General features: G+C 35.1%; 1 protein-coding gene across 1 annotated transcript; it reads left to right on the top strand.

Annotated features, from left to right (window-relative positions):
* Nucleotides 1-11,117: 11,117 nt before the first annotated feature.
* LNPEP (leucyl and cystinyl aminopeptidase) lies at nt 11,118-99,206 on the top strand. Its single transcript, XM_081288726.1, has 18 exons — nt 11,118-11,252; nt 48,880-49,720; nt 54,213-54,351; nt 55,490-55,621; nt 62,124-62,244; nt 63,129-63,283; nt 65,040-65,153; nt 66,582-66,713; nt 72,672-72,803; nt 74,912-75,072; nt 75,287-75,375; nt 82,308-82,491; nt 83,736-83,892; nt 89,164-89,348; nt 90,869-91,030; nt 93,584-93,724; nt 94,452-94,533; nt 95,098-99,206. Exons 1-18 carry the CDS (start codon nt 11,234-11,236, stop codon nt 95,227-95,229), a joined length of 3,078 nt encoding a protein of 1,025 aa, XP_081144852.1. The 5' UTR covers nt 11,118-11,233; the 3' UTR covers nt 95,230-99,206.
* The last annotated feature ends 9,417 nt before the right edge of the window (nt 99,207-108,623 follow it).

The following is a 108,623-nucleotide window of genomic DNA, read 5'->3' as shown; positions in this document are numbered from 1 at the left end:
TGATCCTTGGCATTGCATATAAATAAATAAATAAAATAAAATATCCATTGACAACTAAAAAATACTTTTAACAAAGGCAAAAAATACCAATCATTTGTGCGGGATATAAATCAGGAAGTTTTCTAATATTCATAGGGAGAAATGGCTAGAATGCCTAAGAAATGCAGAGTTAGCTAAAAATATAGAAAAATATTTTTATTTCTCATTCACTTCTGCAAACTTTACTTCCTAATCATAAGTTCAAGATCTTTTGCTAATTTATTCTCCTATCCTCAAAAGTCCTAATCTTCTACCATGCTCCCAGATTGGAAAACTGGTTTTCTATTCTCAGTGCATGACTCAATAATTCCCATCTTTAGGTATTTACTATCATGATTTTATACCACTGTGAGGAATTTCCATATTAATACTACCTGGAATATCATCCCTTCAGTCATCCAAGCACCATCTCTGCTAAAATTATAAACCTCATTTTTAAGTAGGCAAAAAAGACTTAAATAAAGGACATTATTTCTTAGTTTTAAAACTGTACCCATTTTTAAACACTGTTGTCTAATAACACGGAATCTGGAAATTCGAACTCATTTCTAATACTTTGAGTTGGAGCTGGGATGAAGATAGATAGGACATTTTTTAAAACTGAAAATGCACAGAGGCTAGGATGGGTTGTGGGAACTTTTTCTAAAAGGGAAATAATTTTTTCATGGCATAAGGTTGCTGGCATATAACTTTATCTTCTTTTTATTTGCACCTCCACAAGCAAAAACTAGGAATCTTTGAAAAAAAAAGGGGCTTTTATTTAACTGGATAGGTGTAAACAAAGAGACCAAAGATGTAGGAAAAGATCTGATATGAAATAATCATGCACAATCTGTATGAACCAGACAGAGTCCACAGTGGTGAGACTGTGGTTCTGGGCAATTTAACTCATATTCAGGAATGGAGTTAGGGATTACTTAGACAATGATGCATAAGCTGTTGTTAATAAAAAGAGGTTTGATAACATTTAAAGATTTGTGTCTGTATACTCTTTTTCGAAGTGGTGCCTTGTCTATGGACACTAGTATCAAACCATAGTTTTTAAAAATAAGTCTATCGTATTGAATAGTCATTACCAAGTAGGGAAAGTACATTATTCTTCTAGTGTCAGATAACGATGCCTCTAGAAAGCCCAATTATTTGTATTTGAAGACTAAGGATAACATACCAACTATTGGCTTCTTTCACTGAGGATCTAGAAAGAAAGAGCACCAACAGCATTGGCCTTGTAAATCTTTTCCTAAAAAGGGCAGTCCACCAAAGGAAAACTCATGGATTTTCATTAAAATATATTTCCCCTTAACCAGTCACCTTCCTTTTACAATTTCACCACTACGGATTTCTTCCTTTGGGCGACTAAAAAGGTAAAATACTGAATTGTATCTCATTAGTCAAATTTTAATTGTGGCTTTAAAAAATATTTATACTTAATTATTTACAACTGCTTAGAAAAGGACACTGAACATGAGAAAAGGAATTGAAGAATGGATTCTGTAATGAAGAAAATAGCCTGAGAAGCACTGGATGATAGGAGGGTTTGGAGGGCAGTATCTGTCACTTACTCAAGTGTATTTATATGTATAGATACCAAGTTGATAAGTATTCGTTGACTATAAAGAAGTGTCTGGCAGTAAGGAAGAAAATTAGCAAATGAAACCTAGAACTCAGAGACAAGCCTACTCAGCAATTTTTCTTAGCTCATCCTTCTAGTACATGATTGTACACATCTGTGTCGGTATCATGCATTATGTATGAATCCTCTATGCTTGTCCTGCTTAGCCCAATGGTGTGTAAGTGCTTTAAAAGCAGAGCTTTAGCTCCTCTTTCGTTTTTAGTTCTTTTTGGTGCTCTGCACACCACAGGCCCTCCATAAATATTGCTGAGTGACTGACAGCCTGTGTTGGCAGCCTTCAGAAAAACACCTGAGTCAGCTGAGAGTTGGCCAAGAATCATAGTGAAGAGTTATTTTCTGTATAAATATTACAGGACTTTCTCATGCTAAAAACAAACAAAAATTTGAAGAAAGCATATTACAGGAAGAAACTTTAGGTGCCATTTCAGCATACCATAAAGGAAAAGGAAAACTAAATCAGAATCTCCAGGACTAAAAACAAGTCTCTAGAAAGAAAAAGTCATTCAAGATTTCCAGTTAGAAACAATTTCCAAAAATATCTTTTATATCTCCTGACTTTTACAGAAGGGGGCCAATCATTCATTTTCATGACTGTAGCAGGTCCCATCATCCCTGTCACTCTTCAGCCTAGCTAGGCCCCTTCTGTTGTACGGCTTAGATGCCAACCCAGCGCTGAAAACTTTGATTTCTCAGGACATCACTATTTTCAATTATTTCTTTAAAATATATTAGCATTATAGACTGTTTGCTATCACACTATATGTTGTATACTTTACTATATTTTATGAATCTAAACCTTTTTCATGTAATCTACACAGTATTAAAATCTCATAATTCACTTAATAATAATAGCAATCACATCTTTAGAGCTGACTTTGTGCCAGTCTCTGTTCTAAGCATACTTAGGTAGTTAATTCATCTGATCCTAACATTTGCCCTATAAATTGGGTTTGCTCTCAGTTTACAAAGGAGAAAATGAAGTTCAGAGAGGTTAAAAAATTTGCCTCAATCATGGAGGTAGGAAGCAGCAGAGGCAGATTTTGACCCTTATGAGTCCACCTCCAGAGGCTAGCTATCTACTTTAGTCCTGGACTCCACCCCTTGTACCATAGGCCTCCTACAGTATAGGGTTAATTGTTACCTATGCTACAGTACCCAGCAGTACTAGGTAAAAATGTCTTAGGCCATATGTTAGATCTATTGAATCAGAATTCAGTACAACAAAGACTAGGAATCTGCTTTGTTAACAAGGTTCCTGAGAGATTCTAATGGTCACGAAAGTTTGACTATAACTTTCAGAGTGAAGACTTCATTTTAAGCATTTCTAATAGGCTTATATATGTATTAGAAAAAGATGGAGATGATATATTTGTGCATGCAGGACTTTCTACAATTCTCTATTTGTAAAAAGGCCAATGTTGAATTGAACAAAGCTGTACTTTTAAAAATGGTAGCAGCTAGCTGCAAAGCAAGCAAATTTGCTTGTACAATGCTGAAAGAGCATGCAATTTACATTACCATTTCATTTAAATCAAGAATGGTTATTGGTTGTTTTAAAATCATAATCTCAAGTCTTTTATTGAGATATAATTTACTTGTCATATAAATAACACATTTAAGGTTTACAAATCAGTGTTTCTTAGGATAGTCACAGTTGAGTGTGACTATCAGAACATTTTTTATCATCCCAATAAGAAAATCTGTACCTATTAGCAGACTGAAGAGGGAACCACTAATTTACTTTTTATCTCTGTAGATTTACCTATTACCTACTATAGACATTTCATATAAATGGAATAATATAATATACAGTCTTCTGTAACTGGCTTCTTTCACGGAACATAATGTGGCATGTTTGAGAACTTTGTTACAGTTCTTTGCTAAATAATATTTCCTTATATAGATATTCTACATTTTATTTTCCCGTTATTTTATTCACCGATTGATTAATATTTGTGTTGTTTATACTTTTTGGCTATTATGACTAGTGCTGCTATGAACTTTCCAGTACAAGTTTTGAGTACACATGTGTTTTCAATTATGTCAATTATGTAGGGTATATACTTAGGAATGGAATTGCTGGATCATATGGTAACTCTAACTTTTTGAGGAACTGCCAGACTGTTTTCCAAAAAAAATGGCACCATTTTACATTCTAGCTAGCTGTGTTGGATGCTTCCAATTTCTCTGCATTTTTATCAACATTTACTATTCTCAGGCTCTCTGATTCTAGCTCAAGTGGAGGTAAACATTAGGTCAGGGAAGTTTTTATTTGCATTTCTTTGATGGTGAATAATAGAATTTTAGTCTGTTTTGTGTTGCAAATACCAGAGGGTGAGTAACTTAAAAGAGATTTACTTAGCTCATGATTCTGGTGGCTAAAGAATTCAAAGAGCATGGTGCTGGCATCTGGCTGTGTCACAACATAGCAGAGAAGTGGAAAGGGAATTCAGCTGCATGCAGAAGGAAGAAAGAGGTAATATGGCAAGACAGGAAGCCAGACTGGGAAGGGGCTAGTCTCACTCATATGGGAACTAATCCAGTCACAAGAGACTAGACCCACTCTAGTGAGACTGCATTCATTCATTCATGAGGCTTGATCCACCAGGACCTTATTACCATCCACTAGGCTTAAAGATTCCACCACTTCAATACCACCATATGGGGCGGGCAAGCTTTTATTATTTTTTTATTTTTTATTTTTCCTTTTTTTTCCAGCCTTTTTTATTTTATTTTTTTAATTGGTTGTTCAAAATATTACAAAGCTCTTGACATATCATATTTCATACATTAGATTCAAGTGGGTTATGAACTCCCATTTTTACCCCAAGCACGTGAAGCCTTGGTGGACATACTCAAACTTACCAGATACTGCACATCCTTTCATGCACTTATTGGTCATTTGTATATCTTCTTTGAATAAATTATATTTAGATCTTTGCCTCCTTTTAATTGGATTACTTTTATTATGGAGCTATAAACGTTTTTAAATATATTTTAAAAACAAGTATTTTGTGTAGTATATAATTTCAAAATATCTTCTCCCATTCCATGGGCTGTCTCTTCCTTTTTTTTTTTTTTTTTTTTTTTTGTTGGGCTCTCTCTATGTTGTCCAGGGTGGCCCTGGCCTGGATTTCACATCTTCCCACCTCCAACTCCCTGGTGACTGGGCTTCATTGCCCCCAGCTTCTTCTCATTTCTTCATGTTATTCTATTTTTTCCATATTTTTTTTAATTGGTTGATGCTATTCTTTAAAGTCAATTCTATGTTGGTACTTATTCTCAATCTTATTTCTGTTACAAGGATATTGTTGTGAGTTGAGTAGTGTCCTCCTACAATTTGTAAATTAAATTCATAATTCTCAGTATCTCAAAATGTGACCTTATTTGGTAACAGGGTTGTTTCAGATTAATTATTTAAGGTAGTGTTGGATCCAAAGCATGGGCCTCTAATCTGACTTGTGTCTTTATGAGGAGAAATTTGTACATAGATATGAACACAAGGAGAATGCCAAGAAGCTACCAGAACCTGGGAGAGAGAGAGCCTGGAACAGATCTTTCTTTAATGCCTTCAGAGGGAGCCTGGACCTGCTAACACCTTCATCTTGGATTTCTATCCTCCAGAATTATGAGACCATAAATTTCCATTGTTACTCAAATTGCAGTAGGTTTTATGGTAGTCATAGAAAACTAACAGAGATGTCTAATGCAAAAGTTAGATTTATTTTTCAATTTTAGCAGCTATATCAGATCAAAATTCATGGTTTAATAATTTACCATTTCTTGGTTTTTAATCTTAGTTGCCCAATTACATGAAATATACATTGGATTTAATGGGCTCTTTATTTTCCGCTATATAAGTATCATAGGATTTTTAAAAATTATCAAAATAGTATTAAAATATGTCAGTGTCCACAAACCCTAGTGAACATTTCTTTTCCCTTTTGAACTTCCCTTTTCCCTTTTGAGTAAGAAAAGCAATCTTATTCAAATTCTTCCTTCTTCTCCTATGAGACAAGGGAGATGACTAAAGTCAGCATTTCACAAGAACTTTGTCTAAGAAACTAGTCATGGTAACCTTTTCATTCCCAGTATTTGGTTTCGATATGTACAAAACACAGTTTTAGCATATGAGACCTAAGGAGAATTCTAATGGGTGATATTTGAGAAAAGTTTTTTTGTTCTTAAGAAAGAAACACAAAAGAGAAAAATTCCTTCCCCACTGCAGTCACCTTTTGAGCTATATGGTAGTTAGTCTTTTGGAAAATTACTTATACAAAGGATTGCTGGCTGGAGTGAGAAGTTGATTTCTTCATGAGGTTGGGAGGTTACAACTGAAGTTTGTCTTGTATCTGGGATTTTAAAATTTTAATTTAATTTAATTTTTTAGTTGTAGATGGACACAATACTTTATTTTATTTATTTTTTTATGTGGTGCTGAGGATTTAACCCAGTGCCTCACACATGCTAGGCAAGTGCTCCACTACTGAGCCACAACCCCAGCCCCTCTGGACTTTTTATGTGAAATGATAAATGTCCTTGTTGTTTAAACTAGTTTGGTTCAGAGCTTTGGTTTTTCTAGTACAAAGCATCTAAGCTAGTATATAACTATTCCTTTCTAACAAAAACCTTTTCCTTTACTTAGCTGCATTGCTTTGCTAATGTTAGAACTCCACAAGAACATTGTTGGATAATTATTTTTTTTTTGTGCTCTCAACATTTCTTAGTTTGACATAACTTCAAATATCTCTAATGCAGTGTGTGTGTGCTGCAAATGGGTTACAGGAGTAATGAGATATTGACTCCTTCATTTGTTAGAGTGACTGGAAACATTGTGGTGGTCATTCTTGTTTTGACATCACGTAGTGTCCTCCATTTACTGAAAAGTGCTGAATGAATAACATTTTCAAATGTGTGTACTGAATTAATGTATTGTTAATTGGCTTATTTCAAAACAATTAAACTACTTAATAGTACAAATCCAGATGAGATATGGACTATCAATATAATAATGGAATAGCCTTCTTGTAGTCTTAAGTTTGCTCCATTTTTAAAAATTCATATCTGTTTTACATTGCCATTGATCCCAAATTCCTTCTAGATATAAGGAGGCAACAGCAAACTTCATAGCAATATTTTTAGAGCGCATGTGGCCTGAGTTCCAGCTTATGTCTTCCCCTGGGCTGCGAGTAAGTCCTCTACCCTTTCTAGACTGTGGTTCCATCATCTGTAAAATATGAGGCTGATATAAGCCTCACGTTTTATGGATCTATGTAAACACATCTATGCAGGTACAGATCTTAGAACTATGGCAGACAAAATGCTTTTATTTTGATTTTAAAAATCCTATATTCATCCGTTGTTAAGCTTAATAATTTTAAAATTAAGTTTTTACTAATTTAAATAGAATATAAATATTTTAATTTCAGCTGAAAAATTTAAATGTCAGGGTATTTAAAAATTATTATTTTAAATGTACATATTTATGGGGTACAGTGTGATGATTTGATACATGTATATAATATTCAATGATCAAATCAGGGTAGTTAGCATTTCTGTCTCTGTAAATTTTTTTAAAAAATTTTGATTACCACATAATAATTATGCATATTTATAAGGTACAGCAGGAGATTTCAATATACATTTACAAGTGTTCTGATCAAGTCAGGGTAATTAATGTTTCCATCTTATTATTATTATTTTGTTTGAAAACTTTGACTCCTCTCTCCAAGTTATTCATAAAATATATGTTTTTGAACTACAGTAACCCCACTGTGCTGTAGAACACTAGAACTTACTTCTACCTAATATGTCTTGGTTTCCATTATTCCACTTCCCCCTCACCCTGTCCCTATCCAGCCTCTAGGAATCACTATTATATATTCAGATTGACTTTTTAAAGCACTGACATATGACAGAAAGCGTACAGTAATTGTCCTTCTATGTCTGACTTATTCCATTTAATATATTGTGCTCTATTTCTACCCGTTTTGCTGCAAATGATAGGAGAGTGTTCTTTTTAGTGGCTAAATAATTGTGTGTACATACCACATTTTCTTTATTTGTTCATCTATTAATGGGCATCTAGGTTGACTTTATACCTTAGGTATTGCGAATAATGCAGCAATAAAAATGGTCATGGAAGTCTCTTTTTATATGCTGTTTCCTTTGTATATATAATCCAAAATGAGATAGCCAGATCATAAGGTAGATATATATTAATGTTTTGAGGAGGCTCTATATTGTTTTTCCATATGGCTATATTAATTTATATTCTTTTTTTAAATAAACAAATGTTGTTTATTATTCAGGAGAACCCATGTTTTTTTCATGTTATTTTTTTATATTTTATAATTCAAACATTAAATGGCACACAGGAATAATTCTTAAAATGGTAAATGTATATAGTAGATAATGTCACACTAGCTTCTTTGATAAAGAGTAGTAACTTCATAATATTTTGAAGTGTTAAGAATTCTTAAACTAAAGAGTAAGTGCTGTCAGGGAGGATGGGAGGGGTTAAAGATAGAAAGTAAAATGGGGGGCTGGGGTAGCGCGCTCGCCTGGCAAGCTTGCGGCCAGGGTTCGATCCTCAGCAACACATACCAACAAAGATGTTGTGTCCGCCGAGAACTAAAAAATAAATATTAAAAATTCTCTCTCTCTCCTCTCTCACTCTCTCTTTAAAAAAAAGAAAGTAAAATGGGTTTCAGTAGTAAAATTGTAATACTTTTCCTCAGAAAGATTTTATGAAATTAAATATAAAACAGCACACAACATGACAAAATTCATTATTATTCTTTTGAGGGTGGCTAGGATGCTGAAGCATATTGTTTTGTTTACTTTTTGCCCACTAGATCTTAAGTCTTTTAAAGAGTCCTCAATGTCTTTTTATGTATGTAAGAACAGGGAGTGTGAGGGGCAAAGAAATTGTTTGCTTCTGTCAAATCTCACTAAGATATCTTGATCCACCTATATTTGCTAGTGCAGTGGGGAAACATTTTTGCCACAAGTCTGCAGAGTTGAAGTATTTAAAACAAAACACAAGACCACATGTTTCACACTTAAAAGCATAATAGACTGTAGCTGAAGGGTGAGGTGGAGTGGGGTGAGGTGAGATGAGGTGAGGTGGTTTAACAAGCTATGGAGTTTTAAATATCTCTGATACTAAGTGCAATGGCTGCAAAAATAACTCCAGAGAAACATGACATGACCTAAAATAAAAAGAGTCTCTTAACTAAGCAATGCAAAGAATCATTTTAACAAAATCCAACTTTGCTTATACTGTGTAATATCTGAACATTGACACACTAACCCTTGTGGTTCACTTTTTATTTTTGGTTGTGAAGTGCCCTTACAGGGTCCACCCTAAGGGCTATTATCTTTCACACAGTGGGAAGAGAGCAGCTCTGAAAAGTCATGTAATGGAAGCATTTTCTCTATATTGAACACAAACACATTAATTAGAAATATTCAATATAGATACACTTTTTTTAACATTGGCTGTGAATTATAGCTCTAAGTATCACTGTTTCCATTCACTCATTCATTCAATAATTATTCATCTCATACTTATCTAGGCAACCTTAAAAAGGGCAATCACTCTGTCCTCAAAATTTTTGCATTCTCAAGAGGAAGATTGATAATAATTAAACGAAGAACCAAAACCATTGTTTTGACAGAGTTGAATGCTGTAAAGAAGTAAGGCCAAATCTTTATAGAGCAGACAGTGGCTGTTTTAGATGTGTGGTCAGAACAGCGTTCTTTGCAGAAGTGATATCTGAGCTGAGACTTAACGGACAAGAAGAAATCAGCAGACAAAATACCAAGAAGGAACAACTAGTTCTTTTTGCAACGGATATGCAAATGAATGGTTAACAATGCCGTTTGGAATTTGGCACTTTCAGGAACAGCTAGGAGGCCTCTGTAGCCAAAGCATGGTGAGCATGTATTGATAAGGTCCTAGAGTTAGGTAAGGAGTTTCACTTTTATTCTAATTAAAATTGGTATTCATTTGAAGTTTTAAAGCGGGGTGGGAAGTAAAAGGTGTAAGACAATTGAGATTTTAAAATACGATATTGCACTTCGATTTCATTTCTCTGAACCCAATTTCTAATTCTGGTGTTGGTCGAAAAACATCCTGGCCCTCCGTCCCTGTTTGCCCTCGCCTAGGCTTGTTTGCACCCGACGCCCTGCTGTTGACAGCCTCAGAGGACTGTGTGACAGTTGGCAGGCGCAGTGAGGTGCCTCCGGAGCCAAGTCGCTGCAGGGGCCAGAGCTGCGGGAGGGGAGGAGGGAAAGGAGCGGTGGCTGCGCCTTGGGAGGGGGGAGGCCTTTGCCGCGAGGGTGGAGGCGATGCGCACTCGGAGAGAGGGATGAGGAAGAGGGCGGAGAAGTGTTTCCCCGGGGTTCACGGGTCCACCGACGATTCTGTCTCGAAGGCTCACCAGAGCTGCCGGGATTTGGCATTGGAAACAATGGAGACTCGGGGCTGGAGACAATGGCGCGAGTGTTGGGGGACTGGAGAGACTAGGAGAGCGTCTTTGGCCTAGCGCCGCAGGGCCAGGCCCAAGGCCCCAGAGACAGCGCCCCAGGGAACCGCAGGTGTTGATTTAGAACTGAGATCAGGCGAGCCTCTGCCCACAACCTGCGGCGCCTGGGGCCCGGCCGGGAGATCCGGCGCCGGGTTTTTTGATCCGCCCGCATCTTGAGGCCGCGCCTAGAGCCGCCAGCTCGTGGACGCGACCCCGAGCGCTGTGGGGTCCGTGGGCGTCCCCGCCCTCACTTCGGTCTCCTAGCCAGCGAGAGACAACTCTGGGACAACTCTGCAATCGGCGGGCAGCCCTGCGGAAAAGACCCACATCACTCGCTCCTTTGGCCTTTAAGCGATTTGCCTGGGGCCAGTCTCCCTGGAAACCGACGTTCCGCGGTCCGAAGAGTGACTTTTCCTCCTCAGGATCCTGCTCAGCCTTCAGATCTCGACTTCAGTGGCACGTCCTCAGCGAGGCCTCACATCACCAAGCCAACTGAATGAACGACCCACTCCCTCTCCATCACTTCATCCTGACTGAATGCGCAGTGGGGCACTGATTTTACTCTCGCGTGTCTTCTGCGTTTGTTTATTGTCTGTCTTTGGAATGTCCGCTCCACAAGGGCGGGGCGGTGCTTTTCTGGCGCAGAGCCGGCCTAGCGGCGCCCAGGAACTGAAGGGCCTCCACGTTGGCTGAAGAAGTGAGCTAGCTTCGCGGTTAGGGAACGCGGCGGCCGCTGGCACTTCTGGAAGGGGCGGGGCGGGGCTCGCGCTGGCCCCGCCCCTGCCGCTCTTTCCCCGCCTCTCCCTGAAGTCCACCGAGGGTTGAGCTGAAGCTTGGGGCTCCGGCCTCCCTGGCTCTTTCTGCAGCCGAAGCGAAAACCCGGAACGGCGGAGCGGCGCCGCCCCACGCGGCACCTCCCCGGCAACCCTCAAGGCCCCGCTGGGCATGCTCAGTCAACAGGGCCGCTTCAGCTCTCGGAGTAGGAAGCTCGGGCGCTCCGGCTATAAGGAGCCGCAGCGGGGGGAAAATGGAGCCCTTCACCAATGGTGAGTGGACCTCGAAACCCGGTCTCTCGGGGCCTCGGTGGGTCGTAGACTGTGGTGACACGCGGGGCCGGGCTACCGTCGTCCGGGTTTCCCACGAGGGCTGGGGGGCGGTGGAAGGGGGTCCGGAGGCAGCCTGCTGGAGGCTCGGGCGGCGGGTTTGGCCACTGGGGGCTGGCGTGAAGGTCAGCACCAATGCCTGCTCGAGGTGCGGCCACGACCCAGCGCTACTTTACACCGCCGAACCACAAAGTTTGGGCTAGTGCGCAGAGGAGGGGGCCGCGGGAAAGTTGGCATCCTGGCTTTGCCCTCGTAGAAGGCGGTGTCAGCCTCGACTCTCCAGCAGGAAGGATTAAACTGTGGCTGCCGCCAAACCCAACTTCTGCCCCGGTGGGTGAGGAGCTGTCCCCCTGTCCTTCAGCGAGTTGCGGGACTGACTTCTTTTAGTAGGGCGCGGTGGGGATGCGGGGCATGGCAGGGTAATTTCGTGGAAGGAAGGGAAACTTACGGGAAGATTTCCTCGCCCCTGCCGTGAGCCTCCGAAGTGCTGCCAGCATTGCCACTGTTTATTTCTGGTGCACTCTGCAGGGCGATCACGCTTCCTTTCACTGACTCCTGATATTATCAGTTTTTCAATCAAGAACTCTTTGAATATGAAGGATCTTTCAAGGTAATATCACAATTTATGGCAGGTGTTAAAGCGGGAGCCTGTATCCTGAAAACAGCCACAGCCTTTTACCGAATGGAGTGAATAAATCCCACCCTACTTAATAGCTTTTGTTTGGACCAGAAGGGCTGGAGTCAAAATACAGGAGTGAGATACCTGAACCATTTTGCAGCATTTGAGCTTATGGATTCCCCTTTAGGATAGAAAGTAGGAAAACTGCTAATAAGGGAGCCTACATACTAAAATTAGGGGATTCACTCCAGGTGACACGTGTTTTCCTGCGGGATGATTGGTTACTTCAGGTAGAGTATCGCATTAATAGGATACAAAAGTCTATACCTTGTTGAGTTAGTTCACCCAAAAGACAGATATTGTCCACTATATCCCAAACTCCAGCCAGACTTGTATACTTTGCTTCATTCATGGGATGAAGAACTATTAATTATATTCTCCTTATCCCTAATTCAGACAGCTTTATTCTACTGCCATCTTTCTGTCTGTACTGTTTAATTAGGCTTAATGATGATAACTTTAATTGTGAATTTTCTTTCATATTCAGGTTCTACCTGTAAGTGCTAAGGTTCTAAGAATAGTCTAGTAAAGAGTTAAAGAAGATATGAGCTGAAAGGAACCAGAGACCATCTAGTATTTGAGTGTAAAATATGTATTAATACAGGTCATTAAGTCATTGTAAGTGAGTATTTCAAAGGCCTATTTTTTATCCTAGGAATAATTGTATCTTCCATGTTTGTAGGATTTTAAATGTGACATTTCATCTAATTAAAAAAATCACAAGACTAAATCACTTATTTGATCAAGACTAATGCGAATTGTTTTACTGAACATTTACCTACAGGATTAAAATACATTTCCAAGTCTTAAAATTAATCTTCTCCCCTCAGAATATCTTACTCTAGATGTGACTAAATACAAATTGTCACAATTGGAAGGACAGTGGCAAAATCCCAGAGAACAACAACAACAACAAAAAAGCAATACTTAAATTTTCATGTAGAAAATTGGATTTCTAATCCTTTCGTGTCTATTATCCATATTTTCAGAGTTGATGCTAGAGACAGATTGACAATGTATCATTTTGGTTACTGTAGTTTCACTACTTGGAACTTGAATGAGCATCCTTTAGCAAGTAATATAGAAAGTACAGCAAGAAATTATATGCTGGCAGTTTGAGGTACTTTTCAGGTTTTAGGTAGGTTTAATTCAAAACTTTGGAAGATTTGCTGTAGAATTTTCTAATATCTTCTAACATGACATGACATAATGGTAAATATGCTTATCTTTGCACTTAATTCTTTTGAATGCAGAAAATATGCACATATAATTTTGTCATCTGTCTGGGTGTTTTGTTGCAGAATAACTATTAGAATTTATTATTGAAGGATTTATCAAGCTTGGTATTGGCTTTTGTTACATGTTCATCCTCATTTAATAAAATCTTTACCACTTATGTTTTCTCATATGTCCATATTTAGACAAAGAGGTGGGGAAACTTTAGAACAGCTTCAGTGGTTCAGGACCACATATCTTTCAGTTAAAATCTTGTCAGTGGTTCCACCTCCTGACCTATATATTTGTAAAGGAAGTGAATTTAAACATTCTGGCCTTTAAGATTTGTCTATCCAGTAGGGATTTCTGTCATTCCTCCATTTCCTGTCAAAAGTTGCTGCTCTCCCCAGCACCACACACACACAGACAAAAGTTGCTGCTGATGTGGCTCATTTTCTTGGGTTCTGCTCTCTACCTGTTGATGATGAGTTCATTTGATGAATATCCTATGTTGTTAACATGTCCGGGTAACATGCTGCTACAACCCATATAACATGCATGTTTCCAGAAAGAACTTATAAGGATGGACCTTAGGGTCGGGAATTCCCATTTGGTCCAGAAGATATTTTTGGCTTTGCCCTTGGAGAGGGACTGCTGACTATTAAGCTGAAGACTGGATATCTAATTTGCCTTTGGATCTCTGGTGATTGTTTTATGGGGAGAGAGATTTAAGATTGGTTTCACAATAACTCTTGTGTCTATTAGGCAGGTAGAGGTGAAACTTTTAGGAAGTAGTGATTTGTTCACTACAACCAAAAATTCTATGGCAATTATGTAGTTTTTTTTTTTCCTTCCCTTTTTGGACAGGAAAATTATACTACTAAATGAAGAGAAATAATTATTTGGTGTCTATCTTTGTCCTCATTTGCATGCAGGGTTGGCATATTTCAGACTAACTTAAATTCATATTAAGAAATGCTAAAGCCAAGGTTTACCTTCTGAATCTGATTGACAAGTTCAGAGGTTGGGCGTAGATATCAGCAACTTCATTTTTAGGATACTAGAAGTGTTCACAAGATTTGGAAACATGTTGATGAATAAATTTCCTGCTCTTATATAGGAGATATTTTGTCACTACTTCGTAGTTTGTAGTGTGATCTGAAGTAAATTTAGAGGTTGGAAAAGCATTGGTATTTGAAGAACCAGAATTGAAAAAATAATTTAAACAGCTTTATTTTTTTCATAGGAAAATAACTGCCATAATGACCATATTGCTATAGCTTGGTATACAATTATATATTTTTTTTATTTAAAAAAAGTTATTTTTGTTTACATTTTCAGATTGGTGTCTAGTTGAAAGTATTTTTCATTTCTAAAATGGAAAGTCTTGGCAATAAATTAGGTTTTTGTGGGTTATAAAGCAATATAAAATTGTAGCTTCATATGTACACATATATGTATGTGTGAGTATATATATATGTGTGTGTGTGTATAGATATATAACATTCTACTACAAATTATTGAATTGAAAGAAAACCTAATGAAATAAAAGCTCATAGTTTCTCTGTATGATAGAATATAGGTTAAACTGTTTTATCTTTCTAAGTTTTTTATTTCATTTGTGGAAAATCAGACTACAGTAATTGAGGATTAGCATCATTAACAGTTTAAGGCTGAGTTAGAAATCAGTGCAACTTTTAATTAGAAAGTAGTGGTAGAAACGGTCTTTGTTATTACTTAATACATTTCCAAGAGTGTCTTGAGACAAGATAAAAAACAGCATATTTTAGAAATGGTTGTAACCAGTGATTCTTATTTTTCTATAGGTGGTCTTTGAGAACTCACTCTGAAAGATACAGAACTAGAAAGAATAGTATAAAGAAATTATCATATGGAAAATAAGCAGAGGTGATTTCCTGGTTAGTCAGACAGACACCATCTTTGAATGCTCACTTATAAGTACATTTTCTGCTAGGCAGCAAAACCCAAAAAATGATGACAACAATAAAAAGCCCCAAACTAAAATGCAAATCTGTCATCAGACAGTGCTACCTAAGAGAAATGAACTGAGAGAATCTAGTTTTATTTTTCATGCTATAATAAAAATATGGAAATGTAGAAGAAGTTAAAAAAAAATGAGGCTTTGTCCAAGATAGTGTTCTAGTGATGGAAGAGATGTAGAATTGTCTTTTTATAACCTGTTTATATAATATTTGTTATCAATAAGTTTCTCTTTCTACTGACTTAGTGTAATATTCTTATTAGGGAACTAATATTCTTTTTTAAAAAATAACTTCATTTTGTTTATTTAATTTGGTGCCGAGGAATCCAGTGCCTCACACATGCTAGGCAAGGGCTCTACCACTGAGCCACAACCCCAGACCATGGAAATTAATATTCTTATTAGCAGTGTTGTGACCCTTTCTGTGAAAACATTAGTAATTGAAATATGGAAGAATTTAACCAACATCACCTCAGAATTCCGGATAGAGCTAGATTAGGTCTGTGGTTCTTGGCAATTGAGGTGACAGTGCAGCCGTGTTCTGTCAGTTATCTCATGTCTTGAAAGCTAGGAGTTGAGCTCATGCTACTTGGCTATAATACCGTGGGAGCAGCCAGAAAAAGTATTTTTTTTTCTTTTTAAAAAATCCCTAAATATGTACCTTTTCTGAATGTTCACAGGAAACCCAGATTGGAAGTGGTGAAGTTTTTGGAACCCCTTTTCATGATATAGCTGCTTTTATATCTAGTAGCTTTTGTAGAGAAGGCTGCTTATTGTCCTAGTGTTTCTGAACAGAAATGTAACATTAAGATTCCTGAGATGGTATCTTAGGGTGGTTTTGATTTGCATTTCTCTGACGGCTAGAGATGGTGAGCATTTTTTCATGTACTTGTTGATTGATTGTATGTCCTCCTCTGAGAAGTATCTGTTCAGGTCCTTGGCCCATTTGTTGATAGGGTTGTTTGTTATCTTATTGTTTAATTTTTTGAGTTCTTTGTATATTCTGGATATTAGGGCTCTATCTGAAGTGTGAGGAGTAAAAATTTGTTCCCAGGATGTAGGTTCCCTATTTACCTCTCTTATTGTTTCTCTTGCTGAGAAAAAACTTTTTAGTTTAAGTAAGTCCCATTTGTTGATTCTTGTATTTAACTCTTGGGCTATGGGCGTCCTATTAAGGAATTTGGAGCCCGACCCCACAATATGTAGATCGGAGCCAACTTTTTCTTCTATCAGGTGCAGAGTTTCTGATTTGATATCTAGCTCCTTGATCCATTTTGAATTAATTTTTGTGCATGGCGAGAGAAAGGGGTTCAGCTTCATTTTGTTGCATATGGATTTCCAGTTTTCCCAGCACCATTTGTTGAAAATGCTATCCTTTCTCCATTGCATGCTTTTAGCGCCTTTATCAAATATAATAAAGTGGTAATTTTGTGGATTGGTCTCTGTGTCCTCTATTCTGTACCATTGGTCCACCTGCCTGTTTTGGTACCAGTACCATGCTGTTTTTGTTACTATTGCTCTGTAGTACAGTTTGAAATCTGGTATCGCTATACCTCCCGATTCACACTTCCTGCTTAGAATTGCTTTTGCTATTCTGAGTCTTTTGTTTTTCCATATGAATTTCATGATAGCTTTATCTATTTCTACAAAACCACCCTAAGATACCATCTCACTCCAGTAAGATTGGCAGCCATTATGAAGTCAAGCAACAATAAGTGCTGGCGAGGATGTGGGGAAAAGGGTCCACTTGTACATTGCTGGTGGGACTGCAAATTGGTGCCGCCAATATGGAAAGCAGTATGGAGATTCCTAGGAAAGCTGGGAATGGAACCACCATTTGACCCAGCTATCGCCCTTCTCGGTCTATTCCCTGAGAACCTTAAAAGAGCATACTATAGGGATACTGCCACATCAATGATCATAGCAGCACAATTCACAATAGCTATACTTTGGAATCAACCTAGATGTCCTTCAATAGATGAATGGATTAAAAAACTGTGGCATTTATACACAATGGAGTATTACGCAGCACTAAAAAACGACAAAATCATGGATTTTGCAGGGAAATGGATGGCATTAGAGCAGATTATGCTAAGTGAAGCTAGCCAATCCTTAAAAAACAAATGCCAAATGTCTTCTTTGATATAAAGAGAACAACTAAGATCAGAACAGGGAAGAAGAGCATGAGGAAAAGATTAACATTAAACAGAGACGAGTGGGGGGAGAGAAGGGAAACTGTATGGAAATGGAAGGGGACCCTCATTGTTACACAAAATTACATATAAGAGTTTGTGAGGGGAAAGGTGAAAAAAAAACAAGGGAGAGAATTAAACAACAGCAGATGGGGTAGAGAGGGAAGATGAGAGGGAAGGGGAGGGGGGATAGTAGGGGATAGGAAAGGTAGCAGAATACAACAGTCATTAATATGGTATTATGTAAAAATGTGGATGTGTAACTGATGTGATTCTGCAACTTGTATTTGGGGTAAAAATGGGAGTTCATAACCCACTTGAGTCAAATGTATGGAAGATGATATGTCATGAGCTTTGTAATGTTTTGAACAACCAATAAAAAAAAAAAGATTCCTGAGCCCACAGAATGGTGTTAAGGAGTCCATTAAAACCTAATCTGTTGTTGTAATCCATTTGTAGTTGTCCTAGAAGCACCTTTAAGAGTTCAAATCCTTCAGATATCTTTGGGAAAAATTGGTATTTGAGAGCAGAAGCTGTGATAAAGATGAAAAGAATGTAGAGATTTGGGAGTAAAGGAGGAAGCTGCTGGTCAAAGAGTTTTAAAATGGTCATGCCTTAAGCCTTGCAAAGTCTTTGGTTTAAAAATGATCCTGCAATGGAGAGCAAAGACACTGTTGTATAGGGTTGAAAGATAGTCAGGGATAAAAGAGGAGAGGTAGGTGGGTCTGGTTGGATAAAACAAAATTGAGGAGTATGGGGATGAATAAGTTAAGACTGGCATTTGGATGCCCTGGCAGAAGAGAAAACATTTGCCAGGGATTTAATTATACTGCTTTCTTGCTATCCTAATCAGAAAAATAATAAGTTACTTATAAGTTACTTTCCTGAATATTTTATATTTGATTTCAAAGGAGAAAAAGTACAAAGAGGACTGTAGACCCATCCACATTTTCCCACCCTGGTGGTAGTTGCTCACTGTTTTTATTGCCTGGTTTTGCTGTCTTTTTCACTGGTGTTTATGGTTGAACAATGAACCAGGTTTTTTTTTTTTTCGTTTGTTTTTTGTTTATTCCCACCTTAGCATCTAAACTAGGAGGAAACCCAGTCATTTGCTAAATAAAATTCAGGTTTCTAAGAGAGTTTCAAAAAACAATGGAAAATGAAGTTTAATTGTAGGGAGACCCTTTGAAGTTCTTTTCCTTCTTGTGTGTATTGCTTAGTGAAGGTCCTCCTGGACATTCCATTTATTTCAAGAATGTTGTCACAGAAACAAAACTTGAGTCTGCTGTCTGGACTTCTCTAAATTGGGGGAACCCTTTTTCAGCTCCACAGTGCTACAGGGGGAGGCTAAGCAATGATATGGGATGAAGAAAGTAACAAAAGTCTTCCTGGTGTTTCTGTGTGGAAAGCTTCTTTAGTGGAAGGGAACAGAAGAATGGGGAGTACAATGAGAAAAGGATTCCTCTGTGTGTTGAGTTTCTTCCTTCATTTTGCAGCAAATGATGGCCAGGGCTTTGCAGTGCTGTTTCCCAGACAACTGCCTCAGGTATCATTTAGTGTCATAGAGGAGATTTCTGGTGGAGGAGGAGGCTTTGAGCTATGGTGTTTCTTACATCTGAAACTCTTACTTTGTAAGATTTAAAACAGCTGTCAGAATATTCATCACTAGAACAGCATTATATTATTCTAAAATTGTTCTTTAGAGGAAAAATGCATAAAGATTAATGGGAGTGGTTGGGGAGAGCTAAGGATAGAAAAGGTCTTTTTAAAGTTGATATTGGTGGTATGACTTGAAGAGAGAAATAGTGTACTACTTGTCCACTTTTAGTTGTCAAAAGGGCTTCCAACCATGGATAAGTAAAAAAGGCTGTTACAGTCTGGAGTCTCAGTGAGAGCAACTGGTATACCCAAACTTACAGAGATCCCGAGTTTGGGTTTACATGCCCTTATATTTATCTAATCTTTGATGCTAAGCGCATCTGTCCTTGGGGCTATTGATATTGTCCTTTCAGTGTTTAGATTAGGTTACTAGATTAAAAACACAACTCAAGCTGAGCATAAAATATTGGGTGCTAGTCAGTGGGAATAAGAAATATATTGCTTTCTTTTTGTGTATGGTACTGGTAGGGAATTGAACCCAGAGGCTCTCTACCACTGAGTCATATCCCTATTCCTCACTACATCTGCTGTGTGTATGTGCGTGTGTGTGTGTGTGTGTGTGTGTGTGTGTGTATGTGTGTGTATGTATATGTGTGTATATATATATATGTGTATATATATATATATGTAATTCTCCTGTCTCAGCCTCCTGAGTAGCTGGGATTTCAAGCATGTGCCTGCATGCCTGGATAGAAAGCAACAACTTCTCTTCTATGTCAGTACTGGCTTGAGAGACTTGGTAATTTCTGGTTGAAGGAAGGTCACAGGAAAAAAAATTGAATGTGAAGAGGAGGGACTAGTTTGACTCAGTTTGATATACTTTGACTATACTTTGATAATATCGTATAATATGTTGAGTTAAATATAAGTAAGCACACTTTAAAGCATGATTTAGCTTTGTTCAAGTTCAGGTGTTCATTGTAGTGGAGCACAGTTACGGTTTAATTAATTTGGGAAATAGTATTGATATGAAGAATTGACGAATGCATGCATAAAAGCTTTTTCTTGGGCACAGAATTAAATGAAGATGATTCTTGGTATAAAAAGATAGGATGGGGTTGTGACTCAGTGGTACAGTGCTTGTCTGGCCCTGGATTCGATCCTCAGCACCACATAAAAATAAAATAAAGGAATTGTGTCCAACTATAACTAAAAAAAAAAGAAAGAAAAAGAAAAAATATATAAATGTGGTCACAATCCAAGCCTTTTGAGTAGTCATCATTAGTTTTTTAAAAATGGGTTAACAATTAGAAAACTGATCCTCAGTTGCAAATCGATGGGAAAGTTATTGCTATAGAGGTTTAAGTATCTCACACACATACACACACACACACACACACACACACACACACACCTTGGCTTATTGGTTTGATGAGTCAGATTAAAAAGTTTTTCAGAGAATTATCAGTAAAATAATTCTTTGTTCAAATCCATCTGAGATCAGGTTTGGAAAATGTACTCAACAACTGAGATATTTTCTAACAGATCAGCTTTCTGTATATACATTAAAGAGTTCTTATAGATTTCCTTTGCAGTGATCCTATTCAGTGATCCTTATTTTCTGCTAAAGAATTCACAGATATTCATTATGCCTAATGCCATATTTTCATTTTAAATAATGAATTATGATAGGTTCAGATGTTCTTTGAAACTATATCCAGTTGATGGAATTAGAAATAAGCTTTTTACCTTTAGATTTTTACAAAGGTATTTTCAGGTATACAGATTCACCTGTGAGATTAATGGGCATATTTATGTCATCACTGACAGTTCAGTTGCTTGTTAGGAAGTGCCCTGAGTATTATTAAGGACTGTTATACCTATATTAAGAGGAAGGATTTAAAATTATTTTACAAGATTAAGATTGTTAATTTGTTTGGGGCACAGGTTTGATATAAAAAACATAAATAATTTAGCCTAGAAAAAGAAAATTAAAACTAATTTGATATTTCTTAGCAAGAATATTGGCTGTCTCTTAAGTTAATTAAGTGGCATATCTTTACATGGATTTTTATCATTATCATAATGATAATGATAAATAAAACAAACTGGGCATGGTGGCTTACGCCTGTAATCCCAGTGATTCAGGAGGCTGAGGAAGGGGGACACAAGTTCCAAGCCTCAGCAATTTAGCGAGGCCCTGAGCAAATTAATCAGATGCTAACTCAAAATACGGAATTAATAGGGCTGGGGATGTAGCTCAATGATAAAGTTCCCCTGGGTTCAATCCCCAATGCTCCCCCCCCCCCAAAAAAAAGGGATGTGATACTTTCAAAAGTATTCACTGCGGTACACATTGCTGTGTTTTTTTAGTCTATGGGATACCATGTTGTACTTGGTAACTTAATGGTTGTTGGAGATGTCCTAGCCATAATTTTAAGTAGAAGTCCTTCCTCTGTGGCATTGTCAATAATTTTGTCCTTTTGTGGCATTGACGATGTTTTTGAATGTCTATTCAGCAATAATTCAATGATGTAGTATAGCAAATTTTAAAATTTTCTCTTAATTCCATATTAATCCCATTATAGATTATGCATATATATGTAGACTTTTTTCTAAAAGTCATTTGTAATGTAATATATATATATACATATATATATATATATATATATATGTATATATATATATATATATATATATAAATAAATATAACAATTTTTAGAAGATGTATGCTTGGGCTTAATTCTACTTTAATGAAACCAAAGAATAATAGAGTTCAAATTTAATTAATTTTTTTTATTTTTAAAACTTTCCATTTTTTTCTTATTAGATTTCTTCCATTTTGCATCATGTTAATTGTTTGTTCTTCATTGCTTATTTTTGTCTTGTAGAATAATAGTTTGTTCTTGTTGCTTATTTTGTCTTGTCTTGGAAAACAGACCTTAATTAACTTTTCTTGCTTTGGAGGCAGTGTTGGGAACTGGGATCAGGGAAGAAGCATAGTGTGGAAATTTTAGTACAGATTTTCTTTAATTTTTTTTTTGTACTGGAGATTAAACCCAGGGGTGCTCAACCAGTGAGCCACATCTCCAGCTCCTTTGCGCCCCTTCTTCTTTAATTTTAAGACAGGGTCCCACAAAGTTGCTTAGGGCCTCACTAAATTGCCGAGGCTGGCTTTGAACATGGGATCCTCCCAAACTGCTGGGATCATGGGAGTGTACCACCCATGGCACCCAGTTTCAATACTGTTTTCAACTGCCTCCTTTTACAAACATTTAATTTTTTTTCACTTGTGCCCATTTTTCTTTTTAGAAATATGGTAGTATTTAAATTATGCCCTTCCAAATAGAATATGTTAAAATGTACCTTTATTGTATACTAAATTGTTTCAAACTCTGTTCTTAAATATGGAGTAAAAATATGAGTGCAACAGGACCCCTGCCCTTGAGAAGCTTACATTCTGGCAGAGCTATTTTTTTTTTAAATGAACTCACAAGTTAGTATACTCTTTTTGAAACCTGTCAAGCTAAGAATTACATGTCCCATCCCACAGTTCTTCCCTCAGATATATTTGATTTTGTACTTTTCTTTTTTCATCTTGGACATCTATCCATGAATCTACCTATTTCACCAGACTATTGCATGGTATATAGCATAATGACAAAGAACAATTCAGACTGCTGCATTTAAATCATGGCTCTTCACTCACTAACTCTATGATTTTTACTAAAGGATATCATAGGATGTTTTCATATCTTTAGTTAAAAAACTAAAATACACACAGCAGCTCAATTTTTTTTTTTTCTGATATTAGTAGTGGTTAAGGTACATGGTAGTGTAAGCATGTTCCAGCCACACATGGTGAGATTTTTGAACATTTGGGAACAAATGGTATTTATTGTATCCTAATTTTAAAAAAAATTGTTCCTTTCAGTTATACATGACAGTAGAATGTATTATATGTTATATACATGGAGTATAACTTTCCATTCTTGTGGTTGTACATGCTTGTATCCTAATTCTTGACTAAAGGTTTGAGGACAACATAGGAGGACTCTTTCCATTTTGTATTTACTAACAAATCATAAATGTGGGACACTTTCAAGAAAGTGTTGCCTGAGGATAGAAGAATCCTTCATTTCCACATCCAGTTTAATTTTGGCCTAGGTAAGTTTTTCTGGCCTTTTCAAGCAAATGTAATATATAACATCTTATTATTCACAAAAGTAGAACTTGTTTTAATCTTAGATCTGGTATTAAATGTAATTTATCTGTTAGGAGGAGTTGAAATAGACCCAAAGGGTTAGTGTTCACATGAAGGTATAAAAATAAACGCATTTCTTTAACTGGTAACAAGGCTGTTTTCACAGTCATCAGGAATGCAAATAAAAGTACCCAAAACACAGTGTGTGCTGAAGTTCAAATCTGTGTTGTTACATTTCTTCACAGGAACTGGTTTTACTAATGAATTTGTATTTTTGCTGGTTACTGTGATGCCCTCTTTATTGTTTTTTCTTAATGATTGTAACTTGGCTGTAGTTTTTGGCTCTGAGAATCTATTATGAATTGTGACAACTTACCTCCCTACCTCCACCCTTCCATGAATCTCTCAATCATTTCTCCCCAGCCCCCCCAAAATGATAATATTTTAACATATGAAACACAAAATCTAGTATTTTGACCAAAAGCAAAGTGAAGGATGTAAAAAACAATTGTTTAGTAACTATATGGGTGGATTTTATGAGAACAGAATACAAGTATTCCTTACCTTGGACCACAGTTGATCCTGGGAAATCTAAGGATAGCGATTATATTTTCCCACAGGAATAAGCTGGAATCTACATTTCTGCCCAGGGATGTTCAAAGAAGGATAAATGTATGTTACTAAAGCAGAGGTACCACTTATTAGGACTCCATATATTTTTTGGGCTCCATATAAAGAACGTTTGTTCTTGTTCTCCCAGGAGCCATTAATTAATTATAGCAGATAAAAACACAATTCTGTTTTCTATGTAGGTAGCATCTAACATAATGTTTAATAGTATTAAATACTCAATGAATGTCATTCAAGATTAATAATACTTCAAACAACTCAAAAATAATGGTTCTTTTTTGGTTGTACTCCTAATTTGGAGGGTTTTCTTTCATTCCCTTTTCCAAGAACGATCAAATTCAATGCCTTTTTCCTTTTTCTATGAACTTTTGTATAGCAAATATAGTAATTCCAAATCATGTTTTTGGAACACTGCTATTCAGTGTTTATTCAACTTCCTTCATGCATTTATTGAGTACTTTATTTCAAAGCCTATGCTTTGTATAGAGAAGACAGTGCTAAATAAGTCAATGTTTCTGTTTGAGAAAAAAGATGATGATGTAGTTGGAGAGAAGCTCTTATTCTGAAGAATTTTGAAAATTAAAATTGAAGAGTGACCCAACATTTTCCTTTTTCTATCTTTCTTATTTGATGCTTACTTTATACCTGGAGAGCTTTATGAATCTGAGACTTATGTTAAATCAGTTTCTCCTCTTATCGTACTTTTCCCTATATTGGAAAACCACAAAAGCAGTTCCAAACCAATTGGACTTAGCTTTTCAAAAGGAATTTTCTCATATTCTACAGAGTTCACAAGCAGACATGAATTGGTCACGCACATCCTTTCATGTGGCCTTATGAAAAGAGAAAAGGAGGTGAAGATATGATTTGTCTGTCCATTGGGCAAGGCCAGGGAAAGGCAGGGCTCTCTATTAGTGACATAGAAGAATAATTAGTGTGACTGGTTAAATGCATAAGAACTAAAATATGAAAACATGAATTTTAGCCTGACCATAACGAGGAGGGGGGGAAAAAGAATGTCTTGATGTTGGAGGATACAAATATAAAAATAAAATGATGTTTCAAGAAGAACAAAGCTTAAACATTTCCTTAGTGGCTCCATGACACAAATTATGCTATATGGTACTGGGAAGATATTGATTCACTATTCCCTTCTCCCTTAAAAATTTTTGCATACCTTCCGTCCCTCCTTACTCATCCTATTTATGAGGTGATTATATAGAATAGTACAGAGAGTATTGTATTAGTCTACTTTGGCTGCTGTAATGAACAAGGTGCCAGCATGGTAAGTTTCTGATGAGGGCTCTTCTCTTGCTAAAGATGCCTTCTTGCTGTGTCCTCACATGGCCCTTTCTCTGCATGTGTGGAAACAGTAAGCTTTGGTATTCCTTCCACTTCTTATGAGATTACAAGTCCTATGGCTTTGGGGACTCCTCTTATGATCTCATTTACCCTTAAAGGGTTCTCTCTCCAAATAAGAGTCACATTCAGAGTTGACTTTGGGGGGCTTCAAAAAATGAATTGGAAGAGGGGACACAATTCAGTCTATAACAAGTCCCTTCATTTTTGGACAATTTGTTTCTGGAAATTTGAGGATAAAGGTGACTGTATTTCTCTATAGGAACCTGTTATTGGTATTTGTGCTGGGAGATGCTTGAAGAATATGGTCATTTTTTTTTTTTCTGGACCCAGGTTTTCAGGATTACACCAAACCTCTTGTTTCATTTAAGTACTGTTAGGGAGTGATCCAGACCTTCTATATTTATTTTCTTTACTTTGTGTATTTGCTCTATATGCTTTTTCAAGCAGTACAATGAGACTGGCATGCTCAAATAAAGATGTCTGAGGTGTTTAGGAGTTTTTCTTTACCTTTGAAGGTAGAGTTGTACTTCTCAATCCCTTTTATATTCTTAATTATTGTGAACCCCTAAGAGATTTTATTTATATGTTACAGCTTTAGATTATTATTGTTAGAAACCAACACTTGAGAAAAAAATTTAATTTATGTAAAAACAATAAAAAACCTTTTATATGTTTACATAAATAACATTTTTATGAAAAATTGTGCTCTATGTAATAAGAATTATAATGCATTCTGTTGTCATATAGAAATTAAAAAAATTACATTAAAAAAGTTTTCCAAAACAAAAAGACAAGTGGGAAGTATTATTTTATGTTGTTGCAGATGTTTGGCTTATTAGAAGACAATTGCATTTTCAGATTTTCTTCTGCATTCAGTGTATATATATCGCCTTATCATGTAGCTGGGGAAATGCTGCCATATGCTCATAAAATAAAGGAATGAAAATTTAAAATAAGATGTTATTATTCTGAAAATATTTTTAACTTTAAGACTCCCTAAGAGGGCATCAGGACTTCTAAGGGTACCCATACCACATCTTGGGAACTGCTTCTCTAAGTATTGAATCTACTGGGGAAGAAAAACTAGAAGTGCATAACAGGTAGGAAGTGGGGCTGTTGGAATGGGTAACAAGTTTCTCAGGATAGATGTACATCCTGAGGCAGAAATGCTCTGGCCAGGCATATCTGACAAGCCATGTTATCAGATGTCTTGCTTATTCAAGGATTTCAAAATCATTTATTTTAAACTTGGGTGTTCTAAAGTGGGAAGGACATATGTTTCTTTTAGTTAATTGTCTTTTTTAAAAGGATTTTTATCCCTATTTCTGTTTATCCAAAAGATTTTCAACAAGCTGCTCCTTTTCAAACCACATGACCAGACCTCTAACTCGCACATCCTAGAGATATATCATTTAGCTTCTTAGTTGTTTAGTGATTTCTGGACTTGTCTTAATTTTAATGAAATAAAAACTTATATAGCTAAGTTCAATTTTTTTTTTTCCCGTACTTGTTCTTAACTAAGGATACAGGATGGTACAGAGTTCTTTGTCCCATTCCTGCTCTACCATAGAATGATCTAGGCTTTTTTTTTTTTTTTTAAGAGAGAGAGAGAGATAGAGGAGAGAGAGAGAGAGAGAAATTTTAATATTTATTTTTTAGTTTTTCGGCGGACACAACAACTTTGTTTGTATGCGGTGTTGAGGATCGAACCCAGGCCGCAAGCATGCCAGGCGAGCGCGCTACTGCTTGAGCCACATCCCCAGCCCATGATCTAGGCTTTTAAGAGAACTAGAATTAACCCTCTTTTTTTTTTTTTCTGGGCTCTTTGGGACCATAAATTACTAAGCTTGAGGCATGTTCCCAAGCTTTGACCCTGGGCCTAAGCAGGTCATGTGGGACCAGCCTGTGGAGTTTAATTATATATGGAATAGTTCATCTGTAATTAGCTTGCTATAATATGATTTCCATTTGGCTGGCAGTGAGGAAAGGAGGGTACTACACTGAGCCACACACTGATTTTCATCTAGGTGTTCTCCTGGAGGGCTAAATTCTCACATTCCTGATTGGCATTTTGTCACAGTGAAATGCTGATAAGGTATACATACAGACAGGGCTCCTCACAAAATTGTTAGAGGTGATTTTATTCTACGCTTTTTCTGGAGTTTAAACTCCTGATAATTAAACTCCAGAAAAAGCGTAGAATACATACATAATAATCTATACAGGAGTTTAATTATCACCTATGACTTCCTTAAATCCAAACTACTAATTAGTAGTTTCCAGCAACTACTGCCACCCACCATGTCTCTCTCTCACACCACACACATAAGGCCATTTCAGATCCAGTTTATCCCATAGAATAAAATGAGATGGAGAGGAACATTCACTCACTTCATTGGCTTCCCTTTTATGGGGCATAATATGTGGTTAAATAATATGTCTCCATATATAGAAATGTGTGGTTCTTTCATTTCCAGGACTTTCATGTGTCTTGGCTGTTGGTCTGAAAGTGTTCTCTTGCCCGATTGTGTTTTGGTATTTTCCTTTTTAACTACAATAAAAACTTTAAGAAGCAAACTAGAACTATGTCTTAGTTTGTATAAACTATTCATGTTTTATTTTATAATCCAGATGTGTTATCAGAAATTAATATAAAAATACTTGCATGGCATAATACAAAAAATATTTGATTCTGAACCTGCAGCAGTTTCTAACTGGTATTTATGACTTTATGTTTACTTTATCCTTGAGGTTGAGGAATGAACACCAAATAAGTTAAAGAAATCTGTCAAGCCTTTGACTACTAGACACATTGCAGAATAAATAAAATTGTTGCTAGAGCATATCTTAGGTTAACTTGAACATAGCAGGGTTGTCAGTGGTCGTAAGTTCGCTGTAGAATTTAGTATTGTGTTATGATATGGTACAAGAAAGATCACTGAAGCTGTGAAGTTCAAAGTTTAAGTTATCATTAATAATCCTAAAATTGTCTTTCTTCCCCTGTTCCCCCAAATAAGACATAGGGCAAAATTATCACATGTAAATGTGTATGTTCCAGCAAATGCACATAGGTTTCCCTGACTGCACTAGAGCTCTAGAAAAGGCGGTTCAGTACTTCCATATTCCTTGAAAATATCTTGAAATACCTATTAACATGATAGGATATTAGTCCTTCACTCTGCTAGTTTTTTAATGTAAGTGTCATTAATACTTTTAATCATAAGAACTTGTACAGTTCCTTTGTGTGAGGAGATTGAAATAATTGTGGAATGAAAGCTTGAAATCTGACATGTGAAAGTGTGATATTTGTTCAAATGAATAAGCCTCTCAGGTTTATTTGTATAATTAAAATCACAGTACTGCAATGTTGTATATTCCTGAATCTTGGGGTGGTGTATTTTCTAAACTTAGAGTTAAGGCAAAACAAAAAGGAAGACTTTACAATCCCAGCTTTTCCTTTATCACCCATTCTTTCATAATCACTGGTCTGCTTTCTGTGAATATAGATGATTTTTGTACTTTCTTGAGTTGTATATAAATGAAATTATGTGAATTTTATGTAAATTAAATAATTTTGTCCTTTTTTTCTTACTCAGCAAATAGTTGTTTTTTTTTTTTAAGCACTGAATAGTATTCTACTCTAAAAACATATAGTAGTTTATTTGTTTACCTCTTGATGGACATTTGTTTTGCTTAGGGCTATTATAAATAAAGCTGCTGTGAACACTCTAGTCAAGTCCTTGTGTGGACATTTGTTTTGTTTCTCTTGGGAAATACCTGGGAATTGTTTGGTTGGGTCATCTGGTGGCTGTATGTTTTAACTTTTTAAGAAACTGTCAAACTTTCAAACCATTTCATATTTTTACTAGCAGTATATGCATGTAATTTGATATGGTTAATCTTTTAATTTTAGGTAATCTAATGGTTGTGTAGTAGTATTTCAGTGTGGTTTTAATATGCATTTTCCTTACCACTATTGCTGTTATCTTTTCGTGATTTTTTTTTTTTTTTTGGCATTAGGGTTTGAACCCAGGACTACTCAACCACTGACCCACATCCCCAGCCCTTTTTTGTATTTTACTTAGAGACAAGATCTCACTGAGTTGCTTAGGGCCTTGCTAAGTTGCTGAGGCTGGCTTTGAACTTTCCATCCTCATGCCTCAGCACCCTCTCCCCGCCCAGCTGCTGGGATTACGGTTGGAATGTGCTATTGTGCTTGGCCATTAGTTCGTCTTTTATGAAATGGCTATTCAAATCTTTTGTTCATTACTTTAATTGAATTATTTGTTGTCTTATTGAGTGGTAAGAATTCTTCATATTCCAGATCCATATTTATACAGAGACAGTAAAAAATATATAATAGTTCTTTTTTATATAAAAACACTGAAGATATTGCTCCGTTATTTCCAAGTCGTCATAGTTTTCTATTAAGAAATCCATAGTAATTTGAATTTGTTATACTGTTTGAATTTTTCAGGGTTTTTTTGTTCTTTTTAAATTATACATGACAATAGAATGTATTTTGACATGTCATATATACATCAAGTATAACTTCCCATTCTTGTGGTTGTACATGATGTGGGATTACACTGGTCATGTATTCATATATGAACATAGGAAAGTGAGGCCCAATTTATTCTGCTGTCTTTCCTATTCCCATCCCTCTTTCCTTCCCCCTGTGCAATCCAATGTGTTATTGTTTTTGTTTTGTTTTGTTTTGTTTTTCCCATCTAGCTTATGTTTTAGGTTTACTTTTGGCTTGGTTTGATTATTTATGTCTTGGTTTGGTTTTCTTTTTTTAGTTTCATTGTGTTTCTTGAATATCTAAATTTATATGTCTTTCACCATTTTTTTTTAAAGTTGGGTTCATTGTTTCTTCATATAATAATTTTTCCTTTGTCACTGTGAAACTCCAGCTACATAAATATTAGTCGTTTTGATATTATCCTACACATCCCTGACATTCAGTTTTTCCTCAATCTTTCTTTTCTAGATGATCTTCAAATTAAATAATGTCTGTTAATCTTTACATTTATTGACTTTTTTTTGCCATCACCATTATTTTGAAGCTGTTCAATAATTCTTTTTTATATTTTTCAGTTTAAAAATTTCCATTTTTTTTGCTGAGAATTTTAGTCTAATTTATTTTACTGTTATTCTTTATCTCAATGTATTATTATAATACATCTTTAAACTATTTGAAAGTTCCTTTATCTGTTGTTTGTCTAATCAAAATAGTAGTGAAATAGTTTGTATGTGAAGTAATTTTGGATTGTATTCTAGACATTGTGTATGTCATATTTATAGTTTCTGTTTTAATCCTCTGAAGAATGTTGTTTTAGCAGGCAGTCAACCTGGTTGAGTTCGGAACTTGAGTTCTGTTTTGCCCTCTGTGGACACGTCTTTTAGCCTTTATGTGATAGGCAGAACAATGACCCCCAAAGATGTTCTCATCCTAATTCCTGGAGCCTGGAAATATTTTAGGTTATTTTGTATAGGGGAGTTAAGGTTGTGATTAAGATATAGTTACTAATCAGCTAACATTAAAATAGAGATTTTCAGGATATCCACATGGGTCCAATGTAGTTATACAGGTTTTTAAAAGTGGTGGAGAGATACCAAATAGTGTCACTGTTAAGAAAGACTCAACAGGCCATAGCTGATTTTGAAGATGGAAGAGGGACACAAGCCAAGGAATGCAGTTTCTAGAAGCTGAAAAAGACAAGGAAAAGGATTCTGCCCTAGAGCTTCTAAAGAATCTTAGAACCATTGACATATTGATTTTGGCCTAGTGAGACTCATTTTGGACTTTTGATCTCCAGAACTGTATATTAAATAAATGTATGTTGTTTTAAGCCCCCAAGTTTGTGGTAGTTTGTTCCACCAGCAATAGAAACTAATATACTTTCCTATATTGGTGTTGATCACTCATGTACATGTGTATCTCAGTGGCTTTTCTGTAATTTTTTGTAGATTTGTAAACAGATTTAGGAGATCCTCTTTCCCATTCTTTCCCCTCTGGCATTCCCTCCAAAGTCTACAGTCTGAAAGGACTATTTTTTTTTCTTCCTTTATGGAAGGCAGAAAATTTGGAACTCCCAGTTTTACCTGACTGTGTTATACAACTGATTCTTACTGTAGCTTGTCTTCAAGGCAAAACAAAGAAAGGAAAGAGAACAAAATTAAAGCAGACAGTCATCCCCAAATTTGTCTCTACAGTCCATCATAAGGTGAAGTGAAAATCTAGACACCTGCAAAGTAAACTGAGTGCAAAACTTCTCTACACATTCAGTTTTTTCCCTAGTCTCACACCCAATTCAACAAATTTTAGTTAGTTTGGTTTTATTCAGTTTTTCCAAAGATTTCAGCTGATCATCTCAGAAAGGCTTTCTTCCTCTGTTTTATAAATTAGTTGAATTACCTAATAGCTATACCATGCATAACTGGAAATGTCACAGCTTGGTCTGGGCAAACTTCTAACTAACCTGCAGTGCTGGAGGGGAGCTGGCTAGTCATGAATGATGGGTATGCTGTGAGTACTCGTTTATTAGACTTCCATTGTCACAGTAACAAATTATCACAAATTTAAACAACATAACCCAAATTTATTATCTTACAGTTTTGTAGGTCATATACCTGACAGGAATCTTACTAGTCTAAAATCAAGGGATTTTTAGGATTGTTTTCTCTTCTGAAGACTTTGGGTAGCATCCATTTCCTTCACCCACATTCCTTGGCTCCTTGCCCCTTTCTCATCTTTGAAGCTGGTAAAGGCAAGTCAAGTCCTTTTGACGTTACTTCACTCTATTTTGCTTCCTTCTTCCTTCCACTTTCAAGGACCTTTGTGATTTCATTGGACCCAGAAAGTTTCTATAAGATCAATTTTGTTTTTCTCTATAATTAACTTTCAGCTACTGTAATGATCTCTGTGTTTGTTGAGGTATTCTGTGGGTAGAATTCAGAAAGAGATGGGAGTGGGATTATTTGGGTGTGGTTCATAATACTGCAAAAATATCCTTGGTCAGTTAACCAAAATAGCCATGTAAATCACATTTACCTAATTTAATCTTCTGCTAGTATTTTTTAACTTCTGCTAAAGTTTCGTAGCCATTTGTTTATATTATTAGACAAGATGATTTTGTGTGTGAGAGATTGAACCCAGAAATCTGCATACTAGACCAGTACTCTACCACCGGACCCAACAAAATGATTTTAAAACAACATTTGAAGATTCAAATAATAGATATAATAGTTTTAATATGGTTTTAGCTTTAGATTTTTAAAATCTGGTTTAGTTAAATTGTAACTCTTTTTAGCTAACTCTCCACATTTACCAAAGTTGAGTTTTGGGGGTTTCTGAACCTGAGAAAATAAAAGAATTTTTGAGAATTTATTGTCTATTTAAAATTATAAGTATGGTTCTAGTATCAAGGATGATAACTCAAGTGTATTTAAACACATTTTAATCCATCCTACTCCTTTTTAAATTTATCTTTTAATTCCCAGATTATAAAATTGGCTATATCAAATAAATATTTGTAAGTAGAAGAAATTGTTTACTATTTGATACTGTGAATCATAATCAGAACTGGCTTTCACTTGAACTTACAAATCCCCTGAAAAGTAAACAGCTGCAGTGAAATTCCATCCAATGAATAAATCTAAACTAAAACTTAAAAAGCAAAATAAAATGCATGCAATATTATTTACTCTCAAATTTAAGTTGTTAATTAAAATACATTTTTGGCAAATTGGTCAAGTTATAGGGTTGGGGTTAGGAAGTGTCATTACCTACCCTTTCAGCCAGGACACTAAACTAAATCCCAATAAGTGACAGTATAGTCATTGATTTTTCCTCAGTGATGACCATATGTTCAGACTGTTGTTTGTCAGAGACAGAAAAATAGTAAAATGTGTCAGAAATATCTGTAATAAAAAACAAATTAAAAAAGTTAGAAAGTAGAATTTTATCACTGAGGCAGAAAACTTTATATTAAAAATTATAGTCTCTTAAGTCTTTTATCCTATCTCATTTTAGTGTACCAGGAATCAGCTAGTGCTAAAGGGGAAATACAAAACAACAACAACAAAAAAAACCAGCAAATAGATTTTTGTCAAAAAAAAAATCAACTACAGTACATGAGAAGTTTCTCTAAAAATCCTTTCCCTATGATTTTCTGTGTGATTTTCTAAGCTCTGTTTTGTCTGAGATCACTATGGAACTTTGTTGTTTAGAACTTTATTGCTCAGTTTGTTTGTTCTCTGTGGTGATTTTTATACTTCTGATTTGTCTTAAAGTCTTGAAAATTTATTTTCTTATAAAATGTTAAAATTTATTTAAAAAATGAGTCCCATTTCTCTTTTTATAGAAATAAAAAAATCCAGAATAGAGCAATAACTTGTAGCGCCACATAGACGTCCTTCAGTTCATGAATGCTTGGGCGATTTTGAGATATATTATTATTTGAAAATAACTCACTTAAAAAAATTGTCTGTGGTACAAAAACAAATGATTTCTCAGAGGTTGCTTAACCATTTCCTGTGAGTCTGGGAAAGTGGTTGTTTTCAAAATCACCAAGCAGTATTTAGGTAGAAGTAAACTTAGCTGAGCAGTTCTATGGGTTGAACTTACTGTTTCACTTCTATCTTCCTGTAGAGACGTTAAAATTTTTTAAATGCAAAAAGGAAATCTAACAAATGGTAATTGTTTTATCTGTAAAATATAATAGAATTAGAAGTTCCAGTAATGTTCTTAAAGACTTCTCTGTGCTACCTCTCTGTTGTTTAGCCCAGTGTTAGTATGTGCTAAAGCCCTTAGTGAATATTGCTGTTTATCTTCATCATTGTTAGTGGTGATAGTGATGATGATGTTGGATTTACTTTTTTCAGTGTCAAGACTGCTCCTGTGCAAGGGTTCAGGCAACACTTTTTCACATCCGTTGACAAGGGAGTAACAAATTGTTAAATCATGTGTATCAAAGCCCTTGTGCTTAGGAGAAAAAGCTCACAGATGCACACGGGGGTTTGTATAAAGAATGAAAAGTGTCCTTATACCAAGTGTTTCATTCTCTCCTTATCTTTCTGAATTGAAGTCCGAAGTCCCTGCATGTGTTCCCATTTTAAAGATACCACAGAATTGTAGAACTAGTTATTATACCCAGTGTAATTTCACTTTTGTCTTAGGGGACAAATAGTGTATAAGAATAGTTCAGGGGCTGAAGGAGTAGTAGTAGTTCAGTGGTAGAGCATATGAGGCCCCAAGTTCAGTCCCCAGCACATCTAAATAAATAACTCACCAAAACATTAAGAGTGATATTGTGTGAAAAAGGAATAAAGAGATCATTTATTGCTGCATGGCACATATACAACAAGATATAGCTGAAATCAACGGCCCTTTTATTTGCTTGTGATTCCTAGATCAACAATTTGGATTGGGTTTAGCTGAGTGTTTCTTTGACTGATTTTGCCTGAGGTCATTTTTATGGCAGCCATCTCCTGACAGCTGGACTTGAGACTGGATGGTCTAAGATAGCTTCACTCATATATCTGGTAGTTGGTGCTGGCTGTTTGACAGGATGGCTTTCCATATGGTTCCTCATTTATAAGGAGGCCAGCTTAGATTTCTTCTCATAGGGCTGTCAAGGAAGTAAAAGAAGTATTGAAAGCTCTAAGGTCTCTTAAAACCTAGGATTGGAAATTCTACAATGTCCTTTTCTACTTTATTTTGTTTATTAAAGCAAAGCCAAGAAAGACTAAGCAGTTGAAGATATAGTCTTCTTATCTTAATAGGAGGTCTGTCCCATGGGAGAATAATAGCGGATTTTGTCCTGGTATCCAGGTTTCCTCATTTTACTGTCCAAGTCCAACAGTATTGGTAGTTTTTTCATTAATTTATTAGCTTTAGATTTTAGCAGATTAAAACATGATCCGTTCCAATTTTTACATATCAAAAGGATATATAGATAATAAAACACCCAACATATACAACTCTACCTATCAGAAATAACCACTGTTAAAAATTTTTATTTACATTGTATTCAAGTGGGTATTTATTTAAAATTCTAAAATCTGTTATTCTCTATATTTTTAATATCTTTCTGTGTTTAAGATAGAAGTAAATTTTGTCTACTTAGTATTGTATTAGATATGAGCTTACCCATCTCTATTATTAAAAAAATTAAGTTGTGCTATGATTTGGATATGGTTTGTATCCCAAAAGTTAATGTGTTGGAAGCTTAGCACCCCGTGTAGTATTGTGGGAGGTGACAGACTGTTAAGAAGTGGGGCCTGGTGGGAGGGAGGTCCTTAGGTTGTTCAAGGATGCCCATGGAGTGGGGTTAACGTAGTTCTTGTGGGACTCTGAGTTAGTTCTCAAAAGAGTGTTTAAAAAAAAAAAAAAGCCTGATCTGCATTTCTGGCTTCCTGTCTGACAATGTGATCTGTTCTTCCTGTATATGCTTCTGCTATTGTGATGCCATCTGCCATGAGGAGTCCCTCACCAGAGCTGGTGCTATGTTATTTAGACTTTCAGAAAGCTCCCAAACTGTGAACTAAATAATTCTCTTTTCTATATAGTACCTAGCCTCAGGTGTTCATAGTAACAAACAAACAAAAAGGACTAACAGATTATTTCCCATTTTTTCCTATATAAAAATACTTCTGTAAGCATTCTTATTTAGCTCTGTGTAGTTACTCTTGGATTGAATTATTCTTGTACACCTCCTTAGTTGAGGAATGTATTTTAAACATTGATATGTATTCATGAGGCATGATTTTAAGAATTCTTGGTTTAAAATAATCAGTGAGTGCAACTTTTAAGGGCTAGGTTCATTATATTCAAGATCATGTTAAAAAATTTCTAAAAACTAGTTAAAAATGGAAAACATAAAGAAAATACAATCCTTTAGAATTTCACTTATAATTTAAAATGTGCAAACTTAGTTGCTAATATTATCCGACTGACTAGGGCTTTTATTTTACATATGGGTTCACTGCTTAAAGTTCATCTTTCATCTTGTATATGATATGTTCTAATGATGATGCACCTGTAGTTTCTAGGTTTTTGTTTTTGTTTTGTTGTGGATTGAAAACTTCAAAGAATGAGTGCAAAAATCCTAGAATTCCACCTTTTCCCCACTTCCTTTCTCATCTCTTAAGTTTCTCTTGTCTAATTTGCTAACAGTGTTATTTTGGGATCTCAGCTTTGTAGGGTCTTTCTGAGGTATAATTCAGTTTTCTTAGAAAAAATTTTCACTTAATACAGTATTTACTATATAAGTACCATTATAATTTTTACTACCATAAACTTGTTTGAGAACAACTAAATCTTGGTGATTCTTGATAGGAATATAACTACTTTTGTGGGACCAAAGGTGCTTGGATTCTAGACAGTAGCCCTGTAATTATAGGCATTCAATGGCTACTTGTTACCACATGTCTTACAGAGAGAGTAAAAATGTTGGTTAATTTGGAGTTTGGCTTAGTGGTCATAGGTTAGAAGAACTTCTGCCTTGTTTGTTGCAATAGACAATTTCCTTTCTTTTCTGACAGAAATGACTTCTTCATTTTTTTTTCACTCCTGTTTTCTAGTTAAAATTTGTAGTACACTACAGGCATTTATTTGTTCCTTTCCTTTTATATTAAATTCTATATCTTTGAAGCATTTCACAACAGATTCTTCATGTACCTATAGTTCTTATTTTTGATATGCTCTGCAGTAATTGTCATTCTTTAGTATAATTTCTCCTTTTTATCTTAAGTAATCTTCTTCATAGATGATTAAAGCAATGTGCTTCTAAGCTACAAAACTAAACAAGAAAGTAGTTCAGCTTCTTTGCTTCCCTTGAGCACTGAAATGTTGATTTTTACTCATAGAACTATGAAACTGCACAGATAATAGCAGCTGTGATTAGACTCCGGAAACAAAATATGGTGGAAAGTTTACTACACAGTGTTTTAGTTTGGTAAAGTACATTTGATATCTATGTAATGTTACCTTTTAGATTATTTCAACCAGAAAAGTTGAACATTTTGTAAATTTTAATTGCCTCCTTAAAAATTACAGCTGTTCTTAGATATCTGAGTTTTATTGTATACATGTAGTTGAGGCAAATGAGCATGACTTCAGATAACCAATCCCTAGGAATGTCTTTGGAGTGATTCTAGCATCTTTATATCAAAGCAGCCATTTGAGAAATGTCTTTGAAGTCAGACAACTTAAAGTATAAAAATATGCATTAAACTCTAAAACAGATAATATCTAAAGTTGCACAGTGGCCGAGATCCTGCCACACTCTCTGTGGCAGACTTTAAAAAAGCATCAAGAGGACAGAATTGATTCTTTGATTTTTATGTGGCCTGAGACAAAAATGAAGTTTCTGGATCCTTCATTTTTTATGAAATTACCTATTAATATGTGCTGCAATGACAGTTAAACATCATCTTTTATAGTAAAGGTATGAAGGGGGAAAATTATGCTACTGGATCCTGAAAAGAAATATGAATATGCTTGGCTGAAAAGTAAATGATGTGTTAATTATGAATTTGAGGCTTCTACATTTATTTAGTATAATAGCTATAAACTCTGTTAATGTGGTACTTCATAGTTTGAAAAGTGTTGTGACTCATCTTGTTTGATCTGTATGGTCAACTCTGGGTGCAGTGGCTAGCAAAAAGCAAGAGGGCAGTTATCCGCATTTTATCATGGAAAACTGAGGTTCCAAAATACACAAGGCAGTGGAGCCACAACTAAAACCCCTAGGTTTTTCTCTATTATTGTTAATGTTTTATGAGCCATAATTGATTTAAATTAGATGCCAAGTTTGAACAAAGAAGAGCAAATGTAATGAGTGGTCTCAAGAATCAGTATCCAGTAAAATGCAGTGACTCTGTGCCCATAATCACTGAAGTAAACCTGGGCCCTACAGATTTAAGACCCAGCCCCACAGCAGGTATTAGAAGGACCTTGTTAAAACCTCATAGCTTACCTATGAATTCTGTCTTACTTCAAGCTTCAGTAAACTTGGGTTCAGCCTTTGCAGGGACATAGTAATTTTCATTAATTAATACTTCATTTTGTTGTGCTTATTACTGCTATTTTTATTTCAATATTTATTTTAGGCTTCTTCCCTGCTAGGCCCAGGAATAAGTAAGAGAAAAGCCTTTCCCTGGAGGAAGTAACCATGAATGAAGAAAAATTTGTAATTGCAGTTTACTTTTGCAAAAATCCCCTTCTCTACAGAGTAAGCCAGGCCTGGAGATTTTTCTAAACTTCTTTCCTCTAATTATAATTCTTTAATAGACAAAAAGTTACCAGGGTTTAAGGAACTGATTATTTTAGAAAAGTAAATATAGTGCAAGTTTTGAACTCAATTTTTCATCCTAACTCTTGAAGGTCAGGTTTGAGAGGCTGCTTGTGGTATGTAGTGTAGAGAGGTTGAAGTGACTCATAATACTGGAATGACTGTTTTGATCTCTCCCTGTAACCTCTGTGGAACATTGGCAGGGTGACCAGCATAATTAACACTACACAGTCCAATTATAAATAAAACTCTGAGTGCAGTGGCTAGCAAAAAGCAAGCTTGTATTTGATAATCTTCCAAGTTGGCAGGATTACTTTAGAATAATGACTAGATAATGTGAAATTTAGTATAAATCAAGTGACTTTTCCTCGATTGTCCAAGGAGTTAGTTACCATGAGGGGAAAAGTAGATTATAGTAATACCTGTGGAAGTCACTGTTATTTTTTAAATTTTTTTTTTGGTGGTTGGGGGGAGCACATGTTTAAGCATTTCTTTATTGCAGTCCTTCTAACCTTTTTTTTTTTAAAGAGAAGAGTTATACATCTTATTTTTATGGTGTACTATTTTAGGGACTGGAGGAGAATTGGTTAGAGTAAGACATTTGTTCCAATAATAGTTGAAGTGATTTTTAAAAGATGAAAGAAACTTGTGATTTTTAAAAAAATTACACTGGACTAGTACAGTCAATAAAAAGGGGGGAAAGGTGGCCTAAGGGATGAGGCAGTAAAAAGGATAGAAAAAGGGTACAAAAATAAAGTGACAACAGGAACTATTCATGCTTAGGAGAAACCAAGATGATGGTCTTACTTGTGGGTCAGAAGCAGGACAGGCACTGTACATGGTTGTATGTACTTTATAGGTCTGTGGAAGAGTGGCTGAAAGCCAAGGACTGATTTAGTTTACATATAGGATTGACCATTGGGTCTCTGAGATTCAGATCAAAGGTGCCAGCTGTGAAGATTTCATTTTGCATAACTCTAACCTAGTTAAACTACTCTAGGATGGTTGTATTTCTGCAAAATGAGTCTCAGAGTTGTGGTTACATAAGTGAAGTAAGAATTTAAAATAAGATGCTTAAAAATTGCCCTCCCCTTTCCTTTTCACAAACTCACAAGTCAGAATGTGTATATTTTCTTAACTGGAATATAACTAGTATTATCACTAGCTAATTTTTTCCTGAGATATTCTTGAGAGAAGGAAAGATTTAAGATGGGCCTGTTAAAGTAGATCTCTGTCTCTATCTCATGACCCAGTTCTGATTGGTCCTTTCAATTAACCTAACTACCCTTTTGGGAAGAAATGAAAAATTGGTCTTTGAGATCCACCAGGACTGGATGATATATGTGGATTTTAGAGCAGTTTCTAAGACTATATGATTTAAATGCAATTTGGGCATGGTGGTGCATGCCTATAATCCCAGGATCACAGGAGGGTGAGGAAAGAGGATTCCAAGTTTAAGGTCAGCCTCAGTCAGTGATTTAGTAAGGCCCTAAACAACTTAGTGAGATCCTGTCTCAAAATAAAAAAATAAAAAAGATTTAGAGGTAAAATCCCTGCCTTCCTGCCCTCAAGCAGCATTTTTTTTAGCTTTTCTTATTTTTATTTTTTTAACATAGCTAACTTTTGTGTGCATCCTTTTATTCGTATTTTTATTGGTACATTTCAATTATACTTCCTTGTTACATAGGCCCTCATGCGCACAACATAACTATAAAATTTGGCCAATATCATTCCTCAGTGTTTTCCCCTTCCCTTCCCTCCTCCCTCCCTGACATCCCTTTGTTCTACTGATCTCTGTTTAAGTTTTATGAGATTCCCATCCACCTTTTTTTTTTCTTTTTCTTCTCTAGCTTTCACAAATGAGAAAATGTGCGACCAATTCAACTTTGTGAATTTGGCTTAATTTCACTTAACATAATGTTCTCGAGTTCCATCTATTTCCTGCAAATGACATAATTTCACTTTTCTTGATGGCTGAATAAAACTCCATTGTGTGTGTGTGTGTGTGTGTGTGTGTGTGTGTGTGTGTACATTTTCTTTATCCATTAATCCATCAATGGACACCTAGACTGGTTTTGGCTATTGTGACTTGTGCTGCTATTAACATGAGTATGCATGTATCACTGTAGTAGGATGACTTTAAATCTTTAGGATAAATACTGAGGAGTGGTATACCTGAGTCATATAGTGGTTCCCTTCCTAGTTTTTTGAGGAACCTCCATACTGATTTCCATAGTAATTGTAGTAATTACAGTCCCACCAACTGTGTAAGTGTTCTTTTTTTCCACATCCTTTTCAGCACTTATCATTTGTACTCTTGATAATTCAAGCAGCATTTTGTTTTTGCTTTAATTTATTGTTGTCTCTTTTCTATTTCATTGGTTTTTGCTCTGTTCTTTATAACCTCTCTTTATTTGGGTTTTATTTGCTATTTTGTAACTTCTTAGGGTGGAAACTAATATAATTGATTTTAAAGCTATTAATAATATAAACATTTTAAGCAATGTTTATCTCAAAATATGTTTTTTTAATTATTCATTTCAAATATTTTCTAAATTTCTTGTGGTTTTTCTTGGCTCATGGATTATTTAGAAGTTTTTAAAATAATTTTCCAGATATAGAGATTATTTGCCTAATTTGCTAATTGATTTTTTAAATAATTTCTCATGTAATTGGAGAACAAATTCTCCAAAAGACCATTTTAGAGGCCAGGGATGTAGCTCGTATAGAGTAGAGCACGTGCTTACCATGCATGAGGCTGTGTTTTATCCCTTCATTGCCACTAATAAAAACAACAATAGCAACATCATCATCATCATAATGTAGTGTTTTGAAGTTTATTGAGATCTTGTTTTATTCCTTGATGGTGAATGTTCCATATATACATTTTACAATTGTTTGCTTTAAGTTTCTATAGATATCAATAAAAGTTGATATCTATAAGTTTCTATAGATATCAATTAAAGACATCCTACTACAGTGATACATGCATACTCATGTTAATAGCAGCAGAAGTCACAATAGCCAAAACCAGTCTAGGTGTCCATTTAAGTTTCTATAGATCAGATTGGTTAATAGTATGGTCCAATCTTCCATGACTTATGTATTTGTTGTGTACTTGTCCTATTAGTTACGAAGAGAAGGCTATAAATTCTCCAACTGTGGTTTTTCTCTTGAATTTCATTTCCCCTTTTTACAAATTTTGAAATTGGTATCAGGTATGTACATATTTAATATTTGTATCTTGTTGGATTTCTCCTTTTATCATTATAAACTTCCTTCTACTTTTTAAAAGACACTGTGTCTTCAAACTTAAAATGCATCTCTTGGACTGGGAATGTAGCTTCTTCCTAGCATGAGTTAAAGCCCTGGGTTCAATTCCCAATACTTCAACAACAAAAAAACCAAAATTGTGTCTCTTCCAGATAGTATACAGTGGTTCTTGCTTTTTATCCCAGTATGGCAATGTCTGCCATTTAGTTGGAATGTTTAATCTATTTTTAATTAATGAAATTATTTATATGATTGTATGTAAGTCTATCATTTTGTCACTATTTTCATTTGCTCCTTTTGTTTTTGTTTGTTTCTCCTATCCTGCTTCCTTGGTATTTTTAGTGTTCATTTTATTTTCTCAATTGGAATCTTAACTATACATTTTTTTTAAATTGCTTTCTCAGTGTTTGCTCCAGTGCTAGTACTACACATCCTTAACTTACTGAAGTCTATGTGTAGTCTGTTGTACCACTTCACTTTTTATGTGTGACCCTTCTTACTTCCTGCTCTGTACCTCCTACTTTTTACTTAATATGTGTCTTTTCCCTTTTTCAATTGATAAATATGATTTAATATAATTTCTCTTATTCAGTTTCTCCCTTCTTTGTGTTCCTGTTTTCGTCTCTTTTATTTCCAAATTTTATCAACTATTTACAATGTTATTTTTTGTTTTATGCATATAGTTTTAAAAAATAGTCTATTAAGATGAATACAAAACATGCACTTACTTTTAATACTTATATATCATTTCTGGTATTCTTCTTTCCTTCATGAAATCTGTGTTCCTGTCTGGTATCGTCTGTGTTCATTCTGAGGAGCCTTCTTTATAATTCCTTGTAGTGTATGATGACGTCAAATGAATCTGTCAGCTCTAATTAATCTGAAAATACCTTTATTCTAGGGCTGGGGATGTGGCTCAAGCGGTAGCATGCTTGTCTGGCATGTGTGCGGCCCGGGTTCGATCCTCAGCACCACATACAAATAAAGATGTTGTGTCCGCCGAAAACTAAAAAATAAATATTAAAAAACTCTCTCTCTCTTTTTTAAAAAAAAATCCTGGTATGATAACTTCAAATGAATCTGTCAGCTCTAATTAATCTGAAAATACCTTTATTCTATTCTGTTTCACTGATTTGAAAGGCTCAGTTGACGGTATTTTTCTTCCAGCCCCTTAAAAATGTCATTCTGTATCTTTTGGCTCCCATTATGGTGAGGAGAAGTTAACGTTCTTTATATGTTTTACTCTTTTATGTATGCATTGTTTTCAGCCTTCTTTAAAGATATTCTCTTTATCTTTGATCTTAAGCGGTTTGACCATGATATGCCTAGATATGAATTTGTTTGTATTTATTCTCTTTGGAGTTTTTGAACGTTTTGGATCTGGTAAATGGTGTTCTTTGTTAACCCTTGAATCCCAAGTTTACAATTCCAAGACTATAATAAATATTCAGATATGATTTCAGAGTTACCAGAATTGTTTTATTTGTTGCTCAATTTAAGTTTTTATAGATGTTCTACATCTGGGATGATGAGACAAAATGAGTTCAACTTAGAAATTTTAGCTATTTTTTAGAGATTTTTTTTTCAACATCAAACTATTTATGGGGCTCCCAGTATATATATGCTAGATTATCTGATATTGTTTCACAACTATGTAATGCCATATTTTTCTTTCTTTAACCATTTGTTTGTCAAATTGGTAATTTCTAAGGCTCTGTCAAATGCGTGAAGTACTTTTTTTTCCTTCTATCTCTAGTCTGCAGTGATACTTCCAACCTGCAGTTAGGTTCATTCAGTGTGTGTGTGTGTTTGTTTTCATTTGAGTTATTCAACTATTCATTCCTACAATTTTCATCCCCCACCTTTTTTTTTTTTTAATTACTGGGGATTGAACCTCAGGTTTCATGCATGCTTGGCAAGTGTTCTATCACTGAGCTACATCCCTAGTCCCCTCTTGTTATTTTTTTTTGGGGGGGGCGGCGTGGATACCAGGATTGAACTCAGGGACACTCAACTACTGAACCATATCCCCAGCCCTATTTTTTTGGATTTTATTTAGAGACAGCATCTCACAAAGTTGCTTAGAGCCTTGCTTTTTCTGAGGCTGGCTTTGAACTCGTGATCCTCCTGCCTCAGCCTCCCAAGCCACTGGAGTAGCATGTGCTACCAGACCCAGCCCTCTTTTTTTTTTTTTTTTTTTAATAGTCTCAATTCTTCTCCTGAGAATTCCTATCTAGTTACATATTCTCCTTTAAAAATGTTCCCCCCACCCCAGGCCATATTTATAATTTAGATATGCATATATTATATTATATCATATATAATATATAATATTCTTTGGGCCATATTTATAATAGTTGTGCTAATGATTTTGCTAAATGCAGTATTTGGGCCATCTTAATTTCTAATGAGATCTTTTTGCTTACAAGCCACATTTTCTTATTTCTCTGAATGTCTAGTAATTTTTAAATTACTTATTGGACTGTACTGATGATATATTGTAGAGATGCTATGTTAAACACACACACACATATTTATATATATGTATATATACATATATGTTTTTATTTTAGTCAGCAACTTTGTTACTGTCTGATCACCTTCTATAGGTTTAGTTTTAAATTTTGTTAGGACAGATCTGTGGAAAGCCCAAGGTAATTCTCAGGCCCCTTTCACTTAACAAGAGTCATCCTCAGATTCTTCTTTCAATGTGGATATCATTAGAGCTTGGTTTTTAGGCTTTGATAATATTGGTGTACAGTAGGCTTTATGTGAGGGTGTGACTTTTGCTCCTAAATTGAGGGCCATTTCAAGGTGAAACCCAAGGTGTTAATGAGTTCTTTTCCCTCTGGCTAGGTTGGACTGCCAACGTTTCCTTATACTGCTTTGACCTCTAGTATTTCTTTTTCATTTTAACTTTATTGGAGCCACTTACTTGTATTCCTCCTACATTTGGCTGAGGACTCTCAGGAAATCTTGTAAACCTCTCTGGCCTCTCTGCACAGCTACTTCTCCCCAGTGCCCTTGTCTGTGCTGTACTTGAACTTCAGCTTGTCATGCTACATAGTGACTGAAGGCAGAGAATCAGAGTGATTGTGGGCTCACCTTTTCCTTCTCTCTGAAGTCACATTTTGTTTTGCCTTTTACAGTATGTGAAACAGTTGCATCATTTTGTCTAGTTTAATAGTTTATGAAAGAAAAAAATAATCTGGAATAAATTACTCTGTCATATTGGAAGTAGAAGTCTCCCACAGAAATTTTAAGGGGTTGAAGTAAACTTTAGTGGTAATTTAAAAGGGAAAAGTAAACTTTTTCTTTCTCTTTTCTTTTTTTTTTTTTTTAAAGGAGTCTCACTATGTTGCCCAAGCTGGTGTTGAACTCCTAGTCTCAAGTGATCCTTCCACCTCAGCTTCTGAGTATCTAGGACTATAGATGTGTACTCACACCCAACTGGTAAAAGTGAATCTTGGTCTCTTATGATTAGAGTGAAAAAAAAGTAAAATGAACTTATGGTGCTCATGGAATGAATCATTTCTCTGTAATCTTTCTGCCTCCCACCACTAGTCACCTGTTTACTTCTCTCTTCACAAAGGAGACAATAATTGAGTTGTAAGTATGGTAGCCAGAAGTAGGACTTTAGTTGGATGATGCATCCAGCCTTACGATCTTGTGGTTTGTAACAAAGTACTATCTGCTACAGGTAAAGTAGTAATGCATGCAGGAGTTTCTGTTTGTGTTTTATAGTAATACTTAATACATTGAAATGTAAGGAAATGGTGTGTTAGAGAAAAGGACTGTTTATATACACTTGTTCTCTGTTTGGGATTGCCCATTTGATTCTGGTGATATAATGATATATCTAAACTTAGAACTTAATATGAGTACAGTGACCAATGGGAAGAGGTTTTCTTTGAGTGCAGGTTAGGGTGACTGGATAATGTTCTGTCTGATTAGATCTTTGCATGAAAAAATCACTTGTTCTAGTTTTTTTCTTTTTCTATTAAGCCTAAACTTCTTCAACATAAAATCCCTTTTTGAGAAATTCTCACTAGAGAAATAGTTAATTTTTTTTGATAATTAGTCATCTCTTTGGAAATTTAATGAAGTTTGCATTTGGAAGATGTCAATGCTATCTCACCCTTGAAGCTTTTAGTTTTCTATAAATATGTCATAAAGACCTCAGAAAAAAAGTAATGCTTTATTGTTAGGGCCACATTTGAATATAGCAAGCCTTGTGTCTGCCCAAAAAGACTTATTTAGATCAGGCCTATTCTCTTTTGGCTTGTTTTGGCTTGTTATTTTGAAAACACATTTCATTTCCCTGGCAGTTTAGAAGGATTACAGCCTGTGGGAAGTTTGTTCCTTTTCAATTTGCTTCAGTTTGCTCTCTGTGTTATGTGCCATGGCGTCATTTTTTTGTCCTATACACATGCCCTTGTCTTTTCACTCATATGTAACCCTGGAGTAACAATTTGATTCTTCTAGGTTTTAAATATCTTTTATTTATTTTTATGTGATCTATATATCACATTCTTTCTCTTTTTTTGGACCTGGGCTGGTAAGCATTACTAAAGATGTTTAAAAAGACTGGTGGTCAAATTCCACCTGCTTTTTTAATAGAATATCTCAGGCATATTTTGACCCGGATTCACACTCCCTGATCCTCTTCCATGGTACCTGTGATTTCTTATTCTCCTCAATCACCTTTGCCTTCTTCATAGTTGCCAGAAGCTCAGGGCACAAGACCTTGTTTCTGCTGTCCCAGAGAACAGAAAGGCTCTCTGCTGACCCACACCTGGACATACCTCTTCTCAGCCTTCACCTCCTGTCCCCCAGGCTCAGAGGGAGTGTGTCTGGCTGCAGTTAAGGTTAATCTCTCTGTTGGAGTTCTTGTGACCTCTCTTCCCCTCTGGATATTACTCCAGTATTTTCCCTTTTGCCCTTCCACTTCCACTTTTTATCTTTCTTTTCTTTTCTCACAGAAATATGTGTCTTGAAAGAACTCTATGTTCTCACTATGTGTCTTGAAATAATCGTCACACATTAGGCAAAAAGTTAAAGGGCTTCTAGACCTTTTTTTAAATAACAAAATAAGCAGCTAAATTATAGCACTGTGCCAAGTACTAAAAAACTACCATAGAACATTTCTAAACAGTAAGAGTTCATTAAAAAACTTTTAATAAAGGATTTAAGTATAACAGTTATTTGCTCTATTAATTAAGTAAATGACCCCAAATCAACTAAATTATCAAACAAAATAAACTTTGTCATAAGAAGCTGAAAATTGTTGGAAGCTTAGAAGATTATTCTCAGAAGCGGGGTGTTGTAACCCCTTCCATTTTTAGATCACTCACAGGATATGGCACAAATCCACAGCTAGAAAATGATTAAATTTTTTTCAAAGAAAACTTTAAAATAGTATTTCCTTTACAAAGTTCATGATGGAGAATAGATAAGAAAAGGCACTCTCACTGATACTCCCCAAAGCAGAAATGGATAAGGTAAAAAGGAAAAGAAAATTTGTTTTTGAAAGGTAATAAAGAAAAAGGGGAAATAAACAATAACTTCATTTATATTCTAGCATGTTAAGCTGAGTTACGCAATAACAGGTGTTCACTAGGTGAACTGGGGTAGCAAGGAGAAATGATATCTAGGCAGAAGGAGCAGAGGAAAAAAGATGCATGAAGGATAGCATGCACTGGCAACATCCAGGGAGGGGATGTGAGAATGTGCTTTTCTTAACAAGGTAAAATATGATGTGGCTGCTGCTGGTCTGTATATCATGCTCTGAGTAGCAAAATTTTACCCTGATATTTATCAGTACTTCATTTCATTAAATACGAGTTGACCTTGTTTAGTTACTAAGTTGTCACCTTTTATTGAATTGAGTAGCAGGATGCATTATAATAAAATTTGAAATCATAATTTTTAAACTTGGGCTCAAATAATAGTATTATGACTAAATCACTATATATCTATGAAAATAAATCAACCCATTTCTGTTCTCTGTTTTCTCATGTCTGAAATAAAATGCTTGCCACTTCATATAATTGTTGTTAGTCCTAGAAATGATATGTATAAGTGCCTTGTAGGGAAAGGATGATTCAATTTGATAACTTCTTAAAAGCTGAAATTTTATGATTTTAAAATAAGTACAGTGAATGGTCTAATCCTAAAAAGTATTGATATATGATGGTTATTTACTCTTCTTCTTTTTGAAGGGTATCACTTTTCTCAGTGATTCTTGGCAAATTGGAGAGATGGTTCTTTGTAGTTTTTGAAAGCTTCCACTACTTTCCTACCCCAAGACTCACTAATACTCATGGTGTAGTGTGGCTATTGCAGATGGGAGTATTTTGTACTTTTGAATGTTTATACAAGTATGGAAAACAGGTTGAATTGTAGTTTTATCTGATATTTAGAGATTTTTGTCATATAATTTGTATTACTTCTTGCTTATGGAAATTTTCCATATAACTTGCTATTTTCAGTTTGGTATGGGACAAGAATAGCCCTCTTCTGGGGGGCAGAGGACAATAGTCCATCCTGTTCACCACTGGAGTCTAGAAATAGGGTGACCAGTTTGTGTTACTCCCCAGGAGGAATGAAACTCAGGGAGGGAAGAGAGAAACAAAGACCCTGAAAAGGAGACTCAAGGTTTTGGGGGCAGGAATTCTGGGGTCCAGGTGTTCAAACCCCAGAAGAAGGGCATGGACTGTAGGGGTGGGTACATCCCTTTGATCCTGTTGACTCCTGGCCCTGTGGGGATAGACACAACCAGGCAGGCCAGAGCAGCCACTCTAAAGCCTGGAGCAGGGGCCCAGGTTGTTGGGTAGGAATATATGAAGAAAATTAATCTGTAATCTCAGCTGTATTTTTTTATTTTAGCCTATTTATTTATTTTCTTTATACTGTGGAATGTTTTATTTATGTGTGGGTTTTTAATTAATGACTCAAGGAGGTCACAAGCATCTTATTTAATTCAGTAGCTCTGAGATAGAAATAAGTCTTAGTAAGGTAAAAATATCTTACATTAAGTGTTTTTGCTAGAAAACATCATACTATAAACTTTGTTCCTTAACTCTATGCCTGTCCTTATGTTTGGATTTTTAGATCGACTTCAGCTCCCCAGGAATATGATTGAAAATAGCATGTTTGAGGAAGAGCCAGATGTGGTGGACTTAGCCAAAGAACCTTGTTTACATCCTCTAGAGCCTGATGAGGTGGAATATGAGCCCCGGGGTTCCCGACTGCTGGTGCGAGGTCTTGGTGAACATGAGATGGACGAGGATGAAGAGGATTATGAGTCATCTGCAAAACTACTGGGCATGTCCTTCATGAACAGAAGCTCAGGCCTTCGGAACAGTGCAGCTGGCTATAGGCAGAGTCCAGATGGGGCCTGTTCAGTACCCTCTGCAAGGACCTTGGTGGTCTTTGTTTTTGTCATTGTGGTTGCTGTCTCTGTAATCATGGTGATTTACCTACTGCCTAGATGTACCTTTACCAAAGAAGGCTGCCATAAAAAAAATCAGTCAATGGAACTAATTCAGCCAATTGCAACAAATGGGAAGTTATTTCCATGGGCACAAATTAGGCTTCCCACTGCCATTATGCCACAGCGCTATGAACTTCACCTACACCCAAACCTAACCTCAATGACTTTCAGGGGTTCTGTGACAATTTCAGTTCTGGCTCTTCAGACCACATGGAATATCATTCTTCATAGCACAGGTCATAATATTTCAAGAGTGACTTTTATGTCAGCACTTTCAAGTCAAGAAAAAGAAGTTGAAATCCTGGAATATCCATATCATGAGCAAATTGCCATTGTTGCCCCTGAAGCCCTTCTAGCAGGACACAATTATACCATGAAGATAGAATATTCGGCGAATATCTCTAGTTCTTATTATGGGTTTTATGGTATCAACTATACAGATGAAAGCAATGAGAAAAAGTATGTAGCCTTTTCTATGCTGTATGATGACTTCAACAATATGGATCCCTTTTCCACAACAGACCTATTAACTGAATTTTTTTTTTTTTAATTTAAGAAGTTAGGTGCCCAATAGAGTGGTGGTTTGGGAAAATATACCATTACTCTTCGTCAAAGCTTTGAGTATATATCATCGTGGGGTGCAGGGTAGGAGTTTGCTGATGGAAGGGGCTGGATAAAGTTTTTCTCAGTTATATTCTGCATCATAAACCTTAAGTTATCTTCAGCTTTTACTGGTTTACTTATTCTATGATTCTAATTTTCTATCACCCTATGAAGTCTCTATAGGAAGCAGAATAAAGAGGAAAATGGATTATTCTTTAAGACCTATGTGCAGAATTTTTAGGACATGCTTAGTCAGATGGAGAAAGAGGACACAAAGCATGGTATGCTTATATATGCAATTTTTAGTACCCTTATCTTTACTGGTTTACTTTTTAAAGAAAATTCTAGTTTGACTATTGGATTCTGATGGAAATTTTTAAAAAGTCTAGGAGAAACTCTGTTTCAATTTATACAAAAAAAAAGTGAGACAAAGCACAAAAGTATTCAGCTACTTATTTGGATGATATATTTCTCCCTTTAATTCATAGCATATAGCTGGAATTTCCAAAAAGATAGATTTCACACTGTATATAGGTTATTCATAAATGGTTATGTCAGTTCTCTTATGTGCACAAAGTCTTTGTCATATCTGCTGAATGCAATTGGAGCATTCACTCTATTACTTTGTGTACCAGTATATGAATTACTGATGCAGGCAATTTGGCTAATGTTTCTTGATGTATTATGAGAAATAGTTAGAAATGAATATTTTAAACCTATCTTAAGAAAACCTTTTGATCCTTCTTAAATGAGGAAACAGGAAAAGCAGTATCTGTACTTCTCTTCAGTAAGTAATTTTAGTTTTTCTTTCTATATAATACTTTTTTGGGAGAGGAGGGTACCAGGGATTGAACTCAGGGGCATTTGACCACTGAGCTACATCCCCAGCCATATTTTGTATTTTATTTAGGGAAAGGGTCTCACTGAGTTGTTTAGCACCTTGTTTTTGCTGAGGATGGCTTTGAACTTGCAATCCTCCTGTCCCAGACTCCCAAGCCATTGGGACTATAGGCGTGCCTACTTTCACAGCTTTATATATAATACTTTTAAAATAAATGACAATTCTGTTGTTACATTTCAATTCATATATTTGACATTGAACAAAAATTTATAATTGAAGTGGCAGTTTGGAGTTCTTGATTTTAGTCCCCTTTTTATAGTCATCATCATCCCTAAGAAATATAGGATGTACATAAAAAGAATGACTTAATGTGCAAGCCCCTAACCATCTCATCTGATTAGATCATTGCCTCAGAGTCCTTGGGCCTATTACTATATGATGGGAAGTATGAATGTTGTGTAGCAGAGTAAGGTGATTTTGGGTATGACTATTGACTCTTACCATGGACTAGTTGTATTGAACTTCAAGTGCACTTTCCTGAAAATCCAATGATAAACAAATCCATGTAGAACATGCTAGAAAAATGGAACATGGTTTCTCAAAATTAAAAAATACAGTATTAAAACAGTATTTTAAAGTCTTAAAATAAATTAGCCACTGTGATACATTGCTTCCCTAGTTTACACCTCCTTTGTACATTGTTATCCCTAGCGCTTAGAATTCTCTTACCTGAGCACCACCTAATTTGTTAATTGTTTTGAGCATTACTTGAAGAAGCTCTGAAACCACTATTATAAAAATGTAGGTTCATTAACATACCTGTTAGAGTAATGAAGGCCCTACATGATATCTTGGTAAAGGTACAAGTTTAGAAGATTATTTATACCTTTTATTATTTTATTATTTATACATTTTACTTATAATTTTGAGCAGTTTTTCTTTTTCTTTCACTTTTGATTATGCTTAGTTCTACTGGAAAAGTTTTTATACTTTCTTCTCTTTAATATATAATTAGAAAAAAATATTTAAACTAGTAGATAAAGTAATTAAGAAATATATTCCTTGATTAGAAAATCAGCACGTATGTAACACCATATATGGCCACTATGTGTGGTAAGGAAACTACCTGTGTGCTCTAAGTAGGGGACAGTGAGTAGTAACCTTGCAGTTAAACAGAAATTGTTGATGACAGACTTAAGATTCTAGGTGACAAAATGATACTAGAAGAACTAGCAGACAAATTTAAGATGGAAGTTATTTTGTTTGTTTCTTCATCCTTCAGTCTTTTTCTTGAATTCTTGAAGCATCCTCTTAACAGATCTCCTGATCTGTAATATTACTACAATCTTCCCCACAGCCCCCATTTTTTCATACTGATATTGATTTGTTCCTATGCTTACTCATATTTCTGTGTTTGTTTCTATAAGTTTAGATGACCATCCTGATCTTTGGCTTATAATCCTTCAGCAGTTCCTCATTTCTAAAGTGGTTTAGTTCAAGGCCTTTCATTTCTGGCCCTTGTTTTCCTCACAGCTCTTACCTGCTATATTAAACTTCGTGTGTACTTTCCTGAAAATCCAATGAAATAAAAGCCAATATTTACTGGGAGCTGAAGTGCAGAAACTGTTGCATTATCCCCTTATCCTCTTATCCTTTCAACCCCACTAAGAAGTAGATATTAACATATTCATTGTATAACTGAAGAAAATGAGGCACATAAAGCAACTCATTTGACATCTATGGCTAGCAGATGGCAGAGTGGGAACTAAAAACCAATGTCATTTGAATGACAGAGGGACATTCTTAGCCACTGTGATATATTGCCTCCCTAGTGTACACCTCCTTTGCACATTGTTATCCCTAGTACTTAGAATTCTCTTACCTGACCACCACCTAATTTGTTAATTGAGCATTACTTGAGGAAGCTCTGAAACTAACTTTCTGAAAGCAAACATAGTCACCAATAAAAGAATGTGCTTCAAAGTATTCAGCCTATATAGAACAGATTATAATATCATTAAGAAGCAGCTTTCCCAAAGAGACTTTTGTATGAGATAGTTATAATTCCATCTCTTTTAATAGTAATCTAAGGTTTTATTTGTCTTAGAGTGTTATGATTTAATTTTAATCCATAAGTAGGCTCCTGTCTAAATAGTAGTAGAGATAACATAAAACTTTATTCCCTGGTCCCTTGTGGTCCTTCTGTTAACTACGTAAGAACATTGGGGGCAGGGTAAAGAAATAGAATGTTAGAACACTGATATGTTTATATTGTTTCACATATGCTGATTGCTATCTTTTTTGCAGCTTCCCAATTAGAAACAGTCATTTGGGCACACACTTACCAAGAAAAAAATACAGTAATTTTAAGTGTGGAAGAAGAATTGTGGTGATCTAGTATTTTAAATAAATATTAATATAGGACTTTGTGGCAGATAAATAGTTTTTATTATGATTAGTCTTATGTAATTCTCTCAAATACCATGGGTGTTTGGAAGGGAATCCTGTCACTGATTTGCCCAAAGTTACATAGCTGGGAAATTGTAGAGTTTGGGTCTTCAGACTCCACTTTCCACACTGTTCCTTTTTTACTTATCATCTGACAGTGAAAACTAAACCCCAAACAAGAAAGGTTGCTACACAGTGGCTGTAAATATGCCTTATGGCCTGGGAATGCACCACAGGGGCATACTTGCCCTGATTGTTTTATGGCCATTTGGATAATCTCCCAAATGGAGATTTGCTTTATTTCTCTAACTAATTGGAAATCTGCATTTTTCCCCCCTGTGTCTTTTTATACTTTCCTCCCAGCCTATAATTGAGGACTTTATATGTGTCATAGTCTTAATAGTTGCTACTGTGTGGGAGGGAGGAAATTTTTGATTCATCTCTGAGAGTAAAGGAAACCATAATACTACAGGACAGCTAGATTTTTCAGTCTTGATCAGGATGTAATCTGTGAACTTGAAGTTTAGTTCAGTGAAGCCAAAGTCTGTACAAAAGATTAGTGGCAATTAATGACAACCCTTCATATTGATCTTCCATCAGACACCTGTCCAAGACCTCCATGGCCAGCTGCAGCCTACCTTCCTGGCTTCATTTCTAACTACACTCAGCAGCTTCCCTAGTCCATGGACATACCTTATTCTCTTTCCTTGTGCTGCCCACTCTTCCTTGAGTCTACTCTCTTCCATTTTCTGCCTGCTCAAATATCCATGTTTTAAGGCCCTCTTCAGACTTTGTACCAGTTTCCTTAGAGTGTCTTTAGCTACTAGTCAGAATTTGTTTCCTACCCCTTGTCCCACTGCTTTTTTTTTACTGCCAGGACATGATTTACAACTTGATATACCTCTGTGTATTGTATAAACCTCTACCTCTCCTAGTTGATTGTGGGTCCTTTAGGGACTGGATTGTACCATATTTATCTTAACACCCCTAGTACTTGGCAGGATGCCTTTGTATAGTAGGTGGTCAATAACTTTTGGATTGAATTTGCATTTGTTTTAGGTACTTTGCAGCAACTCAGTTTGAACCCCTGGCAGCAAGATCTGCTTTTCCTTGCTTCGATGAACCAGCATTTAAGGCCACATTTATCATCAGGATCATAAGGGATGAGCAATACACTGCTTTATCAAATATGCCTAAGGTACTGTGTGTTCCTTGAATGAAAGATTTTTGCTCTCTTTCTCTAAACACACTTGAATTACTTAAAATACTTAAATAAGTTTGAATATAGATATTAGTTGGAATCAGTTGGGAAGTCAGCCTGTGGAGCACTTGAAAGAGAAAGATCTGCTGGACCTAGAAAGTAGGTGTAGGAAATGCAAAGTGTACTGAAGTTGTGCTGGTATTAATAGTGTGAAGTAGTACAAGATCAGAGACAGTGAATTTGCTATTCAAAACAGTGTTGTTTGATTTTATTTAATCAAAATTGTTCTTATAATTTTACTAGTAAAGAAAAAATTGACATCCTTGTAATTTGGAGGTCAACAACAAGAATAGGAGCCTCTTTCTTGAAGCAGTGGGGTGAAATCAGAGTAGTTCTAAATAGAATCATGAGGTCATTGGTTGTCTCAGACACCTGAGGGACTGTGTGCGGCCTGATAGAAGCCTCCTGGAACCCATGTGGCTAGTGGGGAGGAGCAGCCATACCCAGCAAGTCATGGAGCCCACCCCTCTAGGCAGCAGCCAACATGGTCTGTCCTTAACTAAGACTGTACTCCAACAGCTCCACTTCGAGCCATACTCCTCACCTTAGTCTTTTTCTGTAAGAGGTGGATGCCAACTTGCTTAGTATCATGGTTGGGAAATCCTGCAGTTGCAGGATTTGTGACTTACCATCTTCCAGCCCACTAAGTCTTCATAGGAGTCTTCAACATGGCACTCTACAAAGCCTTTTACATCATTCAAGGGATATCCCAGATGTAGTTTCTGCTTCTATGGATGTATTTATAGCAGTAAAGTGGAACCCTCCTAGGTTGTATAGAAAGATTTGTGTTTTAATGAAGTTTTAAAGATGAAAAACAACTACTTATATTTATTTAAAGCCATCTTGGAGCTAAAAATTCATGGATTTTGCTGTACTTAGTATGTCCTCACTACGAAGGATGGTAGAACAAACTGAGACTAAGGGCGATGCTCTGTCTGGAAACTCATGCTTAGATTAAAATATGCTAGTATCTTCACTTCTTATTTCCTATATGAATGTTCAGTTTCTCAGTGCCTTTGTCATTGTAATTCATTCCTGCAGTTACAGAACTGTCATTTTTTCTCTTTGCCTGTAGAAGTCATCAGTCCTTATGGAAGATGGACTTGTTCAGGATGAGTTTTGTGAGAGTGTGAAGATGAGTACTTACCTGGTTGCTTTCATTGTGGGAGAGATGAAGAACCTGAGTCAGGATGTAAATGGAACCCTGGTATGTTGATGTGGTAATTGTCCGAAAGCCTGTTTCAGAGTGGGTTAAGAGGAATTCTGGCTTTATTGATTCCTTGTGGTGGTCTTATGAAGAGAAGCAAGCTTTTAGATCATGCTCAGACATTTTATACCACAAATATTGTTTTACTTATTATTAATTCTACTATTGGTTTAATAACTGAAAGTAAATAATTTTCAAGTTTCTTCATTTATAAGAGAAATCTAGTAAAACATCATTACTAAAGTTTCTAGAACTGTACAATATAGTGGTCACTAGGCTTATATAATTATTTAGATGTAAATTAAAGTTAAATAAATTTAAAATCCATTTTCTCAGTTTTATTTGCCACATTTCAAGTATTATAGTAGTGTTCCTGTGGCTACCATATTGCGTAGATTGAAATGATTAGACAGATGCTGTTTTTTTAAAAAAACAAACCCTGGGATCCAGGTATTTATTGGTCATTGGGGCTCAGCCCCAACATAAAAACAAAAAACAAAACAAACACCTCCCACTCGTTATAATAGCAATCATTAAGAATACAAAAAATAATAAATGCTGGCAAGGGATGTGGGGAGGGAAAGATACACTCATACATTGTTGGTGGAACTGCAAATTAGTACAACCACTCTGGAAAGCAATATGGAGAGTCCCCGAAAAACTAGGAATGGATATGGCCCAGCTATCCCACTCCTTGGTATTTCTCCATAAGGTCTAAAATCAGCATATTATAGTGATACAGGCACATCAGTGTTTATAACAGTGCAATTCACAGTAACCAAGTTATGGAACCAGCCCAGGTACCATCAACAGCCATAAATGAGATTACGGCATTTGCTGGTAAATGGATGGAACTGGAGAACATTATTCTGAGTGAAATAAGCCAGACCCCAAAAGTCAAGGGTTGAATGTTTTCTCTCACATGTGGAAGTTAAACCAAAATAAGGGGGGAAAGGCAAGGGTAGAAAATCTCATGAAAATAGAAGGGAGATCAGTGGAGCACAGGAAAGGGACTAAGGGAGAAGGATAGGTGGGAAAAGGGAGGAACTGCAGAATGAAATTGACCAAACTATGCTATGTACATCTATGAAAATACCACAGTGAATTTCACCTTTATGTATATCTATAAAGCTCTAATTTAAAAAGAACTATAAATAAATAGTTAAGGAGGAGAGGGAAAGAGGAAGTACTGGGGTCTGAAGTGAAACAAGTTATATTCCATATTCAATTTTTTCAAAATGAACTGTGTTATTATGTGTAACTATAATGCACTAATAAAAACATTTAAAAAAGAAAGAATGAAAGAAGAAAAGCAAATCCTTATTGAGTTTATTCATAGAAAATGAGTAAGATTTTTAAGGGTCTGATTTATCTACATTTTGCCAAAATTCATTCTAGTAAAGTAATTCTGTTTTTCTTTGTCATTAATATGCATTTTAAATGATTATTTGATTATATTTTCATACACTAATTTTATAGCAGAGACCTAATAAAGTGAATATTTTCACATAAAATAAATAAAGAATAAAAAGCTCTTTTAAAGTCCCCCATTTCCCTCCCTCCTTCCCTACTTCCATTCTTGCCTCACCTTTCATCTTCTATGTTGGCTTCTTACTACCTGTAGGATGACATTCAAATTCATCATTCTGATATTCTGATATTCAAGGATGCCCTTACAAAGCTCAACTATCTTTCCAGTTGCTCCAATGTTAATTCTCCCATACAGCCAAGATAAATTATTCATAACACATATATATGCCTCATTTGTGTGTGTGTGTGTGTGTGTGTGTGTGTGTGTGTGTGTGTGTGTAGAAAGAAAGAGATTGAGAGAGAAGACTATAAGGTATAAATTGGATTTTGTTTTCCTTTTGCTTGGAATAGGAAGAAACATGGTGGTTAAATATGAACCCTGGAGTCTTCCTGGATTAAAATCCTTCTTATGCACTTTAATAACTTTTAACCCTTAAGAAGACTACATTCTAATCCTCTGAACATCACCTTTTACAATTCTAATATTACACACACACACAGACACACAACCATTTATTATAATATATATAAATAGTGTACATTTTATTTTTATCATATGTAAAATCTTTTGCATGAGATATAAATATTCTCATTTTTAGTGCTACCCAGTAGTAAATGTGTTTTTTAAGAATTAACATTAACAAATAAACAATAATTTTATTAATTTATTCTGTTTTTTAGGAAATATGGAAGAATGTAACATGTGGAATAATTCTGTATGTTAATTGTGGGTACTTGTTTATAAACATTTTTTTTAATTTTATATGTTGACTGAGGATGAAGCATTAGATCCATGTGACTGATGAGGAAATCATAGAGGTTAGATTGACCTGAGATGGCATATCAAGTTATAGTCAAAATTTTACTATCCAATAGCTATGTTGTGTCTTATACCAAATTACATGAATAACAAATGTAGACATAGTGACCAGAACTATTCAAAACTTGGAGTGTAGCAAAGGATTTTTGTTATGCTAAAATGTTGTAATCTTTAGACTGCCTTCTATTTTATAATATTTGACACAAGTTCAATTTAACAAGGTCAAGGATTAAGGCCATAGGGATTTTCTTATTAATGTGAATCTTACCAAGCAACTAAAAAGTCACGGTTGACTGTAGATTATTACATGTGACCTGTAATAATAAAGACTGTGTCAGAAGCTTGAAAAAGAATATTTGTTATTTCTGTTCACTCTTCATTCCTTAAATCTCTCCCTGCCTTTAGGAATGCCAGAATTACCTGTAAAATTCTAGGCCAGTTGTAAATGTACTGTTTTATTTGTTTGTTTTGAGGTTTTTGTTTTGTTTTGTTTTTTGCCACTGCACTGCCTGCCTTCATTTTTATTGTATACAGAACTAATTGCTAGAAGCAAAATTTAATCATGATTAGTCCCATGTGGTGTCTCTCCACATTTAAAAGAATCTTCAACTGTTTTATCCATGTGGTTAGAATTTTAATATTCATAGAAACATGACTGTTCAAAATTTCCTCAAAAAACTTTTCTACCTCAAGTGTCTTTCCACCAGCCTGGGACATTATGCACAATTCATATTATTCTTTCCCATCTAATCAATCATTTTGAATGGACTTATTTCTGTTTGTTTATTTTAGGAATGTATGCTTTTTTGTTGTTCAGTTATTTGGGAAAGTCAGCATTTTTCAGAAAATTTAGTATGAAACCTCTAATATTTTCTGTCCCTATACAACTTGCAGTCCATAGTATTGTTTTGGTGGAGGGTGGGGCTGAAACTTGATTCTGCTTTTGCTTTTGTTAACTAATGTTCATTTTTAATAATTTAAAAAACTGATAAATTGAACCTAACAAATCTTTTATTCCTCAATCTTTTTTTTTTAATTTTATTGTTGGTTGTTCAAAACATTACATAGTTCTTAATATACCATATTTCACAGATTGATTCAAGTGGGTTATGAACTCCCATTTTTACCCCGTATACAGATTGCTGTGTCACATCAGTTATATTTCCATTGATTTACAAATTGCCTTTCTAGTGACTGATGTATTCTGCTGTCTATCCCATTCTCCACTATCCCCCCTCCCCTCCCCTCCCCTCCCCTCCCCTCCTCTCTCTCCACCCCTTCTACTATAAATCGTTTCTTCCACTTATATAATTTTTCTCCTACCCCTCCTTTCCTCTTATATGTAATTGTGTATAACCCTGAGGCTCACCTTCCAATTCCATGCGGTTTCCCTTCTCTCTCCCTTTCCCTCCCGCCTATCATCTCTGTTTAATGTTAATCTTCTTCTCAAGCTCTTCGTCTTTACCCTGTCCTTGGTTACTCCCCTTATATCAAAGAAGACATTTGGCATTTGTTTTTTAAGGCTTGGCTAGCTTCACTTAGCATAATCTGCTCTAATGCCATCCATTTCCCTCCAAATTCTATGATTTTGTCATTTCTTATTGCAGAGTAATACTCCATTGTGTATAAATGCCACATTTTTTTAATCCATTCATCTATTGAAGGGCTTCTAGGTTGGTTCCACAATCTTGCTATTGTGAATTGTGCTGCTATGAACATCGATGTAGCAGTGTCCCTGTAGCATGCTCTTGTTAGGTCTTTAGGGAATAGACCAAGAAGGGGAATAGCTGGGTCAAATGGTGGTTCCATTCCCAACTTTCCAAGAAATCTCCATACTGCTTTCCAAATTGGCTGCACCATTTTGCAGTCCCACCAACAATGAACAAGTGTACCCATTTCCCCACATCCTCGCCAGCACTTGTTGTCGTTGGACTTCTTAATGGCTGCCAATCTTACTGGAGTGAGATGAAGTGTGCAATGGAGGAAGGATAGCATCTTCAACAAATGGTGCTGGGAGAACTGGAAATCCATTTGCATCAAAATGAAGCTGAATCCCTTTCTCTCGCCATGCACAAAAGTTAACTCAAAATGGATCAAGGAGCTCAATATTAAATCAGAGACACGGCGTCTGATAGAAGAAAAAGTTGGCTATGATCTACATATTGTGGGGTCGGGCTCCAAATTCCTCAATAGGACACTCATAGCGCAAGAGTTAACAACTAGAATCAACAAATGGGACTTACTCAAACTAAAAAGTTTTCTCTCAACAAAAGAAACAATAAGAGAGATAAACAGGGAGCCTACATCCTGGGAACAAATCTTTACTCCACACACTTCAGATAGAGCCCTAATATCCAGAGTATACAAAGAACTCAAAAAATTAGATAATAAGATAACAAATAACCCAATCAACAAATGGGCCAAGGACCTGAACAGACACTTCTCAGAGGAGGACATACAATCAATTAACAAGTACATGAAAAAATGCTCAACATTGCTAGCAGTCAGAGAAATGCAAATCAAAACCACCCTAAGATACCATCTCACTCCAGTAAGATTGGCAGCCATTATTCCTCAATCTTAAAGAATCCTTTTCTTTGGGAGCTGATCAAGGATATTTATAGTTGTGTTTTCAGAAATCTCCCATAAGGTCCTTGTAAGATGTTGGGCAAGAAGTTTTAAGTTGTAAGTCTTGAGACCTGAGTCTCAGTTGATTTCCATTTAACAATGTTTTTTTTGGGGGGGTTGTTTTATGTGTTGGGGAGCAACACTAAATCTCAGGCATGCTAAATCTCTCTCTGCCACAGAGCCACACCCTCAGCCCCCATTCAACAATGTTTAGAATTCTCTTACAAAGGCAAGAATGCTATTCAAGTCTTTCTTTGCTTAGATTGATTGCTCTGTTTATTTTTTATTTTATTTTTTAAATTTTGTTTTTAGTTATAGGTGGGCACAATATCTTTATTTTATTTATTTATATGTAGTGCTGAGTATCGAACCCAGAACATCACACATTCTAGGTGAGCACTCTACTGCTGAGCCACAACCCTGGCCCCTTTGTTTATTTTTTACTACTTCTGTTGTTCTTAGATTAAGCTTGATAATAATTATAATGATGAGATGATTTATTTCTAGTAAGAACTCTTAGCTATGTTCTTTTAAGGAAAAGAAAAAGAAGTAGAAAGGAAGAGAAAATACCGAAGTACCTTCTTTTTATGATCATTTTATTCCGGAAATGGGAATAAATGAACCCTTTCATCAGATTTCAGTTTCATTGACAGTCACATCGTGTGTATTTAACTTAGTATTTAACCCATAAAAGAGAAAATACCCATTTAAATAATACAGGTGATTCTGTCTTCTTTCCCACTTAGCACATGTCCTGCAGTGAATGGGCAATGAGACACATGAACTGTTATTCTCTTAGTTGTTTTCACTTACTGTGTGCCATCAAAATGTGTTTTACATGATTTATATATAAATATAAAAAATGGGACATAAAAACAAGCCCTGAATGAAAAAAAGCAAAGAATAAGTTGTCCCAGACTGAAAGAAAAATTGTGGCCATACTTTTGAAAGAGAATATTTTGATTTATAATCAGTTTTCTACAATATAATTTCAATAAATCTGCCATTTCTATTTTGTATGTAAACTTGAGAGTTAACTCTACTAGTAATATGTGACTCCTCTGTATTTAGTGCTTGCTAGATGTCAGTCTCTATGATAGGCGCTGAAAAGATAAAAGTTAAATACATATGATGTGAATGTAAATGAAACTGAAATCTAAGGCTCTTCATAGTTCGTAAGTAAAGAAAGAACTGCAAGTAATGGGAGAAGACAAATATCAAAAAATTTAATGGGCAAGTGCTTATAAACTACTATAAAATGACCAAACCTAACTTACTTGGGATGTTATGAGAGTTTCAAAAAGAAAAGGAATTAGTAAGGTATTTTTTGAACATTGTTGTATATATGGAAGGGACTTACTAAACTCTATGGGGACTAAAAGAATTGTAAGCAAAAGTTTCTGTCCTAAAATATCTCATACAACTGTGTATTTCTTAGGTATGCCAGTCCTGACAGTGCTCACCTGAATATTGTGGCATTTTAATTGTATCTCTCCTTATATCACATATAATGTTTCCCTTTAGGTTTCGATATACACTGTGCCAGAAAAGATTGGTCAAGTTCACCATGCCTTGGAAACAACTGTGAAGCTTCTTGAGTTTTATCAAAACTATTTTGAAATTCAATATCCACTTAAAAAATTGGGTAAGAATCACCACACTTCTGATTTTTACTGCAATTGTAATAAAGATTTGTATTGCAAATGTTTTTTAGAGATAGTTTTTACTAAAGTTACTTTTAAAAGCCCAGAAACATTGTTAATGCTTTAAAAATTATAATTATTAAATTATTTACATTCTATGAATATAAATAACTTGGAGCTTAAAACACTTATAAGTTATGGGGCTGTCGGAAAGGTACTATGTAAGTGTGATTAGCTTAAGGCCCTTAGTCTGAAATTTGACTGACTTTCAAGAAATTTTGTAATTCAAATAACAAAAACTGCATAATGGGAAATCAGGAGAGCAAGAGGATTTTAGTACTTTTCGATGTAGAGCTGTTCCTAGAGAGCTCAATATGGATGGGCCCTGAATTTTGTTCCTCTTGCTCTAGAAAGCTGATTGGTTGTGGAGGCATTTTTTTTCCTTTGGTAAGGGACAGTGAGTCACCTGAGAGGAGGTCAAATCTTTCTCAGCTGACAACTAGTTAAGGAGTATGGAGAGCAAGAATAAGGATGGTGCATGCCTGTAATCCTAGTGGCTTAGGAGTCTGAAGCAGGAGAATCAGGAGTTCAGAGTCAGCCTCACCAAGGGTAAGACACTGAGCCAACTCAGTGAGACCCTGTCTCTAAATAAAATACAAAATAGGGCTGGGGATGTGGCTCAATAGTTGAGTATCCCTGAATTCAATCCCTGTACCAAAAAAAAAATAAATAAATAAAAGGAATAAGGATGGTTCCACTTTCTAAGGAGTATAAAAATAACTCACTGTCTTCACCATGATAAGCCAATGAATAACATATTTTTTTTAATTAGGGGGTGTGCCTTATATGAGGAAAAGTTGATAACATTTTTCCCTGTTATCTCTAGATTTGGTGGCCATTCCTGATTTTGAAGCAGGAGCAATGGAAAATTGGGGTTTGATAACCTTCCGAGAAGAGACTCTTCTGTATGACAATAATACTTCTTCGGTGACAGATAGAAAACTGGTCACTAAAATCATTGCTCATGAGCTGGCCCATCAGGTATTAACAACCAGTGCTCTTATATCTTATAATTGTGTCTACTTCGTATACTAGAGCTTTAGAGTACATGTAGATGTTACTAATTATTCAGCTTTTTAAAAAAATATTACCTTCTCTTATAATAAAAAGGCACTTTTTAGCACAAATTTAATTTCCAAATGAAAATGTTTTTGTTTGCATAGGATGTTTAAAGCATTATAATACCTTAAGATTGGTAATAATCTCATTTTACAGATGAAGAAACTTGAGAATCTGCTTAAATAAATGATTTGCCCAAAGTCACATGGCTAATAAGTAGTAGCATTTGGGCTTGAAGTCACTATCTCTTTGAGACCCTTTTTCCCTAACAATTTATAGCTTCTCAGTGTAACTTTTTGTAGGTGGGTTCCCTAAATTGCACTTTCTCTGACAACTCTTAAATCCACAGTTAGGACTAGATTTAATTTTTCTTCTTCTACTAGAATGGGGTTCTGTGTTAATGTAGGAGAGAGAGGTTCTGAGTAAAGTGTGAAGGCATCTTTGTATGACACAGAGAAAAAGAAAGAAAATTTTGTGAGTATACAACGTGCCCTCTTCTTCAATACTTTGTCTCTGCTGGGCTCTGGATGTGAAGTCCTTGCCAGGGTTGTGTATGGTTCAGGGTGTCATGAGGGGCCCCTTGTGGAGGAAGACCAGGAAAGGAATTGGTCTGCTTACTGTCTACCTACACATCTGTGTAGGACTTGGTAGCCCTCGTGAAGACTTCTTGGCAAGCTGGAATATGAAGCATTTATTCACTGTTATAAATGGGCCATAGATAAAAGGTGTCTTTGTGGATTCTTCTACATCTATTATTTCCAGAGCTAGCCATTGCCACTTGGGGAGTATTTCTCTCTTATTGCTTCTTTAGGACTTATAAAACATCTTCCAGTGAAACAGGGTTTAGCATAAGTCTTAGAAAATTTTCTGTTATAATTCTGTAAAGTGTTTTGTTTTAGTATCTTGCAACTTGATTTTTGCTGCTAATTTTAAATAAATCATAGGCTACCTTAGCTAAATTTTACACCCTACAACCACTTTTTATTTCAAAGATTTTTAACATACATTTTTTTAGGGGAGTCTCATTATTTTTTTCTTTCTTTTTATTACCGCATAGAAGAAAACGTTTAAAGATGTTCCCAATTTCATCTGTTTATATCAATGGCAACTTTCTTAAAGAATGTTGTTTGAATTCAGGTTTGAATCATGCAAATGCTATCTCTGACTTGGCCAATTGAGGAGAAACCTAAAGCATGGACCCCCTGACTATAGGAAAAGCTCTCACATAGAAAGAAACTTTCTTAGTTAATCTGCATGGTTGTAGATATAATGGAAAATAATACTATTAACTTAATATTAGAAAGTCAGTTTCATTATCTAGGAAACCTCATTTCCATGAGGTAGCTAAAAAAGTTTTTATATCCCTATTTGGTATGTTATATAGTCCGTTTTTAAAATTCGTGAATATACTAATAAATATATTAGTACTCTTTCTTGCTTTTTTTCCCATTCAGTTAAGGTAAAATATTAAAAGTTTTATTTTACTTGTAAAGGAAATTTACACAACTTTTACAAATCTCTGATTAATTCAAGTATAGTTTGTTTGAACTGTAATACCAGTATATTTTAAAGATATCTTAATCTGGTTATGTACAGTTAATATGACAGTTCAGCCAGTTTTTTGAATATTCCTGAGAATGTAATCATCATGTTGGTTGGGACTTTGTTTTTCCAACAGTGGTTTGGTAATCTGGTAACAATGCAGTGGTGGAATGACCTATGGCTAAATGAAGGTTTCGCCACTTTCATGGAGTATTTTTCTTTGGAAAAAGTATTCAAAGAGCTCTCCAGTGTAAGTATAATATTTGTCTTACTTGGAATGCTAAGTGGAAAAATAGTGAAGTTATGTTTTCTTTGCATTTGGAGAAATGAAAATGTTTCTAGAAAACTATACTAAAATTCATCCTTGTTAATGATATCCATACCTTTTTGGAAATTTGACAATGAAAATTACACTTTTATTGATATGTTTTACTGAAATTATGTAAGTTTATATGTTTTTGTAATTAAAATTAATATTTTAAATTGCTTTCCTACATTCTGTTTTTAAAAGGTATGGCTCTTCTGCTTGATGGGATTTAGATAAGGTTGAAAAGCCTTTTTTGCAAAGCAAAATGTTTTTTTTTTTTATCTCGTCTATAAAGAGAGAAGAAAATTAAGACATTTTGTAGTAATTATATCACTCTGTTGTCACTACATGAATACATTCTTATAATAGCAATATATAACTTCATACAAACAGATAATTTATCCTTTTATGGTACAGACCATATTTTGTATTTCCCCAAAATGTGGAATATCCTTCCATGATAGAGAGACCTAATAATGTTGTCACTGTTATTAGACTTTGGAGATATTCTGAATTTAGGGACATTTGAAAACATTAAGCTATGATATGCCATATTTTGCCAAAATAATTCAATTCTATGAGTGGAAAAGTGTAAATATTTTTTTCAACCCTTAAATTCAGTGACTTTCTGTTAAACTTCCTGGAGAAATGAGTCAAGACTGCTTTAAAGCAAGAAGTGTTCTTTGAGCTTTCAATCTGAAGTTTTTGTTTAGAACTTGTTAAAATTTTTCAAATAAAAGGAATTAATTTTTAGCTAGAAAAATAAGGCATTCCGAATTTGTATACCCTATTTAATTAAGCAATGAGATATATAGTTTCACCACTTGGTGGTGCCCAGAATTTTGAAAACCCCCTAATATGTATTCTTTGGGAGCTCATCTGCTGAACTATCAAGAGTTCCTACTGTTTAAGAGATATTTTACTTTAATTGGCTCTCAATTAAGAGAAATGTATATTGTCTTGTTAAAAATCCTGTACTATCTATGAGAAACCAGCTTAAAGTCCAAGTTTTTTTTTAATTTCAGTTTTTATTTTAAAAATTAACTCTAGCCATTTTATAATATTTATCTTGGATACCCACATTTGGCATTTGTTTACTTTAGTAATGGGCTCTTACCTCATCTGTATTCTGTTCAGGAAATGCTGATTTTCTTGTGACTAGGTTATAATTACACTTTTAAATTTAAGGGATGTGCATTGAGGTCATAATCTTTCTGGATTTTCAAAAGTTTATATTCTGAAATTTAGTGTAGCCAATTGTTTTTTCATCATGACTTTTAGTAATAATTAGCAATAATATCAATAACTGCTGTACTTAACCTTTGCCTTGGATACATTCATGATATCCTAATCTGTTTAATTTTTTACTAGTATGAAGATTTCTTAGACGCTCGATTTAAAACCATGAAGAAAGATTCGTTGAATTCATCTCATCCAATATCATCATCTGTTCAGTCTTCAGAACAAATTGAAGAGATGTTTGATTCTCTTTCTTATTTTAAGGTATTGCTACGTAGAAAGAAAGCAACGGCAGTAGGCTTCAAGTTAATTTCATAATGTCAGCCAGTTGCATGATTTAGATTATTTTAAAAATTAAGTGAATATTATTTTCAGATAGCCTGCTAAACTTTAAATGTTTAAATTTTTAGCATTTGTATCTATTGAAATTTTAGTCTTAACTTTTTATGAGGTTTCCTTTATCTGTCTCTTTTTAAAGTTCTGTGACTAGTTCTCCAGGCAGTTACCAAGATTATGTAGCAATACATCCTTCAAAGTTGATTTATGCTACAGATCTGCAAGTAGAACATGTTCAGAAAATGACCTAAGTAAGCCTGGAGTTGTGTTACTCAGCATTGAGGGATATTCTAAAGTTAGGATTACTAAAACAAGTAAGCAAAAAAACATTTTAACTATTGAAGATTATAATGCAGGATCAAAAAGAAACAGGCTCTAGGTTCAGGGATGAAGAAAATATAAAAAATTAGGAATCCCATTAGGATCACTGTAAGAGAACAAAGAAATCAAGAAGCTATCAGCATCATTGTTTTGAGGACAGGGGTAAATGTTATGGCTTATTTACCTCCTCATTTTGGCTCTTGAATTAATTAGTTAATAAATTCCTGCAATAGAGCTGGATGCAATGCTGTACACCTGTAATCCCAGCAGCTCAGAAGGCTGAGGGAGGTGAAACAAGAGTTCAAAACCAGCCTCAATAATTTAGTGAGGCCCTAAGGAACTTGGTGAGACCCTATTTCAAAATTTAAAAATGAAAAGGGCTGGGGATGTGGTTCAGTGGTTAAGTACCCCTGGCACAACAATAAATAAATGAATAAATTCCTGCAGTAAATAGGGAAGAAAATACATAAAACTTAAGATATAATTCATATAATCAAAAAACTCAAAATTTAGGAGGTGAGTATTTGTGGACCAGGAAGAGAAATAATGTATGCTGAAGTGGTACAGAAACTTTTTACTTCGGATGCTGAAGAGAGATTCTTTGGAGGAAAATGGGAATTCAAATGAGTTAAATAATAACAATACTGGTTAACAGGAATGGGAGAAACAGGGTAGGACAAGAATGAAATAATGGGGTTTACAAAGAAAAAGTCGGGACCACTGTCAGGCAAGAAATGCTTATTTAGAGATAACATATGACTGCAGTGGAAGCCACATGTGGAGTACAGAAAGATGAGAAAGGTAGCAAGGCCCAGTTGCAGAAGTTCCTGAATGCCATTAGGAGTCCGGATGTTTTTTCTGTATGTAGTGGAAAGCTTCAGAAGATTTTTGAACAGAAGAATTACTTGATTAAAGTTACTGTTTAGAAAAATTAAATTGGTTTTAGTTTATAAAATAGATTTAAATGAGGGGAACCCTTAAGTCAGGAAATTGCTGCTGAAGTTTAGGCATGTAATGTAAAAGATATATAAGGTATGGTAGTAAGAGTAGATAGAAAACAATGGGCATAAAAAACTGGGTTGGGGTAAGTACTTAAAGGACTTTGTGATGGGTTAATACAGATAAAGAAGGAGGCAGAAAAATGTTTCCCAAGGCCAAACCTGACTGTGAGAATTAGTACTGCTAACAAGAAAATCAGGAGTTTCATTAGCCATATTAAATATATAATAGGCTCCCTTTATCTGCAGTTTTACTTTCCATGGTTTCAGTTACCTGTGGTTAATGGTGCTTGAAAAAAAACATTAAAAGGAAAATTCCAGAAATAAACAATTTGTCAGTTGTAAACTGCACACCATTCTAAGTAATGTGATAAAATCTCATGCTGTCCTGGTGTGAATCATCCATTTGTTCAGAGTGTTCACACTATGTATGCTACCTGTTAGTAACATAATACCCATCTTAGTTATCAGATCACCTACACAGTATCACAGTGTTTGTGTTCAAGTAACCGTTATTTTACTTTATAGTGGCCCCATGCACAAGAGTTGTGGTGCTGGCAATTCACATGTACAAAACAGACACCATAGTGCTTCCTTTAAGTGAAAAGATGAACCTTCTTAACTTAATATAGAAAGAAAACAAATTATGTGCTGAAGTTGCTAAGATCTGTAAAATAAGACATTTTGACAGATTACATTCACATAAGTTTTATTTGACAATATATTATCATTATCCTAATTGTTCATTTTATTATTAGTTTTTATTGCTGATAATCTCTTACTAGGCCTAATTTATAATTTAAACTTTATCATAGTTATGTATATATTGGAAAAGGCATAGTGTACCCAAGGTTTGGTACTATCTATGGTTTCAGATCTTCTGCGGGTCTTAGAAAGTATCCCTTGTGGATAGGGGAAATTACTGTATTTCAGTTACAGCTACTGCAGTGATGTGTGTGTGTGTGTGTGTGTGTGTGTGTGAGAGATGCTGGGGATTGAACCCAGGGCCTTGTGCAGGCGAGACAAGTACTTTACCAGCTGAGCTATATCCCCAGCCCTACTGCAGTAATTTTTAAAACCTATTCTGGAACTTTCAATAAGGAAAAATTTTAAACTTGTGGTTCTGTTGTTGTATAGAACATACTACCTTTAATATAGAACTTAAACAGAGCAGTTATTTTAGGATGTATTGACAGAGCTCTGTCTGCCTCCAGTACCTTCCTTCCAAATCCAGAATTCATTATCTCCTGGTCATGTTGTTTCCACAGCATATTTAACCTCTATTGATATGGTAACTACTTGTTTCAGAATTGAAAATCTGGCAAATATCTCCCATCATTGAGAAAAGCAGGAAACTGAGTAATTATCAATATTTTGTGTAAGAAAAAGTAAATGACAGTAGGGAATGTGTTTGACAAACATGTTCTGTTTGTTCTTATAATCATCAAACCCAGGTACTAATGGAGGTATCTTATGAGCAAGTTTTACAAGTACCAACCTTACACCAGCTATTGTTCTGGGTTCTGGGGATACCACAGGAAACAAGCTAGACTAGCTTCTGTAAAGCTTCCATTTCAGAGGTCAAAGATCGAGACAGACACTATACAGATGAATGAATAAATAGGTGTTATGATACCAGAAATAAAACATGTAAGGAAATGAGAGTAACAAAGCAAATGTTGGTCTACATACCACAATTGGGGAAAACCACTTGAGAGGTGGTATTTGTATACTATTTGAGGAATTTTGAGGGGAAGAATGTACCAAGCAGAAGTAACCAATGTATAGAGTTTGTGTACAGAGAAGAGTTAATGTTGCGGGAATGAGACTGCTATCTTTTGAAAAATCTGCTTGCAAGACTGGCCCTTGGCTGGCATCTGGGAATCTGGATTTTGAAAAAGTTTTTATCATTCCATGTGCCCTCAGTTATACCAACAATGTTGTTTATGCTAAACATTCTTGCCTTTCCTTGAGTCTGGAATTTTGATATATGCCAGGTAGAGGACACCTCTACAGATAGTATCTTGGGTGCTGAGTCACTAATGAGCATTCCTGGTAGAAAATATTTCACATATGTTATCCTGTCTTGCTGGAGGGAATAACTATATCCTGTATGATTGCCCTGGGAGAGGACTCCTGAAGGTTTGAACCTAGTTTTCTCTTGACTTTATCCCATGCAACTTTTCCCTTAGCTGATTTTACTTTGTAACCTTTTACTGTAATAAATTATAGCATGAGTATGACTGTCAGCTTTGTTTTCTGAGTCCTCCTAGTGCATCATCAAACCTGGGACTGGTCTTGGGGAGTCCCATACAGCTTGAGATGAGAGATTGCTTTCCATGTTCAAGCACCTGCAAGGAGCCAATATATCTGGAGTAGAGGAAGAGGAAAGGAAAGTAGAAGTGAAATCAGAAGAATTATAAGAGATCAGATCATTGTGGAGTCTAAAAGGAGGCCATGGCAAGAATCTTGGTTTTATTCTAAGTGAAATAAAAGGATCCAGGAAAAATCATGATAGATTTTATTTGTAAAAGATTGTTCTAGTCTTCAATAGCACATGGAATCAGGAGCACTAGTTAGGAAGTTGTTGTAGTAGGACTAAGGTGTCAGTAGTGAAGGTGATGAGATATGGTTGGACTTGAAATACTTGTACAAGTTGATCCAGTAGAATTTGCTAATGGATTAGATGTGGAATATAAGAGAAGAATTAAAAACAAGGTTTTTATCCAAACAGCTGGAAAAAAATGTATTTGCCATTTGCTAAAGTGGAGAAGACCACAGGAGGAGTAGAACTGGTGAAAGAAGGAAAAAAATAATTTAGTTTTTCAGTATGAGATGCACCTTAGATATACAAATGGACCAAACTGAGTCTGGGATTCAGAGAGGAAATATGGTTGTATATATGTGAATTACAGAGTCATTTGAAACCCCTGAAGTTGAGAAGATCAACTAAGAAGCAAATTAGGTAGAGAAGAAAAGAGATTTAAAGAGAAAATGCCAGGATATACACCAAAATTTACTCACTGGGATGATGAGAAGGATCCAGCAAAGTAGACTAAGTATGATGCCAGGGAATAGGGAGAAAGTCAAGAGTGAAATCACAAGGCCAAGTGCATAAAGACTTTCAAGGAATACTGCCAGTGGGTTGATAAGTGAGTCTGAGAATGGACTTTGGTTTGGTAACAGAGAGTTTAATAGTGACCTTGATAAGAGCACTGCCAGTGAAGTGACAGCTAGCAGAGGGCTCAAAAGAAAATGCAGACCACATTTTTGAAGAGTCTTACTATAAAAAGAGAAGGGGCATGAAATGCAGTGATAACTGGAGAGAGCGTGAAGTTAAGGAAAGGTGGGGATTTTTAAAATTAGGAATGCTAAATAGTTTTTATTTTGTTAATGATAATGCTACAGTACAGAGAGGAAAGGTGGTGATATAGGAAAAAAGGGGAATTGTTTTGGAACAAGAATGAGTACTTAAATTTATAGAAAAAATAATAGGTATAAAATGTAGGGCATTAAATTTATATGTACTGATAATCTTTTATTTTATTTTCTATTTGCTGATGGACAGCATTGCATTTATTTTTGTTTATTTTTATGTGGTGCTAAGGATTGAACCCAGTGTCTCACACATGCTAGGCAAGCACTCTACCACTGAGTTACAGCCCCAGCCCCTGTACTGATAATCTTAATGAATTAATACTGTTATATTTTTATCAGAAGTGAAAGTCATTCAAAAAATATTAGTGCCTATTACTGGGCATTGAGGTTCTGTTTTAATTACTATAGTTGAGTTTTTTTAAATTATTCTCCCAACTGGTGTGCAGCTTAAAAGAGGAAATAAGTATATAACCAATGCAGAAAATAATATAAATTTCTATTGAAGATGGACAGAAATGATTACTATTTCAAATAAGGAAAGGCTTTACAGAGGACGTGGAGCCAGAATGATGACGTGTGCATGAGTGAATATAGTGTGGTCTTAATAGTTGCATGGCTGGTTATGAATTATCAGTGTATGCTTGCTGCTCTGTACATATTTGAAGTGACTCTGTAGGAATAAGAGAGATTCTTGCTACTTCAATAACATGGCATACTAAAATTAGAAAGTAATACACTACCTAGAAGACAGGCTTTGGGGAATTCTGCTGATTCATTTTGTCTGTAGCAGTATATGCTCACAAATGGAGCTGGCACTTCAAGAATTGGGGATGGACATAGGGATGCCACATAAAATTGAGCATGCTCTTCTATTAAAATATGAAAACTGAGCATTTCAACACTAATACTGAAACAGTCAGTGTGCTGATAGACCACATAGAATGGCTTATGGAAAAAATAGTACACATGAATATGTAACTCCATTAATTCTTTTTCAAATTCCTTAAAATAAGTTTAAGACATTTGAACATAATCCACATCTAGCTATGAGATAGTATAACTACATTGAACATGTAAAAGTACATGTTCAGAATGTTTTGAATATTAGATTTTTGGTTCTATTGCCTGCCTATAATATCCTATTGTTTTCTTCCTTTTTCCTCACTTTTTTGTTTGTTTTTGAAAATAGGGAGCTTCCCTCTTGTTGATGCTGAAAACTTATCTTAGTGAAGATGTATTTCAACATGCTATCATTCTTTACCTGCATAATCATAGCTATGCATCTATTCAAAGTGATGATCTCTGGGATAGTTTTAATGAGGTGAGTGACCCAGATAATTTATTTAAGTTCTGTCTTCTTACAGTAGGAGCTCTTCTGTTTATATTTTTATCACATAAGCAAATAAGTCTATGGTTGCAAAGTATTTTATAATTATTTAAGAGAGAGGGCTATGGTATATCAGTTATACAATTGGCATAAAAATATTTGTGAATACAGTACTGAATTTAAAGTTATGAAATGAAAGTGCTGCGCTTAATTGTTGAAAAAAAAAAGGGTGGGTTTCCATACTTTATTCTCCATTCCTACTTTGTTAGGAAAAGGGAAATTATCCCATATTAAAGGATATTACTGTATCTTTGTTATTTGAGTTTTTAAAAAATCTCTTTTCCTAGTTTTTTTTTCTTTTTCTTTTTTTAATCTCCCATTCACCATTCTGTATTGTCCCCTGTAATCTCTTTGTCTTTTGAGTCCACATTCCTCTAAATAGATGATATGTCACAGGCTAACTGCCACAAACTGTAAACTTGTTTAACCCTTTGGATTTTGTTACCTACAAATATTCTAATATATAGTGTAGTTAGGTAGATGTTATGCATTAAAGCAGTCATGAACCTAGACTGATGCATGAGTGTATGTTGACTGCACAACATTGACAAGCATTTTAGTTTTTGACTCTGATCTAGATCAGTGGTTCTTCATGCTCTGAAATATTGCATGAAATTTCTGGCCATATTTCCTAAGAAAACCACAAATCATTGCACATTTTCAAAGTTTTATGAATGTTGGATTAAGAGCCCTTGTTTTGGCTCCTTTCCATATGCTTTTTCTGCTGCTACCTAATGTGAATTCTGGTGTTTTCTAGCTGTTAAGTTTTTGCTCAAAAGATATTCCTTCCCTACTCTGAATTCTTTTTGAAAGGTTTCGGTTCTTATTACCTAACACTTGATTTCAAATTCTATAATCATATAGTAGCATTTCAGTTGAAAATCATGTTTTTTACTTTATAACCATTATCTTATCTCTTGGGATTTAGAAAATATTTCTGTCTTCCTCACTGGCTCCAACTTTTGGACCATAGTGTAGTCCCATCCCAACCTGGTCCATAACATTATACTCAGCTTTTTCCAGCATCCACATCAAATTATGCATTGGGCTCTTCACTTCAGTATTGCTTCAAACACTCCAAAGCATGTTGCTTTCCTTACCACCCTCTGGTCCATAAATAAGGAGGCCAGAGCCGCTAGAAATATAAGAGTAACATCACAATGAATTTGGGAAGAATCACTTTATCCTTTTGTGCTTTAAATAGGCTTATGGTGATTGAGGTAAGGTTTGCATAGCAGCATAACATGAATTTATCTGCATGTGACTTAGTTGCTAGCAATTCAAATCTAGATGTAATCTAGAAAAATAATTTTAATCATAAATTCAATCCTTTTCTTTAAAGAGACAGTTGTTCAAAAATTGCTTCCTAAACATTGATGCCAGTCATAGGGATAGTGGCATTAGAGATCTGCAAACATCTGACAATAGATTCTACATTTTTCAGATAAGTTCTTGTGTTTTCTGGGAAAGACTATATGTGTGACCATCAAAAAAGTTTACCAGTATTCTCTAAAGAGACTTAGTCAAGAGAACCAACTGCTGCTCCTGCTGCTGCTCCCTGGCTAACACAAAGCAGAGCATAGGAGAATGAAGAAAATCTAGCCTTAGTTGATTCAAGAATTGAACAGCAATTCTTTCCATTCTAGAATACATATCATTAGTCATATCTTCTAAATGTTAGCATCGTAACCTAAAAGAGCCCTTCTACTTTCTTAGGAATTTTAATTTTAAGGAATTTAGGAATTTTTTTTATCTTAATGAACCCTGTTAGTTCATGCTGCTTTTTGACACAGTGCCTCTCTTACTCCCTCAGTTTTCAGTCAGTTCTATTCCAGGTTCTTTTCTTTTAGAACTTGCTTGTGTACCTAAATTAGATGTGTAAACTCAACTCAGTGTTAATGCTTCTTTTTTACATTAAAATTAAATATTGTCTTGATAGAATGTGCTAGGGAACAAGAGAAGGGTACAAATAAAACTGTAAAATTTTTAACTAATTTTTTATCTTTAAGTAAAAATACCTTATTCTTTTTTTTTTTTTGTAGGTTACAAACAAAACACTAGATGTAAAGAAAATGATGAAAACATGGACCCTGCAGAAAGGGTTTCCTTTAGTGACTGTTAAAAGGAAAGGAACAAAACTTTTCATACAGCAAGAGAGATTCTTTTTAAATACGAAGCCTGAAATTCAGCCTTTAGATACAAGGTATATACTCTTCATTTCTGTGTTGTGTCTTTTGTACCCTCAAATGAAGTATATTTAAATGTTTTGTGATCATACATTCTAATGAAAGTTAACACGATTATCCTTCTCTGGGAATAGGTTAAATTTCTCCTTTCTACCCCCAAACCAAGAAGTCATGTGTAACTAAGTGAAATATTGGGAAGAGATATAATCTTACAATATCTTCTTTTTACAGTTACCTGTGGCATATTCCAATATCCTATGTCACTGATGGAAGAAATTATTCAAAATATCGATCAGTATCACTACTGGACAAGAAATCAGGTTTGAATATAACTAATACCTTCCTAAAAAAGAAATTGCTAATAGCATAATTTAAAAAATCTGACCAAAGAGCAAATCAGACATTACACTTTCCAGTGCATATACCCTGTCAACTTATTTTATGAATCATATATCCAAGATGTGATTAAAATGAGATTGATTCTACGTTCACACAGAATTGGTCTTTAATTATAAGAAATAAGGTACAAAAAGTCACAGGAAATGTGCTGGCAGTCTTGACAAGAAATAGCAAATGTTTTATTTTTATTTCCTGGATAAATATTTCACATTTACAAAATAAGAAGTAATAGAAACAGAGTAGTTTATTAAAGTGTTATCTACTATCTACTGTCTAGGGATGGAATATAGCAATTGCATTTTAACAAGAATCCTAGATGATTCATATATATAATATAATAAAGCCTGATTCATGACCTAGATTTAGAGCAAATAATTATTATAATATGTAGTGCAGATGTAGCATACCTTTTTTTGCAAGGAGAAAATGGAGCAGGAAACTATCATAGCAAGGAGAAGGGAGATAATGAAATGTGAATGTGATATAGGTTCCAAAATTTAAAACTTTTAATTTAACATGACATTCAAAATGTTTCAGATTTTGAATCATTTCAGATTTCTGAATTAGGGATGCTCACCCAGTAAAATCTAGGCAAATAGTCCAAAAAACTAACAACTGACCCCTGCCAAAACTCCAAATATAAAACATTTCTGGTCCCAGGCTTTTCAGATAAGGAATGCTCAATTTGTACATGTTGACCTAAAAGCAAAGCAGTCTATTAAAAGCAATTGAAATGTGTTTTCTGCCCATCTGTTAACAACCAGTGTGATAAACTACACCATGTATCCTAAAAATTTCCATCCTAAAAGGGTTCTGTAGAAATCAGTAATGATGTTTTTAATTTATGAAAAAGGGAAAGCTTCTTTGAATTTGGATGTGGTATTCAAGTCCATGTATTTCAGAAGCAAATGTACTTAGGATGAAGGAGATGGCTTTTTGTAGCCACATTGTCTGGTTCACTACTTGGCTCTATCATTTATTACATGTGTGATTTTAATTGAATCATGTAACCTCTCTAAAATCTCAATCCTTTGACTATAGAATAAAGATAGTAATTATACTTACTTTATAGGGTTATGATAATATTGCCTGGCAAGAATTATGTACTATAAAAAAGCAAGCTGTTATCATTGCTGTTCTTTTTCAAAAAGTAAATTTTTAAGCATAGTGTATCCGTATCACAAAAAAACTGAGGAAATGAAGAACAAATGTTATCCTATCATAACTATTATCATGATTCTTTCCTTTTTTTTTTTTGTTTGTTTGGTACTGGGGATTGAACTCAGGTTCACTTGGCCACATCCCCACCCTATTTTGTATTTAGAGATAGGGTTTCACTGAGTTGTTTAGTGCCTCCCTTTTGCTGAGGCTGACTTTGAACTCATATCCTCCTGCCTCAGCCTCCCAAGCTGCTGGGATTACAGGCATGTGCCACCACACCTGGCATTTCTAGTCATTTTTAAAATAAGTTTTTCACTTGGTTGAAATCATTATGTACATATGCCTTCTTAAAAAAAGATATATACAATAATTGACATAGCCTTCCCTTATTAAACATCTGATTCATCACTTTTCCTTTTTTAAAATAAATTCCCCAATAAAATTTTTGCCTCTTTAAGTTTTTTCCATTATATAAACTTATTAGGAATTCTTCTCAAAAATGAAGACTGTGTCACCACTTGTAATTCAATACATGTGACTACATTGTCGTCCTTCTTCTGTGGGATAACAGTTGAATGCCACTTGAAATATATGAATGTGCCAGTTTTATTGCAGTTTTATTACAAAACTGCAATGAAGTGTTACTATAATAACAACAACAGTTTAAACTCTAGGAACAGTTGGTGATGTCACCCTATTTTGATTAATCTAGTGTGGCTAGAAGATTTAAAAAATGCTGCCTTCTCTGGTGTAAAACAAAACTATAAACTTTAAGTGATACTTGGAAAGACACTCTGACCACAGAGAGAGTAAATGAATTTTTTTCCTTTATCCAGCATCACAGCCAAAACTTGGCTGCAACATTTAAAATAAACGTATAAGGATAAACTTAGCAAACCTCCTGATATTTTATTAAAATTTTGATGGTATTAGAAATAATTGGTCAATAAGAAATATCTTTTTGTCTATTTATTTTAGGTCAGTTTACATGTGAGCTTGTTTAACTCTTTGAAATTCATACTGCATAGATTAGCTCACATTTTCCTGCTTTAGATTTCTCTTTCTTAGCCTTTAATGGATGTTCTCTTCTTTATTCTTATTTATTTATATGCAGTGCTGAGAATTGAACCCAGTGCCTCATACATGCTAGGCAGGCGCTCTACCACTGAGCCACTACCCCAGCTGTTCTCTTCTTTTGCTGGTCAAAAATTCTTTCAACAACTCAAAACACGTCATACTGCCTCTCATCTCTGGGTCTTTGCATGTGCTATTTACTTTTCTTGAGAAGTAACCTTGCCTCTTTACTTCCTGGATCTCCTTTTATTTAGATCTTAACTCAGCCATTGCTTGCTCTGGGAGGACCTCCCTTGCCCCAAGACATGGTAGATGTCCTATTTGTGTTTTTTAATAACATCCTTTACTTCTCCACTTGTTCTACAAGTACTGTTTCACTTAATGTCTATTCCTGTGTTTGATATATACCCCCATTGAGGGTAAGGATCATGGCTGTATGAGTCACTCTTATAAACTTAGCACTCAGTAGACAAATAAAAATTTATCGAATGAATAAATGTTGGTCTGTAATGAGATGACTCAATTTCAGATGTAACTATAAAAATATAGAAAACATATTCAAAATATGATGAAATATTTTATTGTCCTTTATTTGAAAATAATCTCAAATTCTTTAAAGGGAATATACAAAATGCCATGTAATATAGTTGGTTTAATCTAGAGACAGAACTTGGCCTATATGTGACCCATATATACTATTACTTCCTCTTCTCAACTGCTTATTTCCCTTGCTGCTGCTGCTCTAATTTATGCCAGTCAGGTTTTGAGAACCCACATGTTTTGTTCTTACAAAAAATGTTTGATGCTGAGGGCAGTTGAATTTCCTTGATTTCTATACTCCCACTGAGAATTACACTTACTTTATTTGAATTTTCATTTTTTTTCCTATTCAGAGAGGGTGGCTTCAGGCCTCTGCTGTAAGACTTGACTATAGCTTATTATTTTTATTTGTTAAATCTATAGTATATTATCTGATATTCTATTTCCAAGGTTGCTGGTGAGTTAGTTCAGTCATATATAGGAGTTTATATTTGGTCAATGTCTTTGTCAATTTTCCCCATATGTATGAATTTTAGACAGTTATTTGTGTGCATAAGGATACCTAAATGTGACCATTTTTCAAGGCTACATGTCAAAGAAGTTACACTAAACCAATGTTTCTTTCTCCACTTTTTCCCCCCTCCTTTTCCTTCTTTTATCCACATCTTATTCAAATGTAACCTCTTTAACTATAGGAGATAATTATTTTAAATCTAACTGGAAACATTCACATTTCTGAAAGTGTATCATTGTTCCAGAAATATTTTTGTGAAACTAAAAGACATGTGATGTATGGAAAGACACTTGGAAAAAGAGAAGAAAAGGAATATAATGACTAGGCATGGTGGCGCACGCCTATAATCTCAACAGCGTGGGAGGCTGAAGCAAGAGTATCTCACATACAAAGCCTGCCTCATCAATTTAGCAAGGACCTAAGCAGTTTAGTGAGACCCTGTCTCAAAATAAAACAAAAAAGGCTGGGAATATGGCTCAGTGGTTAAGCACCTCTGGGTTCAATCCCCAGTAAATCTACCCCATGCCCCGCTGCCAAAAAAAAGAGAAAGGAATATAATGAAGATATTCATCATGTGCCATTCTCTGCTCTTGCCATTTTCCTAATAAAATAAGAGAAAGGAAGATGTATTAAAGAATATATTAACAAGAGGGGATGTAGTTCAACTGCATGTGTTATGCTAGCCCCTATAAGCAAATCAGATATGAAATTTTGTAACTATTTGCAGTAAAATATGTTTACTATTTCAGTGCTTTAATGTTTCTTTGTAAAACAGTAGTTGATTTTCATAGTTTATTAAAAAAATGGCTTTTTTAAAAAATCACAGTTAAATTACTTCATCTGGGTTTCTTCCATCTGAGTTACTCTTTTTTACTACTCAATGGACTGTGAAATTTGGACTGTTAATCTGTTAATGATTATAATAAATTAAAAACATATGAGTATGGCCTCATCCATATTTGAACTGCAGGATGTAGTTGCCCTTCCTTGTATGCAGAGCTGATACTTTTGATACCTGTGGTTTTAAGGTCCTGCATTCTAGATCATTCAGAAGACCCAAAAGGGACTAGTTTGTTGATGCTTTAAATGATAGCTCTCTATACTATTGGCTGCATTGTTTATGTTCTGTCAACTTGATGACAGTAATAATTTCAAATACACTCCCAGCTGGGTTCCTCCTCTCTACCATCTGGAATTGGCTAGGTTTACAACAGGGCAGGTTGCTTATCAGCCAAGATACTCAATATTTCATAATTTTTGCGTCCATCCAGTAGAACTATTGCCAATCTTTGTCTCCCTTATTTTGGGCAATGGAGATTTGGGGCTCTGTAGCCCTTCCTCCCAAGGTCTTCTCTTGGAAAAAGCTTTATAGGAGATTGTTTGGTATCTGGAGAATGTTGATATTTTTTAGATTATCTCATGATAAAGTTAAATTTATTAGTCATAGGTTTATTAAAAATGATTTCAACTTGGAGCAGCTGCTGTTGCCATTACAAATACTCCTTAGAAGTGCATTCTGCCCTGGAAAAGAAATAAACTGATTTAATCTAATTTATCTTTCCCACCTGCTGCTATATCAGCAGTACAACAGAAATGAGTATGGAGTTTTTTAATGAAAAAAAAGATTAACGGATATGTCCTGTTAAGACTTGATCAGAATGTCTTTTTTCATAGAATTGGATTAATAAAGATATTAAATGAATCTGATAAACTTAAATAATTTGTGCTTTTGAAGTTGATAAACCCTAAAGATTCAGATACTAATAAATAATCCTTGAGTTTACAAGGATTCTCAAGCATTTTTATATACAAAAACAATTCACTAAAGAATTAGATGATGAAAAAATTTAAAGTCTGTATGTTTCAAAATAGAAGATTGTTTAAACTGTGGTAGGTCTTAAAGTGGAATGTTATGAATCTTCATATGCACTTCTGAACAGTGCATATGAGAACAATGGAAAATGGAAGGATGGTCTGATAGGTGAAAAGCAGCATAAATATAAATGCATATAAATCCACTATATGAAATTGTAGTTCAGTTAAAGCATACATGGGAAAAAGCTTGACAGGCAATGCACTCCAAAATGCTATCATTATCTGAATTTAGATTACTTTTCTTCTCTCTCCTTTCTCTTGTAATTAAAAAAAATTCAAAGTATTGATTACTTTAAAATGGAAAAATTTTATCACAAATATCTGCAAACTTTATTTACATATGATAGGAAACTGTTTGCCATGATATAATCTTTATTAACTCTTTCATTACTTCAAAGGTGTTTTTGAACATCTGCTAGATACACTGTTCTAGGGATTGATAGATTAGCAGGGAACAAAATAGTAAGCCCATGGGGCTTATATGCTAATAAATAGTAAACGTCAAGATGCTTAAAAGCATACCCCTATTATGTTGAAACCATATTTTTGTTGCCAACTTTAAGGGACATTCTTGTTGAGTAATTTTAAGGATTTTTAAAATTCATACATATATCTTGTAATCAATTAAGCTTTTCATTATTTGTATATCAGTTGAAAAAATTGGTTAGAAATTTTTAACAATGCTCTCAACATGTATATTGCGTATTTAATATATATATTATCATATGACATGTATGTGTGTATATATGTGTGTATATGTGCATGTATGTATATATATGTATGATATGTGTGTGTGTGTGTATATATATATGCATATATATATATGTGTGTGTGTGTGTGTGTGTGTGTGTGTGTGTGTGTGTGTGTATGTATATATGCTATAAAAATGGTAGGGGTCCAAAAAGCACATATGGCTTTCTATTATTATTCTATTCTATTATTTGTACCTAATGAAACCATAAGCCTTCCCTAATGTTATTTCGCTAACTTTGAATTATGTGACTTTTCTGAATGGCTTTGTTGTTCTTCCTCTCTAACTTAACAAAAGACTGAGTGGTGCATGCACTTCTCTCTCTGTTTTTCCTTGCTGTCCCACAGTACACATACTTTCCCTTTCTCTCCCTCTCTCCTCCAGCTGTAATGAACTAGGACCAGTTCACTGCAGGGGCACTGTGGACACTTTGGGGGCCTTGAACACATAGGGTCCCTACTGAACCTTTGTCACTTGGCTAACATCTACATAATCTGAAATCACTTACAAGAATAACAACTTAGACATCATTTCTTCTGAGAGACCTCTCCAGACTTTTCTACAAGATGAAACGTTCTGCATGCTTTTACTGAATTTCATATTTTCTTCCTCCATTGATGGCACTTATGTGACATTGTGCTTATTGGGCTACATTAGATCATAAAAGCAAAGATATATCTGCCTGTTCACCATTTGCTCTCCAGTGCCTACCCTATAAACAGCAATGCCCAGTGAATAAATAATCCTTAAGTGAATGAGTGGCAATCTTTGTTAACATGAAAATAATTGCACCAGAAGATCGGCATTCACTTTCTTAGTAGAATGATTAAAAATAAAAATATGCTATATTAACTATAAAAGTGCCCATTTAACTTTTTTTTCTTATATTTCCTTCTCAATGTTTCTCTCACTGTCTCTCTCTTTTTGGTCTGTCTTAGATATCATCAATCTTACAGAACAAGTACAGTGGGTCAAAGTCAATACAAACATGACTGGCTATTATATTGTACATTATGCAGACGATGACTGGGCAGCACTAATCAAACAGTTGAAAATAAATCCTTATGTTCTGAGTGACAAAGACCGAGCCAACCTCATCAACAGCATCTTTGAACTTGCAGGGTAGAGTATGCTTGTTTTGAGTTTTTGTTTTGATGAATTACTGAGGGTAAAGAATAGTTCAGAAAAATGGTTTACTGACAGACATGGTGGTATATGCCTGCAAAACCCAGTGACTCAGGAGGCTGAGGCAGGATTGATCTCAAGTTTATTTCAAGTATAGTTTTGGCAACTTAGTGAGACCCTATCTCAAAAAAAACAAAAAACAAAAAAAAAAAAACAGGGAGTGGGGTGGGGTCTGGGGATGTAGTTCAGTAACAGTGCCCTTGGGTTCAATCCCAAGTACCACCAAAAAAGAAAAAGAAAAATTGTTTCGGAACATCAGCTAAAAAACATTAAAAAGTTAAGAAACATACAACAGAATTTAATAATAATTCAAGAGCAGATACCAACAAGCAGAATACATATTTTGCTGAATAAATTGCTGTAAGAGTTCAAACTTCCTTTGGTTTCACAGAGAGAATTCTTTTTAATCAGCAATGGGATTTAAGTGTGATGTTTAGTGCCCATCTGCTGGCTTGATGGACACCACTAATGGCGAGAGTCTCCTTATCTGTGGACTGCTTGCCTTCCAACCACTTCATATATTATACAATCCCACAGCCAAGAATGACAGTGGCCTATTGTAAAGATAGTCTTTGAAGAGATTACCAGTTTAGATTGATAAATTGGCCTAAAAGCATTAGGAACATTCAATGGGATTCTACTTGACCACTCTTAACTTCATTTTGGTTCATTTTTTATGTAGTGGCCTTCTTGTATTATCTCAACCATCACTGCTATGATTTTTATATAAAGTGGCTAAAGTTTAAAATGTGCTCACCATAAATTCACAGTGGATAAATTTCCACAAAACAACAAATAAAATGTTTTTGTTTCTGATTCACATACTCTCTCTGCCATTCCCTTTCTTCTGTTAAATACAATTATTAAATAAATAAAATCAGTGTTGTTCATCTTTTCTCACCCAAAACATTGGGATACTTTTACTGAATCAGAAGAAATTCACAGGTGACTTGTAGAATAAGACATGAGATATTGTATATCTTTTTCTTAGAATGCATCTTTAACCTTTGGCCACATGAACATTAAGTTAATAATACTGAGTTTTAACTGTACAGGATGCTACTCTGTGGTTAAATTTCTGATCCTTGAGACTAGCCATCTAGCTATAAAGCTCTCCAACATTCATAGAATTTTTCTGTGTGTTTCAGTATATTTACATTTCCTGTTGTTTCATCCATTAGTCTAGGCAAGGTGCCTCTTCAGAGGGCCTTTGATTTGATTGATTATCTTAGAAATGAGAGCTATACTGCACCCATCACTGAAGCCCTGTTCCAGACTGATCTTATCTATAACCTTCTTGAGAAACTGGGGCAAATTGATCTGGCCTCAAGACTGGTGGTAAGTCTGCCTTTCTGCCAATTTCCCTTATTGCCTGCCTTCAATGTTGTTATTTACAGGTTTGGGTTTGTTCAGCCAGTATTGGACTAAAAAAGCAACCAACTAAATACCATTTTCTTCATTTTCTTGATTGTGAATTTTTTACTTTGAATCAAAATGTAATTGCTTACCATGAAGAGATAATAAAAGTTTAGTGTAAGGTACATTTGTTTGATTATCCAAATGCAGACTTTTGACACTGGTCTCAGTGTGGGGTCATATAAAAAGAAAATGTCTCTATTTGAATCCTAGTTATTTTTTACACAGTGAATTTTTGAAATAGGCCCCTTTTCAAAGTAGATATCCTATTAATTTGCTAGTTGCCAGGCCATTATGTTTGTGCTGAGAAAATCCTGGTTAGGAGTCCTGCTGGTTGCCATCCAGTGGCTGATGACACTGTTGGCAAGCACTAAAGGAGTCGGTATTGCAAGCTGTTTACTATTTGTTCTTTGTTTTGCTCTGATTTTTAAAAATTTATTTATTCTAATTTGTTATACATGACAGCAGAATGCATTTCAATTCATAGTACACATATAGAGCACAATTTTCATGTTTCTGGTTATATACAAAGTCACACTATTCATGTCTGCATACATGTACTTTGGGTAATAAGGTTCATTTCATTCCATTGTCTTTCCTACTCCTCTGCCCCCTTACTTCCTCTCCCTCCCTTTTGCCCTATCTAAAATTCCCCCATTCCTCCCATGCTTTATCTCCTCCCATCTCCATTATTGTGCTACTCCACATTTTCTATGATGATCCTTTCATTTATGGGTGATTCTCAGTGAGGGGATGGGAATACAAGGCATTTGGGCCAGAAGAGGCTTGAAAAGCACCCTCTCCCACATTTCTAATCTGACCCCAAAGAAGGCACCCTATTTTTAGTGCATGAGATTTTAAGATTATTTCTGAGGACTCTTTAGTGAATGGTTAAGATTTTTATCACTTTCTGTTCCATTAGGCTTTCAGCTAGCAGCCCTCATAAAATAATAATAATAATAATAATAATAATAATTAAAAAAAACTAGTGCCTAGATGGAGACCTGGCCCAGGGTGACACTCAGTAATGTTGAATGAATAAAGCACACCAGAAACAAAAGCATCTGAGTACTTATTATATTCTGTACATTCTGAGTGCTTAATGGAGATTACTTTATGTAATCCTCACACATTATCAAAATAGGTATTTCTGTCCCCATTAAATAAATGAGGAGACTGAGTAACTTCCCCAGGCACTTACCTAGTAAATTATAGAGCCAAGATTCAATCCCAGATTACTTTCACTCCAAAGCCTACTGTCTGTGTTGTGTTCCTATATTTTGTGTTCCAGAAATATTTCTTCAGGATACCTTTTGTTTGAAAAATTAAAGCTTCTTTCTTGCTATCATTTTTTTTCCTTTTTAAAATTGAAATTTTACCTAAAAATAGTTTGAAACATTTATCGACTATACATTTAAGATTTAAAGTAACAGACCCACATCTAGTTGTTTTCTTGAAAATGAGATCATCAATTTATAATATATCTTTTATACGTATAATATTAGTAATAGATTTTTTTTACAGATTTTATGTGCATTTCCAAGAGATATGGAGATAACTTGCTAATCTCTAAAGCATATGTAAAATCTAACACAGGATTTCTATGGTGGGATATAAAGAGACTGGCCATTTATTTACCAGTTTGGCTAATGTTGATAGACATGGAGTTGTTTGTAGTATGGAGCTGTCACAGGTAGCACTATTATGAGTGTTCTTGTGTCTATGGAGAATATTTATATGCATTTCTGTGGGGTATGTGTCTGGAAATGGAATCACTGACTCATAACATGTGCATAGTTAATGCTGTACTGTCAAGTAGTTTTTCATAGTTGTACCAATTTACATTCCCATCAGCAGTGTATACAAATTCTAGATCTGCCATTGTTAGTATTCATAATAAATTATTTTTCTTTTAAGCAGTTGGGGGTTATTTACCAGTGTTGCAATTTTGGTTTTAATTTGCATTTTCCTGATGACTAGTGAAGATGAATTTCTTTTGATATATTTACTATTTTAATGTTGGATGTTATCTTTTGTAAACTGCCCAAGTCTTTTGCTAATTTTCCTATTAAATTATCTGTCTTTATCTTATTAATTTGTAAAGTTCTTTTCCTATTGCAGATATGAATCTTTTGTTGATAATGTGTATTTTGAAATACCTTATTTTCCTCTCTTAATGATGTTTATAATTACTATAAACTCTTAGACTTCAATGTAGTTTAGCATACAAAATTTTTTGCCTTCACCAAGATATTGTGTTAACTTCTGAACTTAACCTTTTACATTTAAAACTGGGATAGCTCTGGAATTGATTTTTGTGTATGGTATGAAGTAGACACCAAGTTTTACTTCATTGCGGCTATCTGGTTTTCCCAGTATATTTCATTTATATCTGTATTTTTAATTGTGAAATTATTTTGGAAGTGATTAGTGCCATATTATATAAGTACCAACTGAGGTAGTATATTAGTTTGCATAATAAATTATTATAAATTTAGTGTCTGAAAACAACAAATTATTTTTTTCACAGTTCTAGAAACTAGAAAGCCAAAATAAGTTTTTGCAGGGTAGGGCTTGTTTCTTTTGAGGAAGAATCTATTTCTTGTTTCTTTCTTAGTTTTAGGTGGTTGCCAGCAATCTTTGGCATCCCTTGGCTTTGTAAGATGAATCACTCCAGTCTCTGCCTCTGTCAACATGGTCTTCTCCCTGTGTCTCTGTGTCCCAGATTTCCCTTTTCTTCTGAGAACACCATTTGATTAGAACTACTGTATCCCAGTATGACCTCGTTTTAACTTGATATCTGCAAAGACCCTATTTCCAAATAAAGCTATATTCACAGGTTGGATTCTGTTGTTTAATGAGCTAAAATTTCAAAACATTAATTTAGAAACCATAGAAAAACAGATTTCACTTTATTTCTGAAAGGGAAAGGTAATTTGAAGTACCTGCCTCATTAATATTAATTCAAAATATAACCTGAATTGCTAATAAATGTTCATATTTCATAATGGAATTTTTCTAAAAATAGAATTATTTTTAATAAAATAGTTATAATTTGAAATATAATTAAAATAAACTCTTAATAATTCATCTTAATGATGTAATCTAGAGAGACACACTAGTAAAACTGTACCCCATAATTGCAGTAGTGTAACATCTTCAAGGGTCAGGTTTTCTTTGCTTCTAATATGTGAAGTGCCATTTTTTCCATGAGCTCCTTTGTGTAATTATAAGCCCTCAATAAGCATTGCCATGTTTCTCCACTGAGTTTTTTAAAGTAGGATTTCAAACATAACTTTTTTTTCCCCTTACATTCTTTCTTTGTTTCTATTTGACAGTTTGAGTAGCTTTTAAATTTCTTTTATTATTTAGTCACTTGGGACAGTGAGCTCTCAGGATTCTATTGAAAAGGTTAGGCCAGTTGTAGACAGCTGCTACCAAGGCAGTCAGCATTGTCCAAGGGGGATCCTGTCTTGGTTTGATGTTCCTTGCATTATCAGTCTGCATTGCAAATATTTTTCCACTTCATGTCGTCCTCCCAATAACTCCCAAGCTTTAGCACTAACACGTTCCACCAGGTGTCTGTTTTCTATTTCATTGCTTTTAAACAAACAAAGCAAGTTGATACATTATCACAGACTTTGAGTCCTTCTTGCATAGAATCTTTTTTCCATTCTCCTGTTAAGCTCCATTAAGAGACTTATTCAGAGAAGATCTGCTGAAAAAAATGGCCTCAAATTTAAAACTCTCCAAATAAGACTCATTTGGGGTATTGACAATGATACACAAGAAGAAAATAATGCTTTGTGAGGAACTTGAACTAAAATTTCTGGGTTGAGAGATTTTTTTTTTGAATGTGATCATCTGTGGTCATAATGTGGTCATCGCTTGATTAGTTAAGACATGAGAGTGATGGTGATGGAAAAGATAAACCATCAGTAAAGGGAATCTGCTTGCCTGAGATCCCTGAAGGAGAGGGGCACCAGTAAGGTTTTTTCCCATTGATCTTTCTTTATATAGCCATAAAAATTTTCTCTTTTAAAAAAAAATCTTGCTTGTAAACATTTTTATATTAATTTTTTCTCTTCTAGTGGATTTAATAAATGCGTATTTCATAGGCAGTGTTTTTTAATCCTGTGTCTTCACCCTGCCCCCATGCACAACAGTTTGCAATATAAAAATACTTCACAATATGAAAATACTCTAGATAGTTTTATGCTTTTATTGTAGAGAGAGATGAAAAATTTGGTGACTCCTAAATATAAAAAAAATATATATTTTACAATGATTTCCTATTCAGAAGTGTGATTATAACAATGGACTAGATAGTATAGTAGATATTATTAAATAATTGTCTGTTTTCTTAAGTGTGATAAGGCATTTTGGTTAAATAGGAGAATATCCTTATTTCTGGGAGTTGCATGCTATAGTATTTACAAATGAAACATCATGTCTGTAACTTATTCTCATATGGTTCAGCTAAAACCAGAAAAAAAAACAAGTATGTGTGTGTTTTTACACACATATAAAACAAATGAAAGAGTGTTAAAAACTGGTAACTCTAGATGAACAGCATATGGATTTTCACTGTATTATACTTGCACACTTCTGATAGATGTGAAATTGTTTTACATAAAAAATTGTGGGAATAGTATAAATAATTATTCTTCTATATAGTATTCATTTTCTTGTTAGTTTAGTTATATTAATTTGCTATAGTATTAGACTAGTTCATATGTTAAATATACCTTTAATATTGAATTTAAAAACATTTAAACATTAGTCATCAGTAAAGAAGTGCATTTTTCTCTCCTTGCTTTATGAGCTTATGATTCTAAAGCATTAGTTCAGGAAATTTCAAGTTCCTTTCATCAGCGAGTTATAGGTGATAATTTTTGGCAAGAAAGTAACTTCTAGCTGAGTATACACAGGATATTGCACAGATGCCATTATTTTTTTCTGAGTTTATCACTAAAATCCCCCCTTGTAGCAACCTTATGTACAGGCTTTGTTATTTAGTGGATTTCATTCCAGCTTTACATGGGATTCATATGTCATTTGATATCTAATGAGAAATATCTGTGCCCTTTTTCTTCCCTAATTGAATAAATGTTGGAGAAAGATGTGATTGTTGTGATTCTACTGATTATTTTAATTATTATTACTCCTTTATAATCCATTGTGTCTCTCTAGACCAGAGTATTTAAATTGCTTCAACACCAAATTCAACAACAAACTTGGACTGATGAGGGCCCCCCATCTATGCGAGAGCTTCGATCAGTCTTGCTAGAATTTGCTTGCACCCATAGCCTGGAGAACTGTAGCACTGAAGCCATGAAGCTCTTTGACGATTGGATGGCATCCAATGGAACTCAAAGGTGAAGTGTATGTCCACTCAAGTGAATTCCCTTTACCTCACATAATATACTGAAAACAAATCTTCTTAACCTGGGTTGTAAATGTTATAAAACTGCATATTAATGTAGAAGAGCTCTATGCACTGATGTTCTCAGACAAGACATTTTTAAAAATTTGGGTCAAATACACATAACATTTACCATCTTAACCTTTCATTAGAGTACAGTTGAATAGTGTTAGGTATACTCACATTGTAGTGCTCCAAATTCCAGAACTTTTCTCCTCTTACAAAACTGAAACTTTATACAAATAAAACCCCTGGAAACCAGTTTTCTGCTTTCTGCTTCTGTAAGTTTGACTACAACAGATATGTTATATAAGTGAAACCATACAGCATCTATCCTTTTTATTTAGCATAATGTCTTCAAGGTTCACATATGTTGTAGCATGTGTCAGAGATTCCTTCCTTTTTGAGGGCAAGTAATATTTTACTATATGCACTAATGCATTTGTTTATCCATTTATTCATGGATAGACCTTTGGATTGCTTCCATCTTTTTAGCCATTGTGAGTAATACTGCCATGAACATGGGCACAAATCTCTTGGAGCCCTTGCTTTGAATTCATTTTGATATATATCCAGAAGTAGTAATGCTGGATCATAAAAATTCTATTTTTAATATTTTGAGGAACTGCTATGTTGTAGCATTTTACATTCCCACCAAAATTACATAAATGTTCCAGTTTTTCCATATCATTGCCAATGTTATTTTCTGATTAAAAAAAGAAAGATATTGCAGTACTAGAAATTGAACCCACAGCCTCATACATGCTAGGCAAACATTCTACCACTAAACTACAGTCCCAGTCCCTATTTTTTTTATTTGATAGCAGCCATTCTTATGGGTGTGTGATGACAAAAAAAGTCTCCTTTAATTTAGAAACAAAACATGGCAGGTAGAGTGAGCAGTTAGTAGCAACACTTTGGGTGATGATCGATTGTCTCCAGGCTCTTTCTTGGGCATTATGGAGAAAAGATTCAAGTATCAGATAGGAAGTTGGGAGTAGAGGATTCGAATAACTCTTCAAGTTTTGCCCATTTCAGAGATCTTGAAGAAACCAGACTGTGTTTCATCCTCTCTTCTTATTATATCCTGCCCTATGTACCCACTTCTGAATTTATACCATGAAACTTGCTACATGTTATTATTGCTGTACACTTTGAGATAGCCATGAGTTCCTGGAGGACAGGGACTATTTCTCATCCCTTCTCCAGTTGCCTGCCTGATTCTTAATAGTGCTCAGTGAATAATTACTGTATTAAATTGCACTGTGAACTGATGTTCTTCAGAGTCCTACTCATAGGAAAGCAGAAATCACTGAATTAACCTTTTTCTTGACTGTAAATTATATAGTTAAGACTTTTGTGATTATTGCCTACCCTGCCCCACAACACATCACTGCCACTCAATACCATGTCCTTGTCTTTGTATTCAGAATGCTTTCTTATTTTTCTTATGTTTGATCATCTCTCTTACAGCCTGCCTACTGATGTCATGACTACTGTGTTCAAAGCTGGAGCAAAAACTGAGAAAGGCTGGTTATTCCTCTTAAGCAAGTACAAATCTGTAGGCTCTGAAGCAGAGAAAAACAAAATACTTGAAGCTCTTGCCAGCTCAAAGGATGTATGGAAACTTCACTGGTATGAAGCTAGTCAAGGAATATTTGATATAAAGAAACCAAAAGATAAAAAACACTTTGCTCCTCAGATGGAAATTCATTTTCTTTGAGATCTCCCTCTTCCTTTTTGTCATAAGCCAGACCTGACTTGGGCAGTATGACAAAATGCTGCAGGTGCTGGGCTTCATCTTGGGGATTGAACCTTTACAGACAGGCAAAATATGCTTTATTCAAAAGAGGTTGGAAATGTTAGGATCACAACCTTTTACCCTCCCCTCAAAAATGTCTCTTCCCTTTGGCATGTTTTAAACTACACAGTTAGTACCTCATTCTTTTGGGCCAAGGCATTTCTCTGTTCAAACTGTCATTTTACAAATGCAGATACTTCAGAAAAAGATAATATAGGGTGGGACCTTAGCTCAGTGGCAGAGCCCTTGTCTAGCACATGTGAGTCACTGGGTTCAATCCTCAGCAGTGCCACATAAAAATAAATGAATAAAATAAAAGTATTCTGTCCATCTACAACAACAACAAAAAAATTAAAATAGAAAAAGGTAATATTTAAAAACTTAGAAGTTCTACCTTCATGTGAATTTATTCGTCAGACTTCTTTTTAACATCCAGCTGATGAAGACTTGGGAATGGGAATTTCACATGGGTGAAAGAAGGGCTGTAAGGAGGCCTCCTAATAGGAGGAACACACAATGGCAGGGTAGAGGAGCTCGAGCTAAGAGAAGTGAGAAGATATCTGGAACATGGGACACAGAAGCTGAAAGCCACACAAGAAGGATAGAAGGAGGCTCCTGGGTCTCCTTTCTTCTCTTATGTAATTTCATTGAGATAAATCCTAATGGTGTCACAGAGATGCCCTTAGCATGTGCTCACTTTCTACACAAGACACTGCGAAAAGGCATTTTATTTAGAGCAGTGGCCAGCCTTTGACCTAAGCAGATAGAGAAAACTTTATTTCCTGGTGCACCACACGTGCAACTCCCATTATAAGGTGTTCAAATCATACCTAGAAGATGAACTAAAATGGAAGTCTTTCTCATGACCCTTCACATTAATTCTTATTTTCCCTTCTCTCTGTTAATAGTAGCAGTTGTGGCCTACAGCTTGAGCATTTGTCATATGAAAAATTCTGCAAGAGAAGCACTCTGACCCCCACATTTCAGAAAAGGATGCTCATCCTGCATATGAATTCAGACATGCCTGCATATTTAACCACATTTTTTAAGTACTGGGAATTGAACCCAGGGGTGCTTTACCATTGAGCTAGATCCATAGCCTTTTTTTTTAAATTTTTTTATTGATTATTTAAAGCATTACATAGCTCATGATATATCATCTTTCATACATTTGACTCAAATTGTGTTTTGAACTCCCATTTTCACCCCAAATACAGATTGCAGAATCACATCTGTTACATATTCACATTTTTACATAATGCCATATTAGTGACTGTTGTATTCTGCTACCTTTCCTATCCCCTACTATCCCCCCTCCCCTCCCATCTTCCCTCTCTACCTCCCCTGCTGTTGTTCAATTCTCTCCCTTTTTTTCCCTCCCCCTTGCCCCTCATGACCTCTTATAATTTTATGTATCCATAGCCTTTTGATTTTTTAGTTTGATCTTGCTAAGTTGCTGAGGCTGGCCTCAACTTGCAATTCTGCCTTAGCCTCACAAGTCACTGGAATTATAAGTATGCACCAGCGTACCCAACTTTAATCACATTTTTAACATAGATTTATCCTATATTCAGTGTTTTCTTTTTGGTTAGTAATCAATTATTGAGTTGCAAAGTCAATTCATAAAGCCTACTTTTATTTGTTTTTATGGATACATGGTATTCATAAGTATGGCTGTATTATAATTTATTTAACCTGCCACATCTTGCTGGACGTTGAGGGTTTTTTGCCCTAAAAAATAATGCCACATTCTTTTGGGAGGGTGTGTTTTCCTTACTCTCAGTAAATCGTATAGTATACTATCTAAAAACCACATACATTCCAAATGCTAGGCTTCAGTATTTGTCAGTTATAAATCATGGGGCAATTATATAACCTTAAGTTTCTTCAACTATAATGGAGATGGATAATAAATGCCTACTTCATAGCACTGTTGTGTGGAAGACTTACAGCATTATCTAGTACACAAAATCAATAAATGCTACCTACTAATTAGTATATACTGAAATGTACCTTCATTGTCAAATCATTTAAACAACCCAATTTTTAAAAGTAATTAAAGTATTTATCTGCCTATTCAAATAAAAAAAAATGATTTTGCTGGAAAGAAGTACCAGTCTCAAGAACTGTAATAAATTCTAACAGAATATATTCCCTAAATATCCTTCATATATCAAAAATTATTATGTGACAGTGTATGTAAATGCCTATGTTGAGTTCATCCTTTATGTTTTAAAAATGGCAAGCTTTCACTCTTCAACTAATCCAATATTTATTTCCCTTGATTTGCTATCCAGCTTTACTTAGGAAACCAATACTAATTTCAGTGGAGCCACCATGTCTTCATGAATGGTTATTTTGGAGATTAAATCTGTTTTGCTCTTCAGGTTAATGAAAAGTAGCCTTGATGGAGATATCATCCGAACACAAAAGTTGTCATTTATCATTAGAACAGTGGGCCGACGTTTTCCTGGACACTTATTGGCATGGGATTTTGTCAAGGAGAACTGGAATAAGCTTGTACAGAAGTAAGTTTCTCAGAGAATGACTGTTAGTGTTCTCAGACTATTTAGAAAAAGCCATCAATGTTGTGTTGGTTCATAGGAGTTGTGATTTGCTATGAGAGGAAAAATGCTTCCTTGACAGTTTATCGAAACACCCAGAAATATTCACATTTATAAACATAATTCTGTAGTTAGAGTCATTTAACAGGGTATTCCATTCAAGTACTAATCAAAGCCAGCCATGCATGACACCAATCACTTAGACCAGCGTGGCCACAGACTGTTTCAGAATAACAATTTATTTGGTGTGTTTAAAATTCCTCTCCATTGCCAAGGCATTGTGAGAACTCACACCTAGCCAGATAGCACATGCAGGCTTCTTTCCTCCTTTCTCTCTTTTAAAACAATGACATTTCTCTCTCTCTCTCTCTCTCTCTCTCTCTCTCTCTCTCTCTCTCTCTCTGTGTGTGTGTGTGTGTGTGTGTGTATGTGTGTGTGTATGAGTATGATCTTTGAAAAGATCAAATGGATTAAAATTCACAGGGCTATCCCAAACTCTCCTGGCCGAATCTGCCTACCTTCCTTTCCCCCTGGCAGCAAGCATATGTAGCCTATCCTTGACCCTGAGGTGCAAGTTCCCAAGAGGCTTCACCTTGCCTTTGGCATTAAAACAAGTCCTTTGCACTCAGAAATAGTGCTTTGCTTACGTGTAGCTGCCTCATTTTTCTCTCTTATGTTTGTGTTTCTTCAGGTTCCATCTCGGGTCCTATACCATACAAAGTATTGTTGCTGGATCTACTCACCTGTTTTCAACGAAGGCACATTTGTTTGAGGTTGGTTATATAAAATGCTAATGGGGAGCCTCTGTAGCTTTTCCCCTAAGTTTGCCTGGTATAAGTGAAATGGTGTCTTTTCATGCTAATTCTCATCCCTTTTCTGTGTCTCCCTTCATCAGTGTTAATGATGCTATAATGAGATTACCTGTAGAGGTTTGGATGTATGGCAAGGAGAAAGCATTCTGAATCCATCCTCAACACTATTCCCTTTTCTTTCTGATACAAATAATTTCAGTGGTAATAAAATTACTTTGAGAAATTCCATTCCAAAGGTGAATTTAAACTTTAGGTACCACTCATTGTTTCTTGAACATTTTTTAATATATATTTTAAGTTAGAAAAATTCATTCTTGTGGGAGTAAAGGAAATTCATTTTTAAAACCACTTCAGATATCACCATGCTTGGTTGAGAACTCCATGTAGATACCTTCGATGTTAAAGCACTTCTCTCTACTGCTTGCAAGGAATCAGCAGAGCCATTGATAAGTTAAAGCTCATTTTTAAAGGATGGTCAGGTTGCTTGTCCTTTTCCTTTACAATTCTTCTATGTGGAACTTACAGGTCCAGGCATTCTTTGAAAATCAGTCGGAGGCAACGTTTCGGCTTCGTTGTGTTCAGGAGGCCTTGGAAGTCATTCAGTTGAATATCCAATGGATGGAGAAGAATCTCAAAAATCTGTCTTGGTGGCTGTAGCATGCACAACTGCACCTCGTTTTGTCACCCATTTAGAGAGCTTGTGAATTTGGGCTCTGTTGCTTCTGCCAAAGCCAAGGTGAAGCCAAGACTGTGGCAGAGTTGTTTGCACTGTTAAAAGTTCTAGTTAGCTCAGGGCCCAACTGTCTTTTCTGAAATGTCTTTAGGCAGTATGTAGTTATTTATTACAAAATTATATTAATCTGTATGCCAACCATCTACAAAAACAATAAGTAATTTTTCTACCTTGAAGATATATGGGGAAAAAAATCATTCTTGGAATTCTATCCTATTTCTCAGTGTCCAGGAAGTTATTGAACCACTGAAACAAGGAAAGGTCTGCTGTAAGACCCACCGTCTTTGCATGTTGCTGGTTTGGCAGCCCTTTGTTGCTTCTTGTTTTCAAATGCTATTGAAAGGTGGCTCAGAGCTGGCCTTAAAGGGTATGATAATGAAGATGGTGACACATGCAGTTGCAGAGAACTGATTTGTGTGCAGATCTACTTTTGATTTTAGGGTTTTGAGTAATCCTTTATTTTCTGAAAAAAGTTTAAATAATATCTCTATTATATTTTTTCCTGCACAATAGCTGGGTGCTACAGAATTTTTAAAAAATTTTTGTTGTTATTGAACAGATAAATAACCAGGACAAAAGGTTAAATTTTCCAAATATTTAATACTTTTTGTTTCATCTATATAGTGTTACCATAGGAAAATGTTCCAAACTGAGTTAGATTTAATTATTATTATTTTTTTCATGAATGCCAATAATCCCCAAAATCTATACACTGTCATCTCTCCTGTCCTAGATAGGCCTTTTTTTCAGATAAATATTTGTTTTAGATAAATATTTCTGTGTTTGTGACAAACAATCTGTTGGCACTGGTGTTTTTCATTGTGACTTGTATCACTAGTACTAAGAATGCAATTTGCTTAAGTTGTCTTTTGACCTCACAGATCATAGATACTTTCTCTCTAAATCATACCCATGTGTGGATTTTCATTTTATATGATACAGTGGCATATTAGAAGCATATTTTAAAATAGGGCCTTTGAGAAATTAAAAAATTTTATTTGAAGTTCACCATAGTACCTTAAAGAAACAAAGAGAATGTGGGATAGGAATAAATCAAATTCATGCTTAATACGGTGGGCTTCGAATTTTTTCACTATTAAAAACAGTACTATACTTTGGTTGAAAAAAATCATATTCTTCTTTTATTGTGGCCAAACTAACATTAAATGGAGTGGCCAAGGAAAGACAGAATGAAAGAAAAAAATCCAAAATTGTATGGCATTTTACTCCTGAAGGAGAAATACTGTACTTGAACTTTTTGAGCTATGCAGACTTATAAGTAGATTATTATGTTTCCTTGATTCTTAGTAGAAAAGTTTTCTTCATAATAATTCTTGAGAACTTTATATTTTCTTTGAAAACAGCATATATGTACATAAAAAGGGGAATGACTTGTTTGTGAGCACTTAAAACACTCCACACAGTCAGACATTGGGAAAGGTCACCTTTTTTTATTCAGCAGATATGAAGTTAGGATATGTGGGGTTGTGTACAAAGTTATATTTTATTTTATGAAAATATTTTTATATAACAAAATTTAAAAGGCTGGCAAGCTAAAAAATAGCCTGCTTTAATCCTAGTGTGTCTTTCTCAGTTTAGTCTTTTCTAAACATTGATTTGTTTTTGAAAATATTATGAGAATCACAGAATCAAATGAAGATGTCTTATTGAAACTGAGATGATTGTAGATCTTTATTCCCCTGTGCTTTGGTAAATGAACGATAATTTACTTGATATTTAAAGGTGGTATGTTTTTGTACTTTCAGAGTGAAGGAAAAAATACTAATCTTTTAGGGAAATTTTTGTTACTGGCATTTTACCATCTTATATTACTAAGTTCCAATTTGATACAGAGTTTAAAGTTTGCTACTTCTTGAAATCAGTTAAAATTCTTCAGTTTTATCTCCCCATCTTCACATTGCCCCTAAAGTACATGTTAACTCTGCATTTGGCAAATCTTGTATTTAATTGATATAATTTTTTTTCTGTGACTGTATGTGGGGTACAGGTGGTAGCATGTTGTTGTAAGTAAAACCTTACCAAAACATGGGCTGAAAAAGAGGTAACTCATGATTCATTACTCTCTCTATACCCAAAGATGTTCATTCCCATGATACTGGATCCATACTATCTGCAATTTTTATTTGTAGCCCTCACCTCAGTTTTTTTGTCATGTTAGTAGGCCTCATCTCTATTTTTCCCATGGATTTCCATAATTTTTAATGTTATGCTAACCCATTTATATGGGAATTAAGTCAGGAATACAAGGTTAAATGAGAGATATAACTTATAGTTATTAATTATATTGGTAGTTTTCTGATCCCCTCCCCCCAGTTTTATGTTATGCATTGTATTTCTTGGAACGCAGAAGCACAGAAGTCGTAATATGCCTTCACATAAGCACACAGCTATCTGACATAATTGAGTACTTGTTGAAATGAGTATTCAGTTCATTAAAGAGAGACGATCTACTTGAATATACTATAAAAAGGCACATTCTACTAAATCATTAGGAAAGACAGAATTGGAAATCTAGAATTGTATAAGGAAAACATGTACCTTGGAGACCTGAAAGGTTCAGAAAAAATAAATTGGAGGAGTTCAGATTGTTCTGTTGTTATGAAGGGATTAGACATTATACTGCAAGTACTGGCAGCTTCCATCATAAGCTTATGCCTTCCTCCATCTGTTTTTTAAGTTTCTTTAAATGAAATTGTATTTGTCCTTGTTTCAGTGTTCACAAAATTACTATATCAGGCTCTATTTAACTTTTTTTTTTTTTGCTATATGTTTTAATTTTATGGGACTTTAGCCACTGTTACTGTAGGAATAAAAATGCTCTCAGAAGAGTCCTGGGTATAGAGAGCAAATCAAGCTGCATCAGTATTTTGGGGCACCAATTAGAATCCTTTCTGAATATTGGGAAGTAAGAAGTCATATTAAGTGCTAAGTTGTTTAGAATACTGCTAGCCTGTTACTGAACAGGATTTTAAGAGTCTATGCAAACTAAAGCATTGGAACCAAAATTTGAAATTAGGCTGCTGAGCATTTAAATGACTCCCTTGTGTTTCATGGAGCCACAGGGAAGGTACAATGCATCTCAGATGTATCATCACCAAGGACAGCAGTTCCTGGACTGAGTGACAAAATTAGACCTGGATTTTGTTACATAGGCCTAAGAATTGGGGTCATAGGTATGATGGAGCTCTTCTCACCTTTGCCTTTATTACTTTTGTTTTTATTGGAATTATCTCTTTAAAAAAAAAAAAAGCTTTTTCCCCCCTAACCCCCATTTGTATTTTTTAAAACTAAGGTATATTTTTTGCTGAGTTCTGCATTCTTTTATTTTGTGCTCTGTTCTCTTCATTGGCAAGTAAGTACCAAGTGAAAAGTGGAGGTCCAAAAAAGGATGATGAATCCCCTCGTCTCCCTTTCCCATTTGCCTGCATGGCAATAGCTAGTAGAATAATTGATTTTCTTTACATGGTTTGGGAAGATATATATACTTTTTAAATGTACATATGTGTTTTTTTGTTTTTATATCTTTCATCTTAAATATTTTGTCTTGATGAAAAATGAAATACTGTCCTATGAATCTCTCTCTCCCCTTCCCATATTACCTTTGTAACAATAGCTACAGCGTAAGTATTTGGTTTCTCTTTCTGAAAGGAAATGGTAGTGCTGGAAGAAATGCAGAGTAGCTTCTTCTAAAAGTATGAACAAATGAACTAGGTACAGTGGCACACGCTTGCAATCCCAGCAATTTAAGAGGCAAAGGCAGGTGGCTTGCAAGTTCAGGTGATCCTGGGTAACTTAGTGAAACCCTGTCTCAAAATAAAAATTAAAAAGAACTGGGAGTCTAGCTCAGTGTTAGAGCACCTCTGGGTTCAATCTCCAGTAACTCCCCCCCCCCAAAAAAAAATGAGTACAAATGTTTTTGCTGCTATTTTGTTTTGTTTCATTTTGCACTTCATTTTTCTTTTTCATGGGCATGTCAATAAACTGTGGAGGTCCACAAGTATGGAATTGTCCCATTTACCTCTCTTATTGCCTGCATGGATAATAGCAGAGTGGTCATATTGGCTGTTGCTTGGATTTAGTCTTAGGGACTATTGTTCTTTCAAGTGTATATAAACATTATGCTACTTCTTACGCTTCATTTTATAGGTCTTTGCATGGTTGCACATATGCCTAAAAATTGAGCTTTAGAATATAATAAATCTCCTGATTTCCCTTTTCCTTTTTGTCTTGTTAGGCAGTAGCTAATAGAGTAGTTTGTTGTGTTTGCGGTGAATGGGATTTGCACTCAGTGTATATAAATGTGCTTGCTACTACAAGGTATTACTAATTCATTTTGTACTGTGTCCTCCTCAAGGACATGAAAATATCTAGTGAAACATGGAGGTCCAGATGTGTATCAGTTGCCTCTTCTCTCCACCTCTTATGCCTGTTGGGCAGCAGCTAGAGTAGTTGTGGAGTGAGGTATTTGGAGGGTAGGGAAAAGGGGAAGTGCACTTAGTGTATATATGTGTTCTTACTGTTATCTTGTATTAATTCATTGGGTAACCAGACTGGAAGCTACCTAATGAACTATGGAGTTCCAGATGTATAACAATCTCCTCTTCTCCCTTTCCCTTACTGCCTATTTGGGCAATACTTTTTAAAACAATTTTGAGTTTTTTGAAGGTTTTTATGCTAGAGGAGTGAAAGTGGTTTTAAGGTAAGAGTATATACTTTAAACGTGTATATAAATGCTTTTGCTGCTTTTTTATTATTTTTTCATTTCCTATCTTGTCCTTTGTGAAGAATGTTGAGGATTTTTCCATGACAAATCTGCTCTTCTCTTTCATTGTATTATCTCTGTGGGCAGTGTCTGGTAGTATAGGCAGTTAGTTGCAAGGCTTCTGTAGGTGCCAGAGCATATACCTTTTAAATGTATGTGCATATTTTTACTTCTTTTTTGCAGTATTTTACTGGCTCACAGTCCTTCACTTGGACATGTGAGGTTCCACAGATTCTCTCCTCTTCTCCTTTTTCCTTTTTATTTGTGTGGACAATAATTCTAAAGTATTTTAAGTTTTTAGGGATGAATGGGGACTAAGGACAGGATATATACTATAAAACATGTCTATGGTTTTTGTTACTGTATTGTGTTTTTTTTTTTATTTTGTGCCAGGTCCTTTGTGTGGACTTATAGGTATCTAATGAGACATGGGGGTCCGGATGTATGAAAATTTCCTCTTTTCCCCTTTCCTTATTGCCTCTGTGGGCAATAGTTGTAGAGTTTTAGATTCTTTTTTTTTACTCCACACCCCAGAAGGATGGGGAATGTACTTTTATATCTGTATATAAATGTTTTTGCTCCTTTTTATGTTATGCATTTTGTACCTAGACCTTTCTATGGACATTTAGGTACATAAAGAAAATTGAGGTTCATTCTATGAAAAATTATCCCTTCTCCCCTTCCCTTATTGCCTATATGGGCAATGACTAGTAGAGTAGTTGTTTAGTTGTTTTTTGTTTTTGGTTTGGGTTTTTTTGTTTGTTTTGTTTTGGCAGGGCTGGGAATTTTCTGAGTTTATATATAGATATAGATATATAGATATATATATGTATATTTTAATGTATATAAAAGTCTGCTAGTTTTAATTTTTTTCACTTCCAGTCTAGTGTTTTGTTTGGACTTGTAGGTATCAAATATAATGAGAGACTCAGACCCAGAGGTATGATGTATCTTCCTTCTCTTTCCTTATCACCTGTGTGTACAGGTAGTAGTATCTAAGTAGAGTAGGGCTTGTTTTGGTGTGTGTGTGTGTGTGTGTGTGTGTGTGTGTGTATGTGTGTGTATGTTTTGTTTTGGGGTTTTTAATGGGGAATGAGCTTATTAGGAAAAAAGGCTAAATGTGTATATTTTTAATATGTAAATATTTTTTCACCTTTTTGAATCTTACCCTTTGCATGACTATTTAGATACTTAATGAACATTGAGATTGACTCTATGAAAAATATCCCACATCCCCCATCCTTCATTGCCTGGTGGGCAATGGTAGAATAGATATTTGTTTTCTTTGTTGGGGGGGGTCTGGTTGTACATATATTTTTAATATATATAAATATTTGCTGCATTCTGTGTGTTTTTTCACATTGTACCCAGACCTTTACTGGGACTTGTAGATTCATAATGAAACATGGAGGTCCAGATGTATGATAACTCTCCTCTGCTCCCTTTCCCTTGTTGCCTGTAGGGGCAATACTTTTATAACTTGGGTTTGCTTTTTTATGGGGAGGGTTTTTTGGGTGGGTTGTGGAAAAGGGATGGGGTATATACTTTTAAAAAATGTATGTAAGTATTTCTGTTATCAGGCTCCTTGTCCTTTGCATAGATAGATACACAGGTGCCTAATGAAAATCGAGGATCAATGTATGACAGCCTCCCATTCTCCCCTTCCCCTTACTGCCCGCACAGGCTATAGTGAGTAGGATACTTGTGTGCTGTCTACTCAGTTGTTTGATTTAGAGGAAGTTTTGGTAGAGGGATAGTCTTACTAAGTATAGATATGTTTTCATTTCTGTGTTGTTTAAGTTTTTTTATTTAGTCCTTTGTATGGCTGTGTAAGAACCTAATGAAAATTGAGTTTCATAAGTTAACAGAGCACTTCTACCTTTCCCACATATTTCCTCATCTAGTGGTAGTTAGTATAGTTGTTTTATGGTTATTTGTCTTTATTCTTAAGGCTACATACCTTTAAGGATATAAATACACACACACACAAACATACACACACACACACACACACACACACATATAATTTGTTTCCTTTCCCTCCATTATTTCCCTTTTATACTTGGTCCCATGCAAGGCTCTGAATGTACCTAACAAAAATAAAGGCTCACTAAGTCCTTGCCAGATGGCTTGAAGGTGTAGCAGTGTGGTGGTGTAACTAATGCCAATATGCATGCAGCAAATAAAACGAGAAAGGACACTTGGATATGGTTGAGTAGCAAAAACTTATCAGATCTAGCATTTCTTGTGTTGATTTACACTGAGTGAAATGGTGAAAAGGAACCTGTACTTTTGTACATTCCACAAAGGCAGAGAATAATACTAAGTAGAGGTGTGTTTAATCTTCACTGCTGATTCATCATTCAGTAATTGGCAAGCTGTTGAAGCAGGTAAGCCAATTGAAGACCCTAAGAGTAGGTTACTTTTAAGGCCTGGAATTTTGATATATCTACAGAAATCCTTTATAGATCAGTAACATATTCTTTCAAACCCAGTAGGAATTATTTTTGACTGTTGGAATGAATATTTTGAGTAATTTCCATTGCTTTGGTGAATGACAACATGGGCCCAAAAACTAATCCAAAATAAGTTTTGGGGACAAGCCCTTCCCATCTTTCAACATCCACATGTGACAGGGCAAGTTCGCCCTTTTCTACCCAGAACTCTTTTGTGTGGCTTATCTCTTTCCTCAGTTCTCCTTAGGCTGGATCATCCCTGCTCTTTTTTTCTCTTTTGTCTTCAGTGTCTGCATGGTTAGATTATCTTCAGTTGTGCTTAGAAATTTAAGCCAGTGTTGCCTCATTAGCTTTGTTCTTTTTGTGTGTGTGTGTGCAATTCATGCACCCAGGCCTGTATGTTTGCTTTTAGCCTTCTTATATCATATTTCACATTGTGTCTTCATTTGCCACATGGTACATGTTATGACTGCACATTTGTCTGCATCACAGAAAATGCATGTGTAAACCTCCTTCTCACTGCAGCATATTGCAATTATTTGTTTGGTTTTCACGTTTGTAATGATGCTGTTTCGTGCTTAAGATTTGCCATATCATTATTTTAAAAACATTGAGTGATAGGATTCCTAGAAAAGTTGGAAGGACATATTATTTACCATATCAAACTCTCAGGTTTTAGTGTTGAAAAATTAGCTTATACATTGCTGTTACTTATACCTGCTGCTGTAAGAAAAATAAGAGTTTATTCATGACACACTTAACTTTGATCATAAATAAAAGAGAAACGGGCACCTTTTCGCAGTTAGTCATGGTAGTCATTAGTGATATTTCTGAACAGTTTTTAATTTGAAGTACTTCAAAGAAAGTAAAAGGTCATGGCTTAGCTGAATGAAATGCTCCAGAAGTTGGACTGTGTAAACCACCAGTACAATAATATACTTGTTTGTGTATGTGTATATAAAATGAGAATTACAGCATAATTGGAGCATTTTCATTAATCAGCAAACTCACATTGAGACAAACCTTAGTCTTACAGCTGTCTTGATTAAAGCCAAGTGTTCCATGTTGCTGTGAAGATTAGGCTTTTTCAAATACTTTGAAAAGTAATTACTTGGAAACTTGTAATAGTATTACATTTTTGTTATTTAAACACCTATAAAGATCTTCAATTCCTTCAGTCTGAGCTTGTTGGTGAAAAATCTAAATTTGTACTATAATATGTCTTTTGTGGAAGATTTTGAAAATAGTGTGTATATATATACATATATATGTATATATATAATATTATATATGCAAATTGTGTTGCTTCACCTCTAAAGGGAAAAGGTTTATTTTTCTTTATACTTCTCATAACTTGTTTTGCATATGACCAGCACTGATTGAAAGGCATGTTTAACTGCAAACACTGTTGCTTATTTTTTGTCCTTTGGGAAATGAAAATAAAAATATTTAAATACAAATATTGTGTGGACTCTTCAGATTACGAAAGATACCTCCATAAAGCAATAGTTCTTCTTAGATTTCATAATCTGGAGATTATGCCCTACTCTACCAGGGTAGCTTCTATATACATTGTCTTTCCTGATTTGCTTTCTACCTAACCAGTACCCAAGTATTCTTACTATATTTTAACTCAAGGTTTCTCAAACCCACACTATTGACATTTGGGGCTGGATAATTCTTTGCTATGGGTCACTGTCCTTTGCGTCATAGGATGTTTAACAGCAACCTCAGCCTCTATTGTCAGTTGCAACCAGAAGTCACTAGATGCCAATAGGAACTCCTCCCCTCCCCTTCCCCCTGTGTGACAACCAAAAAACACCTCTACACATTGTGAAATGTTTCCTGGAGTGGGTGTTAAAACTTTCAATGGATATTGGGACAAGGGACTCAGTAAGAGGAGCTCCATCCAGCAGTTACTTCTTTTTGGAATGAAGAAATTCTTGAACACTCAGATTTCTCAAGGAGTAATTGGTTACAGTAATATACATACCTAGGTCAGTATGAGATAGTAACTTACTATGGTGGTGAATCCAAGGAACACTGCTAGCTTAGTCTAAAGGTGGGACCCACTTTGACTTATAGATAACTGAGGTGTGAATGTGCAGCCTATTTGGAATGACACTGCCACAGTTATGTTCAGGACCACAAGATTTATCCCCATGAGTAATCTTGAGAGATAATTGATAATTTCTCAAGTTTCCAAAAAAGGGGACTAGAACCAATGTTCTTTCCAGTAATTATGAGGACTTAAAGTTGGTCATTTGAGGGCAAATTGAGTAAGACTCTTAATCCTCATACCCAAAGCCCAATTTCTGGAGTATAAAAGCTTGATTCTATGCCCTTTTTGAATTTCTTATTGTGATTATTACTTATATATAGGCAACACACTCTTAGAAATTGCAAAGATTTTTTTTAATTTTTTAGTTGTAGATGGACACAGTTTTACTTATTTTTTTTCTTTTTTTTAATTTACTTTTATTAGTTTTTCAAGACAATACAATGATCTTGACATATCATACATTTGATTCAAATAGGGTATGAATTGTCATTTTTCCACGTGTACAGATTGCAGAATCACATTGGTTATACATCCATGTGTATTTATTTTATGTGGTGCTGAGGATCAAACCTGGTGCCTCACATTTGCTAGGCAAGTGCTCTACCACTGAGCCACAATCCCAATCACAGGAATTGCAAAGATTTTGATCAAAAAATTCTGCTTAAAATTTTTATTCACATCAACCATAGGCCATGGAACTAAAACCCATTATAAGTGTATAAAATATTTTTACTCCAATAGTCTTTGGATGGAGAGTAATATACCTTTTCCTATTTTTCTAAACTATTTTTAGAACTTATAGTACAGAAGAATTTCATTTGGCTGTGTCTTTTTGCTTTCTTTCAATTCTTATTATGAGGACTTCCTTCCCCAAACAGTGTTTACTAAAACATGTGTGCAAATTCAACAGTAGATTTATATGCTGTAAAGATGTGTTTTATTATCAGAGCAAACACATACTTCTAAGTTATTAATTACACTTATCCTCTACAGCTAATGATTTATGATAAGTTTTCAATATCTTGTGCTAATATACTTTTCTTTTTCTTCATAGATGACATATAGTCTACTAGTCAAAGTCTATTTGAGTCTAAATGCACTTTGGGGACTATTGTGATTTCTATTATGGTTTAGATATGAGGTACCTCCCAAAAATTCATGGGTTATCCAAAGTGTCAATGTTCAAAGTTGAAAGGATTTAATTATTAGAGCTGTAACCTCATCAGTGGATTAATCCATTTGATGTGTTAATAATTTGAAAGAACTACTATACTAGGTGGTAACTGTAGATAAGTAGGGTATAGTTTGAGAAAGTAGGTTACTTGGGGAATGCCCTTAGGGATTATATTTGTACCTACTCCCTCACTCTCTTTGCTTCCTGGCTGCCATAAGCTGAGCAGTTCTCCACAACTTACTTCTGACATGATATTCTTCCTCACCTTACCACAGGCCCAGAGCAATGGAGTTGGTGATCATGGACTGAACCTCTGAAACCATGAGCTCAAAATAAACTTTTACTCCTCTAAATTTTTCTTATCAGGTATTTCATTCATAGTGACAAAAACTAAGTAATGTAATTCTGTTGTTAACTAAGCTTCATTACATTCAAGACCTTTATTTATACATAGAACGATCTCAATCTGGTTTTCCCATTCATAAAAGAATATGATGTAATAATGCAGTAATATAGCAGAGTTGTCAATTTGAACTGGAAGCACCACAAGTCAAGAATTTGAAAGGAAATTTGGAGACATACAAGAAGTCATATCTGCACAATAGATACTATTGAGGGATGTCAGTAAATGGTTTACTAAGTTTCCATTATGTATAAGCCAAAGTTGGAAAATTGAAAGTACTTTCTTTCAATGTTTTCTGATACTGTTGCTCTCCTCTGTAAATCCTGTTTAATAGATCCTGGGGTGCTACATGGAGGATTGCACACTGGCTGCCCTATGGATTTAGTGTGGCTATTTATGTCTTTATTTTCTTTGTCTCAAAGGCCCCTGCAATTTTCAATTTCTGAAAAATTATTGAATTATTTCACATGAAAACAAAAGTAAGGATTTCAAGAAATTAAAACACTTGAAAGGCTATGGAGCATAGACTGGAATCAATCAGGATGGGAACTGATTTCAGGTTCAATTATTTTTCACTTAAGAGAGAATTGTTGTTAATTCCTATTAACCTTAGTTTTATCCACTTGTAAAATTAGGATACTGCCTACCTACAGTATCCTATACTGCAGGATTGTTAGTGTTCAATAAAATACCTGTAACTTTCCTAGCACAGTATCTGGCACAGATATACTAGATATCAACTACTATTGTTCAAATTGCCTGCTGCTTTCTGAGTTATATGGATGTTAATGCCTTGAGTCACAAACAGAAATGGATTTTTAAAAATTTAATAGGGTTATATAAATTTCCATTTAGTAAATTACATAAATAGTCTAATCTGCTGTTTATACACTTAAGCCTTAAATTTGCCAAGATTTTGTTTGAGTGCCATTGTGGTATAATAGAACAAGCATGCAGGTATATTGGTTTTATAACTGAAATAAAATCCTAACTGTTGGTGAATTTTGGTAATGTCAGTAAGTACAAAATAAAATTTAGATTTTGTTAACTAATCTAGTGGGGGTAATAATATCTACTTTGTAGTAAAAACATGAGCTAGGTATGTGGTACTTCATAGTAGATCAAATATTCTTTCTTTCAATTTATTTGCCTCAAATATGCAAAAGAATCAAGCATTCCCAAGTTCAATTCTAGCTAGAAAACATTGTATGTAAATTATGCCTTAGATGGTGTGGTGCAGAGATATTGGCCAAATGGTTTAGGATCTCTGATAACTAGTACTGGAAGGAACCTTTTACATGACCTGCTCTAGCTTTGTCATTCTTGAAATAACGGCACCAAATATTACACCTTACCTAAAATCCCACATAATACCATAGTATGTTAAATTTGTATGTGTGTTTAGGTTAAAAACAGTTTGTACGCATCACCTTTGAGACAATTGATGTGCAATTGCTTAACAAATTCTGTTTCCTTGTAATAGAGAATTAGAATTTGAAAGAGATATTTCATTACTTTAATGTTGAATGTATAGCTAAATTAAACTCTCCAGCATTTAACATTTACACATGGTGATGATCTCAATAGAGTTGCTCTTGTGTGTGTGTGTGTGTGTGTGTGTGTGTGTGTGTGTGTTTTACCAGGGACAACTCAGAGCCTTGCACATGCTGAAAAAGCACTCAACCAAATTGTGCTCCCATCAAGTTACCTTCCCAGCCCTTTTTAATTTTATCTTGAGACAGGGTCTTCCAAAGTTGTAAAGGCTGGCCTCCAACTTGCAATCCTAACTGTCTAGGGCTAAAAGATTAACCCTTTTGAGTTACATTTAAATGAAGTGTATTCCATTGAAGTCGTCTAAGGTGGAAGGTACTAATATCAGGAGTTTCAAATAGACTCTCTCATCACCAAAGGGGAGATGGGAGGGAGAGGGTGGTTTCCATTACTGAAGTGACAAGTGATAAATGTTTGATGAGTCAGATGGAAGTACTATCTTCACTGACTACAGGTAGAAAATAAAATGAACCATCCTAAAGTAGTTTGCACTCAGACTGAGATGGACTTTGGATCCTTGGCCACAGACTCCTAGATAGATCATGGATACATATTGCTGTCCTTTCAACAGATCCCCTTTTGTTACCAGAAGGTCAGGACCTTCAACAAAGTTCACAGTTAAGAGAAAAGAGACAGTATTACAGAATTTTAAAATCAATAATTTCACTTATTTGATTTTTTTTGAATGTCTTAAGATGCTTCTCTGTCGTGTATGGGTCTAAAGTCTCTTTTCTTCCTTGTTCTTAGCACCTTCTCAAGAATCCTTCCCACAAAATGACTAAAGCCAAAGTATGACTTAACAGCATGGGTTCCCCCAAGACATTATCTCTATTGGGGATCCTGAGGGGGAAGTAACCCTCTCATGCCACATGAGCTTCATCTCCACTCA

The sequence above is a fragment of the Spermophilus citellus genome, assembly GCF_964194105.1.
Source record: "Spermophilus citellus genome assembly, chromosome: 1".
Lineage (NCBI taxonomy): Eukaryota > Metazoa > Chordata > Mammalia > Rodentia > Sciuridae > Spermophilus > Spermophilus citellus.
This window is presented reverse-complemented; position numbering and strand designations above follow the sequence as displayed.

Bases quoted from the DNA above. Each gene is read 5' to 3' on its own strand.
- LNPEP (XM_081288726.1), top strand. The intron at 75,376-82,307 runs GTTTGAATATAA...GGTCTGTCTTAG, and splicing joins ACTACTGGACAAGAAATCAG to ATATCATCAATCTTACAGAA. The intron at 89,349-90,868 runs GTGAAGTGTATG...TCTCTCTTACAG, and splicing joins GCATCCAATGGAACTCAAAG to CCTGCCTACTGATGTCATGA.